Raw genomic sequence first — 144,179 nt, forward strand, 5'->3', positions numbered from 1 at the left:
ACACTATCGATAGTTTCAAAAGAACTATCGATACTATCGATAGTCAATTTACCGATAGTTCTGCATCACTACTTAGAAGCCTCATCAAACGCGAAGGTTGACCGTCGGCGTCATGAGTGATGCAAAAAATCATCGTCACGTAATGACGTCACAGATTAAAAAATTCGTGGCGTCATTTGACATCGCGTGACGTAACGTGACATGATGACGTCATCCTATGACATCGTAGCTCGGTCAAAGGTGGCCGATCGTGGAGGCAATGCAAAACCAGGTGAGGTGCCTCCGATCCTAATTTTTCCAGTGACAATCCGGTCCTGGAGGCTGTGCAAAACCACATAAGGTGCGGAAAGCTTTCGGGGGGTGGCAGGGCAGGATCACTACATCGACTGAGACGAAAATGAAGATGGCTTTCGCCTTCGTCTTAGGTGAATACGTAAGGGAGCCTGTGAGTTTCCCATTGGCTGATAAACATATACAGTAAAGCCTCGGTTATACGATCACGGTTCGTACGAATTTCAGTGTGATACGAATTTTTCTGTGGTCCCAACCAAGACCCATTAGCCTGCAGTGTATTGCAGTACGGTTGCTGCGAACCGATATTCACCCCGCGACGTTTGATACGAACGTACGCTAGCGCACAGGTATGAACAGGTGCTGCCTGCGCTGTCGCGGCGGGTGCGGGCGTGCGCGCTGCGCGACCGTCAACGGTGCGTCATTGCCTCCGAGATTTTGCGCGCGAATTTTGGAGGCCTTTACGCGCCTTCGCGTTTAGATTACAGATGGCGTTCACGTCGTGTTTCTTTTTTTTCCAACGCTTTGAGTGGCTTTGATGCCTGCTGTTGTGCTCGAGGCGGCAGCGTCTTCGTACTGTGTTAACACGTACCTGCCACGTCGATGCCAGTCATGTCCTCGCAATCAGACGTTGTATGAAACAAGACTCAAACTTGGGCTACGTGTCCGTCAAGAAGTCCCATGAAAGGTGGAAGAAGGCCTCAAGGGACGAAGCGGGCGGTCTTGGCGAAGGAGATGGCCTCGCAACGTACGCGCACACCTGCCAACTCTCCGATTTGCACGGGAGACTCCCGAATTTTGAGCACACTTCCCGACTGCGCGGGCACGGCCGTAAATATCCCCAAAAAATCACAGCATATCTACGTGGTGAATGATGATGAGTGGGGCGAAGCGAACTCGCGCTGCAGCACGGCGATGGCATTGGCGCGAGCGTGGTCCTTCTTGATGGAAGATATTGTATAGATTGTTTGAGAACCGCAATCTGTCGCACACACCGCAACTATGGCCGAAACTGTTATCAAGGAAGTCCCGCTGGAAGCGCGCGTCGGCGCCTTCGGGCAGAGCCCGCCTGATGCGTTTCGCAGCCACTTCACGTGCTCGCACAGCCTCGGGCTCTGCCTGCCGGTACGCGCACTTTCTCGCCGCTTCACGGTCCTTCACATTTTGAAGATCCGATTCGCGCCGCAGCCGTGCAGTTTCGGCCTCGCGGGCTCGAACGGCGGGGTCTTCTCGCCGCAGCCGTGCAGCTTGTCGAGCAGCTTCAGCCTCGCGTGCTCGAACGGCGGGGTCTTCTCGCCGCAGCCGTGCAGCTTGCCGAGCAGCTTCGGCTTCGCGTGCTCGAACGGCGGAATCTGCTTCGCGGCGTCGACGTGCAGCTTCGGCCTCGCGGGCTCTCACCAGGGGCGTAGCCAGAAATTTTTTTCGGGGGGGGGGGTTCAACCATACTTTATGTATGTTTGTGCGTGCGTTTGTATGTGTGCGTGTATATAGACACAAGCAAAACTGAAAATTTTCGGGGGGGGGGGGGGGGTTCGAACCCCCCCAACCCCCCCCTTGGCTACGCCCCTGGCTCTCACCTCAGGATTCTGTCTGCGAGCGCGCGCTGCCGCCGCCTTCCGTGACCTCCGTCCCGCAGCCTTGTCTTCCATCTGGCGACTACGAGCTAAAGTGAAAGCGTGCCAAGAGGGAGCCTCATGGCGCGTTACTCCTGAAATGTTGTCTTCGGGTGTCGTTGAAAACACGAGACGTAGTAAAGAAGAAAGAACGCCACACAGGCGAACACGCAACGAGAGTGTCACTCGTCAACGTCGTCTTCTTCTTCTACTGCATACCAGAACGCACGCAGTAAAGAAAAAAGAATGCCACACAGGCGAACACGCACGAGAGTCTCACTCGTCAACGTCGTCTTCTTCTTCTACTGCATATCAGAACGTGCGCTCCTCACGAACTAGAGGTGGCTACTACAAACAAACCTACAAACGGAGGATGGACAGACCCACGGCATAAGGAGCTTCGCCCCTAAAAGCACCCTCCACACCTCCGCGATAAAAAAACAACAGCAGCAAAGGACAGCGATTCTAAAATTTTCTGGCCTTCATCTATCGCGTGCAAGACGCTTCTTAAGTCACCTTCGCCCGCAGTACTCTGGCGTGATGCAGAAAAGCGTAGTAAGATTGGGAAGGGACTATTAGCGGTAATGGGTCACAACACATCTGGCTCATTAATTACACACGCGCGCACGCACCGTATATTTACGAGTACATTTATGATCGTTGACGTCAAAAACTTTATTGGCAATCATTCAGAGCTTTTCATGACGTCACTGCGGCCCTGAGAAACGCAAAATCAAAACGTATATGCCAACTTCCTTTTGTCGCGTACTAATTTAACATGTTTTCTGGTGATACGAATTTCGGATGATAAACGCCAGGGCTGGGGACTTCAGGTCAGGCACGATTACGGACAAAGCCCTCAAGTGGTTCCCCGCGCACATGGGGGACATTGCAGATATCTACACCAGCAGCCGTAAAAGCAACAGCAGCAATGCCAACGGCCAAAGACCCACCGGCACCCTGCCCAACCACAATGAGCGCGCCCACCTCGTCGCGAGGCAACTTACCCGCCGCGACGCGATCACCCAGGGAGCAGGAGCCGCCATTGTGTTGAGGGACTCCGGTGGAGGAACGGCGGTGGAGGCCACCGGCTCCGGCGCCGCCGCTATTGACACCACCACCACCTCCGTTGTTGCGGCAACCGAAGTCGTGGCGCAAGGAGCAAGGGACCAGATATACGCTGACTGCTGGGGGGGGGGGGGGGGTGCCGAAGAGTTCCCGGCCACGTACCACGAGGTGCTTGGGCACTATAGGAAAGACCGCAAGATATATCCGGAACCCCACGTGCGTCTGGACAGGTCGCAGGCGGTTGGCCTGAGGCGGCTGCAGACGGGTACTTTCACCAGCCCCTACCACCTGCACCTCCTCTGGCCCGCGCTGCACCCATCGCCTGGCTGCCCGTGGTGCGAGCACGGACGGGCCGATATGGCCCATGTACTTTGGGAATGCGACAGAAATGACGATACACTACGAGGAAGGATGAGGACACCTGAAAAACCCTCTGAAGCGAGGCGCCTTGCTGAGCGATGCCCCCGAAGACCAGGAGTGGGCCGTCCAGCGGGCCAGGGCCGTCGCCGAGGACCTCGAAACATGTTCCTCGAATGGTGGATCCCTGGCAGCATAGCCCCGGGCACAATATCAACCGTTGGGCAAATAAAGTTTATTCAACTCAACAAATATTTTATTGCGATAGCAATTATATGGACAGTCTCGGCTGGAAAATGTCCGTCCCCGTTGCCGTCATTCACCGTATATGTATAAGTATGTATATTATAGAAAGGCCACAAAGAAAAATAATAAAGAAATTCTTTCCGACGCGTGGAATCGAACGGGCGACCTCTCGCTTTGCAGCCCGCCGCGTTATACGTTAGGCCACGACAGCACCGTCTCTCAGCCTGCTAACGGCGAGCTATTTATATACACCATGTAATTCAGCATGCTTTCTTAGTGGCCACATAGATGGCGCGACGTGCGCGCGTTTTGCGCGCTTTAAAGATCGTCGCCCCGCCTCTGCGAACGCCGTTGCTGTTCGCTCTACAGGGCGTCGTCGCTTTCGTGCGCTTATCTCAAGGAAAGAAGGGGCGGCCGGTGGGGTGCTTCGCTTCGCTCGCTGCAGCAGCCGCGTTTGCGAAAGGAGCGCGCTGTTCAAACAGAAATAAGTAACAACTGTGACAATTAGTTCGCGCTCGTCCTGTGTGTACCTGTTCGTTTGTTTTGTGCGTCCTGCTTTACGTTTGAGCAGTGCGCTTCAAGTGTCGAGCTGTGACGCATTAGTTCGCGCTCGTCCTGTGTGCGTTCTTTTCGTGCGTCCATTGGGCTCGAGCGATGCGATGGCAATTTCGAGCTGTTTTCCGTTCTTCGCGTTACATTACAATTTATTGCTATCGCAATCATTGCTTCGCCGTTGCGGCGAAACTGTGACTTTTTGGTAACCCCGCGAGATTCGTATCACCGAGGTTATACTGTACACAGTGGTACTCGGATATATCGAATTATTCGCTATATCGAACAGTTTTGCATTACGTTGGAAACCCCACGTAGAAGTATACAGCATCGTACTATGCGTATCTCTAACCACCGTTTACCTCGACATAGCATGCATACATTCGATATACAGTCAAACCCGCATATATCGAACTCGCCAAAACGGAAATTAGTTCGATATATCGTATACTTCGATATAAAACTTTTGAAGATTGTGCCGTATATTTAGTGCAAATTACGGTGCGCAAGTTGGGTTCATGGCAATTCTTCACGATTATGCAGAGAACCCGGATTTATTCAAAATGCGGGAAATTGTAGTTAATTTTCCGCAATTTTTACTTGGGATGCGGATTACATGCAGGGACGGTTATAAGATTGAAAATACAGTATCGGTGTAAACAGCGCCTCAACACCTTCATACGCAGTGCGTACTCGTCGGATGCAATTCGTCTAGTCCGCCTTGGCCCTGTACGTCGGCCATGTTCAATTTCTTACTTAGCGTGTTTCTTGGGATGCTGTACGCAGCGGCGACGTCAGACTTCTGTTCTGCACGTTCGACTGTGTTGTGAGGAAAAGCCAACTTTTCCTCTTGTGAGGAAAAGCCAACTTCTTGGGAGCGTTTCACGCTGACCGATATTCGATATATGGAGCGTTCGGGCTATTTTTGTTCGGTGTAGAGGTAGATTCCTATGCACTGACTTCAAAGCATTGTCATTGTTAGAAATAGTTTAATATAAGGGATAATCCGATTCATCCGAACTCGAAATAATCGGGTTTGACTGTATTCAAATGCTAAGCCGCGCGCTCCACCCCTGCAAGAGTGCTTCTCCAAACGGACTCGCGATCACTTGTGTTATCTTGAGTGTTTATGCCGAAGAAACAGCAATGTTTCGGCATATGTTGTTAAACAGTGCGCTGACACTGAAAGACAGTGTCAGCTATGGTGTGGAATTAGCAAGGAGATCATCTTAACAAATATGGGTACCTTGCGCAGCGAGGATTTTATTTTGCGCTCGATAACGACGGAATTGCTTTATAAGCTTCACCGCAGCGCAGTCATGCAATGCGGTGTAGAATACAAATAGGAAAGAAAACCGCCCTAACCGCTGGGCTGGGTAGCGGACGTTAGTTATCGGAAACACGACGTCTACGATGCTTCAACAGCGCGAAGTTTTTACGGTCCGACACGCGCGTTCTGCAAGGAATGAAATGAAGAGTAATAGTGAACTTTTCAGCGATTGGCGCGTCCTTGTAGAAGCAAATCGTGAAACTCCTTATTTTTGTTTTTCCAAGCCAGGTGGAGCTTTCCGATAAGCTTCAGCTAGACATATTTTGTAATTTCGACGTATCGAGCATATCGTGATAACCTTCCAATTTTCAGATTCGGTACATATCGGAGCATGCATGTGCGTGCGCAATAAACGAGCAGAAGGGTCGAAACGAGAGGCTTGATTTCCGCGTAAGAATTTCTGTTAGTGAACGTATATGTATATGGTACTGAAGGCGAATGACATATTTGATGATGATGATGACCTCTTGCTGCTGGCGCTCACCCACAAAGGGGGATGGGCCAAGAACCGAGCGGCATTTGAAGTAAAGACAAACGCTGTAACTTTAACTAAAAGAGAAAAAAAAAAGCTAATACTTGAAAATTCCATAGAGCAAACAGTCAGACTATCAGATGTGATGTTTGACGGATTTAACAACGGGTCGTAATTAATAATGAAAATAAGTCAATACTCATTGGCATGGTGTTCTTACAGCAGGGCCGTTATGCTCGAGGTTTGCCGTGTGTCGTAGATAGAAAATTATCATAACCATAAACCGGTACGCGCTCTCTTCTGCTTCACTCCCAGAACACGCGTGCCGATTTGTCCGGCGTGGGATGCAATAACTATGATGGGCGAGAGAACGACCAGAGAGAGAGAAAAAATATAGAGAGAAGGAAATAGAGAGAGAGAAAGAGATAGAAACAGACAAAAAATATAGAAAGAAAGAGAGAAAGCATAGCCATGTATAGTATAGTATAGTATAGTATAGTATAGTATAGTATAGTATAGTATAGTATAGTATAGTATAGTATAGCAAGGGGTGGGAAAGAGAGTGGCGAAAGGGTAAAAGCCTAGCCAAGCCAGGCCCAGCCAGATGCCCGCGAGCTCTCCTGTGATCCAGCATTGCGCGACTTGGTGCAAGCTGTGCTAATTTTTTTCTGAGGCGTGCATGCTCGCAATTACCAGTGAAGCCCTGGATGAGGGGCAGCAGAGTCTTTTCTCTCTTTTCTTCCGCTTCCCCAATGCAGGGTAACCTACCGGGCTCAGCTCTGGTTAACCTCCCTGCCTTTCCCTTTTATCCTTCTCCTCCTTTCTCTCTCTCGCACGATTCATGGCCGATCTCCCCAGTGGGTTGAACCAGCCCTCTGGGATTCAGCCAACCAACTCTTGTCGGCAGCTTGACCTGTTGCCAATTAGATTGCCCTCTGTGAAGCTGCGCTGAGGTCTGCTTGAAGTGATGGAAGTGCAGCCCGCACCACTAAAATGCGTTCACTACAAATGCATGCTATGCTCCTAGCTCGCTGGTCTGTACCATCTGCTACTCACTAAGATGGCTGATTGGGCTAGTTGGTCATTCATACTGACACTAAACAGCGCGAGAAACAAGCAGTCTGATACTCTTGGCCTCTCCACCAAGCCGGTATCCAACTGCCACAGTCCATATTGTGTACCTTACCAAATGTTCCCACTCAACTATTTGATAAGCTGTTAGAAGTCTTCAGACCATCATCGCGAACAGGAAATTATCCAAGTCTCCAGACTTGGACACTACTATGAAGCCCAGTGTTCTGTCCCTAGGTCACCAGGATGGCTCCTTTAAACATATATAAAAGGCAGAAGATGGCTAGACATTGCTGATGGACCCTCTTATTCCACAGGCACTGTCCATCCAGGCTCAAGCACGAAGGAGATCAGGGGCGATGATGGTTATGTACAAATAACAACAGTGAAGTATCCCAATAGTGCCGACATCTATATATATATATATATATATATATATATATATATATACACAGCCCTTATGAGTACAAACTGCCTCACCAGTGAAGTGAGCTCGTCCTGAAGTTCCACGGGACGTGTCGATATTGTGCATCTATGCAAAGCATATCTTTAAATTTAGCATGCTGGTGCCTGGCTAATTACACCCTCTCTACTGCAAACAAACATTTCTCTTCCTCACTAATGTGATAGCTTATTCCATGACTTTGGTCTGCTTAGAATAGGTGATAAAGGACTCGTGCCTATTACGCACTGATAGGTTCATTGGTGAATGGCTACACCAACAGTTAAGTGCACACACAAAAAAGGCAACTCTTCTTCTGTTTAATATAGGCCACGTTATGGATAACTATGGCAAGTAGCAGTCTATCAGTTGGTGCTGTCTATTAGATTAGAATAATGAAGACCTAAGCTAGTTGGCAGTTATTCCTGTTAAAAAGACTGGGCATGCAAACACGGTCACAAGAGAGAAGTCAAGACACCACAAACGCCGGCATTTGCGCTGTCTTGACTTCTCTCTTGTGTCCGTGTTTGCATGCCCAGTCTTTTAAACAATGTCCATTATACCCCTGTCACACGGGCACCCGTGAACTCCGTTTAACTCCCTTGTCTTTTCCTCGAGGGAGATGGGGTTCATGTCACACGGTCACCATTTCGCTGAGGAAGTTAAATGGAGCTTTTGGTGGAAGGAGTTCGGTTATGCCCATTTCGGCTCGATGGAGTACTCTCGTTCCCAGCCAGCTACTGCTACGCTAAAAACCGCACTGGCAAAATCGTCCTAATGAGCTCAATTATAATTTTAAAACCTATGCTCTTTTTTGCGTAGCATTTCACGCCCCGTAGTGTAAGTTTTAGTTGTATCTTTTCGGACATCAGCGCTTGTACTCTCCACACCAACGCCTCGCCAAGCCGCCGCTGTGAAGCGTCGCGCCATATTTGTTTCTGCACGTGTGAGGCGCACGCACAAGCACTGTGACAGCAATGGTGATTCCGAGCACTTCATCAACACACAAAAACACGTTTTTGTTGCTTTAAAGGCGACTTCACAGGCAAAAAATTGCACGTTTCGACGAGCGCAGCAGCGCTGTTTCTGCCCCATGCGGCAACCGTCGAAAGCTTGCACCGAGCCGTGTAGCACGGCCACAACTCCATTCTGGTTAAGCTCCATTAAGGAGTTCAATGCGGAACGGAGATAAACGGAGTTCGGTGGTGGCCGTGTGACAGAGGTATTAAACATGTTCACAACGCACTTGCGCGATACTCATTACATTTGTATCACGAAGATGCAAAGATGTCAACAGTCTCTGGCTATGGCCATAATCTGTTGTCTGCTTAATGCAAAGGAAACTCGGAAATTTTCTCAAAAGAGCCAGTTGCTTCCACAGTGGCTCTAGACCGGCCTCAAACGCAGATCAGACTATGCTGTGTGCTTGAATGCTTACTCAGTGTACTTGTTGCTCAGAACACGTATTCTTACTTTCACTCCACAGCCTACGAAACAGAGGTAAATGTAAAAACGCACTTATAGCAATTTATTCACTCATCATGCTGTGCAAAGCATGCACAGCAAGCACACACACATACACTCACACATACCACAGATCAAACAGTACCGTCCTTGGCCTTCACTTTCTTTAGGAATGCCATGCCGTGGCTACGCGTGTGGCTTTTGAGTTCTCGTTCAGTGTCGAATGTTGCCAAACACACGGAGCAGCGAAGCCCGCTGACGGCAGCACCATTGGGGTCTGCGTCCGCGAGGCTGTCAGCGGCCTTCTTCTCCTCCACCCTGTGCACTCCTCGAAGGTGCTTCCTCAAAGAGGGCTCCACCACATAACACAGACCACACTCGTGGCACTGGAATGTCTCTTGGTTTGGCGGCCGGTGCACTTTGATATGTTCACGGAAAGCGGACAAGTCACTGCTTTGGAAGTCGCACTTCGCACACACTTTAGTGTTGTTTGGTGGCTTCTCTGCCGGTTTAACAGTCATCTGTCAATCGAAACAAAAAAGCAGAGTGTAAGGCTTCATCTCGAATGCTCATACAAGACATAGTGATTGCGGGAACATAGAAACTTCAGTTGATCAACTTTGGGTAAACAATAAGAGATGATAGCCTCAGCACAGCACCTGCATTTCAAAGAGGGGAGTGGCTGCCCTTATACAAGACAAATAACCTTGTTCAAATGAAGAGTAATAATAATTGCTGGGGTTTTACGTCCCAAAACCACGACATGATTATGAGGGACACCGTAGTGGAGGGCTCCGGAAATTTTGAGCATCTGGTGTTCTTTAACGTGCACCTAAATCTAAGCACATAGGCCTCTAGCATCTTGCCTCCATCGAAATGCGATCCCGCGACCTTCGGGTTGGCAGTCGAGCGCCATAACCGCTAGATCACCGCGGCGGGTTGTTGAAATGAAGAAGGTTGCAAGCCTTTTTGCCAGCATGATAGGACGCTGTACTGGAAAGAATACTTTCGACATGAACATAAACTATGACTTTAGACTCACGAGGAGTTCAGACTAACCACTGTTGAAAGTACTACTCACAGCCATAGGTCGGCAAACCCACTCAGACTCAGGTCGAGCTGTGAGTCTGAGTCTGAGCGAGTCCGGCTGAACCATACGTTGGTGAGTTTGAGTCCGAATGAGTCTGGTTGAGGAAAATATTAATAGAGAGTTTTAGTTTAGCGCGCGCAACGGCCTTGCGCACGCAACGGGTGAGAGAGAGCAAGACTGCGCATGCGCTGAACCTAAGAGAGATGCGTGCGTTTGCGCGCGCAAGAGATGCGCACGCTAGATCTCGGCGCTTACGTTGCGCCCGCTACGGCCGTTGCGTACCTTACGGGAGCTTCTCTCGCGAGATCTCGACCGGTCGAGACAAGCAAAATGGCTGCGTCCGACAGCAGCACAAGCGGCACGGCGGTCATGGCAGCGAATAAATCCCGCGTCCATTTCAAAATTGCCCTCGATTTGGAGCTCCTTGCCTACGTGAGTAGCTTGAACCCGTTCCCGGACCCAGTGCAGTGGACAGTGATCGCTGCAAAGGTGTAGGAGATATTCGATGTCGTCGAGACTGCAGTCGCCCTTCAAAAGCCACCGCTCTCGGAAGGCATTTTTCCTCCCTCACTGCTGCTCGCCTCGTAGAAGTCGTACCAACCGTCACCGTTGACCACAGATCACCTCAACAAAATTTGCACCATCGTAAAATCTTGCCTTGTCTCGTGCCTTGACTTGTGTCAACTATGATCGGCTATTGTAGTTTATTTCTTAGCCACTAGATGGCGCAGAAAAACACACTGAGACGAAGGTGCTGTCGCCTAGACGCAGTCCACGTTTCGGTTGTTGCGTACGGTAAACTAAAAATGTAGGAGACAGCCTCAACTCTAACGTACGCAGCGCGCAGGCCGTTGCGTACGTACAGGTTTGCGCGCGCTAAACTAAAACTCTCTAATGAGTCTGAGTCCGAGTGAGCCCTAAGCGCGAAATATATTTATTGAGTGAGTCTGAGTGAGCTCGACCTTTCACTGCCGACCAATGGTCCTATCTACTCACCTATCGGCATTACTATCAGCCTTATGGTGGCTTACGTTTATACTCAAATCTATTCACACATGCCTCAACGCACTAGCGCTCATGCTCCACCTCAATGCTTACCGATAAGAGGTGTGAGTGGGGGGAGGGGGATGGTAGGGAAGGTGCCCTGGCCTCCTCCCGCAATCTCTTTCATGGGAAGTTCTTGATAGAACTATCTTGTGTGAGTCACACACTTCATAAAAACATCCTTACTGGACTGCAACCACTGATAACTCATACTTGAAGGTATAACATCAAAAGGTGTATCGTAGACCACCGTTTATGTGAGATATTGGAGTTAACGAGCATTTAAACCAAGATAGGAAAAGCTAACTTTAAGCCAGCAGACTCATGAGTCGACTCACTCAGGCTCACTCAGACTCAGGTCAAGCCGCGAATCTGAGTGAGTCCGGCTGAGCAATATGTTGGTGAGTTTGAGTCCAAGTGAGTCCGGATGAGAAAAAGTTTGGTGAGTCTGATTCCGAGTGAGTCTGATTGACGAAAATTTCGATGAGTCTGAGTCCGAGTGAGCTCTCAGAGCAAAATATATTTCTTCAGTGAGTCTGAGTGAGTTCCAATATTTTTGTCGACCTATGCTCACAGCACAATGTTTCTTCATAGAGAACCAACTGGCCCTGTACAAAACATTGTTGCACTCTTTGTCGAAGTGGTGGTTTTGGACTCAAGCTTCTTTTGTCCACACACTGCCCATCACCAACAACTATGCCGCTTTGGCACATTAATACTAGTGCTGCAGTCAAACTTGCTCCCAATGATCCAACATATACCATATTTTTAAAGACGATAGTCTTTCTTGGGATACTTAAACGGAGAAATTTTGGTCTGTCTTTCTGTTTGTCAGCATGTCACTCGATTCAGCCACTCGGCCAAAGTTGAACCACTTGCCCAAGGGTCAGCCATCTTGAACGGCTAACTAGGTTCATACTTGTGTACATTGTCGATCAAAAAGCAAACATTACGCATATCTGAGGCGCAACATCACTAGGTAAGTATTAGGTGGTATGTTCCTTTAGTAGAAAATGCATACATACGTAATTCTAAAGACTAGTTTCTTAAGCTGTGCTGAAAATGCGACTGCGCTGAAACTTGCCTTCCTCCGTGCCCTCTGCACGAGCTCATTGTTGTGTTTCGGTTTCGGTTTTGTATTGCACTGTACGAATGCCATGGGGCGCCGCTCTGGTATTCCTGTTTTACGCAGGCGACATGTAAATAAAAGAGTGTGTGGAGAGTACTCGTTGAGTGCGGACGTTTCTTCTGCTTCAGCGCTTCGTGCCAAACCGCGTGTTCGGGCTGGCTGGCGTCCCCGCCGGTCGCGTTGGTCACCGCCGGTCTTCGCCTGCTGCTGCGCCGGGACTACCAGCCCGCAACACAGCACTCGTGTTTCCCGACGTATTGCCAGATGGCGTCCATATCTCACGCAGCGCCTCTTCTATCGTCCTTAGACGACATTTGCAGCGAAGCACGCAGATACGCGGCCAATTTTTTTCACATATAACCTGCCCCTGCATATAGCCTGCAACTCTAACTTTAACTCTACAAAAAAAAAAAAAAAAATGCATACAACCCGCACTCCCACTTTTTAAGCACATTTTTCTGTTTTTTTGGTGCGGGTTATATGCGAGAAAATACGGTAATTAATTATTTCAGTCTTGATGACCAATGGTGCAGTTGTAACAACGGTTCATTCTACTTCCTATTTTTTTTACCCTTCATAACGGGCTCGGATGGTGTAACCCCGGTGTTATGAGCCGCAGGGAACAGAAGATATTAAAATGTGTTAAAAATTGAACTGCTACAAAATAAGGTGCCTGGTTTAAGTTATAAAACTATGAGACGTGGATCAAGTATTGCACCGAAAGTGTGATCCTAAGAGACATTGGTGCAGTGGCCAGTGTGCCACATCCTAACCGAGAACCAAGGACCAGAATAATAATATCTGGGGTTAACGTCCCAAAACCACGATACGATTATGAGAGACGCCGTAGTGGAGGGCTCCGGAAATTTCGACCACCCGGGGTTCTTTAATGTGCACCTAAATCTAAGTACAAGCGCCTCAAACATTTTCGCCTCCATCGAAAATGCAGCCACCTCAGCCGGGATTGGATCCCACGACCTTCGGGTCAGCGGTCGAGTGCCGTAACCACTAGACCACTGTGGCAGGGCCGGTGCCCAGAAGAATGAAGAAATAAGGAGGATTGTTAGAGAGTACGGCCTCAGAAATGCACAGCCATAGCGTGGGCAAGGCGTGCGATGTGAGACTTTACCTGAAAAACTGAGCAAGGGAGGAACTTTCCGTAATCAGCTGTTCGATTTCTAGAGGAGATTTTATTGGTTCTTGCACTCCTTGCAAGAGATGCATGCATCCCAGTATCACCAGTATACAGCTGCCGATTTCTAGTCAAAGTGACTGCCTGCCTACACTGTAAATGGAAGTTAGTGAGAAGGGAGTGAATTGCTTGTCCACTTGTAAATTGTCACCTTCGGAGTATGGTTTACTCCTATAGTACAAGGAAGCGAAAACAATACATTTAGTACACTCTTGGAAAGAGTTTTTAAGGTGTACAAAGAAACTATAGGATTATAACCTAAGAATGAATGTAAGCTCCACCCACAGCCATAGCTGTCCCACCCAGAGAGAATTTAGATACATGCTCCCATCCAATTGCATTTCCTCATTTACGTGATGTCGACAGCCTCTTGCATATTTTAGGCAGGTGGTTTTTCTCATGCAGACACGTGTTCATATAGCTGGTTTTCGGTGGAAAACTTGATGTTCCTGGGAAAATTCAAGCAGATTCGGACATCACTACAGAGCCAAACGCAATATTTTAAAAAAGGACGACAAACTTTTAAATTCTTAATATGCACAGTATTTACGTTAGCAGCAAAAAAGTATGCGTAACTACAATGGAAAGCACTGAGTACGACCCTCTTGCAAAGATGAATGGCAAGCACAGCCAGTCCTCTGGGCAGAGCTTATGTTTTATCGTAGGTTGTAAGTTGTAACCAACTATATACAATTTTATTCCTTGCACAAGGTGTTTACATGAATCAGCTTGGTAAGACTGATATCAACACAGCTGCTTAATGAGACTGACAGACTGATACCACTCAGTCTGTTATTTGGCTTACCTGCTCAGTATTGCCGGTAGAATGCCGATTAACTTTCTTAGGAGTATCTTGCTTGTTTTTCTTTGCTTGTTCAGAGGTAGCACTCGATGCAGGTGATGGCTTCTCTGTAATACTCCCTTTTTTTGGCTTCTGCGATAATGGTGCAGAAGTGTCCATTGCCTTGTCATCGGAATTGGCTATTTCATCATCATCCAGGTTGATGACTTCGCTTGACACGGTTGCCTGCAAGGGCAGTAATGAACAGTGAGGCAATGAACAAAGTTGCATTCACTCGTCACTTGCTATCTTAAAAAGAAATGGTGGGCTTGTTACAATACATTGAGAGTGGTTTCTGATGTCATCTAACCTAACCTCTTACATCCTCATATTCTCTCTATGCATCTCTTTCAACACGGATATCAGGCCATGTCACGTCTTGTGGCATTTTAAAGAGATGAAATACTCGTGAACACAGGGTGTCGCTGGAGCCGTATCGACAAGCGGATTTGTCTTCTTCAAGACTGCAACTTGAAGAAGACAAATCCACTTGCCAAAACGGCTCCAGCGACTCTTCGTGTTCATGAATATTTCAGCTCTTCAAGCTTCCATCTTTCCCTGAATCCCCCTTTTTTTGGATTTCCTATGGCATATTGTAAGACAGATGGCATCACTGCGGCTTCTGCTTGTCAATTGTTAATCTTAAAAAACAGCCACATAAACTTATTGTGGTGGGCAGCCTCAACTGAAACTTGCATGTAAGAGCATAATCTCCCACGTAAGGGACTTGATGTATTCAGGCATCCACAACTTTCTTCAACTTAAGAGGGACCTGCAACACTTCTTGAACATAGAAAATGTTGCCAATCTGTAGTCCAGGGCCCTGTGAACGGTGAACAAAATGTCAATACAAAGCAAGCAGAATTTAGAATATCATGTCAAGAAAGCCCAATATCGTTTGCTCTCTCCTTCAATATCTTGTCCCAACTACACAATGAGCAGGCCCAACTACGCATAAAGAGAGTATGGCAGGTATTGGCTGATCTCATTAATGGCGTACGGGCAGATAATCTTCGAGGCCACATGCCACTTTGTGCAAGTTCTACTGCAGCGACCCATGGGGTGCCACGACATGCTGTCTCTATGCATATCTGAGGCAAAAAGTAGCTACCAATAAGCTACGAATACAATAAAAAAGAAAAGCACTATAACTCTTAGGCAGCGCGTCATCCCCTTGCCACTGTTTTACTACTGGTGCTGCAAAACCCATGCTTGTCCCTGGTTTCTTCCTGGTTTTCCACACCTACTAGCAAAGTATGCAGTGTACACAATTTCACTCGCAAGCACACCTGGTGAACACGTCGGTGAGTCGAACTGTTTGCTCGAAAGGGAGTAGTAAAAGGACTGGTGCCCAGATGTGAAGGAGAGACATCACTTTATGGCTCCAACATGGCGGCAAACTTCCTGACCCCTACACATGCACACACCATTGTGCCCGGCACACTCGTGGTCACTCCATTCCGGCTATTTTTCTAAGGGTACAAAGCAACAGCCGAGCCTGGTCTAGAAGAGTCGGAGTAGAGGCTACACTCAAACCTCGATATAACGAACACGGATATAACGAAGTAAATTAAGAATAGTCGTCATAGCTACAGTGTTACAAATAAATGTTTATAACGAATTTTCAGATATAAGGAAGTTATTTTTGTGGCAGATGTGACTTTGTTATAATGAGGTTTGAGTGTAGTTGGGTGATTCCACGTAAGATCGAACAACCGATGGCTGGTCGACCTCTGAAATTTATTTCAAAATTTTATATATTATTGCCTGATGAGTGGAAAGAAGAGATCCGCAATTTGTTTTGCCGCCAAAAATTTTTTCGAAGCACAGGAAATCAATAATGACGAAGAGGTGGAGTGGAACGCTCATCCGCTCTGCTGTTTTGGCCAACTTTCGTCATGAATTGCACAAAATATATTAATGTTAGGTAGCTGAAATGTTTTTAACTAAATATATGCATGTTTTTGCTTCTGCTCAGGTATTTTTAGTTTTTATGTGTAGTGTAGATGTTTTTATAAAAAACCTCAAAATTGGCCGAGGAAACGTTATTTTCTTTACTTTGAAGGTCTTTATCTCGAAAAATCCTTGTAGCAGACCGACAAAAATTGCGCATTACGTTCTTCGCATGCTTATCTACCACACTGCCAAATCTTATATTTATATACCTTTTCAGTGAAGAGATATGATCGGGCTAAGTTAAAGAAAACACCGGACAATGAAAACTTCTGACGACAATTAAAAAAATACCCATTTTTCATATTTCTTAAACTTTGTCCACTTATTCTCCTCCACATCAGCTTTCATAATCATTGAAAACATGTTGCATAATGTCGTTGCACTAATAGTTACGACCCCTCCAATAAGACCCTTAGGCAAGGATTGGCAATTCCGACTTCTTGCCCAGCAAGTGTATAAAATGCAGGCAGGATTGAATTGCTTTTTATTAAAAGGCCAGAAGGTAACGAAAAAAGTGTCACCGGCACTGAAGACGGTAATTTTGAAATTATTTGGTCACTGCAGCGGCCACGAGCGCGGGGCTACTGAGCAGGCGCGCGCGCAGCCGAGATGCTCGTTGTAAGAGACGGCGCAGTGAGAGCTCGTTTTCGCGTCCTCAGACCTATTGAGTTCGAAACAGCAACGCCTCTCCGGTGACTTGAACGCACGTGCACTGGAGCTTCGCTATTCTATCCGCCCTCTGTTCGCATCGCAGCTAGGCGCTGATAACAAGGCAGAGATGGAAGCAATATGAGAACTCTATAAGGGAGCTATGAGCGCTCGCTTCACGCACGCTGCTGCCAGAGAAACTGCGCTGCGCCAGTTGCGATCAGTGGAAAGCATTAACGTGGCGCTTCAGTGGCAAAGCAAGATATGGAATGTCAAAGGAAAGAAAAGCAAAACTATCGGTAACCGGATGCGCTTGCCTATCTTAGATGTCGGCAGCAGACGGCCTGAACTAGCCGCGCGTTCAGAGTGCTGTTCACACTTCATTCGGCGCGGATAGTTCTTGTGCTTTGCTCTCTCTACTCCTCCTGTGCGTCTCATGACAAGAAAGTATAGCTCGGAATGAGTGTATTAAGGAGACTACCTTTCGAAGCACAAGAAGCTTTAGGAGTAGTGACACGAATTTTTAAAAATTTCGGATTGTTGTTCTAAATAAAAATACTGGTGTCGAGAAACGTAAAACGACTATTGTGGTGCCTGGGAATGCATCGTATATATTTTATTTAGCGCCACCTTAAAAAGACAATTTCGGTTTCGATATCGAGGGGGTGGCTTCTCAGTGTCGTTTCATAGCAGTGCGACGTCACGGAGATACAGAAACTCGCGACGTACTAGCAGCAAATTCGTCATCTGCTCGTGGTGCACATAAACAACGATGAGTGAATTGTCGTCCTGTGACCCTGGCAGTGATTTCTGCGATTTAGGCTGCATGCAGGACGCAGAACTCGCAAACTCGGGGGAGCTGTCTTGACTCGTTGGGATAATGTCCTTGCAGTGGAGCTGGCTTGCAGATGCTCAGCGACGAAAACTTCAAAGCCAAATTAAAATATTTTATACGTGTTCTCCAACTCCAGTGTGTGGACAGCGTTGACACTGCACACCAACGAAGCAAAAAATGTCCCTTTCGCAATGTCTCAAAATCGTGTCAGTACTCCTTTAATTATTGCAAAGAAGCCAAAATTTCGCAGAGTTACCGACCTAGGCATATACGCTTTGAAGAAACGTTTAACGCCCGAAAGATCAGTGACTTCCAGTGAGACGGACTACTTGTTCTACACGTGCTTTTGCTACCACTGCAATGAAAGATCTTCACGGAACGCACAGTTTAACGATGACATTCTTATGCCCCCTGAAAAAGAAATCTACGTCATTAACCAGATCACTGCGACTACCGGTGCATGTGCATTCAAGTCACCCCAGAGGTGTTGCTGTTTCGAACTCAATCGGTCTGAGCACGCGAAAACGAGCTCTCACTGCGCCATCTCTTACAACGCATGCCTGCTCGGGAGCCCCGCGCTTGTGGCTGCTGCAGTGATGAAATAATTTCAAAATTAACGTCTTCAGTGCCAGCGACACCTTTTTCGGTACCTACTGGCCTTTTAATAAAAAGAAATTCAATCCTGCCTGCATTTTATACACTTGCTGGGCAAGAAGTCGGAATTGCCAATCCTTTCTTAAGGGTCTCATTGGAGGGGTCGTAACTATTAGTGAAACAACATTATGCAACATGTTTTCAATGATTATGAAAGCTGATGTGGAGGAGAATAAGTGGACAAAGTTTAAGAAATATAAAAAATGGGTTTTTTTTAGTTGTCGTCAGAAGTTTTCATTGTCCGGTGTTTTCTTTAACTTAGCCCGATCATATCTCTTTACTGAAAAGTTATATAAATATAAGATTCGACAGTGTGGTAGATAACCATGCGAAGAACGTAATGCGCAGTTTTTGTCGCTGTGCTACAAGGATTTTTCGAGATAAAGACCTTCAAAGTAAAGGAAATAACGTTTCCCGGGCCAATTTTGAGGTTTTTTATAAAAACATCTACACTACACATAAAAACTAAAAATACCTGAGCAGAAGCAAAAACATGCATATATTTAGTTAAAGAAATTTCAGCTACCTAACTTTAATATAGGTATTTTGTGCAATTCACAACGAAAGTTGGCCAAAACCAGCAGAGCGGATGAGCGCTCCACTCCACCTCTTCGTCATTATTGATTTCGTGTGCTTCGAAAAAATTTTTGGTGGCAAAACAAATTGCGGATCTCTTCTTTCCACTCATCAGGCAATAATATATAAAATTTTGAAATAAATTTGAGAGGTCGACCAGCCATCGATTGTTCGATCTTACGTGGAATCACCCAGTTGGTCCATTCTTGTGATCCTGATTCTGATTGTGAAGCCTGACCTATTGCTTGTGTTTTGCATCTCTCAAGCTGACTTTACATGCATCTGAAAGCTAGTGAGCATCAGGGGCAAGATGCCAGGATTTCTTTCCTGGGGCGGCACCCATGACGAGCAAGTCCTTAAGAGGGGTTGGGGGGGGGGGCAGAAAGGTGGGGGGAATTATACATCGTGTTTTGACTATGTTTAGGGAAGTCAAAAATTCTGGGGGGTAGGCTGCCCCCCCCCCTCCCCGGTGCCGCCCATGTAAGCATGAAGAGGCTAGCTTGCGCAATACCTTTGTACTCTGTCCAGAGAGAAAGGCCATGGTTGGGTCGTCTTCCCTGCCCCACAGCGATTCTTGGTGCATGGCGGGGTGCAGCTTCCGCACGTGGGCCACCAGGTCCGCGCGCGTGGGGTGAAGAGAGTCACATGTGGAGCACTTGAATAAGGACCGTCCGCACTGGTCCAGGTGACTTATCGTGTGGTTGGTAAGCAGCTCGGCCGACGCAAAGACAGCTTCGCACAGTGGGCACTTGAGGATCAGCCAGCACTGACTGCGCAGCTTGGGGTGCGCTGCCTGCCGGTGTATGTGGAATCCCTCTAAATTTATGAAGGCCATCGGACACGCCTGGCATTTGTGCAGGGCACTGCTGTGCGTGTCCACTATGTGGCCGGCCAGTTCAGCTGTGAAGTGAAGATAAGTGAACAAGCAGTTTAAGCTTAACCCTTTCGGACGCAACTTAAGAACTTACACAATAATGTTGAGAGGCACTCAATATTCTATCGCAACTAAAATATTGTCAAAATATGCTGCTTTATGAGTTTTCTACTAAATAATAGTAATTAAGTTGTAATTAAATATCTATTTACCAGAAATCACTCATGTTCTGTTTTTGCACTAATACAATCAACTCTCAGGCTAGAAATATAGTGCTAATTTGTTTTCAGTTATGTTCATTTCAGGAAAAGAAAAAACGCCAGGCCTGCGCTGAAACTGCAGCACAGTCACAGCGAAAGCTGGAAGAGTGGCGTTTCTAGAGCCCAATGTAAGCTCTCTTGGGGCTACAATACAAGTACACTAGAAACGTACCCACTACGCCATAAATCACAATTTTTGTGAAGTTGGGAAGCACCTATTAAGCCGTTATTCGTCATTCTGCGCAGAAGTGAGGCACCAGCTATACGTCTGTAAGGCATTATGTGCACTTTGTTGACGCGATGACTGATGACGATGAAGAATTATGGCTTGGCCCTTTGTAATGGGTTGGAAGCTTTAAACAGCCCACCAGTTATGTAATTTGCAGTGGGTGACGCCCGGTCGCTATTTCCCTCTCTCGTCATGCTGTATAACATACGTTGACGTGGGAGAGAGACGGGGGGGGGGGGGGGGGGGGGGGGCGAAGAACTTTACTGAGACCCCGAGGAAATGGATCATGCGCTTATGGGCTTCCCTGGCAACCAATACAAGTGCACTTGCGAGGAACCCACTACGCTCTAAATCATTGTAATTTTACTGAGACCCTGAGGAAATGGATCATGCGCTTATGGGCTTCCTTGGCAACTAATATAAGTGCACTTGCGAGGAACCCACTACGCTATAAATCATTGTAATTTTTTAGAAGTAGGGAAGCAGGCACTATGCCATTTTTCGTCATTCTACGGAGAGCCGTGGTACCTGCTAAACGCATGTAAGGCATTATGCGCACTTTATTGATGCTGTGCCTGATGACGACAAAGAATTATGGCAGAGCCCTTTGTAATGGGTTGGAAGCATTCAACAACGTACTTGTTGCACAATTCGCATTCTGTGACGCCTGGTTACAGAATTCGCGTTGTGCGACGCTTGGTGCTTATTTTACTCTTCTACCACGCTATATTGCATATGCTAATGTGGTTCCTTCCGGACATGAAGCCTGTATAGGACCCTTTTGCAAAGCAGTTTTAAGCACCAGCATGGCTCAGAGGTTGAATACTGGGCTCCCACGCAGAGGACCCAGGTTCGAACCTCGTTTCATCCTGGAATTTTTTTGTTATTTCGTTTTTTTTTCTTATTTCGAGCGATACTAGTTACGGACACCGGCGGCGGCAGCGGCGGACAACTACGGCGCCAAAAATAGCCGGTGAAATGATCTCATAACAGCTTTCGCTGTAAAAGATACTTGTGACGTTGCTTCTGGACAGCAGCACGTCGAACGACTTGTCGACAGGGTTGTGCGAATATACGAAATTTCGAATACTTTTCGAATAGTGTTTGCTATTCGGTTCGATTTGCACTGAAATTTTACTATTCGAACTATTCAAACTTCCCAAAGACAAATGCAGTCAACGTCCGGTTGAAAGTGACCCCTTCAGATTTTCAATATGCTTCACTTCATTACACTCTCGTATTGCGGCAAAGCTGCCTTTCAAGCTCCGTTACGGTCGAATTTAGGCAAGAGACAGTCAACGTCTGATTGGAAGTGGTCCCTAGATTTTCCATATGCTTCACCTCCTCACACACCCGTATTACGGCAAAGCTGCCTTTCAAGGTCCGTTACGGTCGAACTTAGCCAAGAGACAGTCAACGTCCGTTTGAAAGTGGTCCATAGATTTTCAATATGCTTCACCTCATCACACCCCCGTATTGCGGCAAAGCTGCCTTTCAAGCTCCGCTACGTTCGCAAATGTATCGAGAAAACGCTGGTTCCAATATGGAGATGAAAGATGTGGCAGAGTTGGGGGCTCAATTAATGCTGTTTTGGACCTGAAATTTGGGCAGGAAGTCCAAAAAATCGGACGCCGAAGCTTTTTAGCATCCAAAATTTCAGATGTTCTTATATATCGACATCTACGAGGCAGATTTGGAACTCCGGACTTGACGGGAGCACACACTTGTCCACCACATCAGTTGGGCTTCCACAGAAGTTGAAAGAGAAGGAGAGGCTGAGGAAATGGCATCTCTGCCTATCACGTGTAAAGTGTTGTCGGCAACACTTTGGTTGCACCAAATCATGTACGTAAATACAATTCGGCCTCTACATTGCCTCATTCTTGATAAGAAAGACAACTATGAAATATGACCCCACCAGCGCTTCATCAACCTAGCAAAAAGAAACACTTTCATGTCGCTATCTCACAAGAACATCTTTAGGGATTCTCTGCAACTTTTTCTGTAATTTCACTTCGAATTATTCGAAGAATGTTTGAGAAATATTCGAAAATTATTCGAAATTATTCGATTCGATTCGCACTCAATCTTTATTATTCGAATTCGCTTCGCACCCAAAATTTTGCTATTCGCACAGCTCTACGTAGGGGTGTGCGAATATTCGAAATTTCGAATATTTTTCGAATAGTGTTTGCTATTCGATTCGATTCGCACTGAAATTTTACTATTCGAACTATTCGAACTTCCCAAAAACAAATACAGTACAGTCAACGTCCGATTAAAGTGACCCCTTCAGATTTTTAATATGCTTCACCTCATCACACACCGGTATTGCGGCAAAGCTGCCTTTCAAGCTCCGTTACTGTCGAACTTTGCCAAGAGACAGTCAACGTCTAATTGAAAGTGGTCCCTAGATTTTCAATATGCTTCACCTCATCACACCCCGGTATTGCGCCAAAGCTGCCTTTCAAGCTCCGTTACGGTCGAACTTTGTCAAGACACAGTCAACGTCCGATTGGAAGTGGTCCCTAGATTTTCAATATGGTTCATCTCATCACACCCCGGTATTGCGGCAATGCTGCCTTTCAAGCTCCGTTACGGTCGAACTTTGCCAAGACACAGTCAACGTCCGATTGGAAGTGGTTCCTAGATTTTCAATATGCTGCACCTCATCACACCCTGGTATTACGGCAAAGCTGCCTTTCAAGCTTCGTTACGGTCGAACTTTGCCAAGACACAGTCAACGTCCGATTGGAAGTGGTCCCTAGATTTTCAATATGCTTCACTTCATCACACCCCGGTATTGCGGCAAAGCTGCCTTTCAAGCTCGGCTACGGTCGCAAATGTACGAACTCAAGAAAACGCTGGTTCCAACATGGAGATGAAAGATGTGGCAGAGGTGGGGGCTCAATTAATGCTGTTTTGGCCCCGAAATTTGGGCAGGAAGTCCGAAAAATCAGAAGCCGAAGCTTTTTAGCATCATAAATTTCAGATGTTCTTATATATCGACGTCTACGAGTCAGCTTTGGAACTCCGGACTTGAAGGGAGCACACCCTTGTCCGCCACATCAGTTGGGCTTCCACAGAAGTTGAAAGAGGAGGAGAGGCTGAGGAAATGGCATCTTTGCCTATCACGTGTAAAGTGTTGTTGGCAACACTTTGGTTGCACCAAATCATGTACATAAATACAATTCGGCCTCTACATTGCCTCATTCTTGATAAGACAACTATGAAACACCACCCCGCCAGTGCTTCATCAACCTAGCGAAAAGAAACACTTTCATGTTGCTATCTCATAAGAATATGCTTAGGAATTCTCTCTAACTCTTTTTCTGCAATTTCGCTTCGAACTATTCGAAAAATATACTAGAAGTATTCGAGAAATATTCGAAAATATTCGATTCGATTTGCACTCACACTTCAGTATTCGAATTCGCTTCGCACCCAGAATTTTGCTATTCGCACAGCTCTAATGATTAGCCACAGGGGTGGCAGTGCTAAATGCAACGCCCTTTCACATATCTTACAAGCAATCTTGATTGTTTAGAACAAGGACGTTGCCAACAAGGCTAGCATCTTGCAAGCAATCTCAACTAACGAGGAAAGGACATTGTTCATTCTTGGAATATCACAGAGCTGGCTATCTGTGATCTTGAACTCAAAAAAAGCTAACCTTAGCGCCCTGAAGAAAACGGCAAGTTCTCCACGACAGCAACTGGAACTAACGGATGCTTGCATTGCAAATAAAAGAGTGCTGGCAAATGTGCTGCTCTCGCAACAAGTTTTGGATTTATTTAGCCGATTCTTCAGAGCTGCTTGCACCTAGTTGTGGCACCACTACCAACCTGAAATCATGTGGGTGTTCTGTAACCAAGAGACTTACAAGCCGTACATTCAACCAATGCATAATGGCAACCGAAGTTTGAGGTGCCGCACCGGAGCTTTACGCGTGATGCATTTGTGTACAGGTAGGAAACGTAGGAAAACGCAGCCGTGAAGAAGCTTGCCGTAATTCCAGTTGTCACCTTGCTTTCATGCCCAAAAGAGCAAAGCTCTTTTGTTTTTTGTGGTGTGCAATGTGTTTCAATGCTGTACATTCATCAGCCTGGGTGGAACAGCATTTCAGTTCGGTGAGTAATACCGTATTTACACGGTTGTAAGTCGACTCGAATGAAGGTCGACCCCCGAAATAGCACGGCAAAAAAATAAAAGAAGAAAACGTGTGAGCGCATTTCATGAAGGAAATTTAGTCAGGTAGTCGCTGGAATGACTACACATTGACCGACTTCATAGTTGGAGTCACCACCCGTCCTGTCACGCAATTCTCTGTCCTGTCCGCGTATAAAGTAGCGCTGGAATATTGTAAGTACGAACGTATCTTCGACTAGCCCCGCAACGTGTTTTGCAATGACAAGACGCGAATTTCAGTGTGCAAAGGTGGCTTCACGGTAATGCTTCATTGCTAAGCAGAGAAGCTAGCTTCGTGGCAGTACACGGGATCACTTTTATTTTTTTTAATTTACGCGAATTGTTGCTAAGAGTGCGGGTTACATACGAGAAAACACGGTATATGTTACAGGTAAAGCCGGAACGGAAACTTAAACGTCGTAACTATGCCACAGCATCCCTGATTTCTTGTTTGTCCCTCCGTAACTTTCGCTACAAATTTCTGTTTCGATTGCAAGTCGACCCCCCAACTTTGGATTTCAAAATTAGGTAAAAATGGGTCGACCTACAGTCATGTAAATACTAGAGCTGTGCGAATAGCAAAATTTTTGGGTGCGAAGCGAATTCGAATAATAAAGATTGAGTGCGAATCGAATCGAATAATTTCGAATAATTTTCGAATATTTCTCAAACATTTTTCGAATAATTCGAAGTGAAATTACAGAAAAAGTTGCAGAGAATCCCTAAGTATGTTCTTGTGAGATAGCAACATGAAAGTGTTTCTTTTCGCTAGGTTGATGAAGCGCTCGCGAGGTGGTGTTTCATAGTTGTCTTATCAAGAATGAGGCAATGTAGAGGCCGAATTGTATTTATGTACATGATATGGTGCAACCAAAGTGTTGCCGACAACACTTTACACGTGGTAGGCAGAGATGCCATTTCCTCAGCCTCTCCTCCTCTTTCAACTTCTGTGGAAGCCCAACTGATGTGGCAGACAAGAGTGTGCTCCCTTCAAGTCCGGAGTTCCAAATGTGCCTCGTAGACTTTGATATCTAAGAGCATCCGAATTTTTGGATGCCAAAAGCTTCGGCGTCCTATTTTTCGAACTTCTTGCCCAAATTTCAAGTCAAAAACAGCATTAATTGAGCCCCCAACTCTGCCACATCTTTCACCTTCATGTTGGAATCGGCGTTTACTTGAGTTAATACATTTGCGACCGTAGCGGAGCTTCAAAGGCAGCTTTGCCGCAATACGGGGGTGTGATGAGGTGAAGCATACTGAAACTCTAGGGACCACTTTCAAACAGACGTTGACTGTCTCTTGGCCAAGTTCGACCGTAACGGACCTTGAAAGGCAGCTTTGCCGCAATACGGGGGTGTGATGAGGTGAAGCATATTGAAAATCTAGGGACCACTTCCAACCGGACTTTGTCTCTTGGCTAAGTTCTGTTTCTTGGGCGAGTTGGAAATTCATACTTGGAAGGGTAGCGCTAGTAGACACGGACTAGAGGAAGGCACACGGACACACAGACGGAAGCGCCTGTCTGTGCGCTTCTGTCTGTGTGTCCGTGTGCCTTCCTCTAGTCCGTGTCTACTAGCGCTACCCTTCCAAGTATGGCTAAGTTCGACCGTAACGGAGCTTGAAAGGCAGCTTTGCCGCAATACGAGAGTGTAATGAGGTGAAGCATATTGAAAATCTGAAGGGGTCACTTTCATCCGGACGTTGACTGCATTTGTCTTTGGGAAGTTCGAATAGTTCTAATAGTAAAATTTCAGTGCGAATCGAATCGAATAGCAAACACTATTCGAAAAATATTCGAAATTTCGAATATTCGCACACCCCTAGTAAATACAGTACTGTTTGGTGCTGTACCACTGTGGGCAGCATCCTATAGGGGTTTTCTTAGCAAGCCATGGCATGGTTTTCTTAGCCCAATTAATACAGTATACTGCACCTGTGTTTATTTCAGCAGTCCGTGTGCTGTACAGCCACTACGAAGATGACTTTGTTGGCACGGCATCAAACTATAAATGTGGCCTCCGGCTTTGAGGTTCAACACATTTTCTTTCTTTTTAGTATTTGTTTAGTCTTTTTTCTAACTTCAATATTTTTATACGCATGTTTTTTTTTATGCTCCTCCCATGTAAAAAATAATCTATCCGCAACTGCACATTGTACACATGGTTGGATTTTAGCGTAAAAGATGTTTCGATGTTGTCATGAGGTCGTGATGTTGACAAAGGAAGCAGTCGGCGTGTCCAAGATGAAACTCTTTATTTGGCCGAACTTGTGGCCAGGAAAAGTAAAGTCAAACTACAAGCCATACAGTAGAACCCCGCTGATACGTTTTTGAAGGGACCGTAGGAAATAAACGTAAGAGACGGGAAACGCAAGAGCCGAAAAACAGGAAAAGCGACAAAATATTTAGTGGTACAGAATTTTATTTCAATGCTTACGCGTGAAAAAACCGTGCAATGTTGCCTGGTGCTCTTACTCATGTCCGAGCAGCACAAAAAGTTTTTCGAGCACCTGCAGTCTCACATCCTTTTAATCAATCTAGTGCCACCACGGCCGACACCTGACAAGCGATCGCTTATGGCGATACCGTCGCGAGAGTGTCGCCGGTCGCTTCGGCATCGCCGAGTGATACTGTAGGACCATTGACGCAGTGTCGGACCACTGTGGCTTGTAGTAAACGGTCGAACGCCTAGCGAAAGTAGAAGTACCCCCGAAAGCGGCTCCACCAACTCCTAAATTTCGTCACTGGTGCACACATAGGCGCACTCGGCCACGGTCTACTCGACGGATAAAAACGCGGAGCCGGGGACGGCGTCATCCACAGAAATGTAATAAACGTATGTGATTTTTTTTAGCACCAACAGCTGTATGAAAGAACTAAGCTCACGCAAGCACGACCACGTGAACTCCAACCAGCTCGAACAACTCCGACAAATAAACGCCAGCGCAATGGCAGAAGTAAATGCCTATCTCGAAGGCCTTGCTTTCGCAAGTAATTATGTCATAGACGCCATCTATGCAATACAAATCTCAAAGGCTATGCTTTTGTCGTGAGTAAAGGCCAATCTCGAAGGCCTTGCTTTCGCGAGCACTTACGTCATAGACGCCATCTTTCCAATACGGATCTCGAAGGCTATGCTTTTGTCTGTGTCAACCGAAAGTATCTGTCGCTTGCGCCTCTCATGCGGCTAATGTTACGGTCAAACCAGGCCAAGCTATGTGAAAAGTCACCATGGCCGCTCTCTTAGGTACTCACTCGATCGGCTTGGAGCGTGCTTCCCGATGTATCATACGGGAACGGTCCCCCAGTTACGACGTAACAGCGGGGTTCCCAATACATTGTACCCTATGGGAGCTGTGCTGGGACCAGCGGAAAACGACGTAACAGCTGGGAAAACGCATCAGAAAGGAACGTAACAGCGGGGTTCTACTGTACACGCTGTGGACTGATAGTGGCGAGCAGAGCGGCGACCGTCGATTATCTGAACCGCGGCAAGGCGCGTCGGCATTTATACATGCGGCATCGAACGTTCGAGCCTTTTCGTTGGTGGCGGCGTTAGTTCGAGAATAAACTCAGCTGTTCACGTTTGCACGCTCAGGCCTAATGGATAATCCTAAAAGTAATCTTGAATGTTCCCAGACATTCTGGCAAGGTTTGTGCAAGGCAGCAGCTACACGTGCAATGGGCCAGTAACAGAAAACGCAGAAAGAAAGGAGCGTGTGTGGCATAATAACAGAGTGAACTGCCAATTTTACTGAATTCATTACGCTGATGCTTAATAGTATGTACTGCCTCAACAGCGAAACTTGCTACCATCTCCATTAGCACAAAATACCAGTGTCACGCAGGCGCTTTCTATCACAATGTACACATTGGCTCTATTTCACAGGCTTGCACAAAGGAGTCATTCAAGCCCGATAACTTCTATCGTGACTGGGCTCGACTGCATTTGGAAGTGCTCATGTACGAATGGTGCAAAGACCAGACTGACCTTGATCAAGCAGCAGGGCAGGGCACAGCAGGCAGTGGTAGCCCACAATTCGCTCAAAGTGATGGCAATGCTTGGTCACATGCCGGTTGAACAAGCTCCATTCATCCTGTAACACAACAAGAAAAATGGCATTGCACATAGTGAACATCACATTACAAGCAATAAATCGGATGCCCCGCTTAACAGAAGTTGCCAAATTAGTTGTTTTTAAAAAAGTTAAAGAAGAAAAATTACTTCAATGCCTTGGAGGGAGGTCTGAAGCTCATTAATAAGAAAGTGGGTAAAAGTATTGGCCATTATGAGTGCACCAGTGTGCCAAAGGGTTCAAGGGGATGGCATCTTCAAATGACAGGCCTTCCATTATAAATTACCAAGTGAAGTATCAGCAAAAATCAATGCAGTGCCTCATAATCATATCATGGTTTTGGCACGTAAAACCCCACATATTATTAAAAAATAATGGATCTGATTTAGAAGCGTCATTAACCCTCTGACTGCTACTCCCAAGGTAACTCCCGTGACCAGTCCACCCCACACCCTGCCACTCTCTATAACATACAGAAAAGCCTTTACAGCCGAACACACATATATCGAACCCACTTATAACGAATTACTCAGTATATCTAACAGTTAAAAAATCCCCTTGAATATACTTTCTATATATAAAGTATTTTATATATCAAATTACTAGAGCTGTGCGAATAGCAAAATTTTGGGTGCGAAGCCAATTCGAATAATAAAGATTGAGTGCGAATCTAATCGAATAATTTCGAATAATTTTCGAATATTTCTCAAACATTTTCCGAATAATTCGAAGTGAAATTACAGAAAAAGTTGCAGAGAATCCCTAAGTATGTTCTTGTGAGATAGCAACATGAAAGTGTTCCTTTTCGCTAGGTTGATGAAGCGCTGGTGGGGTCATATTTCATAGTTGTCTTTCTTATCAAGAATGAGGCAATGTAGAGGCTGAATTGTATTTATGTTCATGATTTGGTGCAAACAAAGTGTTGCCGACAACACTTTACACGTGATAGGCAGAGATGCCATTTCCTCAGCCTCTCCTCCTCTTTCAACTGCTGTGGAAGCCCAACTGATGTGGCGGCCAAGGGTGTGCTCCCTTCAAGTCCGGAGTTCCAAATCTGCCTCGTAGACGTCGATATATAAGAACATCTGAAATTTTGGATGCTAAAAAGCTTCGGCGTCCGATTTTTCGGACTTCCTGCCCAAATTTCAGGTCCAAAACAGCACTAATTGAGCCCCCAACTCTGCCACATCTTTCATCTCCATATTGGAACCAGCGTTTTCTTGAGTTAATACATTTGCGACCGTAGCGGAGCTTGAAAGGCAGCTTTGCCGCAATACGGGGGTGTGATGAGGTGAAGCATACTGAAAATCTAGGGACCACTTCCAAACGGACGTTGACTGTCTCTTGGCTAAGTTCGACCGTAACGGACCTTGAAAGGCAGCTTTGCCGCAATACGGGGGTGTGAGGAGGTGAAGCATATTGAAAATCTAGGGACCAATTCCAACCGGACTTTGTGTCTTGGCTAAGTTCGACCGTAACGGAGCTTCAAAGGCAGCTTTGCCGCAATACGAGAGTGTAATGAGGTGAAGCATATTGAAAATCTGAAGGAGTCACTTTCAACCGGACGTTGACTGCATTTGTCTTTGGGAAGTTCGAATAGTTCGAATAGTAAAATTTCAGTGCGAATCGAATCGAATAGCAAACACTATTCGAAAAATATTCGAAATTTCGAATATTCGCACACCCCTACAAATTACCTATATATAGAACACTTTTCTGATTTCCTTCACATTTAATATAGGTGTGTTCGACTGTACAATAAAACTTAATAAATTTGAAATTCTACATAATCCAAAGAAATTGCATGGTACCGCATTTTCTAATGTAAATTTGACAGTACAATTCAAAGTGGCCGCCTGAAGCAGCCCAGTATTATAATTAGAAGATTCTGGGCGCTATGTAGCAACACCCACTCCTATTTTGCTGCAAACCCAAAGAAACGAGGGCCCTTTGAAGCTGTGAGGCAAAGCAACATAGCGATGAGTCAGGCTTGTTGCTGGGCAAGTTGGTTGACATTAAAGGGATACATATAGCTAGGGCTCCATGTTTTCGTTGAAATTCGCAGTTTATTTCATGTAAATCTCCAATTCTCCGAAATTCTGTGTTTAATTTTGCATTACAAGTTGTTGCAATGTGCTCTGATTAATTTCATTTCCAATGAAAATGCTGACAATCCTGTTTCTCCATCCTTTCATTTTTTCTCACTTCCTGTTCATTTACCGTGTTGATAAGGCTGTTGATGTGCACTGCTGTAAACTCACCAAAGTGTACTTTTAGGGGGAACAGGAGCTAGTCAAGCTGCTTCTCAGCTTTTTCTCCCAGCCTCTCTCAATTTCTTGATGAAAAATAAAGGGCCTATTATTATTATTATTATTCTCAATACTTCGAAATCTTAGATGAAGTGATATCTGAACATGAAAACATGCAAACGCACAAAGTGTATTTTAGATGTCTGGAAGGTTTGAACGCGCATACACATATACGTACAAGCACAAATACTTCAACACAAAACACCTACGTTTGTTCGTATTAAAACCTTAAAGCTTATTGTAATGGACGCAAGCATATTTTACGAGGTTGCTGCCGCTAATGGAGGTGTGCTCCTTTCGATAGATAATTCTCAGCTTTGAAAATTCCCTTTGAACATTGAAAATTATCTTTTAAAATCAGAGCTTATCGGATAAATCCGAATTGTCAAAAATTTTACCGGCGAGTGTTTATTGGATTTTTTGGATTTATCCCAAAATACGGAGCCCTACATATAGCGCAAACTAGGAAACAAGGACTCAAGAAAGAAGTAGGAGGAAGCAGAAAGGTTGGGCACTAAACTTCACCTGTTTATTCAAAAGGCGAAGCCAGGAGAATACAACAATTTGTGCATGTATACATCAGCACCGGCAAATTGCAGTCATATTGAGATATCAAAGAGCTGCATCTCATTTTCAACAAGTTTCCCAGTTTGCTACATTTCCCTTTAACATAGCGATGATTGATAGGTGAAGTGCGGTACGACACGTGGGCAGATGAAATGTGCACCTGCCAAGAAGACATGCTGAACTGTAGGACAGCAGTCATATGTCACACATGGGCAGCACATCATGTGCTTCTTGCTGTGTTAGGGTGTCCCACGATGCAACTATTCGTACGTTCTTCCTGAATGCCTGTATCACGAGTGCATGCCCCGCTGGCCTGCGTCCTTTCTTTTTTATGTAGTGTGTCGTAATCTCGTCTCTCCCGGCACCAAGCGTTGCCATGTTGGTATCATTCGAAAGCTCCAAGTTTCACTTTTCCATTCTCATTTTCCTCATACATGAATTTAGCGTAGGAAAATGGAAAAAAGAAAGTATAATAAGACAACGGCTATTCTGACAAAATTCATGACGTAAGCGAAGCTCTGACGGGCTGTCATCATAGGAAAGTGTGCAGCAGGTCTGGGCAAAGATACATTGAAATTGTATCGCGATACAACACAAGATACTCGAGCAAGAGGTATTTGACATACAGATACAAGATACTCCTGAAATATTTGTATCCGATACGATACTTCCCAATTGTATCTTAAGATACTTCGATACATTTGCAAATTTGCTATTATAGATATATATAATGAAGCAGCAAAGGCCTATGTAGAAATGTGTTTAGTTGAAAATTTCTTAACTGCGACCAACCTTGTTTAATTTTAACAAAATGCCTGTTTGTGTCACAAGATACAAACTTTCTTGCTCAAGGTATATTAGTTTCATTCCTAAACAACTTATTGGGATTTGTTTGGCTCCTTAACGTAACAACTCTTTAACCGCTGCGCTATTAGGGGTTTTTGCTTGACACTTCTGTAATTTATGGGCGTCTCTTCTGTACTTGGCTACCAGCTACCTGGTTGCCATCTACTTACAAGAGCGTCATTAAGAAGCCTCCTCACGATGGTGCAAATACCACTGTGCAGTCTTACCTTGTCCGCAAGCGTATTGTTGTTTTCGTAATACCACATCCACCGACAGGTGTAGAGCAGCAACAACGCTGGTAGCGATATTGTTTGTGACGATGAACTACATAGTCAGCGCTCACAATTAATTGAGGATATAAAACTGCAATGATTTTTCATATTTTATTTATCTGCTGGCGTAAAGCGTTCGTTAGCAACACATTCACTAACGTTCAATCTTTCACCGTTTCTTCTCTGAGAGAACCTGAGCCGCCAGGAAACACCTCAGACATATCCTAGCGGCACAAAGCGCCGCAGGTTATGACTGCTATTCACACTATTGCGAACCATCGAGCACCTCCTCTGCGAATGCACCCGTTTCGACACCCACAGAGCAGCCCTCTCAGCCGCAGTGGGTCAGCTAGACAACCGGCCTCTAAGAGAGGACAAAATCCTAGGGCACTGGCCTGCCCGGTCTTCAGCACGAGCGGCTATAGGGCGTTGCTGCGGTTTATTTGGCAAACCGGACTGAACGAAAAGTTATGACTGGTCTCACACACTGCTTTTAGATGGTGACTTTGTAGTGTCGTTACCGACTCTCTCCTTCTGTTTCATTCTTTCGTACCCTCTTTCCCCAGTACAGGGTAGCCAACCGGAGTATATTCCTGGTTAACCTCCCTGTCTTTCCTCTACCTCTCTCTCTCTCTCTCTCAAGCTCTGCTTACCTGCAGATTTGTAACAATAAGAATACTTTACGGTGACCTAAAAGAGAAAACGAATATATTTAAGTCAAATAGCAATGTGGCTCCGCATTGAACAATCAAATTGAATAAGTATACAGGGTGTTTCACGTATGTAGAGCCAAATATTAAAAAATAAACAGGTGGTTAACCGCCGCTTAATGAAAACCAAAGATATTTAGTTTACCGTCATGTGGCGCTCGTTATATGGTATGTTTTGTACTAAGCTGAACTGGTTACTTAAATATGGTCAATTATGCGACATTTTTAATATTGACTTTAGCGCCAGCTGCGCTTTGACACATCGTAGAGCGCATTTAAAAACGACCAATCCATCCTTTTTTGGCTGCGTACATGCGGCGTGGTGAATTTTTGCGTGCTTTTAAAGAAAGCCCGCGAAATATGAAATAAAACCACGTTCGCAGGCAGTTAAAAAATAAGATCGAAGACGAGAGCGTACTTTGCAGCAGGTTACAAAAGACATGTTACAATAAACAGACGGGTGAAAAACTATGCAGATGACTAGGTAATGTACGGGATGCAAACGGAGGACAGCAAAGAAAGCACTTGTGCTAACAATCAATTTATCATTAAAAGAACTTCACGAATAATTTAGCAGGAAGAACAAAGACAAAGTACGGCAAAATATTCCCTGTTACGCAAATGCTTGTTCTATTGCATCTAACGTCGGCAGCGATAGTGGGACGGTTGTTAGAATTTCCTTTGCATGTAAGTCAATCTCATTGTACTAGTGTTGTAAGTCAAGCTTACAACCACAAGATCTTTTAAATCGCTGATGTGTGAAAGCTGCGAGACGCAAATAAAGCAGCCCAATTCTTGCATTCTTGAGACTTTGCAACGAAGCACCACGCAAGATAAACTTCGATAGCGACAGTATAGCGGCATCATAATTTGTGCGAAAGACGCCGCGCGCATTGGAGTACGCAGCAGAGTGCAGTGGCTGTGAACACGTGTCATGACATCAACACAACTAAAAAGAAATAAAACGAGAGAAAAAAATAAAAGGTAGGCTGCGCATGGACGTTTGCACGCTTGTTTTTGTCGAGATGGCTCGAGTGCCATCACGTGACTCTGCTACACCAATACGGACGCCTAAACTTCATCGCATGTGCTCACTGGAGCACTCTGGCGGAAATATACAAAAATGTGACTGGCGGTTAGTTTTATTCAGGTGGCTTAGTGGCAGCAATATCAGCTTGAGAACCGGAATTCTGGTCGACGTTTATTGTTTCGCAGGGTGGTGTTTCTATAGCAGTATCTGGTATCTTAAGATACACGATACAATATTGAATGTATTGGAAATACAGATACAGATACTCGTTTTGCGAGACGTATTGCGATACAGATACAAGATACCCTAAGACTATCTAAGATAGTATCTAAGATACATGTATCTTCGATACTGCCCAGCACTGGTGTGCACCAATGCCTTCGCATTGTTAAGCCACTGACATGTCTGAAGGACCTGTCAGTGCAGAACTGTACTTGATTGTAGGAAAACTTTGTTGATCCGCCTTTATTTTCTTTAATCGCTTCACGATCTTAAAGAACATGGATCCCTGCAACAGTTCCTAAGGAAAAACAAAAGAAATCCTTTAGTTCATTGACTCTTGATCACATGCTAGAGACAGTCATCTTTAGTACCCATGCTTGAGCAGCACAATTTAATTGTGTTTTAATAAAAGTGTGGTGTGCCCCTACAAAAAAAATTGAAGCGGCTTCACTGACTTAACGTCGCGAAGACTGGTTAAACAGTGGAGCTTGGCATCGCATTGGCAGGTGGGATCTGTATCGGTACAAACGAGGCCTTACACATTTTCCTCCCGCTTTCCCAACAAACTTTCTTCCACAAAGTCTCTCTTTTCTCTCTCTTTCTTTATTTCTTCCTTTCTCTCCCCATGGCACATACGCTTTTACACACAGACTTCTTCATTTTTAGTGGACCAGTGGTGAGTAGTCGAGCTTGTCCCACTTCTGTGGCGCATACCCGCTAGGAACTGCGAATGCTCCCCGAAAAATAACCTCGGCCTTAAACAGCTCTGCTGTTAAAAAAAAAAGACGCGTTTTAGAAGAAGTTCAAGAACACTTTCTTTTTTTCTTTCCGTTGAGCGACCACATGTTGCTTACCTCGCAGCGTAGGCCACACTCGGGGCAGACGAAGGGGCGTCGCTGAGTGTGTAGCCTTCTGTGTGCACGAAGAGCGCACTCTGAAGTGCACAGCATTGGGCAGTTTGAGCAGCGGATGAGATTGCCTCGTGACGGGTGAAAGTGGGCCTCCCGGGAGGCCTCGTCCTCGAGGTTCATATAACATTCGGAGCAGATGACGCTCTGAAGGACCTGCACCCCATGCAGCAGAAGAGGGGAAAAAAATTCTAATGAGGATAAATGCAAGGAACAAAAAAGGACATGCGTCAAAACAGAGTACTCAGTTCTTATACAGTAGACTCCTGTTAAACAAAAGCTGAAGAGACCAGGAAAATATGTTTCATTTAACAGGAGTTTCGTTTACTGAGAGATGAAAAGGGGTGCGGAATTCAAGCACAAAACCATCATGTTAGAGGCAGTTGTTCCATTTAAGCAGCAATTTCATTTAAGAGAGTTTTGTTTATTGAGAGTCTACTGTATCTCTGTTCCTTGCGTCAAATGGATTTTTCGAGCAGACGTGCTTGCACTGACTGATCGACAGTTCGTTCAAGAATGCTATAACGACCAGTGAAAAGACAAGAGTTTTCTAAATAGTGAGCACTGCATTTTCTTTTTGTGTGTACAAAAGGCAAGTTTCTCACAAATAATGTAATGCCCAAATTCTAGGCCTTGTGCGAATATTCGAGCACTTCGAATATTCGAAGAATACGGTATTCGAATTCGCTTCGATTCGAATTTAAATTATTGGAAATTTCAAAGTATTCGAAATGAACGAATAGGTGTATATTAGTCCGCATGTAACCCCCCCCTGTAAAGGTGGTTTCACTGCAGTGTCTGTACCGTGCATACACCTTTCAGAGAAAATCCGCACTGCCGCGAAGCCTCACTTCAAAGTCAAGTGAACATGTATTACTCGCATCGATTCATCATTTTATAAGTTTAAAAGCTTGTTATACCGGCTTATATGTTCTAAGTATAGTAAATTTTAAAACCTAACATATTTTACAGCTCATCACTTGCATTTTACCAAAAGTCAAATCCTGTTACTATTCAAAGTTGCTTCCACTTCTTTTGAACCAAAGAGAATTACATTTGCACATACCTTGTTTCAACTTTAATAAATTATTGTGAAGGTTATTTGGGTCATGACAAATATGCTCATTTTTCTTTATAATATGTGATATATACTATTCGAATTTGATTCGAAATTATTCGAACAAATTGCTACTCGCTTCGTACCTAAAATTTGCTATTCGCACAAGCCTACCAAATTCACATTAAGAAAGCAATTCGTTTGTAAAGGCATTTTCTCAATTCTGAAATATACAAATTGTTCCTGGTTCCCTTAGCTTTCGTTTCAGTATGCATATCAGTTTAGTGCACCATGTATTGCAGTTTCCAGAGCTCATCAGCCTAACGGCCTCGGCAGCTGTGCCACTGACAAAGCAGTCACTTGAAGGCATAAAACTAAGATAAAACTTCCTCGTGTAACAGAAGGGGTTTTTTCTCTTTCATCTTTGTTTTCTCAAAGAAAATCTTGCAATTTCTTCTTTTCTACATCTTTTGGTTGGTGTTGAGCAGGGTCCAGAGGTAAAAAGGGGGTGAGAAGGAGGCGTGTCCTTGTGCAACATCATCATATTCAAATATGTATTGAACTACTTTTTTTTTATAAATGCCAGTTGGTCAAAATAGGTGCTTCTGGAAAGTTCTGGGACTGCTGGGTTGTCTTTTCGGTGTTCAGGGAAGAGAATGAAGCTGTTTACACATGCGATATCCACAGAGTGAAAAAAAAAAACAGTTTTCGACGAACGTATGCACTTTCTGAGAAAGTTGTTTATGCCAATGATTTGGCCAGTGATAATCTGGCTGTCCGCCAGTACAGTTGGAGTCGCAACACTTCAATGAAACTCATCTAGACGATCATCCCAATAAGTTTCAGCATCTCTAGTGCGAGTGACTTCCTCCCAGGAGCTGTCACGCTTAAAGTACGTATCCCTAGCCAAAATGTTGATCCAGGAGTATTTTATAGTGTTGTCACACAAAGTGGTGATAACATCAGTTGTAAAAAATAAAAATAAAAGATCCAGCGCTCATCAGAACCGACACATGTTGATCTGCAGCGCTGCTCCAACATGGGCGCCTGGTACCCTCATGGGCAAAAGCATAGCACGGCACAGTGCATTTGGTGAAATATATTGACCATACATTGTTGAGTCCTTAAGACCAAAAATAAAACCACAGTCATCAAGAATGGAGCACATTTTCTTTTTATATACAGCGTGAAGTCGAAAACAAACTGACATGCGAGTGCCTGTTGAAGTTTGAGGCACCTGAGCTGGCATATCTTTCTCAAAACTAAAATCAGATGATCCCACATCGTTACCCAAGTCATCACCACTGCTGGGGTCCAAGAAATCAGCAGCAGAAGCGGCCCAAGTGCTCACAACAGCAGTCAGCGTTTGAGGGGCAACGGTGATCTCTTGCACAACTCTAAACCACCTTCGGTTCAAGTTTCACTTGCTGTAGGGCCAGAGCATGCAAAACATAAACAAACGAAACTGAAACTGAAAGAGCAGTGGCCACTGAGCATGCCAGATGGTGTTTGTTGTTGTAAGGAGCTGGATTTACTTTTTGCAGGAGATTTAAGTCATCGGACATCCGTGTCCGATGGCCTATGGCGCTTTCAGTACTCTTTCAGTACTCTACGGCGCGTACTGAAAGAGTAAAATGTAGAACTGTGCGAATAGCAAAATTTCGGGTGCGAAGCGAATTCGAATAATAAAGATTGAGTGCGAATCGAATCGAATAATTCGAAGTGAAATTACAGAAAAAGTTGCAGAGAATCCCTAAGTATGTTCTTGTGAGATTGCAACATGAAAGTGTTTCTTTTCGCTAGGTTGATGAAGCGCTGGTGGGGTCATATTTCATAGTTTTCTTTCTTATCAAGAGTGAGGCAATGTAGAGGCCGAATTGTATTTATGTACATGATTTGGTGCAACAAAAGTGTTGCCGACAACACATTACACGTGATAGGCAGAGATGCCATTTCCTCAGCCTCTCCTCCTCTTTCAACTGCTGCGAAAGGCCAACTGATGTGGCGGACAAGGATATGCTCCCTTCAAGTCCGGAGTTCCAAATCTGCCTCGTAGACGTCGATATATAAGAACATCTGAAATTTTGGATGCTAAAAAGCTTCGGCGTCCGATTTTTCGGACTTCCTGCCCAAATTTCAGGTCCAAAACAGCATTAATTGAGCCCCCAACTCTGCCACATCTTTCATCTCCATATTGGAACCAGCGTTTTCTTGAGTTAATACATTTGCGACCGTAGCGGAGCTTGAAAGGCAGCTTTGCCGCAATACGGGGTTGTGATGAGTTGAAGCATATTGAAAATCTAGGGACCACTTCCAAATGGACGTTGACTGTCTCTTGGCGAAGTTCGACCGTAACGGAGCTTGAGAGGCAGCTTTGCCGCAATACGGGGGTGTGATGAGGTGAAGCATATTGAAAATCTAGGGACCATTTCCAACTGGACTTTGTCTCTTGGCTAAATTCGACCGTAACGGAGCTTGAAAGGTAGCTTTGCCGCAATACGAGAGTGTAATGAGTTGAAGCATATCAAAAATCTGAAGGGGTCACTTTCAACCGGACGTTGACTGCATTTGCCTTTGGGAAGTTCGAATAGTAAAATTTCAGTGCGAATCGAATCAAATAGCAAACAATATTCGAAAAATATTCGAAATTTCGAATATTCACACACCCCTAGTAAAATGGCTTAATATGAAAATAAACATAGGGAATTAAAATTCTGGTACAGGTCAAACATTCATATAATGTACGTCAATTCAAAGAAATACACTTTGTAACAAGCCACTTCCATTTCCCTGGCTCCATTCAGCCAAGCAAGTTTGCACCACAGTTATGATTTACCCAAATTCTTGTGCATTGTATACACACACTTGGTCTTCCTGATACAGTCGATCCCGGGTATATCGAACTCGGATATATCGAATTATTGGCTATATCGAACAACTGAAAAATCCCCTTGAAAAACCTATGTAAAAGTATAGGGCACGTGTGCACGTATATCGAACACTCGTACGCCGACGGATTCGATATATCGAACGCTGCGCCACGCCGGAGCCGTGATAATGACCGCAATTCGGTCGCGTTCCAAAAAAGTTGCGGACCCTCTTCATGCGCGCGCGTCGAAAATGTGACCGCGTCCACACACTCAAGCATGCAATCGCCAAAAGCATAGCCTTCGAGATCCATTTCCGTCGGCGCCTCATGCAGCGGTGGCTACTTCAGATCTCGAAGGCCATGCCTTTGCGAACTGTACACCCCTGGCGTTATTTTTTTCGTCCTTTTTTCTTTTACCAATGTTGCGGCTGCCTGCTGCGAAAGCCCAAGTGCCATTGCCATCGCCGAGAGCATGTTTCGACAGCATGTGCTGCAGGTTGCTTTGTTGGTTATGCGTAGCGTGCTGCGATAGTGTCTTCTCGCCGCTCCGACTTCCGACTTGTGCTTGCTTGCGCGCGACCAAGGTGTGCGCGGTATCTGTCGACCCTGATCGCCATGGACGCGAAGAAGCGGAAGAACTTGGATTTGGCGACCAAAACCGACATCATTCGGCGCGTGGAGGCTGGAGAAAAAAGTCGTCGGTCGCAGATGCATTCGGCATTCCTCGGAGCACGCTGAGCACGATTCTGCGGAACAAAGCCGATGTAAAGGCGAAGGCTGCCCAGTCGTGCCGTTCTCAGGCTTGTCGTGTGCATGTTCCTGCGTACGACAATGTTGAGAAAGCGCTGTACGCCTGGTTTTTGGAGACTCGGGCGAAAAACATTCCGATTGACGGCCCGATGCTGATGGAAAAAGCAAAGTGGTTTGCTGCGGCCTTGGGGGTTGACGGCTTCACTGGTGGCAACGGCTGGCAGCAGCGCTTCAAGACTCGCTACGGCATCGTTGGAAAGACCCTGTCCGGCGAAAGCGGCGCGACAAACAGCCAGGACACGGAGAAGTGGCTCTCCGAAGAGTGGCCGAACATTCGCGACAACTTTGCGCCGTCGGATATTTACAACGCCGACGAAACGGCGCTGTTCTGGCAGATGTTGCCTAACAAGACGTTGGACTTGAAAGGGACTTCGTGCCATGGGGGAAAGATGAGCAAAGTGCGCGTCTCGATTTTGCTCGCGGCGAACATGGATGGCTCCTGCAAGCTGCGGCCGTTCGTTATCGGCAAGAGCAAGTCGCCGTGCTGCTTCAAGAACGCGAAGAGCCTCCCAGTCCGATACGCGTTCAATAAGAAAGCGTGGATGACGCGGGACCTGTTTTCCGAATGGATTCGCGCATGGGATGCCGAATTGGAGAAATCAGATCGAAACATTTGCCTTCTGGTGGACAATTGTTCCGCGCACCACGTCGTGAGCCAGTTGAAAAGGATAACGGTCAAGTTTTTGCCGCCCAACACCACGGCAAGGTTGCAGCCTCTCGACCAAGGCATCATTAAAGCATTAAAGGTCGGATACAGGCGACGTCTGGTGCAACGGCTCCTGATAAACCTTCGGTTGGGGGCCGAACCGAAAATCGACCTCCTTGGAGCGATCCAGATGATGACTGGGGCATCGAATGACGTGAAAAAAACCACAGTCGTAAACTGCTTTCGTAAAGCTGGATTTCTAGCGTCACCTGACGACTTCGAAAGCGACATCACAGCAGACGACGACATGGGGTGCCTCGAGAATGACTTTCGCCAACTCTCGGCATTTCCGGGTGCCATCGCCGATGGGGCCACTGCAAGCGATTTCGTCGGCGCTGATGACGACGTGCAAGCAGTTTCGGACCTCACCGATGCTGAAATCGTGGCCGACGTCGCTGGTGCCGATGAGGCGGACCTCAGCAGCGATGATGATGCTGACGACGCCTCGAAGAAACCCTGCGCCACTGCAGAACTTGCGTCGGCATTCAGCCTCATTCGCCGCTGTTGTGGCGCAATGGAAGGCGCAGGACTTGGCTATCTGGAGGGCCTCAGCAATATTGAGGATGGCCTCATGAAATTCATGGCTGACAAAAAGAAGCAATCCAAGGTCACGGACTTTTTTCATGCCAAATAAAGTGCGGCTGTTTTCGTGTATTCTTTTGATATTCTGCGCAAGTCGGCAAGCTCCTGCTTGGCACAGACTCTGGAAACCGCTCCGAGACTCGCCGCGTTACAAGGTAACACTTAAATGGACATATTTTATATTTCGAATTATCGATATATCGAACTATTTCGCGATCCCCTTCGAGTTCGATATATCCGGGATCGACTGTAAATGAAAAATCGATCGGCATTGGTTGAGAGAGAATTCTTTGCAGGCAACCTTTAGTGGGAAAACATTGCCAACAGGTGGCAAAAAACATTGTCAAGCGAATGGAATGAAACGCACCACCACGCTATCCCATTTGTTGCATGAAAATGCCAACGGGTGGCAAAAAGCATTGTCAAACGAATGGAATGAAACGTACCACCATACTATCCCATTTGTTGCATGAAAATGAGCTCTCTCAACACCATCTCTCAACAATGCTGCGAGCGATGCTGTCAGTTGGAAAGTTTCATCCCCTGCACACTCACCTTTCACCAGTTTCACTACAATTCACTGGCTTTGCTCAATCACTAACTCGCACTAACTGCAAGCACTAAGAGAAAATCCTGCCTAGCTTTTGACTAGCTTTTTGGCTATGCTTTTGTGTTTTATGTTTCAGTGAAGAAATAGTAGAATAGCCTGTTGGGAATTGAAGGGTGGTGATAGCGTGACAGTCTACGACGACATTTTCCTCACTCAGGGGCGAGTAGATTTTAATTGTGCTAAGAGTATGTAGACAATTAAAAAATGTCTTTCCCTGTAACTAAGCATTCTCTTGGCACAAAACAAGCACTGCGAGATTTCTGAAACTGTATTCTAACAGTCCACAGGGACTTCATGTTTACGCATAACACCCATTAAAAAAAAAAGCTGCTTTCAATTTTGCTTTGGCAACTACTGTGTAGCGAGGGACATTAATCCATGGTGCGTCGAGAATGTGAATAGTGGTATCTCGGCTATGGCGGGGGTGCGCTTGGAAAAACTGTCTAACATGTCAGGCGCACCACTCACACAAATAAGAACTACAGAAGATTCTCAGTAAATGGAAATCTCTTAAACAGAACTGCTGCGTTAAATGGAACAGACTCTAACACGACTGGTTTTGTACTTGAACTGTGCACCCCTGTTCATCTCTCTGTAAAATGAACAGCTGTTAAACGGAACACATTTTCCTGGTCCCTTCAGGTTCCATTTAACGGGAGTCTACTGTATTTTCACAGCTTAAAGGTGTGACAGTATGTGTATCACAGTAGATTAAAGGGCCCCTAAAACCACCCAGAGGTCGAAATTTAGCTGTGCTGTTGCAGTTCTGCAGAAGCCTTCAACAAACACACAGCCACGAGAATTTTTCGAAACGGTGCCGTAATAGCGGAGTTACACGCGTGTGATGACCCAAAAGCAGCTTCCGCTCGCTTCATTCTTTCCTTCGCTAAGCTCCGTTCATTGGCTCGTCTCTCCTCCTGGCCGAGTGCTCCTCCTCATCATGCCAGGAGGAAGAGCGGCGAGTGCACGCACCTACGAGCAGACAAACAGGTTCTTTTTGTGGATGACATGACCAAAGGCAAATGATGACGTCATGGCCAATACTAGGGATTTCGAAAGGCCTAGAAGGAACAAGGGAATGTTTCTTGGAATTTGTGGCATGCCCGTGGCGCGTAGTGCTGCTGAATTCGTCACTGTTCATCGTGACAACATTCTGAACTCGATGCGCGCCGTTTACTTAAAATGTTAAAAAGTTATCGGAAGTGATTTGGGGCCCTTTAAATCAACAACATTTCTCACACTATGCTATCTCACAATTCATGTGAGCAGGAAATCAGGTTTTCTGAAAATTTAAACAAAGAAATGTTTCACGAAATAAAACTGTAAGCATATTTATGTATGTTTGCTTTTATGCGTTTAGGTATATGTGCACATATTTTCCCCCACGTGATACAGAAGTTAAACCAACACAACACCTTCATATAGTACAACACATACCTTTTCAAGGACTGTCATTGGCACATCAGACTGCGACCCAGTGCTGTCGGCCTCCTCACTAAGTTCCACAGGAACCAATGTTTCACTAGGTGGCAGTGCTGACAGGGTGGCACAAGAAGCGGCAATACGACAACCCTGGGGAAAAAAAAAATGAGAGGACACTTAAGCTTCGCATTTAAGAGTGCAATGCAATAGCATTTCGAGCCTTGTTTGCATCACCTCGATTGCTTGCCATGCTTCACTTTTCAGTGGATACTTCAACCATGCCGTGAGGAAAGCAACATCTGTGCACGTTACATTTACCATTGTAAACTCTGTTGGGGTGCCTACTGCAAATACACTTGCGAAGCACCTAATAGGTGTGTGTAAGTCAATATGCGCACTTACATAGCTGCAAACCTTGGTGTGATGCCTTTTGCAGACTTTTCTAATGGGTGGGCAGCTTTAAATCACTAACTCATGCGATTCAGATGGCGTGATTCCATGCTCCTGCCATGCAATAATACGACTGTTAACGAGACTTCTCACCCAGCATGACGTCTGTATAGGGTCTTCTTCCGAAGTAGTTTCAAGCACTGGCATGACTCTGTGGTAGGACACTTGACTGCCACCCATAATGTCTGGGTTCGATTCCGGCTTGAGCCCCGATTTTTATCCTTTGCCTCCACTGGGATTTTCCGCTCACGAAAAATGCAGTCTACAATCCGTTTTTGGCGACAAAGGCTCTTTACCACTATCAATAAACAAGTGTTCTTCAGAAGCATGTGCCAAGGTGTTGCTAAAATAATGCAGAAGTGGCTAACTATAATGTCTATCAGAAATCATGCAGCTTCTTCTAAATGTAAAAGCAACACTGTTTATTCGCCGAAACTGTTTCACAAAAGTAACCTGTCACTCCTGATTAACAAACGGCAAATTTTATTACAATAATGATGTCCAATCAAATATACAAAGAATATTTCAGAGTGCACATGAAGATGCAGGTCAACAATAGACAGCACAACAGTTACAACTTCCTTTTAGGCACCCATGGTAAAAATAATGCTGTTAATGAAGCAATAAGGCTAACGAGCTTAGTGAACCCTTATGATCAAGAAACAATATGACAAACAAGGAGAATACAAAGTGGGAACAGTGGCTTTTGATTTCTGCAATGTTAGCAAGACATCTCTACACTTCTCTAGTTCTTTGCAGAAATGCAAAGAAAGCTTTTACTACTAACTTTCTCGTGCTTGGAAACACGCCCATCCAATATTCTTGGGCTGACGCCCAGCAAGCCCTCGACAAAAATTGCAAATTCATAGCCCTAGACATGGGAAACATGCTGGAAAAGACATCCATGTACTATGTACTATTCCACAGAATCTCAGCTGCTGTTATCAAATGCAGCAATAACTTGAAGCATTTCAGTCCGAAGCAGAGGAAGATCTTAGAACGTGGATCGAACATTCCCGGCTTCAAGGCTGAGCCGACGTGTTTGTTAGCCACTCTTGCCGTGATCGCAGGAACTTTCAAATAAATATGGATGTGGTTGCCTTGTTGCTAACCCCCAGTGTCAAATAAACTAGGAGCAGCATGAAGGTTCCAACCAGTTTTAATTAGCTTTGCTAAATATTTCAGTGTGTACAGCATGAAAAAGATTGCGTATGCTTGCCCTAATATCACTAATAATATCCTACACTACCGACATGACCCTAGTCATGCCTTCGTAACATTTGTGCCTTACAATTGCCAACTGGCCAATCATTGTAGCATTGCTGTTTGGCAAAGCCCTCCATGGCTTACCATTTAGTTAATGGCTGGCTTCAAAACTAAATATAGTGAAATTGGTTAGATATATCTAACTTTTCCTGGGCCAGTTAAGCTCCAGTGCCCAGCAGCCACATTAAGGCTTGCTGTCGTCAGGGTGACATTTAGACGCTTCAGGCAGTTACCTTTTGTTCCACACAAACAAACAATGAGACTAATAAGAATGAAAATGGGGCGTATTTTTCATATCAATAAGTCGGCACAACTTAATAACTACCATCGGAGTGTATCAATGATCTCATGGTAACAAGATGGTTTAACAAAACTTGAAATTCGGTGAGATGGTGCATAGCTGATGGGAAATTTAGTGCACAAAAACAAGACAATTCACCAGAACGTCCTGTCTCTCTTGCTCTGGTGAATTGTCTTGTTTATGCGCACAAAATTTCCCATCATGGTAATGAGAGTAGGGGCAGTAAGAAAAATTTCGCCATGAGGACTAGGACTAAAAAAACACATTTTTTAAACTTGCAAACCAACCTCAAGAAGGAACCAGCAAGTTGAATGTTTGGCAAAGCAGTAGCGTTTTACAACAGTGGGTGTTTTCACCATACCACTCTGCTGTTACTGCTATGTTGTTTTAGTTACCATGAAAGCACTAATGAAGCACAGATAATGAGAACTAAAATGCTGTGATTATACTCGGTTACAACTAAGAAAAAATTGTCAGCTCCACCCACAGTATTTGCGGGGCATCTGCCCTTCACCTGTGAAATACAGTCGTCCTAGCTGGTTTCTGCTAAAACCGTAAGTACTTTTCCTTGGCTAATGTAGATACCATGCATATTAAGAGTTAAAGGTTCGTCGTTACTACCTAAAACATTATGTTTTGCCGAGCAGTGATGTTAGAATCCCCCACGAGTACATTCAAGTTTCCGACCTGAAACCCGCGACACAAATGTATGTCTGTATGGGAAAGTCAGCTATCTGGAACTCTCGGGAAGTGTTGGAAATGAGTAAGCGCTATTGGATGGAGTGTTTATGCAAATTCTTTGTGGGAGGGACAGCGATGGCTCTGGGCAGAGCTGACATTTTTTCTTAGGCTGTAACAGACTATAGTAGCATGAAATGCAATGAGTCAATGTAACAGTCAATAACCTACATTCTACCTACTTCTTTGTATAGGCTGACATCAAGCTTGGAGATAAATGTTGACAACACACCTGTGCTCGCATTATGAGGGTGCAGCGGTTGAATGCCAGATGGCAGGCACTGCACTTGCGGCACGGCAGCCGTGCCAGGAATGAGCGACGAGACAGGTGGCGTCGAAGGCTACGCGAGGTTGAGTAGGAGTCCGCACAGATGGGACACTCAAAGCTATGACCTTTGCTCCCGTGGCCCGAATCGGCAGGTCCGTTCTCTTCGCACTTTGTACCAACATATCTCGGGTGCGGATCCGCCGACCATTCGCGTAGAAAGTCGTCCAGTGTGACATGAACGCCGCTGTCCAGAGATCCATCTCCATCGACCACGGATGCCAGATGCACGGTCCTCTGAAATTATGTCAAATGGTAGCTCGCAAAAGCACAGAAGAAGAAGAAACTAGAGCAGGCATCAACACAACTGTGTTTATTAGTTAAGAAACTTTAACAAGTTTCAAATAATCTAAAAGAGCTTTTTAAAGGAGTACTGACATGAATTTTAAAATTTTTTTGGGTTGTTGCTCTAAATGAAAGCACGGGTGTCGAGAACCCTAAAAAGAGTGTCGTGGTGCCTGGGGATGCATTGCATATATTTTTAATACCGCTTCTTTCAACCAGCAGTTTCAGTTTCGGTTTCGAGAGGGCGGCTTCATAGTGACGTGTCAAGTCGGCCCGTGACGTCACGGGCAGACTGCAACCCATGAAATATGCACCTGCTGTCCTTTGCTGTCAGTCGAACGTGGTTCATGATGAGTGAACTGTCGTCCAGTGCCTCCGACAGCGATTTCTGTGATTTAGGCTGCATGCAGAACCCAGATTTCGCAAACCAAGTGAGCTGACTTGAAACGTCATAGGGCTCTCCATGCGGTGAAGCTGCCTTGCAGATGCTGGGAGATGAAAACTTTAAAATCAAACTTAAATATTTATACGTGTTTCCCGGATGCGGTGTGGGGAGAGCGTTAACACTACATGCCAAGGAAACCAAAAACGTCCGTTTTGCTGCACTTCAAAATCGTGTCAGTACTCCTTTAAGCTGAGCATTTCTGGGTAGCTTTATTGTATCCTAGTTCAAGTTGATTTGCTCCTTGATGAAATGTTGCATCTCTCATGAAGTTACGCATGTATTAGACATATAGACGTCAATGCTCATGCTTTGGTGCTTTCTCATGTCTGTCCATCTGTTGCAGCACATAATTTCCATGATGACATCTACCATAACCTTAACATTGGCCCAAGTGAGCAAGAACATCTAAAGTGAAAGTATACAGGTTTGTTATAAAGCCATTAGAGCACAAGGCAGCAAAAGAAGATGCATATATAATTAATGAATAGAAACTCTGGTATTCTTATATAGCAAGTGCACAATACTGGTGCAGCAATGAAAGCAAGGAGGCACATTCAACTTTCAACAAAGATTTTGTGACAAGCAGTCATAACAATTCCAATGTCACTTCTTCCTGGTTGTCCACTTTACCTAATAGATTTCACAAACAATTAGACTGTGCAATTACACCAAATGTGTAAATGCAATCCAAAACTGTTGCTGCACATTTTTACTACTCAATTAATGAGAAGATCACAGTTGCTGCCACCACACTTTTACGACGAGCTATGAAGTTATATGAAATTCTGTTATAAAGGTTACATGCTGAAGACCAGCTTCAGTAAGTTTAGTCACCAAAGTTATGACAACAAGGTCAAGAATCCAGACCTTGTTCAACACAAAAGTGTCCTTGGCTAGGCCTCCGACAATTTCCTGCAAAAAATGTGACCTGCATCATTGCAGGATCACATTTCAACTGCTATGGAGAATTGAAATCTTCAAGTTGCAAACCAGTTAGTGAGATGTCCACACAATGCAGCCTCGTAAAGTGCTCTTTGGACTTGTACTTTGATCGTTCCCTCATCTCGTGCTTCACGCATTCACTGATACGTTTCTTGTTGTCATCCCTTTTCCACTTGTCTTACACAAGACCGCTTCACTGCTAAGACTGAAATTTTCAATCAAGATGGGCACTAACTAGCATAACTGGTGGTGCGCAGTTGAGTCAACCTTATACGGCTCGACGCAATCAATCTTATTGCAAATGTCCCAAGAATGCCTATACTTTCTTACATTCGCTTACACTGGTTCCACAATCAAACAGCCCTAAAAAGTTTATTTTCTACGCCAATAATTGGAATCTGTCTCTTCGACAGTACGCTAGGGTATCAGTAGGAAACTGGATAGCGGCAAATCGCCACATCAACCATTTCAGATCAATTTTAAGATGATCACATATCCGACCATTATGAAGTTTGTCGAGGTGGCAAATTTAGGATGGTACTGTCTGAACTATTTCACTGCACTACAGCGCCCACTGTGATCACGCGTTGGATATTTACACGGAACAATTAAAAATAAGCGTTCCGCTGCATGAAAACATGACGAGTAGAAATGTAACGCAACAGGTGCTTCATTTGCTACGAACCTTGCACGAGGAGTTGTTCGCTCGGGCGTTCGATCTTGCCAGAGTTGTAACTTTCACGACGTTGTTATTTGTCTTGACTGCAATGGGAACTGCGCTCACTTTTTCCATAGCGACGGCTATTACACGCTACTGGGTACTGCAGGCTCTATCCAAAATTCATTAGCAAACAGTGGCCTACGATTGATCATCGAATGCACTCGCAACAGATGTTGCATTGACAGTGGCGTCAATTTAAAAGGATCGAGCACGATCGGAAGACCAACAACATGGTTCTCTTCTGCAGAGGATTCGAGCTATATTTTAGTTCACTATAAGCGAGACGCAGTGAAAGCGTGCAACAGCGGCGCGCATTAGACTGATCGCGGAATCGTCATGCCGCAATGCAAGCTACATGGAAGAAGCACGAAACGACCGCCGGCTACCACTGCATGCGTAAAAACGCGGCAAAACTTCGCGCACTTCGAAACATGACCACGGCTCAAGACCGCGCGAGCTGCCATGCGCGTTCCGCTACTGAAAGCCTTGCAGGTGGCCCCAATACTTTGCCTCCTTCATAACGATCCAGGTGGTGCAACCAGTCGGTCGAATGTGCCACTGAATGAACGTTAGCGAATTTGTTCGTATAGAAAGAAAAGTGGGTCGGAGCGTCAAATAGTTCTAGACTTAAGAACAAAAGTTACAACAAAAGTTCTTTGTAGAAATCACGTAGAAATAACTGACCGAGCCACTATTAGAACAACGTCGATCGAGACAAGCGTAGTCGCGCCAAGGTCATACCTTGGTCGCGCTGTCGTTGCTGTCGTAAGCATTTTCCTCCTTTCCATTCAACCAGCGAACGCACATGCGCACTGCGGAGTTCGGTTCGGCCTTTGCTCTTTGCTTTTGTCAGCCTTGCCACTTACCGAGGTCTTGGGTCTTGGCACCGCCAACTCGTTGGTTTACGCTAGTACCACGTACTACCACTGTGTTACCGGTTTCCGGGCAGCACTAATGCTAGACCGGCCAACCGCGCCGTAATCGCTAGTGCGGTTAACGCAAGGAAATCCCAGTATTCCGCGTACTTTCGTCTCGTTAAAGGCCATGAAATAAAGGAAGTCACCGAAAATATATGAGCGAACCTGTCCTTCCATTGTAGTTCCACCGGCGACTTCTCTAGTAACTGCCTTGGAGGACGGTAAGGAAATCTTCGTTTCTCCAGCACCCGGATGACTTGCTTCAGGAAGCTAGATGCAGATCAAACCATCATGCGTTACTGAAGCGACGCTGGGCTTAGTAGAACATTGACCAGGCGTCATTCACCTTTTGATGCGATTGTTCAGTCAGGTTGATTCTTGAGTTTTGCTTCGCCTTGAGGAGCCTGCATTATCGAGACAAAGTCAGGGAGTAGCAATGTGTTCGGAAGAATCGAGATGCGCAATTACCTATTGTACTTCTCTGCGGTCTTTGTGCTCACAACAGGGAAGATGGTGGGGATGTAGTTTACTTCCCTCGGATCTTCTCCCTTAACGTTGCCAACGAAGTGCTTCGAGCAGACCTTGGAGTTCTTTGAGGGTGACCAAACTCCGTTGACGTCTTTTCTGCACAAATCGTGATAAGCCATTAGCTGATGCCTCGCTTGCTGGCGACGCTCGTCATGCGCCGGTGAAAGTGTTCGAAGGCTGCGATTGCACGTAAACGAAAGCGCTCACCTGGCTAGTCTAATGTTGTTGACCCACTTGTTCTTACGTTCAACATCGTAGTGTCGTGTGGGAAATCCGAAGAAGCGCACTTTTTCTCCGGATTCATCGGTGCTTTCGTAAGTGGCCGAGCATCCAAGTACGCAGCACCTCACGCGACTCGCCCATGACATCGGCAAACGCTCGACAGAAAGGAACCGCCTGCAGCCAACGTGCCACGCGATCACGCGCTCGCTCACATCACCACGGCTTCGTGCAGCATGCGAGTGATGTCCTACGGAAAGTACCCACCCATGCCGCTAGACTGCGCCATCGTCGCCTTCTTTCGTGCGCGCTTTGTTTATTCATCAGTGCCGCTGAGCTGCGGAAGTGGCGTAAATGTACTCCGCTAACGTTTAGTAGCGGCGTCGTCCACTTTGACGATATTAACCCGTTAATAGCGTTATAACCACGTTTTCGTGCTCCATCCTAATGTCGTGTTGACAGTGTACGTCACATTGCGCGGTGTGCAAGGATGACTGCCTTCTTTTCCTTTTGCGGTTGACTCCACGCAGGATATGGCTACAGCCAGCGGTGACACAACCGTGCCCGAGCTTACAGAGGAGCAAAAGAAGGCAATAGCTGAAAAACGCGAGCGTGCCATTCAGATAAGGAAGGCCAAGTTGGCATTGAGAAGCATTACTGAAAGGTGGGACCCTTTTTTTTATAAGCAATTTATCAAACAAACTTATCATATCTCATGTTGAATGTGTGAAACAACATCTTACTGTGTATGTGGTGCAACTATATAAGTTTTAATCCTGATAACTTATTCTGTTTTGATTGTGCTGCCATGTTTATGACTAGCAATTTGGCAAATGATGAAGTGAGGTTTCTAATATGAAAGTTAGTGTGACAGTCACCATTTTCCTTTTGCTTGATTGGCTACCTTAAGCAATGACAACAAAAGAAAGGGATTCTGCTTGTGAGTGACAGGGTGATGGTGCATTCCCTTCGGAGTCCCTGAAGTAGGCTTATGCTACAACACACACTGGTTGATTTGTCGCTACTATGACTGCAGATATGTGTAATGGGGGGAGCGAGTTTTATTGTGCCTTTTCATTTATTCTCTAACTTGTGGCATTTAGCCATATTTAACTCTTAGTGTTCAGCATTGTTTCATGTCGTATGGACGTGTGCATGTGGATGTGGCAGATATCTTCCAGCACCATGAGGCACCAGGTCATAAACATGTTCCACTTTTCTTTCCCATTTCTCAGCAACCACATACACACATGAACGGTACCCAAAAGTGCTCATGATCTGGTTTTCAGGGATCACCAATACTCTGAACCACTCCACCTTGACTTGTTTCACAACCCATGTTCAGCTGTGTCACATTAAACCGCAATCTATTACATTTGTTTTCTGTTCAGTTCAAAACACCTCCATTTCTTATGCATTCTTGTGACTGTTGTACCATCCTTGCAGTGCTGGTGGCTCTCCAACGAAGCAGCAGCGAGTTGTTGACACAGGTGGTGGCTTTCTACTTGATGATGGTACTCCTAGCTCACAAACAGTGCCAACACCGACAACGGTGGAGATGCCCTTGGAACACACTACCTGTGATTCCTGTGGCAAGCAGTTCCTGATGTCCTTCCTACTGGAGAAGTTTGCCTTGGAAATATGTGACAAGTGCAGGTGATGCCTGTTTTTTAACATTGTGTTGCGTAACATTGAGAACCAGACAGATCTTATGGGTAAATGCTTTGTACAGTTTTAGAAAGGTAGGTAAATGTCGTCCAACAGGCAAATTTGTCTTCGGAAAATATGCCTAGTGCTTTTAAACCTGTTTTTACTTATCTGCAATGTTTTTTGAGCCTGACTAAACCATAGAGAAAAGTGTTCCCACAGTAGCACTATCTTGCAACAGAAGATTTAAAGCTCTATTGGGTTCTCTACCACATTGTGCATGCAAGCATAAGTTCTACAATGATATATCAATAGCCTTCATGAAGTACTATTAGTGGAAACACTATCAGTGTGTAGATGACAAGAAGCATGATTGTCATCTTCAAGTACCTTAACTGGATCTTGTACCATGAAATGTAATGAATACTCACACATCTGATAAATGCATCTGATAAATACAACTTTACTTGGTATTGCTGAGCAATGATCAAGCTCAGTATGATTTTGCTTTATGGCTGTCATTTAACTATCAGGAGCATTACCTTTCTTATGTTGGCATTATCTAGGAAGAATAAGTGTTATAAATATATTACACAGATTAGCCGAATGATAAGTGACATGTTCATAGATGGGGTTTTAAAGGCACAATGGATGCATACTCTTGATTATTGTTGAGAGAGAAACAGAGACAGGATGAAATATGGTATACATGTAATGACAATATCAACTGCATCTGTGATGGCTTTGTATAATAATTTAATCTTAGTTACAATAGTAGAATCAAAATGACCGGAGCTTGATTAGTGAAAAAAGTTAAATTGCTCTAATAAACTGGCTCATCATGCAAGTGTGATGTCTTGCAGTGCAAATTTTCATTTTAAGCTTAAATCCACTTTTAGCATCAGTATAAGCAATAATTTTATAGGCTGTACTACTTTGCCTATGAACTGTGGTGGTAGCTTAGGACGTACATAGTCACGCTGCTAAGCTCAAGGACACAGGTTCTATTCCTAGTCACAGTGACCACACTTTAATGCGAGTGAAATGAAAGAACACCAATGTACTTATATATAGGCGCACATCAAAGAACCCCCAGTAGCCTAAATTAATTATGAGCCCCCCTATGATGTGCCTCATAATCATATCATGCTTTTTAGCATGCGAAACCCTAGAAATGATTACTTTGGCTATGTCTTTGGTTCCCCTAACTTTTTTCAGTATTTGTGTGTATGTACTATATATGTGAATAATGTATGCACTGGCTGCACACACATATGGCAGTGTCTTAATTTTGTAAACTGCACCGAATAATACATTAAAAGCAGACAAATTTGATAAAAAGTACACTGATCAGAAGTATAACTCTAATTTGCAAGTACAATTTTTTCAAAACCCTCATAATTATTGTAACAGCTTGATGTAAACTAAAAAAAATTTATGTATTCAATTTGTGTGCCTTGGATGTTGAAGCAGATGCTGTTTGTAGAACTGTAATATCGGTTTTTCATCCAGGTTTACAAATTTTAAACTTTATGCAGATAGATTTCGTAGCTTATCAATTCTTGGAAATATTTCTGAAATATCAGGCCCTAAATCAAGATTCTGCTTCCTAAGCAATTTAACTTTCTTTGTAAGTCAATACAAATTAATTCAAATTGGTCCAGTGGTTGCTTCATGAACACTTTCTCAGGCAGTATTTGAATGGGTAAATTAGAGTTGTGCTCGAGTTAAACTTTCTGCTTAAATGGACACTAAAGTAGAACAGTAAATCAGTTTAGGCTGATAAATTATTCTTTAAAAACATTATTGTTGTTAATTTTGTCATCTTAGGTTCATTATTAGAAAATAAAATAAAAGTCAAGGTTTCATTTCTGAACACAAAAGGGATAACTGCACTACCTGACACACACGTACAAACCAGACACTCACACAGGCGCAGACTTGCAACTAACCTTTATTTCACACAGTCCACCTATTAGTACACTTACCAGAAACCGTCACCAAGCATGCACTTTTCAGAAGGGTATCATCACAAAAATCTTAGCAACCATAGGACGTCATCTTAACAACGCTCATCAATAAATCCCATCTCTGTGCTATATAAAAACACCAATGACTCACTGACGCATTCACTTAATTCCCTTCTTCCTAATGTGGTATGCTTCGCAAATTTTCCTTGCTCTCATTTCATTTCTGAATTTCACACTGAAACATCAGCACCTGAATCTCAGTGTGTCATCATGAAGGTTTTTTTGTTTGTTTGTGTGTTTTTTGCCACATTGGCTCAATAAAATTTCCTGAGAAGTGCTACACTTAGAACACAATGTAATTAATTTTTACCGAATAGAAAAATTATGTAGGCCCTATCAGCCGCCGCAAAAGTCTATAAGATCATGGCAACTATGGGTGGAAAACTTGATGCAGTGTCTCCACCTGTATTTTCTCTTTGCACATTCTTCTCACTAATCGAGAACTTTCTTGCAGCAGCAGTGGTTCTTTTGGTGTTGTGAAGTGGTAATTTACTATTACGAGAAAAATTGTTTCTCTCTTTAGTTTCCCTTCAAAAGCGATTGCTTAGTATGAACTGCAATAGCTGATTTTAACACGATAGCGTTAAAGAGCTCATTTCACAGAAGTGCCATTGTCAGCATCGTTGATTGTGAACGAAAAAAGTCAGCTTTGTCCATGAGCAAAAAATTGAGATAGATGCAAATAAATAAATATTTAAAAAGACATCTTTAGTTTTGAGTGGGATTCAAACCCAGGCTTTCTGTGTGGCAGTCGGGTGTTCTACCACAGAGCCACGCCCACGCCAGTGGCCTGTGGTACCCTACACAGTTGTCTTGTTGTGCGAGGAGTCCTGTTAACACATGTAATATTGCGTGGCAGAAGCATAGAATCCCAACAGGCGTCGCACCATGTGAATTGCGCAATGAGTCGATTGTTTAAAGACCTACCCAGTACAAAGCGCTCAGGCATAATTGATCATCATCAGCAGCAGTAGCAGCATCAACAAAGCATGCAGCTGCGCGTATTACCTTGCAGACGCATAGTGGGCACTTCCCAACTGCACTTCAGATGGCCAATGTTACACACACAGACATTCATTTCCTCGCGACAACATTGAGGTGTCCACTGAGAAGCGAAGCCTGGCAAGCAAGTGAGATGACTTTGTAAACAGGGCTCATCCACGCTATCGCATTCTACTATTGAAGGAGAAGCTCATGCGATTCAAGATGTTTCAGCTTATGCCCAAGAGACGGTCTTCAATGTGGCTGTCATAGAATCCTGCCTGCCACTCAGAGTTCCCTGTTGCAGTGTTTTTGATAGCTGGCATGGTGATCAGCTGATGATGTCGCTTTAAATTTAAAGCCTCAAGCAAGCAGTGTATAACCTTCTGCAGAGACAAGGAGGACAAGCACAAGCTTGTCACCCGAACAGACTGCAAGAACGAGTACCTGCTCAAGGATTGCGACCTCGACATGCGGGAGCCACCGTTGAAGTACATCCTCAAGCCTAACCCACACCACGCCCATGGCAACATGAAGCTCTACCTGAAATGCCAGGTAACACGATGTGCTCAAAATAGATGAGAGAGAAAATGGCATCTCGTCTAATTGTTGCAGGAAATACAGAGATTTTTTAATCGTCTGGGCTTCTTTCAACCAAAGCCTTAGTATGTTGCGACTCAGAAGTCAAACTGAGTGGTGAACATATAGTTTGGCTTCTGCAACATATCGCCATGTCAACATATATAGCCATGCAACATATAGCCATGTATATGTTTTGCAACATATAGCCATGTCACAAGGGCACTTTCAGGTTGCAATGAAACCTGTCAATGGTGCCAGTGTCCATCGAAGCTGCACATGCAACATTGGTGCCATAGTCCCAGCAGCTTCAACAAGGCTGAAAGTTGGGCAGGTTGGCTAGTATTCACTGTAAACGAAATAGTAGCACGCTTTTATCATGAATGGACAGGCGAAAACACAAGGCGTCTTTGTGTTTTATTTTAACCACTCATATTCAAGTTGTGCTTTCGCAGTGAACAGTTGCTTTACCCGAACTTTTCAGGTGTCGCTCGAATAACTCAATACTATTTTAATCACATTAGTTCTAAAGACAGTACTTGAACAAGATATAGGTGTCGCTTGAATAACTCAATACTATTTTAATCACATTAGTTCTAAAGACAGTACTTGAGCAAGATATAGTTTGTACTAAAAACCTATTGATTTGACTTGTGAGAGTGAAAATACTTGATCAGGAGTTAAATACAATTCTAAGCCAAGGATGATATGATAGTTCCGGTAAATATGCCCTTGTAGTCTGCATCACTAATTATGATTATAAAATGATTATGCAAAAAAGGAATAAAACTAAGAACTTTGTATGCTTATGACTCTCCTTTATGTTTCATGTTTGAGAATTTTCTCAAATAGCATTTTTACTTTTATTAATTCTTTTTTATACATATGGCCCACCGCATTGGGACGATGAATGTCAGTGTTGTATAAGTATATGTGCGTGTGTGGGATTAAATTAAAACCTTTGCTAAGGAGGCAGTGCTCAATCTCTGTCAGTTATGTCTTCATACTTCCTGAGTATGTGCCGGTGAGCTTAATGTTACGCATTACCATCTTCCACAGTGTTACAAGTTTGTGCTCTGTCTCACAATGCACGATTATTCTATTGAATAATACGGGTGTCACATGGCGCACTTTCAGCCGCAGTCGAGCCCAATAGGAATTAATTTTTATGACTGATTGGCTCCCTTTCACAGCTTCCACAAGCGAACCAATCATAATCGTGAAATTCAACTGGGTCAGGACCGATCATGATTGAAAGTGATCATGTGACAATGTTATAAGATTCTCTGCTGCATGTTACTAGCCACTTGCCAGCATAAACTTATATCACTATGCAGGGTTTATCAATTCAAAACAAGTGAATATGGGCTGTATATGTATCATGCTCTACTGAAATAATCTCATGCTTTGGCTTTTCAGGTTGAAGAGAGGGCAATAGTGGTCTGGGGGTCCTTGGAAGCTTTAGATGAGCAGCTAGAGAAGAGAGACGAAGAGAGATCCAAGAGGAAGCGAAAGGCATTTAATAAACGTGTCAAAGGTATGAAACATCCTAGTGTTCTTCAGAACCTCGTGTAAACCTTGTTTGTGCACATATGAATTTTTCTGTCTGCATTCAGTCCCATGCATTGCAGTAGTTCGTGGCGTGTATTTCAGTTGTATGAAAAAAAGAAGAAGAAACCATGGATGCCTTCACTTTAATTCTGGTGTAGTTGTGCACATCCTATAGTATGTAGTTTTGCGGTACCTCTTTATTGTTCTTTTTTTCTCTCAGTGTGTGGCTGGGCTGTTGCAAGCCAAAAGTGGACATGCAGCTTCGTACTGCACAACTCCACAGGAAAACACATTGCACCAAAAATTAAAGCTAGCCTAATAATTTTCATCCCGTATGCTGCGTCGATATGCACAAACATGGTTCTGCCGTATTCTTTGGTTGTTTCATTTAATATTGAGATAGTATAGTGTGTAGAGGTAATGTTAAAGGGACAGGGCATGCAAACATGGACACAAGAGAGGTCAAGACAACACAAACATTGCCTATTTCTCTTGTGTCTGTGTTTACACGTCCTGTGACTCCTGTCTAACATGAATACCTACCAACTAGATCAGCTCGCTGTTATTTTAAGTGTAGAAGTAAGTCTGAATGGCAATAATGCTTATCACTGCACCAAGATCTGCGCCGAAAGGTCAAATGGCTGTTACACCTCTGATCGAGGAAAAGGACGTTATTGAAAATATGACATGAAACAACTCCCTTCTGCACCTAAATGCAGCTACACGGTACATATATTGCGTACACTGTCGTCCTTTACGAAAGGGAACGCGCGAGCGCATGGCCTGCGCTCTGCGGCGGCTGCCTACAGCACCACCAAGTTCCAACCGACAGTTAAAGAAAGCACTTACGCTTTCGGCAGCATCGCCCATATCGAGATCGGAGCAGGAGCGTAATCGAGCAGCGCTTGTCCAGCGGTCACGGCTCGTTATTTCGTTTGTTGATAGATGACGCCAAAGACAGACGTGCTTTCTTTATCTGTCGGTTGATGGTGCTGTAGGCAGCTGCCGCAGAACGCAGGCCACCATGTTCCATTTCATAAAGGACGACAGTGTACAAACATCTGTACTCCATTTGGGAATTGTTTCAGGCAAATGAAAAATACAGTGGTGGCATTTAAATGGAGAGGCAAAACAAGGATCTGCGTTGACCTAGTAAAATTGGCGAAAGTTGATCTTTTTTGGCTGTGTTATCTACTAAGGGCACTAAAAAAGGTGTTTGTGGAAATAAGAGGCGCCAACAGCTTTACTCTGCTAGTACTCACAAAAGAATTCTGGAGAATCAAAAGTGCAAGAATGTGCCAAAAATGTATCTAACAATCATTAGGCATAGGTGCTGCTTCGACACTGCAACAATGTCAGGGGTTTTCCAACATGCTGCCAGTGAAATTCTAGAAGCATTATTAACTCGATGGACGACACACCGGTGCATGCAGAGATGGGCAAACAGCTCAAGAAGTACACCACACAAGTGATGATGGTCCATAAGAAAGCGAACAGAAACAGAACAAAGAGGCGAGAGTTAATTTTTTGGAGCAGGGCATGCTGCTTCTGCAGAAGCTTACACATAAGCCAGCATAGGGGGAACGGGGCAAGAAGTGTTAGAAAGTTTGGGAGCTTTGCTAAGATGCTCAATCCAGAGTGGGCTTATTAAAGTCAGTTATAGTCGTCTATCTTACATGCCCTTCCTTTCTGTAGTGCAGCACTCCCAGTGCTTCCAGTTCAGGAACAGCATGCACTCTATCAGCGTTACAAAGCATTTCCGGCAGGAGTGTATTTAGCATAGCTAGAGTTTTCAAGAAAGGAAATGCTAGCAAAGTACAGTGTTATTTTTTGAAAACAAGCTGCAAGCTTTAGTTTCTAAGAATGTTTTTTTTTTTTCAAGCTGAAGAAAAAAAAGCACGAGGGACCACTGTTCAGCAGTGGGACCATACTTAAAATAAATCTTTACACATGCCTTGCTACCTATGTGGGCTGTGAGGAGCTTACAGCAGTTGTTGAGTTGCTTTTGTGTAGTTGTGGTTGCAGCATCCTTTCTTCTTTTAGTAATAAATAATAATGAAAGCATCAGGCCTACATTGCCACGACCTGGCATCATGGATAGCTGTGATGACATTTTAAGGTAGCATTTCCGCTCAGTATGTTATTGGGCAAACCAAGCCCGTTTCTTGTCTGACACGTGTGATCTGTTAGTTTAACACGACTTAGTAGGTTTCTTTCGTGTTGGCAACGTAGAGCCATTTCCTCATGCACTTGCTCATTGCTTTTCTTACGCCAAAGCACACGCAAAAAAAAGCCCATGCCTTGATAACTATACAGTGGGATATGTTGAATGACGTAATGGAGGGCGTCTAATTTGTCATCATCTTGTATGTGCTAAATCAAAGTGCTAAATTATCATTATTACATTTTGACCCTTTCAAAGAGTAACCGCCATATTGGATATGAAACTGACAACCTCATTAGATTCCAGACCACTGTTGCCGCAGTTTACACCAAGGGGGGGACAGCTGTAAAAAGAGATAGTTTGTATTGAAAGTGTATTATAGAAACACAGACACAGCACAAATAGCAGAATATGGCATGTATGTTTATCTGTTGGCTTTACGTGGGTTTTTAATTGGCTTGCATTACAGAGCTGAGGATGACTGTGAGGAGCAGTTTGTACCGTCCACTTGGACAGAACCACGAACACAGCTATGGGCCAGAGTCACACGACTCAGACAGCGATGAATACTTCAAAATTTGCACCAGCTGTGGGCACCGAATGAGCTACTGAGAAGATGTGATGCTTTTATGTAATAAACTTTATAGCTGTACATAATTTTAAAACATAGTGCCAGTCACATCACTTCAATAACCTGCAACATTTGTTGCATCATTAATAATGGTATGAGCAATGCTGCAAGCCTGTCTCTTTGTTCTCTTGACTGACCTGTGTATATTTGTGCTTAGTGCAATTATAAATGACTTATTCCATTTTGCCCAACTAACAACCTTGTTGAGGTACAGCATCACCTTTCCTCTTTTTCTGTGCACCCTTGAGCGAGTTGCTTTCGAGTGTTAAATTAGTGAAGCACTCTTTGTCTACTATGCATCCGAACAACATAACAGTATTACAGCTTGGATGCTTCAGCACTAAATTTGAACAAAGCAAGCAGTAGTGCCCATGAGCACAGCTCTGTTCAGTACAAACATGAAACCTGGCCTCAGGCTCCCCGACATCTCAGTGTAGAAGCGGCTTGTTTCAGCGAGTGAAAACCATTGCAAAAGTAAAGTAGTTGGTTGAGTGACCCGGTGGCATCTGCTCTCGATAACTCCAGCCCCATCTCACTGCAGAGTATGGATAGCTTGCTGCTGTAAATTACATCATGTGAATTTGCTTTTTGCTTGCAATACTTAATTTCCAAGCTGCTACTCGAAACATCTGCAAGCTTGTGGGCACACTGGGCTTATACCAGCTCTCAACATCTTGCATTTAACATGCTGACAAGAATATGCTTATCAAAAGGGGAAAGCATCTCACCATTGTTGCATTCAACCTAGTTGCTCACCTGCATTAAACTGACAGGTATTGCCTCTAAAGCCTAGTGGTGGAACTAGTTACTGCATATTATACCTCAGGAGGACTGCATAGTTTACAGTACTTCCATTAATTAAAACTCCATATCGTTAGCGAGTTAAACTTCCATATTGTGCCAATGTACACTACACAATGCAGCCTCAGAGACTTATTGGCCAGGAACAAGGTTACAGCCTTACCAAGATTGTGGTGCTTTTGATGACCATCAGGTTTCCTTCCACAGCAACATACGCTGCTTACTAGGCACACCTTTTACCACTTTCTGAAAGCATCCTTGGCACCTGCTAAAATAACATGCCATAGCTCAAGCAGCACCATACATGGCTCGGCGAACATGGCAGTAACACGAGAAGGACTGAAATAACCAGCAAAAAAATTTTTATTGAGACTTGCACGTCCCCTTGTGTGAAAGCCCGAAGGCTGGTCGACACAGAACCAATAAAAAAAGTCACTGGACCAGTGCAGCTAGGAAGAAAAAGTTCTACTGGCCACCACGGAGCCGCAGGACAAGATGGAGGGTCGATTCCTTCTGAATATTGTAGTCGGAGAGAGTGCGCCCGTCCTCCAACTGCTTGCCTGCAAAGATCAGACGCTGCTGGTCCGGTGGAATGCCCTCCTTGTCCTGGATTTTAGCCTTCACATTTTCGATGGTGTCACTTGGCTCGACCTCCAGGGTTATGGTCTTGCCGGTGAGGGTCTTCACAAAGATCTGCATGCCTCCGCGCAGCCGGAGGACGAGGTGAAGGGTCGACTCCTTTTGAATGTTGTAGTCTGAGAGGGTGCGGCCGTCTTCGAGTTGCTTGCCGGCGAAAATGAGACGCTGCTGGTCCGGAGGAATGCCTTCTTTGTCTTGAATTTTTGCCTTCACGTTTTCAATGGTGTCGCTAGGCTCGACCTCCAGGGTGATGGTCTTGCCAGTGAGAGTCTTGACAAAGATCTGCATACCTCCGCGCAGCCGCAAGACCAAGTGCAACGTCGACTCCTTCTGGATGTTGTAGTCGGACAAGGTGCGGCCGTCTTCAAGCTGTTTGCCGGCAAAGATGAGACGCTGCTGATCGGGCGGGATCCCTTCCTTGTCCTGGATTTTGGCCTTGACGTTTTCTATAGTGTCACTGGGCTCGACCTCCAGCGTGATCGTCTTGCCAGTCAGCGTCTTGACGAAAATCTGCATGCCACCGCGGAGTCGCAAGACGAGATGAAGAGTGGACTCCTTCTGGATGTTGTAGTCCGACAGTGTGCGGCCGTCCTCGAGCTGCTTTCCGGCAAAGATGAGACGCTGCTGATCCGGAGGGATTCCTTCCTTGTCCTGAATCTTTGCCTTCACATTTTCAATAGTGTCGCTGGGCTCGACTTCGAGCGTGATTGTTTTTCCGGTGAGCGTCTTGACGAAAATCTGCATACCACCACGGAGTCGCAGCACCAAGTGAAGGGTGGACTCTTTCTGAATGTTGTAGTCCGAGAGTGTGCGGCCGTCCTCTAGCTGCTTGCCGGCGAAGATGAGACGCTGCTGGTCGGGCGGGATTCCCTCCTTGTCCTGGATCTTTGCTTTTACGTTCTCGATCGTGTCGCTGGGTTCAACTTCCAGCGTGATCGTCTTGCCAGTCAGTGTCTTGACAAAGATCTGCATGCCACCACGGAGTCGCAGCACCAAGTGAAGAGTGGACTCTTTCTGAATGTTGTAGTCAGAGAGTGTGCGGCCGTCCTCGAGCTGCTTGCCGGCGAAGATTAGACGCTGCTGGTCAGGTGGGATTCCCTCCTTGTCCTGGATCTTGGCCTTGACATTCTCAATCGTGTCGCTGGGCTCCACTTCCAGCGTGATCGTCTTGCCAGTCAAAGTCTTGACAAAGATCTGCATGCCTCCGCGAAGCCGCAGTACAAGGTGGAGGGTGCTTTCCTTCTGAATGTTGTAATCGGACAGCGTGCGGCCGTCCTCAAGCTGCTTGCCGGCGAAGATCAGACGCTGCTGGTCAGGCGGAATTCCCTCCTTGTCCTGAATTTTCGCCTTGACATTTTCAATGGTGTCGCTCGGCTCAACTTCGAGCGTAATAGTCTTCCCCGTGAGCGTCTTCACAAAGATCTGCATGTTGAATGATCTGTAAAGATAAGAGGCACCGTCAGATACAGATAGTGAGCTATAAACAAATGGGTGTCGACACAGGCAAAGATGGCGCCTAGGCCTAATCGCGCTCGAACTAGGCTAGGTTCCTGGCGGCAAATTCACAAATACTCGCTCGAAGTACGGGTCACAGCGACATTCAAAAGTGACTAAAACGACATATCCCGAAGCTGAGAGCGCGCAGATGTGCCTAAACTACACGCGCCTTGGCCTCGACTACACCCGAAACGCGCCTTAACACAACAGCGCAATAGGCCTAACGAAAAACTGCAACTGCCAGGCGCGTCAAAGCCTACCGCGCAGTACGTCGCGAATCGTCAAGAAACGAGGAGGAGATACGAAGAAACCGAACCGATGAAAGATTTTGAAGCTACTGCGAGGCTGCGTCTAATTCGCCTACCGCCAGCTACCGCACAAGCCTGGTCTCGATCAGCACCCAGCAGGAACTGGTGGAATTTCGAACGCTCGTTCTGACAGCACGCACTACGAGCTGGCTGCGAGCCTCGCGACCGCAAGCTGCGTCAACTTCGTCGCTGCAAAAACAGGCGCAAACGGAAAACAAGGGGCTGCCTTACCTCTTTGCAGCAACACAGTACAGTTATCACGAGCGCAGTCTCAAATGCCGAGTTCCTGCGGGCACAAAGGCTAAATAGGCCGAGGGGGAATACGTCGCAGCCTGCGATTGGTCAGACAAGGCCAGCAACAACGGGGCTCTGGCAACATCCGCCAATCAGAGGCCGAAACTGACGCAAGTTTGTTTGCGTGTTCGTTTTCGAGAAAGATCCAGCAACTTCAATGACGTCAGTCAGCTGCTTTTGCGCCATCTCTCGAGCCCTTGAAATGGGTCCAGATTGCTCTGAAAAATTTTTTTGAACGCGAAATACAAAATATTTCGCTATACAGTTATATTTTGGAATGTAAGTTGATATACAGTGACTGTTAATTTATTTTAACAGATATTATGTACTCACACAGAGGACGCTAGTAGCAACACTCCCCCCCCCCTTTTTTTTTTGCGATGGCGGTGTTTTATGAGGTTTCTTACCGTTCTGTCAATACGCTGTTTTATAAATGCAGTCATGATTATAGTAAGTCGAGGGAAGGTGTCATATGAGGCATTTTATTACGGGAGCTGTGGGTTTTTGTCTTATGGTGCTACCGTGCTTAGTAAACACCTACAACCGATTTGTCTAGTCTCCAACGTTAAACAAAAACAAAGGCTCCGTGCGATGAATCACTTTTGTCGACACCACTGAGTGTTGCAAACGGTTGCAGTGTCTAGGGCGCTGATGGGCTGCTCAAGCACTGTTTTTGTCATTCTTTGAATCACCGTTCTCTTGAAACTGCTAAGCGTCAGTGGCCTCACGCATGTATTGCAGCAATAGAAGACTGCGTTTGCGCAACTAGCGCAGGGCAGCAGTGAGTTTCCTGCAATTTGCACGAATGAGGAAGCTGCTAATACACACATGATCGGGAAATGCGCTCTGCAGAGAGGAAAGACAGTAACGTGTGTGCCTTCTGTGACAAGCGAAAGCCTGCTAGTGCTAGAAAGGCTCGCATGGTTAGGGACTTGTATTCACGGAAAAAAAATACACATATAATACCGGTGTCACGCTGTGCATTGCTTACCACGATTAAGACCGATCGGGATTAAGTTTATCAATAGTGATTGGCTGCTTTCTGCAGCTTGCTTAAAGGAGTCAATCACGATTAAGAAATTCGATCCGGCTCAGAAATCGATCTCGATCGAAAGTGACTGCGTGTGATACCGGCATAAGCGAGAAGGGTGGTTAGGGTGGTAGAGTGCTCCGCACCCAGCCTTAGTTGTAGTAGAGTCGTTTGTTATAAGTAGTCCTCAAATGTTGTGGCACATAACTGTAGCGGTTGTCATGTAATCTGTTCGCTCTGCCATATTTACATCTGCTTGCGTCCTGTAAATTAATATTTTTGCTCGTTTACAGCTCATTGTACCAAAAGAAAACGTACACAAATTACACAGTACTGTGATTATGTTTGCGCAACACTAGTCTTGTATTCAGGGTTATCACCATTCATTATTTGGAACAAGGAATGATCTGGAACGCCGGACGAAAACGCGTGCGAACGTGGGGCAACACAGCTGGAACGCGTCATGCTCATCTGAGAGTGACTCATACGCCTGAAGTGTCAGTGGCCGAAACCATTGAATTGCGGTGAACGCCGTATGTGTGTTATCTCTTTAGCGTCTAGAAAGGCTAATTGTATCTTGCCAATTAAATAGCACGTACTAACAGGCATGTAAACATCTTTTCCCGAAACCGAAACTGCATTGAAGCTTCCGAGCAGCGCCTTGAGCGGCGTACGTCACCTGATGCATGCATTTTCCGCCCCTTTCGCCCTTTCTACCAAATCGTCTGCTATGCCTTTGAATGAGTAAGTTCCCTGAACCAGGAAAATATTCTTACGCTACGCGTACTAGGGATGTGTACTGCTAATAGTTCTTCATGTCTGTGACAGTGGCAACGTCGTCACGTTTTGAAGCAGCGTGATCCGGTACCGTTTTAACCTGACACGTTGAAGCCTAAAAAAACTACTCGCTCTGTGCCTTGCTCAGAGTGGCACAGAGATTGGCAAACGCAAGCGCGCGTCCTTGCGTTTTTTTTTTCTTTTTTAATTCATTGCGTGCCTACAAAGATACCTTCGTTGGTATGAGATTATCGAAAAACGTTAGCCGCACTGTTCTGTGGCACGCCCGGGATGTCGCAAATTGTGACGCAGTCATTAGCCGGCACTTTTTCCAGTAGTCAACTTAGCGAGAATACTTCCTCTGCATTACTGTAAAGGTGAATGTGGTAAAAGTTGCACAAGCTAGCGCGTTTCTTTGTCGCGCTTTGCTATCGCAATTAACGCTTGCTAGCATGTCGATATCACGTGCGACAGTCGTCATGCTGGTATGCTACTGACAAAGTTTGTCAGACGTTTCGGCTGTTGTCTCGTCAAAGAAGTATGCATGCGGACTGTTGCCTATATACCTCTGACACACGAGATGCTTCCGATCGCGATTTGGTCAGAATTTCTCGATCTCGATTGGCTCTTTTACTTAAATAAGCAGCGAAGGGATCGAGATATTTGCATCGTGATCTGGTTTAATCGCGATCGAAGGTGTTCTTTGTAACTGGGGTATAAATTCCCCCGGATGACGCAAAATGCATCCACTCTTGCAAGCACACTGACGTCCACGTTTCCGTGTCTTTTAATTGACTGCAACAGCTCCTAGTGCGAGGACCGCTGTAGTACGTTTGCTGGCGCTATCGCGGGGTCTTCAGCTGTAGCTCTTGCTGTGTGGCTTGGGAAGCTTTCGGTATCTGCTCGCATTATCTGCTGCGATGAGATCCTTGGAAAGCGCATGCCGTCGCGTGTAGCGTCACGCGCGCTGTGCTCTATGTGAATACCATGTGCTTTGTCTTTTCGGCGAGATACGATTCTCATCGAAAGTCCTCCCCCCCAGATTGCAGGAAGTCGGCAGACACGGTGTCGATTGCTCATAGGGGAACACGTCAGCAGTCATGTGCTTCGAGCTTGACTGCATGTGCACATGGGCCGTTCATCTGTGCCGCACCGGGCGCCGCAAGGGGCTGTGAAGTTCTGAATGCTTGCGGTAACATGAGGCTGTGGTAAGCGTGTCTATTTATTTATTTTTATTAACGTATCCCATTTCAGATGCTCGAGCTTCGTGCCTAAAACAAGCACTGATAGGTTAACCACTAAGTTATATCTTAAAGGGGAGATATCAAAATTTAACTAACGAGCACTGAGGTTGTATTATGCGTAGTTTCCTCAGCTATGGTACATATGAATGAGCTGTACTGATGAAATGAGCAAGCCAAACGCAGGGATGATGACAAGCAACAGATAAGAATAAGTGTAGGTGAATCACAATTTGTCGTATCATGTCCAGAAGTTTGAGGCTGTGCTTCTCACGAGTTCAGGCGGTGGGTGCCAGTAGTATGGTTGAAGTCGCCCACCAATTTCAGTGTTTCGTTTTGGAAGCAGGCAGTCGCTAGTGCTCACACACATACTGAAGGCAAGCCGAAAGAATGCGAACAGCTGTCTTGGCTTTATTACAGGTATAACAGCCTGGGAGCAGGGTGTTTTATTTCGGTTTTAGTTTCGCTCCACTGAAAAAAGTTTGATTCTGTTTCTGTTCTGGAATGGAAAAAAAAAATTCCATAACAGTTTCTAATGATTCTTATTTGTATGCAAAAATTTAAGATTCAGGTAATGATAAAAACATAGTATTTAATTTTCTTATAAGTGAACAACGAATTCTCTGAGCAGGCTAAGTTCTTTTTGTGGAGGGAGTGAGCTTGATCTCCGAAGCAACACGTCAGCGAGTGTAGTCTCTAATGTGCGAGACCGCTGTTTTGATAAAGCAAACTTCAGCGCCGAGAATGCCCTCTCCATACTGGCCTGTGTGACTGGCACACCAAGGTCCACTTGCGTTAATACAAACAGCTTCGGTTGCCACTCTTCGTTTTTTGCACTATTTCAGCACATCTTTGCTTTGGAATCCCTACTTGAGATACACACTAATACTGTCCCCTGAGGTATGCATTAATGGTCACATTGCATGGACCTCGGTTGTTCTGGATTGCCAACTTTTCCCTTGAACTGAAAATCGATCAAAGATATTTCGGCTTCACTTTGGAACGAAATCATAAATAAAGTTTCGCTTACGTTTTCGTTCTGGTCAAAAAGATAGTTTTGTTTTTCATTTTTTGTTTTTGGTTTTCATTCCATTCTGACACACTGCCTGGGAGGGGTGCACATTAAATGAAATTAATGCGCAGATCATTTTGCAGAAGGTCCTGCCATATCATAATCCATGTACAGTGCAGGGTATGCACAACTGCACTGTGCGCCTCATGGTCTCAAACTGCAAGTTGGGATTTTGCAATCCATGTACAGATTATCATGGGTCGCTGATCTGAACCACGATTGTTGAAGGACGTAATTAAAAGAGTGGGCAAGTTGCAGGAAATGAATAATCATAGAATTTGCTGTGTGGCAACTGCGTGCTAACACGTTGACATTCTCCATCAGCTGTGATTCTGTTATCAAGACTGAGTGAAGTTCAGAATCGAGGGTGGCACCAGGAATTTTCCCATGGGAGAATAGTATACTTACCATCATGTCTGCCTCGTGCCCACCAAATTTCACTCACTCAATGAGAGAGTGAGAGAGAAGAAAGAATAAAGGGAGAATAACCAGACTGCATTATTTGGCTTGCTACCCTGTGCTCTGGGAAGGGAAAGGAAGGATAAAGGCAGAGAATGTGAGAGTACCAGACCGTCTAGGAGTCCATAACACAGTCACAAAATGAAAGACTTGAGGTCTGCAGTCAGTCATCCGAAGCTACCTCATGATCTTTAGTGTCGACACTTGGTGCAGCCACTCCATGAAACCAGCATTAGTTTCGTGAACATGAGCATGGCCTCCCCCCCCCCTTTATATTATTTTAGTTTTTCCTTCAGTTGCCCTGAATGTAAGCCCTATCGTGCACCTAACTTGCTTTGAAGACAGTACAGCAATCTACAGCTGATACCTTGATATCTTATGTTATCCATCAGTCAAGGTGCAGAAAGTTTTATGTAAAAGAAAGAATGTTATCCACTGAACAGTAGCACAAAGCTGCTGGAAAGGAAGTTCATACTGGTTTCTCCAGAACAAAACATCTCTCACAAAAAATTCAACTTGGTCTGGTTTCTTTTTCTGTAGCCCTGTGCTTCTCGGGTGGGCACATTGTTTTCCCTAGCATGAGCCCTTTAGTTCTTACTAAACTAAAATATGCATCCCACATTACATCTTCCATAGCTTACAATATTCAACCATTCCAATGCCTGCACAAAGCATACACATGCACACTTGTTGCCATCGTGGGTCCTGATCTACTGGTGGCGAGCGATTCAATTGCACACAAGACACCGTTCATGGAATCACATGGCCTCACGTAGTTTGGTTGTGTCGCCACTGTGGTTTAAACTCTGCTGGTGATCGTCTTCCCTAGTGAACAGTTTATAATTGCAGGCAATACAAAGCCGTTAAACATGCACGGCGGTGAAACGAATTCAAGTTATACAAAGGATGAGTTTAACTGCAGTTTATACAGTGATAAAACAGGTGGTGCATGTGGGCTTGCAGCTGTGTTCTTAGAGAAGGGAAATGACTGACGTGTGTGTAAGTTTACTGTTAGGAAAAAGATAGCTACTTTATTTATTTCAAAAATGCTGTGGTCATTGAAGACTAAAGGTGGGGAGCAGAACAATGATCAATTATGTACACATCAAAAAATTGAAATAGTCAAATTATGCTAGAACATACAATAGGTGATCAATACAAAAGAAAAGATGTAGAAATAAACAGTAATACAGAAGAAGCAATGTATGAGAGTGTAAGGGAGCCTATATATAGATATATAGACACACGCACACACACACGCATGTGTACACACACACATACACACACACACAAAGCACTTCAAGTAATAGAGCCGTATTCAACAATGGCAATCTGAACAGTCCAATCCTACGAGAAAGAGAAATTGAAAGGAGCAGAATAAATAGTAGCAGTACATGAAAGCATAAGCTTTATCAAAGATCATATGTTCTGGGCAAAGCATTCTCAAAGTCATCTGAGCAAATGAGATCAGACAGCAAATTATTCCTCTGACTATATGTTCAAGGAAAAAAAGGAATACTTGAAAATGTTTGTCTGAGTAGTGTATGGGAGCAGACTTTAAGCATATGACACCTGGATACGCAAAATAAGAATGACCAAGTTTCTGGAAGACTACAAGACATTGTGCGGCTTTTGTGACAAACAGTTAAAGCAGGGTACACATCATGCAAGATGTACTTGAAAACAAGTGCATATAGATCCAGTTAATGAAGTGGCTTGCACTTTAATAAGTTGACCCACTTTCTTGTTGTCACTAAGAAGTGTAGTGTGCCTAATTTCCTAATTATGGTTGAATGCCAACCTAACTGGGATTGCAAGGACTGTGCTTCTTGTGATATAACACAAGCATTACAAGCATTACAATGTACTATAGCCTAAAATAAATTATTAGAGTGCTTATTACCACTGCGGTTCAGTGGCTATGTCATTTCACTATGCAGCGTTGCTAATGGCTTTATTCACACTATAATTACGCATCCGGCTGTGGGCTAAGCTTCTGGTCTTGAAGAATGGTATTGTGGATAGTGCTGTACCACTTAGAAATTTGCCATAGTGTAACATTTTGATGCACGTTAAAAAAATCTGATCAGAATATATTCATCTTAGCCCAAGTGGTACCATATGGTGCAGAATATGATCTCTTAGGCCATAGTGGCACCTCTTTATCTGTTTATTTGACCCAAGCCTTGTCAAATAACACAATAAAGATATAGGTAGTGCGAGAGTCTTCGGAAGAATCCGTGACACAATGTGGATATGACATGTCTCCACATTGTGTTGCTTCCTCGTTCAATGCAGAGTGATAGAAGAACATGTTGTTGCTCGGCTCTTGTTGTTACTGTTTAAAAGCCGAACTGCATCTCTTGTGCTTTATCTTCCTGGCACACATGCGTGGGAAGCATATTGCGGAAGCACAAAACCTCTCTTTGTACGTGCTGTACACAATGTTATCTCAGTGACATATCTTGGCTTCTGTCCCCCAAAAGAGTGCCACTAACTGAAGGAAGTGTACTAGTGCTTGGTGACCAGTCGAACTGCGGCGACAGTTATGCACAATTTTGGCCATCAGTGCACACTGTGTTGTCATTCTGCTGTATCATGGGGAAGTGAAGTGCTTTTTTTGGCATGAAGATCATTCTCAATCCATAGGCAATGCTGCGGTGAACATGCAAAGCCAAATACGAACAAACTACACACTTGCTTGATTACTCCCAGCATCCTGTAGCATTGCTAAACTTCACTTTATTTATCTCACTTTAGGCAGTGTCAGTGAGCACATCACATCTAGTGCAGTGGCTTATAGACACTAGCTGTTCGGAACATCCATGTGCACCTCTCCAGATTTTCTCTGAAACGAGGAAGTAACACATCCTGCTTGTCTTGTTACTGCTCCATTGGCCATCTCAGGTGCTGTTATTTGACGCCAACTTTAGATTATTACCATGTACACACCACAGTAATAAGGAAAGAAAAAAGTTGCCCTTGGAAGGTTATCGAAATTGGAGCTGTCCCAGTTCAGAGGAACAAATGAATTGATGGGAATGGGTAAAATGAACATTGCACTCCATTAGTTCTCCCTTCATTAGGTCGCTATCAAACTTCCTTCGGAAATCACCCTTGAAAAGCATTGGACTCACCGCTTTGTGTTGCAGAGCTAAAAGTAAAATTTCTTGGCTCTTTTAAGGCCTCTATTGTGGCGTTCCTCACTTATGTTGGAGTTTTGAGTTGCGTATGATGCAGTTATTGGAATATCGTTACTTAGCAGGCTCCCAAAGGCACCATTTTTCACTGCTGCTCAGCTCAAGATCAAGCACTAGATTCCTGTTGGCAGTACTTTAGATGAGGACGTTTTCCAGAACTATCTTTGCACTTCAATTTATGTGTGCATAAAGCTTCGCCAGAAGGTTAGTGATCCCCATTATGGTCTATCAACACCCACTCCACTGCTTTGAGATGTATAACACGGATTTCGTTATGGAGAAAGCAGCTGGCACCTGCAGATGTGAGGCTGCCATTGCGGGACAGTGTCTAAATTTTAAAGCCAAATTCTGAGAAGTACTATTACCAAGACAGCAAGCACAAGTGCAGCGTACAGTGAACGTGTTCATTGCTGCCATGTCATATTATGCATAAAACATGATTGTTACCATAGCAACATGCATCCTTTGTCTCTGTCGCATATAACTATGGCTGCAAGTTTGCACTGCATGTGTGAAGGATGAGATTACCCTGGTTGCATGCTCCATAGTGTTCACCATTCATTAGCTTCACTTGTATGTATTGTGCCTAAGATTAGAAAAGATGTTAAGTCAACCTGAGCTAACCACCTCATTTGCTGAAATGACCTGTTCTTTGTAGCAGAGCACTAAATTGTGGGCCTGATTTTTATCAGTAATGGCCACAGCCTGATGGGCAGAATGGAAAACTACTGCTATGCTTAGCTTTAAACGCATATCTTAGAAACCAAGGAAGTGAAATTTAGCCTAAAACCCTCCAGTACTGCGTGCCTTACTGCACAACTTTGCGATATAAACCGAACTGTTAACATGAATTTGTAAGGAAGAGGATATTAACGTGATAGTCTTAAAGAGCTCGCTTCGTTTCGAAGAAATTCCGGTGTCGGTGTCGGTGTTGTCGTCAGTGTTGGTTGTGAGCGAAAAATCATCTTGTCCGTGACCGAAAAGTAGAGAAAGATGCAAATAAAATAAATAATGAAAATCATCGGGTTCGAGTGAGAATCGAACCCAGGCCGTGTGCGTGGCAAGCAGGTGTTCTACCGCAGAGCCATGCTATTCTTGAAACTGCTTCAGAAAAAAACACTATATGAATAATTGAGAAAGATGCAAATAAAATAATAAAAATTTTCAAGTTTGTGTGAGAATCGAACCCAGGCACTCTGCGTGACAAGCAGGTGTTCTACCACAGAGCCACACTATTCCTTGAAACTGCTTCGGAAAAAAACACTATATGAATGTCATGTAGTGGAAGGAGTTTCATTAACGCATGTAATATTGCGTGGCAGAAGCGTAGAATCGCACCAGGCGTCAAAACATGTGAATTATGCAATAAGTGTCTGTTTTAAAGGCCCACCCATGACAAAGCGCCCAGACATCTTAAATCATCATAATCGGCAAAAGCATCAACAAAGTGAACAGCTGCGTAGGATGTTTTTTGCCTTACGGACGCATAGTGGGCACTTACCGTATTTACTCGAATCTAGGCCGGCCCCCGATTCTAAGCCGACCCCCGAAATTCGCAAGGCCAGAAAAAAAGAAAAAACTTAAGCATTGTACTAGAATCCAAGCCGACCCCCCCACTTTCGCACATCGTTTTTTTTTTTCAAAAAAAAAACATCGGCTTAGATTCGCATAAATACGGTAACTGCACTTGCAGTAGGCATTCTAGGATACTTTGAAACAGCCAATGTTACATGCAGTTGTTCATTTCCTTATGACACGGTTGAGCCATGCATTAAGAACCAAAGCTAGGCTAGCAATTGAGAAGGCAATGCGCACGGGGCCCAGTTAAGCTATCGCGTTCTGCTCTTGAAGGCGAAGCTCAAGCGTCCTCCAAGTTTTTCATCATGCTGGATATTTCATCGGCTTAGGTGTACCCGGTAGTAAAGCTAGGTGGGTGGTATGCCTACCAACACTCTCCCGACTGATAGGCAACATATGGTTTCACTGTAACGTCTTGTGTTATCAGTGGTTCTTCAAGCTCCGAGGCAGACCTCTCGGGTGTGAAGACACTTGCGGAGCTCTCGAGTGGAGCCAGCTGGCAACCAGACATGTAACTTTACACACATTTATACATCACTGCCAGCGGGATTACTCGAAAGTAACTTTATTGACACACATTATTCATCACTGACAGCGGGATGCCGGCTCTTGACAGGCAGGGTCATGCACACGTGCAGCAGAGAGAGTCCGTGACGCGCAGCAGTGTCCATTGCGTACTAAAAGAATATGCGCAGAAGGAGTCGCACCACGGCCGCTTGCGAATAAAATGCTGATCGGTGATGACCCTGCGCCGCTTCTCCTCTTGTCGCTCTTTTCTTTTTGTGTTTAGAAATGAAAAAACTTTTTGGCAGTGGTAGATCAGGTCCTGCCACTGTCTTTCGGCTTTTTTTTTTTCTTGAGGGGATGGGGGTGCACCAGGTACCTACACAAAAGAAATGAAAACCTTTTTTATGTAGTAACTAAATGTGACGATGTGGATTTATTGGTACTGCATCTCAAACCAAGATATTCTTAGCACCAGTGTAGCACACTGACAAAAGGAAGCATACAAACACACACAGTGCTGCATGTGTTATATGTGTGCCTTATCTTGTCCACGACCCCGCCACGGTGGTCTAGTGGTTATGGCACTCGACTGCTGACCCGAAGGTCGCGGGATTGAATCCCGGCCGTGGCGGCTGCATTTTCGATGGAGGCGAAAATGTTTGAGGCCCGTGTACTTAGATTTAGGTGCACGTTAAAGAACCCCAGGTGGTCGAAATTTCTGGAGCCCTCCACTACGGCGTCTCTCATAATCATATCGTGGTTTTGGGACGTTAAACCCCATATATTAATTATTATTATCTTGTCCACGTGCTATGTTCAAGATACAACTAGCACAAAAAGTTGTCACCTGCAAATGCACACACAAATGCCAACACACAAACCGTGCTGTCAATCTTTCTGTGGTTTTATAGCAGGAACCATTTCTTCAGAACATCTATGCTCTACCAACTAACCAACCTTGCACTCTCGTACAGTAGATCTTTCTGCTTTGTAGGCCTTGTTTCAGAGCAAAAATGTTCGCCTTTCTATGGCACTGCAGCCACTGCTGTTTAGAATGTTTGAAATGTTCGCCATCCATGTAACTTTTGTGACGATTATGTATGAAAATGACTGAAGGAATGTTAGGTGCTCAAAAGTTTCCTGATCACTTTCCTCTAGTATCTCATTGATTGACCTAGCAACAATTAAAGAGTTGTTAGAAGTGTATTCACTGCAATTAATAACATGCGTTACGACACTTCAAGCATGCTCACACAGGTCAAACGTTCTTCTACAGCAAGTCTTTTTCATCGCAAATTTTTAAGGGCATGACTGTTTTGAGCATATCAGATTTTTAGCTGTAGCACCTACTGTACATACGAAAAAAATACTTATAAAATTCAGACATCTAATAAATATTCCTTGCTGACAGTGAAGCTGCATCAGCTGAATTTTATTGGAAGGTATAAGGTGCTAGTAAATGCCAGGCCATGGTAAAGTACGCCAGTGTACTGAACTTCTTGCTGCAAGCATGTCTAACCCTTCAACTCCCAAATTATATCTGAAGAAATGTTCCCGAATCACCGATTTTTTTTCTCGTGCACTATGGAATGAGCACTTTAAATAAACTCAAGAAAGGTGCTCAAAATTCAACCATTTCCTAGGGCCACCTAGATGCTGCGCGATTGGGAAACAGTGTTTAAATAAAGTTCAGTTCGTTTCACCCTTCCATATGTGGTTGGTAATGTGCAGCTGCATGCAATTTAGTCTGCGGCACAGTTGCTGCTACTTCTTAGCTATGGCCGCGGTTATCACAACACTTATCATTTTTTATGGCAGAACATAGTGGAAAGTTGGTTTATTTGAATGGCTTGCTTTCTTGTTCTTTTGTAATATTGTAGTGTAAAATACAACTAGACGCATGATCTTGCTGATATCTAAGAGTGATAAGAGTGATTGGAACATTTTGCTGGGGATGACCACAGCTAGACCAAGTTGGAGGCATGTGAAGGGAGAAGGGTGTGGACATAGTGAAAATTCTGCGAGTGACAACATATGGTTATGTTTTTTGCATGCATGGACGGATTAGCACACTCACCTGATGATGAGGATGAGGGATGTGAGTGAGATGAGCGGGGAGGAGGTGGGGCTGCATCACCGCACCGCCGAAGAAGGCCACTCCTGGATGAGGCGCGACACTTCCTCGCGGATCTCGCTGATGCGGAGCCCTGTGAGGCCCCCATTCTGCGAGCGCAGTGTCTCCAGGCAGGCCACCAGCCTCTCCTCGGGCACATCTGGCATGCGCTTGTGCAGCGTGCGTGCGAGGCGCAGGTAACCAGACTTGCGCACCGTGCCGAAGCAGTTGGTGTTGCTCACAGAGCTGCCACCTCCACCGCCATTACCACTGCCACCACCACAGAGGGTACTCGCCGGAGACAGGTTGCTGGCACAGCGCAGGTACTCGAAGTCCGCCACACTCTCCGACCGCGAGATGGGGGAGGATAGCCGCAGCCGCACCAAGTCCAGGATGCGGTCAAAGCCGTAGTCTGGTTCCTGCTGGCAGTGGCAGTTGTGGTCGAAGAAGGAAAAGCAAATGACTTGAAAGAGGAGATAGCAGATGAGAATGGACTTGTCTGCTATTAACACTGTTGAAACCTTACAAGCTCTTGAAAATGAAAAAAAGAAGGCTTCAGGTATGGTGCCTGTGGATTCCTTTCACAAATGCAGCCATTGCTAGCTCAAAGCAAGCATTATATTTGCACCTTCTGCTTACCATTTCTTCAGGCTTTCATTTGTAAAGCAGTAAGTGATGTGGAGCTAGTTGTGTATATGCTTATGAAGTAGGAACCGATGTGACAAGACCAGAGCCGACAAATTCGACAGCTTTAGTACCATGTGAACTGCGTACGAAGAATCTATGCAGTTGAAATACATATCCTAAGGAGAAGAGCATCTGCAAAGAACAGCATGTCCATTGAGAAGCAAGCTCTCATGACTAAATAAATGAGCTATTTAACAAGCTACAGCAGCTGTCTAGTTGGCCTACCATAACTGCATGCAGTGAAAATAAGAGGACATACCCATGAGAGCTGAACGCCTGCAGAAGGCGGCAGGTCTTCAACTTCTATTTTCTTGTGGCGGGTTGCCCTCTCGAGGCAGTGGGTGAAGACACGGTCTGCACGGTCCCGCTGCACGGCCAGCAGTTCAGCCCATCGCCTCCAGGGATCAGTGAGCTCACTGAGCAGCTGAACATTGCCGTTGGTCTCCCCAAATACCTCAAAGTACAGCTTCGACACTGCAGCATTGCGCCTCTCGGCAAGTTCAATGGCACTGGAAAGGTTCTCCAGTATTGTGGAGCGACAAAAGTGGAGAAGCCTCACCGCCTCTTCATGATTGTGTGCACGTACTTCCAGCTCGTGGGATGCGTCCTCAAGGTCAGAACGATGTTTGTCAAGATCTACGTACATCTGAAATGAAGAAGAAAGAAAAAAACAAGCAGCTTTGCCATGCTTGTTAAACTATTCAGGGTGCACAATATGCTAGTAGGTGCATCTGTGGCATCCAACCAGAGCTGGTGAAATGAATTGTAGTGTGCTCAACATTGTTGCATCGGCTCAGTCACTGCTTTTGCGCTTGCAGTATATTTATGCAGCTTCGCAGCATGTAGCTCCAGATATACTGCGCACAGCTTACTTGCATGCTGAAGAAGCACCAAAGCAGGACATCATTATTGTGTTATTGATGTGGACAGCAAGGATGCCATCACACAACTATTCGATTGCAGACTAACACACACGCATTGCCAATGACAAGCACTATGGTGATCATATAAAATGTAACAGGAACGGCATGTGTGCCTCAAGTATGAAATGAGGCAACATTTAGCTCCAATGATGCAATTGCTGCTATTGGATTGCTTGAACTGGGGTGCACCTTCTGGCCCTCTGCTGGATGTGGCTGACCTTTTGCCGTTTAAGTGTGCTCAAACACCTCATGAATATGCCTATGACATCCCAGGAACTGTCATTTAAGTCCGTGCAACCCGTGCAGAAATGGTAGTAATGAGATATAAACAATTTTTTTTGCCTGTTTACCAATTATTCACTTGGAAATTTGGAACGGCCCTTGTGCAGCCGAAAGATAAAGGAAAATCGGCGAGTTTGAAAGAACTAGGGGACTCGAAGGCGGTGGGGGCCCGAGCCTTATCCCAACCTAATTTTGGCCCTGCAAACGGGTCTTGTCTAAATGTTGCCATGTGGCTGAAATGCCACACCCTGTCGTCGCCCTTACAGTGCACTTTAACGACAAAACTCGAGCCTAAAAGTCTTGAGGTCCGGCTGCAATTAGTGGTCGCCGCTTACCTGCGCCTGTCCCTCGCGCGTCGCCGACGTGTCCTCGAGCAGCCTAGTCTCGCTCTTGCTCGCCCGCGCCCTGAAGTCGGCCAGCTGTCGCTTGAGCTTGCGCTTCTGGTTCTCCAGGCTGTTGAGCTTGCGCTCGAGCTGCTCGATGACGCCGATTTCTGGCACCGGAGCGGCTCGCCGCAGCACCAGGCCGATCAGGAGCGCCAGCAGGAACAGAACGATCTCGTAACTGGCCATCGTTGCGATCTCGACAAGGGAGAAAGGGGTTCGCTGTGCTAGCGCGTGGCGAAAGGGGGTACTGTCGTGTGCTGTCGCTGCAGGTAGACCGGGACCACAATCACGGCAGTCGCGGCGTTTTCTATATACTAAATACTACGACCGGGAAAACACGGACGATAATCGCGCGACGGCTCTGAGAGGGATGCCTTGGCCAGTACGTGCTAGTGAACCGCGCTTCGAAGGAACTCCGGCGGCGGGGCGCTGCTTCTTTTTCGCCTGGCAAGTAAGAGCACGGCACGCTGGCGTTCGGCCGTCGCGCGGATCAGATTGGAACCCGAGCTCGCGCCACGCGCCTGGTTCGCGCAGGTTTCGAATCGTAGTCGTCGTCTGCATCAGCTGCTTGCGCACTGTGCCGAATCGCGGCCAAATAAAATCACTACGAGGTTGAAAAAAATTCGACTGACCCAACAGTTCATTCATAGTGCGTTCGAGCATTCGCGTGTCACGCACTTTCGGTCGTGTTCAAGCCCGATCCAGATATTCTGCGATTGGTTGGTTGGTTGACCCTTAGTAACCTGGCGCAACCCACCGTGGGGCATCGGATTGGCTTGCCAATCGTGATCAAGAAACTCCATCCCGATTAGGCGCGATCGTGATCGAAAATGCACCGTGCGTGATACCGGTGTTGCGCGGTCACATCTGGTCGCTATCGGACCTGATCCGGATCTAACATTCGTGATCGTTTAGTCGGGATCAGCAGTACACTGTGTGACACCGCGGCATGAATTGAATGGGATGTGGTACGGAAAACAGCGTATAACGAAGCTCGAGTATTCGTCTCTCATTTACTGCCCGAAAAAAAAAAATAAACAAAAAATGGTACGACGCGCTTCGTCTTCGAGCGTTGAGAGTTGAGGCGCGCGATCGCGCAACTGCAGATCCAAGTTGCAAACGTCGGACAGCGCCTGCCCTCGCCACAGTGGACTGTACTCTCGCCGTTGTGCCCTCGCATATCATATGAAAACATGCGTTGATGCATTCTTACAGCTGTACGCAATCTGTTCTACGGCGTTCGGAGCCTCGCGAGCTCTACGTCTGTCGTGATCTTTTCAAGCATTCCGTTTCGGTGCTTGACCGACTGTTTTCAATTAAACGAGAGAGCGCGCTGCGCGCGTACAAGTGGCTATCAGACTTCGGTGCAGTGATCGTAATTTTCTCTTCGGACATGTCTACGTGTTCCGTCTCGGTGGCACGTCCGTGAAGGTTGGGATATTATTCAGCCGCAACGGTGCGCGAGTGCGCAGTATACAAATAGGCACGATCATTGTATGTGCACCTGTTCGTGACAGCCTTTCTTTCTTTCATTTTTTCGCACAAGCGCGCCGCGCGAAATTTCGTCGCGCTTCAAAAGTGTGCGTTTCCTGTGGTGGTTTTCATTCGTGCCCGTATTCCTTCCTTATTTATCACGCAGAACGGCTGTTGGCGGGATTCCATTGCACCAAGGCGAAAATGCTAAGTCACCTTTCCCGCAAAGCACGGTCGTCGCAATTGGAGCCGACGAGCGCCGGTGGTCGGTGCAGCTGCGCTTGATCGACGGGCCGCTTCACTTCTATTAACTTTAGGTTGGATTTGTTTTCTTTTCTCGTTCTATATTTGATTTTGGAAGTGGGCACTAAGAGGCTATACTAGAAAGTGATATCGTAATAGTGTGATTGAAAAACTTGTCATGTTGTGCGTGTGCCATACGCGCGGCACTATCTCCCCTACGGGATCGAATTTCACGACCGCGGTCGTCTTTCACAAATAAGCCATTCAAGATTAAGAAACTCGATCCCAGTCGTGCTGCTCGATCGTGATCGAAAGTACGCCGTGTGGCATCCGTGTCGATTAACGCCGGTGACTACGTCACGCAGCCTTTTTAATGCTGTGTTTCTTAAAAGAAAAAAAAGGTTTACAGGCACAAAGCAGGTTTCTTTGTAGCTTGCATGCACATGACAGCATAGCATTTATGTGAAAATATTTGGTATTGAATATATCAAATGACTATATGTACGAAGAAAGCAAATAATACGATAGTTCGAATGCATAGTCATGACTGTTTTCATGATACCCTTGGGTTCGTGTTATGTTCCTTAGCTTAGCACAAATTCTGAAGGCCACAATTAAAATGATTGTGACATCATTGTATAATGTTATTATAACTGGTGCTTTTTTTCCTGCCTTTAATGTAGTATTTGCACAGCAGCTGCAGATTCAAAACTAGCATATTAAGTTTGTCATGTTATATAGTTACTTCAAGCATGCACACGCTTTTCTTTGTTCAGCGTGATTTTATTGTTGCTTAACTGGCAAGTGTGTGCACATGACTTGATAAAGTTTTTCTGAAAGATGGTTTGTTACTTGAGATAGTGATTCACTAAATGTGTACACTTTCAATTTTAGGCAGTGTTTGCTGGTGCTGCTTGTTGAATCAGGGAAAGCAAAGCACGCGGTGAAGTGCTGCACCATCGGTGAAGCATGGGAGACGAATCAGTTACCAGTGCCGCAGTCCCCACACCACGAACTCATCTTCTGCCTCTTCGGTAAAGCCTCCACATTTGCTTCATTATGGATAAAATTTGCTTGAAAACAATGTGCAGGCTTCGTGTGCTATCAGAATAAATACATCCACGAGGAAATTGAAAATGATCCTAATTTGTTTCCAGGTTCACATGCACATGTACAGTAGACTCTCAGTAAATGTAAATCTCTTAAACGGAACTGCTGCTTAAGTGGAACAACTGCCTCTACTATATAATTGGTTTCGTACTTGGATTCTGCACCCCTGTTCATCTCTCAGTAAATGGAACTCCTGTTAAATTGAACATACCTTCCTGGTCCCTTCAGGTTCCCTTTAACGAGAGTCTACTAAATATGCATCTTCAAAATGTACATTTTGAATTACATTATGTTTATAAATCAATCACCAATAGACTGCTCACTGCACTCTCGTATGACAAGCATTCTGATGAACTTTCTTTTTGTGTTTTAATTTAATCTCAGTGAACCCTGTTTAGTGTTGGGTTGAAAGGACACTGTGACAGTAAGGAAGGATTAAAATTATAATTGTTTTAAGAACTCATTATTTGCAGTGTTGCTGGACGTCAGAAACTGCGCATGTGTAAAAGCCAGTTTGACCAATAAGTATGCATTAATTGTCCTCTTGACTAGTTGCTTTGGGACATGTCTCGCAGTCGTGGAATTGGTGGCATTCTTTACACAGCAAGCACCTATTTATTAGAAACGCTGTAGTTTGTTTCTAACAAAGGCATGAGGGAAATGCAGTCAGTTGTTCAGCAACAGTGAACACGGTGCAGTGGTGCACAGTGCACTTGAGCAGGCAAGATTATTTATACTGGAGACAAAGAAAAAAACAGTTCACACTACAAATAGAAGCACTTTAATACAGTCGAATAAGAGAACGATCATCCTGATCATTCACTAAAAATAGCTTTTTTTACTAATGACTCCTCATGCGTGGAAAGATGCTTGTAGCTGTCGGAATGATGCACATTGGAAAGTAGAACTCATTTGTCGAAGCTTTTATCACAACTTGAGTGAAGATTCCCTATGCGCTCAACAAAGGTTATGGGGTTCAGTGAAATGCATAAACAAGGCAGTGGGGTGTGGGGCCATCAATCGGGGGAAGGAAACCAAGGAACCAAGTGGGTGAGGTTATTTGCTGGCAGATAGTGTGCTTTCTTGTATAGACGTTTGATAGTGGCGATCTCGACCAATCAATGAACACAGGAGTAGCTTAGCTCTCATTTTTCCCGGTCTCTTTTCTAAATCTACAGGGTTAGGATAGCCTACAGCGTCGGCCATGTGCTCAACGACCTGTGTGCCTCCATGTGGTTCACCTACCTGCTGGTGTACCTCACGTTTGTGCGACAGCTGCGTCCAACGCTGGCTGGTGCATTACTGCTGGTCGGTCAGGTGGCAGATGCGGTGGCCACCCCATTTGTTGGCATTGAGTCCGACAGGGACGACGACTTCTGGCTGTGTCATTACGGACGCCGGAAAACATGGCATCTCATAGGTACATTCTCATTTCCTATTACTATTTCTTTACCATCTTCTCTTTTTCATTCTTATTTTCATTTTCTTGACACTAGTTCGACATTTCAGTGGGATGCTTTCTCACTACAAAAATTGTGTTCTTGATGTACTGCAAGCATCCTTCATGTATTAAAGGGCCAGTAAACAGGCTCTGACTTTTTTGACTCTTAGTCTAACCATGTCACGCGTCCGGCGTAATGCGTGACCGGCAGTATACTACGACCCATCACCGATCCTTTGCAAACTGCCCACTACTTCGTCTTTGCAAACATCCCACTACGATCCATCACCGATCCATTACTCCACCGACCATAAAGCCGTTATAATGAAGGGGGAACGGAAGCCACCTTTGCAAACTGCCCACTACTTCGTCTTTGCAAACTTGCCAATACGACCCATCACCGATCCATCACTTCACCGACCATAAAACCGTTATAATGAAGGGGGAACGGATGCCACGTCTAGCTATCACTTACAATTAATAAAATTTCTTGTATAAATATATACAGTGTTTGTCATGTCTTTGATAATGTACTGGGCTATCGCTTTGATTACTGCTGGGCGAAACCACTGACGATTTCACGGTGTAACCATGATTGCTTCAGGAGCTTCGCCCAAGCTCTTCATCATTCACCCGTGGATATGCTGTGAATTTTTTTTTTTTACACCTCCCAAACAAGCTCGCTGATTCGTGCAGAAGGCCGTGGCGATCACATTCTGCGAATATCGCAGCGCTGCACGCCGCGCAGACGCTCCATTTCGACAAAGAATTCTTGCGCCCCTCTCCAGTGCCTGACCAATCCTCCTCGTATGCGCAGCGACGTAATCTTGCCCATGGGCAATTTTAAGTATCGCAGGCTTCGTCGACTGGTCCTCTGCACTACGAAACGGCCGCTGGGCCCTGCGGTGATGTCGTTTTGGCCGCGCATTTACCGTGCTTCTTCACCGCGCCGCTAGGGTGACCCTATAGCGCCGCTCTGACATGAGCGACATGCGGAGGAAGCCTCGCTTGGTCGTTGGCTGTGTGCCCATGACGTGATCACTGACGTCGTGTTATGTCACCAACGTGGGCATAGTCACAACAGCAGGCTACGCCTACCCCTCCTGGCTGCCGAGAAGGGTAGGAAGGCCGAGCGAGAAACCGAAACCAGTCGAAGCGGGTTGTTTCTATACCCTCTAACTTCCTTATTACTGCACTTATTAGTAAAATTCTTGTGGCAGCATGTTCACACCATGCAAGTGCGCAGTTATAGCTTTGTGACATATTCTGGACTGTGGGGTTGATTACTGGGCCTTTAAGATAAACAATACTGGTGCAAGTTTGTCTCACTACTAAAAATTAATACTATGGCCAGTCGTCAGACGCTTTCTGACAGAGAATGGTTTAAGATGGTAAACTGCAGAGCACAAATTAGGTACAGGACATAGAACACACATAGCACAGGAGAAGCATTACGTTTAGGATGGTGTGGAATGAAGATGGAATGTAGAGTCTATACAATCATCTATCATACATTCCTGTAACACTAACTAGCAGGACCACGAAATGTGTTGCACTGTTTCATTTCGTGTTCAAAGGTGTAGCTGTGTATTGCCGATTGACATCACTTACCAGTTATTACAGCTGCACAGTTTTGGAAGCTGACAGTTGCTATACTCTGCCATCTCTTTGAATTGCAGGCACGCTGTGCGTAGTGGGGAGTTTCCCGTTTCTGTTCTCCAAGCCCTTGGGCAGCCATCCAAGCAGCCAGGAGGCAGAGTTTGTCTACTATGCGGCCTTCATCATCATCTTCCAGTTCGGGTGGGCGTCCACCCAAATTTCTCACCTGTCTCTTATCCCGGACATCACGCCCATCCCCCATGAGAGGGTCGAGCTCAATGCCATGCGGTGAGGACACCTGTATTGCATCCTGTGCAATGATGAGACTTCTTGACTAATTTATGTTTCCCTCTTGTTTTTTCTCTCCTGAAGCAATGACAGAAATAAACACTTGTGAGATGATTTGGTTAATGTACCCATAAAACGATGCATTCTTTCCCCAGTTGCGATACCAACTTTTCAATGTATTTAAAGCTAGCACACTTCTTTCGTGTATGCTCACTGTATGTTTCCTTTGTATCATTGTTATTTATGTTGCTTTAGTTTCTTTTGTGGCCATATACCTCGTCGTGCATGTATGTATACAAGGAGTGAGACGTTGGTACTGTAATAAACCTCAGTATAAAAAACTACCTCCAATCCCACGAAATGACGTGGATATTCGGTTATAAAGGTGACTTACAGGGAGGTGGAGGAGGAGAAATAAACGGAAAGACAGAGAGGTTAGCCACTTCTTGGACTGGCTGGCTACTCTATGCTATGGAAAGGGGATAACGGGAATAAAAGGTAAAAGAAGGGAACTTTGCACAGTACTCATGTCATGTATGAGGTGCCTTACAAGACTTCTGTGAAATCAGTGCATAGCTTTGACTGAAATTTCTGGATCTTTCTCAAATATTTCGGAGTAGGGCATTTGTGTGATGGGGCAAAACAAAAAATATGACCACTGTGAACAAAGGTGCTGTAATTAAGGTTTTTGCTTCACCTTTATGCGATTTTATGGTGAACCTCCTTTGTTTTAAATGACATGCAATGGGTTTTGATGCTGAGTGTTTGTAGGACTGGGTGTAGAGTAGCATTTTGGTTTGGTGAGCAAAGCAGTTGGCTTTGCGCCGCTATAGACAATACTCAGGGCATTGTTGGCTATAGCTGCGGTGGCAGAATGGGCCTGATATCTTTGCTTGCACTGACTACCACGGAGCATTGATCCCCTTGGTTTGTGCTTTCCACGTGCCATACAGCCGCTGTGACGAGGACTTTGGCGGTATGGCAACTAACTGTCGGTGTGGTCGCTGGCTTGGAGGCTCAACAGAACTGTTTCTTTATGTCAAAAATTATTTTTTGTATTACCTTACTATTCGGACGTCTAATGTTACTCTTCTGTGTAAGAAAAAAGAATCAGTCAGTGAGTGTAATTTGCATAAAAATGTCGAAGTTCAATGTAACTAGGTTTCTGTAGGGTGAAATCAATTGCCACTTTTACTGGCTTCGTTACATCAAGTTATAACTGTAGGTATGTGGTTTATTTTCTTCTACTTGTAAAATGGGTGTGGTAGTGTACCAGTTTTACGTATCAGTTTTACCCGAATGCAATGCTAGTTCAGCTTCCTGAATCAGTTGGAAACCTGTGACATTCTGATGATTGCGAAATACAAGGACACTCATAAACATTAAATGACTTCAGCAATCAAAATTTGTTTACAGCCCTCCACTGCCATGGAGCTCCTAGCCCCTCCCTGTTACATTGAAATTAGAGCTGTGCGAATAGCAAAATTTTGGGTGCGAAGCGAATTCGAATATTGAAGTGTGAGTGCGAATCGAATCGAATATGTTTCGAATATTTCTTGAATATTTCTAGAATATTTTTCGAATACTTCGAAGTGAAATTGCAGAAAGAAAAGTTGGAGAGGATTCCTAAGCATATTTTTATGAGATAGCAACATGAAAGTGTTTCTTTTCGCTAGGTTGAAGCGCAATGTAGAGGCCAAATTGTATTTATGTACATGATTTGGTGCAACCAAAGTGTTGCCGACAACACTTTACACGTGACAGGCAAAGATGCCATTTCCTCAGCCTCTCCTCCTCCTTCAACTTCTGTGGAAGCCCAATTGATGTAGCGGACAAGGGTGTGCTCCCTTCATGTTCGGAGTTCCAAATCTGCCTCGTAGACATCAATATACTATAATAACATCTGAAATTTTGGATGCTAAAAAGCTTCGGCGTCCGATTTTTCAGACCTCCTGCCCAAATTTCAGGTCCAAAACAGCATTAATTGCGCCCCCACCTCTTCCACATCTTTCATCTCCATGTTGAAACCAGCGTTTTCTTTAGTTAATACATTTGGCGACCGTAGCAGAGCTTGAAAGGCAGCTTTGCCGCAATGCGGGGGTGTGATGAGGTGAAGCATATTGAAAATTTGAAGGGGGCACTTTCAGTCAGACGTTGACAGTATCTGTTTTTGGGAAGTTCGAATAGTTCGAATAGTAAAATTGCAGTGCGAATCGAATCGAATAGCAAACACTATTAGAAAAATATTCGAAATTTCGAATATTCGCACACCCCTAATTGAAATATTATGCCCAGTCACTCAATTACGTTCACTGTGTGGGTTTGTGGCAGGATGGTTTTCTGCTGTATCAGTTTGTCACATGTTCACTTCAACTATATTCTGACCAATACTATCACTGTTCTGTTTCTTGGTTCACAGCTATGCTTGTACTGTGGCAAGCAACATAATTGTGTACACGGTTACCTGGGCAGCACTGGGCATATCAGGTGCAGACCACGAAGCACAGGTGGGGCCTCCCGATGGCCATGTCTTCAGAGACATCGTCCTCATTGTGGTCAGTACTTGCTTCTTTATTTCAGGCGTACGTTCATTTTAGCCTTGCTTTACAGTATTACGGCTGCACTATTTAAGAGTTGCAACAACTTGTTGATTTGGGGGAGTTGGTTCATGCTCTGTATAACTTGAAGCAGTGTGAGAAGGAGAATGACAGGAATAGAGAAGGAATCCAAACAGGATGAGCACTGAATGCAATTCATTCATTGCTCCCGGCTCTTTTTCTGTGAACCTTTCTTGCACTAGTATCCCAGCAATACCAACAGCACCAAGTAGCTTAACTTTCTTTCGTAGTTGCATACAGTAATTATGTGCAAGGCTGACTTCCTGTGTAGTAATCAAAAGACAGCACAACCTCGCTGATACATATTCTAGGGGATTGTTAAAAAAGAAAAAAACTTGCATGCCATGAAATACAAAAGCCAAGAAATGAGAAAAATTGAAAAACGAGTTGTGAAAATGCACACAATTTTATTTCATTGCTTACACTGGAAATGTCTATACAGTCTTGGCTTGTGATATTTTTTTATTGTACTGTCATCACAAGGTGTTTTTCAAGCACCTGCAGGGCTGTGTGGCTCTCCCCATCATTGCTTGAGCGCACATGTCTTCTACTGCCTGCTTCTATGGCCAATGAGGATGTGGGCCTTGGCACGTCGGGTGGTATTCTCAAGTGACCACTCGTGACAATACTTTCACTTTTGTGAGATTATTGCTAGATATGTCGGCATCTCTGAGCGATAACGTTCTTGGCCAGCTGCTTTAGCATGATTGACATAGTGCCAAATCTGTGTGGCCCGTAGGTGGTCGAACACCTCACAGATGTGAAAATATTTCTTAAAGAGGTTGTCTGAGAATACGGCCCTGGCTCTACCTCCTCCTAAACTTTATCATCGTGTTGATGCACGTATCAGCCCACGATCTTGTCAACGGCTAGAACCACGAAGGTGAGAACGGCGTCATCGACAGGAGTGTAATCATTCTATGCTATTTACAGCGGACTCTCAGGAAATGGAAATCTGTTAAACGGAACTACTGCCTAAATGGAACAGCTGCTTCTAATATGATTGGCTTCGTACTTGTATTCTGCACCCCTGTTCCTCTCTCAGTAAACGGAACTCCTGTTAAACGGAACACATTTTCCTGGTCCCTTCAGGTTTCATTTAACGAAAGTCTACTGTAGTTTGCGCCAACAGTTGTAGGTATGAAGGAACTAAGTACATGCTGCGCAACCACTTCAATGATTCACAAGAAGCACAAAAGCTGCGTGAGAATACAGCAGAAGGCGTGGACATCTCAGACAGTAACGATGATGATTAGTCCACATCAGTCTATGTCAATGGAAGCAACAGAAGCCGATCTCAGAGGCCCTACTTTTGCTAACTGTGCGTACCAAAACGAATTTCAGGGCCAAAACACATCACAATTGCCATCTTTAGATAGCAAATGTAAATATTGAAATGTTTTTGCTGGTGAAAACCAGAAACATGTCATGCGTGATGTTCACATTGCATTGTGTGGCTAATCGCATGATTAAGGCCGCCCAAGCTGTGTGAAAAATCTACATGGCCACTCAAGGCAGATCATAGCACCAGTTCACAATGTATTGTACGGAAACAGTTCTACAGTCCCCATGCATTGGGTCCTATGGGAGCTATGCCAGGGCTGGTCGAAAACAATGTAGCAATTGGGAAAGCATAACACCACGTTATGCAAAAGCAATTCTTCTCCTTACGAATCAGTCGTCATAAAGAAGACATTGCTGGTATGAACATATTAAGCATGGCATCCCACTGGATAGAGTGGAAAACATACAGGTATGTCGGTGACTTGGCAAGATTGGAACATAGAAAGTAACCGGTGTGTCAGTATGAACATTGTGTTTAGCCAACGTCTCAGTATGTTGAACAAAACAGCAGTAGCAGATTTGCTAGTTTGATTCAAAAATGGTGTTGGAATTGGAACTGAGACTAGTCCTTCTTAGGTTTTTATCTGTGCAAACTTCAGAAGAGCTATCTTCTTAGCGTGAATATTTGTGGCCACGTTATTTGTGACATTCTAGAATTGAAGAAAATGTTGTCTCTGAGTGCAGGTTGCCATTGGGGCCTTCTTCTCCTTCATCTTCCATATGGTGGTACGCGATCCATCACGAGGTGGTCGCCGGGAAAGCCGCTCTCGTCATACGGACGAGTACATCCGGTCACTGGTGCTTGATCGTTCCCACCACTTTGTGTGGAAAGACTGGTTCAAGGAGAAAGGCTTTTACCTGGTACGTGCATGTTTGGAATTTGTGTAAACCGCATTTAGCATCAGCACGCCTGTATAGAAGCCGCTGTAAGTGTGCTTAATGCCTTTGGTGATGCTGTGAAGCAGAGATACTTCCTAAACTTTAACACACGCTGATCTTTATAACCTCACAAAATGTGCTTCTCAGATAGCTGCTGCTGGAAACATGAATTGTGGTCTCGTGCATCAAGGGCCTGTAGTGGCAGCAGTTTAAGTTTCGGCAGACTAAAGTAGAATCACAGTGATACGTACCAGACTTATACGAATTGCGGCCTGATACAAATTCGTAAAATTCCCTGGCCGAATTTCATTGTGTCCAGAGGGCCAAAATTCGGATGATCCGAATGTTTTTCAGCGTTTTGATGATAGGTGATACGAACTTCGGTACCGAAACCGTCGAGCGACGGCCGACAGATGCATGCTTCGGAAGCTCCTGAAGTCCGTGCACGGCGAGGGCATACACAGCCAGAACTGCAGTTATTGTTTCCAACAGCTGTGGGCGAAGTCACAATCGCTATCGACGAGATCATGTATGGCGACAACGAAACTTTGAAAGTACACACACATCCAACGCTTACCAAATTTCAGGTGATACGAATATTTTCGCTCACCCGTGAGATTTTTATCACTAAGATTTTACTGTAGTTGCATTTCTGTGCTACATCTATGGGCAAACTGTGAGTTCAGATATAGAACACAGCACAAGAGGTGGACATGGTATGGTGTCTGTAGCTTTCGAGCACAAATACATGTAGAGTAGAGGAGGCATGTCCTGTGTAGCCCTTAATGTCTGAAACAGAAACTTTGAAGTATTGCACTTATGGTGACTGATCCTTTGCACACTGTCTTTCACGTAATATTGATAGACCAGATATTCAGGATGTTTGTAACATTGCAGTCTAATGTACATGTTGATTACCTGTTTTTTTTTCCTTAGGCATTTTATGTTTTAGCTTCGACAGATTGGATAAGTAATGTACTTTGAAAAATAATAACTAGATAGATGACAAAAAGATAGAATGAACTGCATACTAAAGAACCAACCTGAGGCTCTGAGTTTTATCACGAGAAAATGTCACAAAGCCAGGAATGTATATGCACACTTTATATTTGGCGAGTGGGCTTTGGCTAATGCACAGCTGTCGTTCCAGGTGGCCCTTCTGTACATGTTCACTCGCCTCTACGTCAACCTGAACCAGGTCTACATGTCCATCTACATTCAGGACACACTTTTGCTACGAAGGGTGAGTGTAAAATATCAGTGCTTGATCGTGTTCAATATGAGTGGTAATAAAGTGCCATGGTCAACAGGGCCCGAACACTACACCAAGGTACAAAAAAAATAAATGTAAGAATTCTACTATGTTCCAGTGGCTTGTGTTTATGAAACCACTGATGAGGATTCATGATATGAAGGGACCAGGTGTAGAAGGCTTAAGGGGAGATGCGGGTCGAAGACACTTTTTTTTTTAATATTCATCCTAGAGCAATGAAACTTGGGGTGTTTGTAGAGATTTTTACGCTGATTTCAAATATATAATTAGTAGGGGTGTGCGAATATTCGAAATTTCGAATATTTTTCGAATAGTGTTTGCTATTCGATTCGATTTGCACTGGAATTTTACTATTCGAACTATTCGAACTTCCCAGAAACAAATACAGTCAATGTCCAATTGAAAGTGACCCCTTTAGATTTTTAATATGCTTCACCTCATCACACTCCGGTATTGAGGCAAAGCTGCCTTTCAAGCTCCGTTACGGTCGAACTTTGCCAAGAGACAGTCTGTCTGATTGGAAGTGGTCCCGGGATTTTCAGTATGCTTGACCTCACCACACCCCGGCATTGCGGCAAAGCTGCCTTTCAAGCTCCGTTACGGTTGAACTTCGCCAAGAGACAGTCAACGTCCAATTGGGAGTGGTCCCTAGATTTTCAATATGCTTCACCTCATTACACCCCGGTATTGCGGCAAAGGTGCCTTTCAAGCTCTGCTACGGTCGCTCAAGAAAACGCTGGTTCCAACATGGAAATGAAAGATGTGGCAGAGGTGGGGGCTCAATTAATGCTGTTTTGGACATGAAATTTGGGCAGGAAGTCCGAAAAATTGGAAGCCGAAGCTTTTTACCATCCAAAATTTCAGATGTTATTATATATCGACGTCTACGAGGCTGATTAGGAACTCCATCAAAGATGTCATTGAATGCGACGAAATTTGTACACAAGAAAGAACAATCCTCCTTGTAGTGGCCACTGCCATTAAAATGCGCCAGCACCATAGGTTTGGCCCTCACGGCTCTTTCGAGCTGACTCCTCGACAAGAGATTTTTTCTTCAGCACACGCCGACGAGCCCTTGCTTCTCCTGTTAGTTTTGAGACATTTTTTTCTGGGAGGCACTCACATATTCGAATGCCGCGGCAAACTCGTCGGACGCATCGGCGTCACTGCCACTACGCCTTGCGGCAGCAGACGATCTTTTCGTGGTTTGAGTGTTCGGCTTTGATTTGCGCGGGCACGCTCGAAATTTGTGCGCCGCGTGAAACTTCACAGGCTGGTGACCGCGCTTCCCACGGCTTTCTTCATCCATAACGGATAAGCACTCGAGAAAAGCGTTGTTCAGCTGCGCTGCTCGACGAGACACGGATCCTGCAAGTAGGCTTCACAGCACACACAGGCGCACAGCGGCCAATGGCGGCTCCCGATCCGTACCACGTGATTTAAAGCCAGTCGCGGCGCTCGAAAAAGGCGGCAAAAACGTGCTTCTCCTTATTATTTCTTGCGCTGCAGCAGCGCGGGAAACCGTCGTTATTTGAAGAGTGAGGCTCGGCTCTTCGCCTCATACGGTCGACAATGGCGAGCGGCGGCGCATTATCAGCGGCAAGGTGCTCGAAGATGACACACTTTCGGCCTTTTGACAGCCACCTTGTGCTCTTTACAGTAGACTCTCAGTAAACGGAAATCTGTTAAACGGAACTGCTGCTTAAATGGAACAACTGAATCTGATGTGATTGGTTTCGTACATGAATTCTGCACCCCTGTTCATCTCTCAGTAAACGGAACTCCTGTTAAATGGAACACATTTTCCTGGTCCCTTTAGGTTCCGTTTAACGAGAGTCTACTGTATATGCAATTTTAAAGCATTTCCAGTTGAGTCTCGACATAGATATTTTTTTTTTTTCAGAACAGTAGAGGTACTAATCTTAACAAAACAGGTGAAAACAAAAAGTCGATAATTTTTTAGAAAACTCGCGTTTTTCGACCCGCATCTCCCCTTAAGACAACCAGAGAATTTAAAAGGAAAACGTAGCTTGAATGTGTTGTCAGTTTTGTTTATTTTGTCTCTGTATTTTCAAAGCTTAATAGGTTATATCTTGTCTCATAGGCACCAGTTTTATCATAGCCAGCGCCTCATTCAGAATAATGTACTGTATTTACTCGATTCTACCGCGCCCTCGATTGTAACGCGCACCCATTTTCCGCGACCGAAAACAAAAAAAAGTAATACATCGATTGTAACACGCACCCATATTTCGTGAGAGAAAAGAACAAAAAAAGTCTGTAGGAGTCAAACTTTGCACATACAGAAGAACAAGTATTTGGGTTTTAAAGAACTAAATTTTCAAAAAAGTAAAACACAAAGTCAAAAAGCGAGCCTTGCCGCTAAAACAGTCACCACTACGGCGGCGATACGAGTCACATAACGGATCAGTCCTCGTTGCTGTCGGACAACTCCTTGTCGCTGTCAACGCTCTTTGATTTCGGGAAACCGTCCCTGCTTTGGTCCACTGAAACCTTTTCGTGAAGCTTTGCTGTAAAAAATCTTCTGCTTCTGTTTGCGCCAGTCTCGCACGCACGTTTCGGGAACTCCGAACGACCGCTATGCGGCCCGATTTCCGTCCGTCTCTGCACATGTAATAACTATTCTTTTAAATGCGGCATCGTGGTGCACTCGTCCAGTATTTGGAGTCTGCACTTCCATGCCGTCGATGCGAACGCAGAACGGGATGACAATCTCCTCAGCACACGTATGGCAGAAATGGCCAAGGCGCGTAGGAGGCAGCCATTTTGAAATGCCGATGGCAATATGATAACCGAGTTTCTTTCTTTTTTTCGGTACTCGATTCTAACGCGCATGCGATTTTTGGACTCGTTTTACCGGAAAAAAGGTGCGCGTTAGATTCGAGCAAATACGGTACTCCTTTAGCAGTGTTGATGCTGCCGCTGTGAATATGTTATGTACTCCTTTGATGTAACATATCTTATTTATGAATGGCAAATTGTGGTCCGCTGCAAATGATTGTTTAATGAGGCTGTACTTCAACATGAAAAGAACTGAAGCTTGGCCATTTGGTCAGATTTATCTCATTTTTTTATAGAACTCATTGCTCATTCCAGTGTTCTGTCGATGCATTTTTATGAGAGTGTGGTACCTTTTTAGTGAGGGCCTGTAACTAGAAGCTCGAATGTTGCCAGGATCACTGGTAAAGCTGCATAAGAGACCCAATTGACAGCTAACTTATCCATTGTCACGAAACAAACAATATGAGGCTTCATAGAAAGGTAATCAGCACTCTTGATTCATTCAGTGCTTGTCCTTTTTTCATTGAGGACCACGAGGCCATTCATTCGTTCATTCATTGTAATAAAGTGTCAGTATAATCTCGAATATAGCAGGAAAGGCACATACAGTAAAACCTTGTTATTTGAAGGCTTCAGTTTCGAGCAAAATATTCCAGGCTGGATTCCCAACATCCAATCTGATATGAAAGCTAAGAAATCAGCCAGAAAATGTGCACATACATGGATGGTACACCTTCATAGTCTTATGTCCACCTAGTTGAAGAAAAATTTTTCGATGTGAGGTTGGTGCTAGCAGTACTTTGTTGCACTAAATGTTGCTCTAAATGCTTCACTAAACTGCACACAACACTTGGTTATCATTTCCACCAAAGGTCGTGCTCAGACAGGTTCTTCGTCAATGTGGTCAACATTGCGGCCGAGTAGGTCGTGCTTGCCAAAATCTCACTGTCGAGGTCAATGTAGCTTACTGGAAGAAGGCTCGTGATATTCAAGCAACCAGTGAAGCCGACTGGATCGCACTCTCTGTCCTTGGTGTTCTCATATAGAGCACATACTCTCCCCATCCTCATCAAAGGGGCAGTTCATGGCACTAAGTTAAAGTATAAGATGGTGGCACAAAAAGGGGCAAGGACGAAACAGGAAGAAGAGACGTATACAAGCGTACTTGTGGCGCAAAAAGGGGCTAGGATGAAACAGGAAGAAGAGACGTATACAAGCGTACTTGTGCGCTTGTATACGTCTCTTCTTCCTGTTTCGTCCTTGTCCCTTTTTGCGCCACCGTCTTATACTTTAACTATGCACCAACTAGCCCCGCAACAAATTTTATTGGGCATGGCACTAAGCTTGTGCGAATAGTAAATTTTTTGCTCGAAGTGAATAGTGATTTCGTCGAATAATTTCGAATCGAATTCGAATAGTACATATCACATATTATAAAGACAAATGAGCATATTTGTCATGACCCAACTAACCTGCACAATATTTTTTAAAACTGTAATAAGGCATGTGCAAATGTCATTCGTTTTGGTTCAAAGAGAAGTGCAAGCAGCTTTGAATAGTAGCAGGATTTGATCAGGAGAATGCAAGTGATAACCTGTAAAATACGTTACGTTTTAAAAGTTACTATACTTAGAGCATATAAGCCGGTATAACAAGCTTTTAAACTTAAAAAATGATGAATCAATGTGAGGGTAATATGTTCATTTAACCTTGAAGTGGGCTTCGCGGCAGTGCGGATTTTTCCCGGAAAGGTGTATTCACGGCATAGCACCCCTCTATTGCAGTGAAACTACCTTTACAGGGGTGTATCATGTGGTTTATATGTCTATTCGTTCATTTCGAAGTGAGTTCGAATATTCGAACTGTTCGGATATTCGCACAAGCCTACACGGCACACTCACCGGAGGTGGCGGTGATGTCAACTTCCTTTGCAAATTTGGCGTGATCAAACACCGTCGAATAAGCGAGGCCTCCACTGACCTCCAGGAAAGATTAGTGAAGTGTATAAAGCAGGGGGCAGGTCAAGTGGATACTCCTTGCTGTTATCGTAACAAAAGCAGCGTGCACATCAACAGATTGATGCATGTTCTGCAGAAATGTTGAAAGGCGGGCTAGTTGGTATAGGTTCATACTGAAATTGGCAGCGCAAACTAACAGGACACAGAAGGGGAACACAAACAAGCGCAGCTTGTTTGTGTTCCCCTTCTGTGTCCCGTTAGTTAGCGCTGCCAATTTTCAGTATGATACATGTTCCTCACATGAAGTATGACGCCTTTAGCCATTGGCTGCGGTAGTGATGCGGTACACTGCCTGTATCCTCTCAGAACACTGGCAGTAATATACTCTCAATCAATGCTCCAGGTGCACTCCCTTTTGTCTGCAGATAAGTTGAGAAGAATTCTCTAAAGGTGAAGTTCACGTGAAGGCTGCCGTGTTTCACGACGCCACCAAAGCCTGATAAGCACTGTTTCTCGCATTCCAGTTGTTTTTATTGCTGCTTTGACTTCATAGCAGCATGCACATTCAACGATAACAGCTAGTGACGACAGAAAGGAGATAAGGTTTGCTATAAAGGGGGCAAGAAAGAGAATCAATCGAAGAGGCTACTGTGAACAGCTAGGTGTGACTTGTTGCTAAGATAATATTAGTTGGATGTGCCATATGCATCACAGGACAGGCAAGCCACTACGTGTCGCCTTATTCACTCATTCGCTCTGCATTTTGACAAGTCATATCGAGTCTTGTCAGAGACGTCTGTAACCAAAGCTGACGCAATATTCCAGTGCTGTTAAAGGAGTTGCTGCTATGCTACAACTGTCTTTCTTTTCTTTATTCAAGGTTCTTTGCAAACGTAAGTGATGCCAAATTAGTTATGTTAACCCTTAAAACATAACACTGCTTGGTTCCTGTAGTGATGATAGTGATCATTGCACTTATGTTTGCAGGAAAGCATAGCAATCATTCCTCTCGTCATGTATGTGAGTGGCCTCATCTCATCGCTACCCATAAAGCTTGCAGCAAAACACATTGGAACAAAGGTAAGCAGTCATGTGGTTATCCCAAAATCAGATTTTAGTTTTGTGTTGCTACTTTTCTATCGGGCAGCAATGTTGAAAAGCTGAGCTGTAGCTACAAAATTAGTTTGAAACAGCAGTTTGTCAAGTGCAGCTTTTGAAGTTTGAGAAGGCAGCATTTTCTCTTACACCAGATATATAGCTTACATTAATAAACAAATGCTGCTTGACGGCTTTTGGTGGGAACCTGTGCGCTCAGCAATAAAGCTCCAGGAAGAGCTGAAAGAACTTTGTTTCTTTGCTGGTTCTCTTGTTTTTGGTGGCTGTTGAAATATTCTTAGCTTTCTTTTAATAGGGCTGCCTGTTCTCACTATTTGTTTTTGATGTTTTTTACGAAGCACAATGAGCTTTGAAAATATAATGAAGAATTTGTTTGCTTTAGTTCCTGCAATGAACTTTGATTAGGCCTGACCGAAGGTGTTGCTGAAAGGGGCTATGTATCTTGTTATCTTTGTTATATCTGTTAGTACTAGCATGCCATTCCTGGTGAGCAAATGTGTTTTGATGCAAGTTAGTGGTAGAGTCTATTTATGAGCATTTGTCATGTCAGTGATATAGCAAAGACAAGTGGTTCATTCCTTTATCAGACGAGTCTTTCTAATGGTTCTCTGAATGTACAGGCCTAGTGACAAAATCGGGAACCTGCACAAATGAAAGTTAACAAGGCCACTCTAATTACACAAGATTGTGGCCCTCATTGCAGTGCCCTGCAAATGATGTGAGTGTCAATAAGCAAAAGTAAACATTTCAGAGAGCCACTTAGATGTGGCAGTAAGTTGGTTTGTAGAGCCATTGATAGTCACACCAACCAACTGTTGTGCTTTGGAGGACCCCTGACAGCCAATTTTTTTCTGACGTTTATGCTTTAATTAGTAGCTTTGTGTTCGATAATCCCGAAACTGAAACTTACATGCTCTGTATTGTGTAATTACTGCTAGCATCTTAATTAGGACCAGTTTTGGCATCACTTTAAAACGCCCACCTAAAATCATAAGAACCTAGCGACCCACCGCGGTGGAGCCATAAGAAGACTTGCGCTCAAGCTTTGGTGACGTTAAGAACACGCTTTTTGAATCTGGGCCCCGCTTGTGGAAAAGAATGAGACGACGTTAAGGTGTGAAGCACCAGGCACGTTCTTCAAAACGACATGCGACACGCCTGCCTGCCAAGCAGAGTGCCCCCTCAGAAAAGAAAAAATGATGTAGCGCTAATTCTGCTCTAATCCAGTGCTAATTCTGCAGTTAATGTAGCACTAATGCAGTTCTTGTGTAGGTCTTGGTGTAGTTCTAGATCCTGCGCTTAATGCAGCTCCACTACCGTGAAGCCTGAGGATGCGCGTAGCACGGGCAATGCAGTGATTCCCTAGGCAATTGCACGCTTGCTGATGTGGTGGCACCTTCTCTTGCACAGCGTGGGTATCAGGCAGATGTTTCAGAAGCGTTTTGTGCTATATTAGGTAAATTATTATGATTAATTCATGGTTATTTCTGTAGTTTGTATTATTTTAGACCTTGTTAGTTTATTTTGCACTGGTTTTGATCACTGTTAGCTTTTTTTTTAGGCCTGTATTGACCTCTGCGTGACCATGCGGCATGAGACAGTGGATGGGCGACAAGTCAGGCGCCGAAAGTGCTACGTACGCACTTTGAGGGTTATTCACATGAGGGACAAATCCTCAGGGGAGAAGCGGGGATTGCGGATCACATGATAACGACGTCACGGATTAGCGAGTGGGCACGACACCCCCCGCCTCCTCGGGGGAGACGGGGACCGTTTGACTGACAGGACAAACTACCCCCGTGTGCTGGGGGAGATAGTGCGATTTCGGGCAGGTGTTTGATGCAGTTGCTCCTACTACAGCAACCATTTCGGAGTCGCTTCGTGGATGTGTTGGCCGCAGCCACGGTGGCTTCCTTTCTTTTTTTTTTTTTTCCGATCGTCTAAGAACATATGTGCTTGTGGGACGCCACATTTGAGCCCTGCTGAACTTGAATGCTGTGCTGTGTGGGAGGTGATTTTCAAGCAGATGTCAGAGCACTACCATTACTATGGCCCATACAGAGGTCACTGATATTAACTTCTTTTTTCGAACGTGGTGATCTTGATTAGCATTGTGGCGTTGCCCGCTTTGAGCCCATTTAACCTGATGTCGCCCGTTTTCCTGAAATAACAACTTTACAGAAAAAAAAAGCGTAACACATGTTTGTAGTATAGTATTAATCATGAAAAGCAGTAAACAGTACCCTTGAACGAATTTTCTTGATGTTTGGTGGAGCGTCGCTTGCTCTCGCTGACTACATAGTTCTCATGCAGAAGGCTCCGGCTTATTATACGTAATCTCAGCGCTATGACGAGGAAAACTTTTGGAGCTATGATGAGCAAAATTATCTGCATTGAACACAAACTTAGTGCCTACCCGAGTGTCGACTTATGTAAGCTATAAGAGGTTCCCACAATATGCATATACTTTACTTAAAAAAAATTCTTTAACAGGCCGCTGGAACGTGATTGAAGCCCCAATTTGCGCTATATGCTCGCGAAACGAGAATTTCATTTTTTCCTTTGCATTGATAACTGATTCTGCGAGGTGAAGACAGAAGCAATCTATACAATTTCGTTGCACTCCAAGATTTGGTAAAACATTCATACAGATCACTGTCAAGCATCAAGAGGTGACATCTTTTCCGTTCTCGTTAAAAAAAAGTGATAACTGCACTTCTTCGTTAACACACCGCCGACCAACATTGAAAGATACTTCATTTCAATTCCCATTACTCAAATACATGACCAAAGCCTACTAATTCGAACCAAAGTTGACTGATCTGAAAGGCTGTGAACAATTTCTTCAGCAGAGGGGAAAAAAAAGGTGCTGTCAACAATTTTATGAAGAATGGCACTTTTGTTCAGTCCGAATTGGCACCAACAAAAGCACGTGAAGTACTGCTGGCGGCCCAACAAAACAGCACAGCAGTGTCAGTATTTCTCCCTCTCCATTCACCTCGTCCTTGTGAGCAGGGGACTTTTGTGGGGAATTCTCCCCGCCGACTGATGTCACTAAGCTGCGCCGTTACCCTCCACAAACTTCTCCCTTCTGTGAATACTGCTTGAAAAGGACACTCTTTTGCTAGTGTACTTAAAAAGCCACTGGCGTAAGCAGCCAGAACCACTGTGACAGCAGCCCGACAACAGAGCGAGGGGGCGAGAAACAATAGCCTGGTTGGGTGCCAGTCGTGATATTCTGCACGCCCCGCAGACTTGTCTGTGATGTCGACAATACTCGCTTTACTGGTGGAACGTCACGCGGAGTCCCCGACATACGTCATACTAGTGGCGATTTCGCGAGGTGCTGCCAACTCCAATGAGCAGTCACGCTTGCCTTAACACCAAATTAAAATATCTAAAAGGCAACGCTCGCCGCTAGTAATCAGTCAGAAGTGCCCACGTATGCAGGACAGTCAAACAACACAAGCATCTCGAGTTCGTAATTTTTGTGTCAGGGGTCCTTTAGCATTCGCCCTGTAGTAATTGGGTGCTATTAGCTTTAATGGTGCTTGTAGCTATAGCAGTGTCCATGCCACACTCATAGTCCCCATTGACTATTGTAGCTTTGAGGCAAAGGGCTGAAATAGAAGCTTATTGTCTATGAAAAGAAAGATTCGTAATTTGTTGACCAACAATTACCTAATTAATTCATTATTTCCCTCATACAGAATATGCACCTCCTTGGTGGTGCACTGGGAATTGGTGGCTCCCTCTGGATCCTTTTGGGCCAGATGACTCCCATGTACAAAGATTATCAGATATACGGTGTTGCTGCTGTTGTGGGTGCTGCGAGCACAACCATGCTGCTTGCCAGTCTCGCCATTACAAATGAACTCATTGGTGGCCACACGGTGAGTGTTGCCCTTCATTGCCTTTTTCATGTTGCATGACAGAAAACAAACACCTAATTATGTGATGTTCTGACTGTTTAGCGCAATTCAGAGTAACAGGAAACAAAGGTAGGGTCGAAGGCAGGACAAGACGACAGTGCAAGCGCTAATTTCCAACTGGCTTTATTATTCTAGATTCTGATGTCATTGTACACACGCATGCTGTCGTCTCGTCCTCCCGTCTAACCCTGCCTTTGTTTCCTTTTACCCTGTTTGAGTTGCGCTAAACACTCGGAATGCCATGGGATACCAACTCGCCCAAACTTCTACTCTTGTGAACGTAATTACATACTTTTAGTTCACTTGTCGCATAGCTTCAAGCTACACCGATGCCTAGTGGAGTTGGGCAGAAGGAATGTAATGACATTCTCTATAGGTTTTGGTGTGAAGCACACTGCCTCCAGCCATTCATTGTTGCAAAGAGGTCCACTGCACTGCTTCAAGAGAACGAAAGACCTCCCTATCTAACACACACATCCCACAAGAAAGTGTGGTTAAAAAGTATATCATTCACTTTCATGCTTCCAATGCAGCCCTGCAGCAACAAATTAGCAAATCAAGGTTTTAACAATCTCAAGATACTGTCAGAGACTTGCAGAGTTTTCAAATAAGTTTCAAACATGCTTGTTCTTTTTTTTTACCCATTCCATCGAGTTTGACTGTCGAGTTTGAAAGATGGATGCCAATGGCACCATGGTGCTCCCATAGCAGTTCACTGGGACATCATTGACTCTGACGGTACTTTTGCTTGGTTCACGCTTTCTTTTCCTTCCTTTCTTTTTTATGAAAGATGGACTGCATAGCATTCTAAATGATCAATAAACTAAATGTAGCATGTTGCAAGAACTTTCGCTGTGCCACAACATCCCACATACAAGAAAATACTACTTTGAAAATTCTTTCGTCCCACTGATATAGCAATGCGTGGGTTGCAACGCAAGGTTAAAAGAAATTCCACCTTCAATTTTTTAGTCCTATTAAAATTACTAAACTCTTTTTACAGTGTTAGCGAAAATGGAGTTTCAGAGAAATGCATTGTCCCTCTTAACTGACCTGACTTCTTTTTTTTGTAGCCCTTCATGGGCTACACACAAGCTATCTTGTGGACAGCTTTTGGATAAAATGTGCATCAATGACAAGTGTGCCGCTCTTATTTTGTATATTTGCTTGTTTATGGGAATACAGTACCATATTTCGCTGAAAGAACTGCTGAAATGTCGTGAGAAATGTTACGCATCACCCACAAAAGCAGAACTAAGGCATAACTTATTTGTCATGTCATAGTGCTCAGCGTGCGGGATGCGCAACTGTAGGACGTGAGTAGACTACAGATGTGCCCTCCATGCTAACGTTTGAAGCTTGCCATTAGTGGCAAGGTCTTAATTGTTTGTCTTGTTTGTTTCGCAGACAAGTGGTGCATTTGTCTTTGGAGCGATGAGCTTTATGGACAAGATGGCCAATGGTATCGCTGTGATCATTATTCAGGATGCGCACAAGTGCAAGTAAGTTGTAGCACAAGTATTTTACAAGTACTTTGAAAGCAGCTAAGGGGCTTATTACTCAGTTGGCTTCGTTAACCTTGCCGTTATTACAACATTCTAACATCACCGATAGCATGCTCCATGCCTTTCCCCATTGGCATCTTTCAATGTCCACTGCAGGAGAAAGGTCTCTCCCAGTGGTGCCCAATTGACCCTGTGAATTTAGTAATAATCGTACCTCATAGCTCTCCGCCATCCTCTACATTGCTTTCCTTCGCTTGTTGCCATTCTGTAAATACAATAGGCTAGCGGTCATCTGCCCAACCATTGTTTCCTAATCTTAAATAGAATATCAGATGCGGGCATTTTTAAAGAAAATTCTGTGCTGTCATCTTCTTGTCGTTTAACGATAAGCCAATAATTGTTTGTTTCCACACTTGTGCTGTGCTTACCTTTCGCTCAAGTTTTCTGAGCTATTATTTTCTGCTCAGGATGTAAGTAAAGGTGACTATCAATACTATAAATAATACAACCCTAAAGGGACTGCCAAAATTGGCAGAATTATCTGTCAGGTCGAATTAGATAAGACATGGCAAAAACGACCCACACTGCCGAGTCATTTGGCAGTATTTCCACCATTTGTAAATGCTGTAGTAAGCTATTGTGAACTACCATTTTCACATCAAGATCTTCCTGGTGCAGGTCAAGAATAGGTGATTTCGACTGGAGATCATGAGTGTTCAACACATTCACTGTACCCTAAGCACCGCTAACTCAGGTGCTGCATTTAGAGCCGTTATTGTGCTTACAATTACAGATGGGCATGCATAAAATGACTGGCCAAGTTCGAATTATGAGGTAACTGCTAATTTATCTGGTAGCGGCTAAAAGTGTTTCCCATAGAAGTGTATGTGGTACAAGCATTAACTGAAAGACCGAATTATCAGAATCCTGCTAATCCAGCAGAATGCATGTTCGTCTTATTTACACCTTGGTTTACGTTTCAACAAACACGGTTCCTCAGTTTCCTAAAGTACAAAACTGTGCTTTCTCTTCTCGTTTTAGTTCGTGCATCGGTGTACGAGACAACTACTACCAGAAGGTAATGGTGTATATCTGCGGTGGAGCTGCCGTGGGTGGAATACTCTTTGCTCTTTCGCTCTTTGTCATCAACCACGACAGCTCGTTAAATACCAGGAATGGTAGCAACGGTGGTAAGTGCGGCACAGCTATTTCGTATCTGTGGACTCCAACAATGGACAGTTCATCAACATGCAGCTCAGTTCTGTGTTTAAAGTTAGGAGCAGCGTCTTTGTAACATAAGTGAGCTCAAAAAAGCACCATTGTATGGCTATACAAGCTCTAGTGGGTCTCAAAGGTGATTTGAACAGAAATGAGCTCGCATGTATGTATGTTTCAAACAGTGTGACTGTTTAAAATGGACTGATAGGACAGAAACTTTACCACATATAGACATTTCTGGGATAATGGATAAAAGGGCACCATATCAGGATATCGTTTTGGTCATGCTGTTATTCCTTCAAAAGGAGCTCACAATGCTTCTTTTACCGCTACTTTATTCAGTTGTTATTAACACTAACCAGGGATATGAAGAAATTTTGTTTTTAAGGTGCACCAGTAATAGAGTTGAAACTCAATTGAATGAAGTGATGACAGCGCTAGAATTATTTCATTATATCGGGAAGTTCGTAAGATAGAGAAAGGGATTTTTTGTTCCTTCGAAATCTACAATAGTAATGTAGTGACTCCACAAACTACCGCAGCATTTTATTTGTTAGTAACACACACCTGTCGCGTGAACAATCTGCGAGGGCAGCGCAGGCATGGAGTGCTGTTATGAGAAGCTGTTATGAGAAGCTACCGACATGCAAGGACAAGGAAAACAAATGCAATGATTGCACGAGCACGCTGAGCAAGAATGCTGCAAGGAGATGATCAGAGCCATCTGTCTCATAAACCATTAAATAACGAAAGCAACCACTGTTTTCCTGTGGGAGCATTTACAGGGACAACAGACCACCGCTGCCCCTAGCGCCATATGGTGCATGAAAGCGCTGCTGACTGTTAAATCCGTTTTCCTGTGCATGGGCGCGGCATGCAGCGTCATCAAAATGAAACCGGGGTCGTGACTAGGGTGGCTAGATGTTGTGATGCAATAGCATTACAGCGCACACCTGAAGAAAACCCCGCCTGTGTCAAAATGTAAAGAAATCACTGCATTTTTTACTAATTTATATCTGCAACAACTTCATTTTATCGAGTTTAGTGCCATGATAGCTTCTTTAATTCGAGTTGATGACAACAATGAACCCCATGGGTACCTGCCAGGGAATCGAAATTTCTTCGTTAAATCGGCACTCGTACAATCAGGTTTCGTTACATCGAGTTTTAGCTGTAGTCAATATCAATGCTTGACAAGAGTGGTGCGAATTGCATGCACAGCTTGCCTTGGATGGTCTGTACAGAGCTGTCAGGTGGATGTCAATGCAACAGCGATGACTTATGTGCATACTGTCTTGGCATGCAAAGATCTCTTGTGCAACCAGCCCTTGCATTCTCACTTTTCGCATTCCAGTGTCAACGAATACCAGGCCCGACGACATTGTCGACGTTCGGTGTTCTAGTCCAGCCGAATACGAAGAGAGCGTTGGAAATTACTTGCCAACGTCGCCACTCCTAGGATCAACGTCAAGTGCATAGATTCGCCAAGTGTGTGACTTGCATGGTGCGTGTGTGACGTTCGTTCGCCGAGGACGCACAAGTGTGTGGTGAAGCATTCCTAGAGGTGCATTCCTAGTGACACTTTACTCATCGTCTTCCATGACTGTGTTTCAGTGACATCTGTTGTGTCCATAGGGTTGCAAACCCTAAATGGGGCGTGACGGAGCCAAGAAACAAGATTTGACAGGGTTACTGGCACATTTATCCTGTTGGTCAAGGCATTATGCAAAGCATGAAGCTGCTTGTATTGCTTTTCTCCCCTCATTTTTCTAAGCTAGTTTCAATTCATGCCAACATTTACATACGAATGCACGCATTATGTGTGACATTATAGCATTCGTAAAAAGAAAGGCCCATTTTAAAATATTAATTTCTGCTGCACGTAACATTTTTAGAACATTTGGTACCTCTTTCTTCCACTTCTGGAACATCTGTTTTCATGAAGGACTACGGAACCTTTAATGCCTCCATGTCACGGCTTACCTTTAAAGCAGCAAGCGTACCTCAGTGTGCGTGCAATGTCATTAAGTGGGGATACATAGTACTATAAGTATTTAATCAATCTTCGTTTATTTTTATTGCAAGAGACAGTGGTGATAATCTTTACCTGTTGCCATTTTTTATAGCTTTAGTAGGTTATCACCTGCCCATTTTTGGCAGAAATGCTTCTATGATAACTATGTACTCATTTCGTTGATTTTAGAATGTGCACTTCTCGTGGTATTTGTGATCAACTTGACTTGTGCTTTGGGGCGCGTTATCACTTTAATAGCCATTTCAACGCTCTCTTGCCAACGATTACCAACGAACGCTGCCAGCGATTACCAACAATTGCACGAACACTGTTTGCTGCCATTGCCATTTTTTTCTTTTTTTCAAGTGTTATGCTAAAGCAGCGCTTGGAACCCACTTCAGTTCTCTGGGTATTCTTGTCGGTCTTCAAAAAATTTGCAAAGAAGTGTATAGACTGACAATTTTGCATACCAATGGTATCAATTGAAAGCAGTCTTGCAAATTTTTAAAGAATTCCATGTGTAACGTAAGATTTATATCGAATCGTACTTCTTTACATTGGCAGCAAGGTATATCTTGTCTTTACAAAAAGCACAAGTTTTATGAATATAAATGGTTCACAAGGGTTTTATAAACAAACATTTCGATACACTGTGTATGTTGCGAAACACCTTCTCCAAAAATCTTGCTTCACGCTTTGCTTGCAAAGAATCTACTAAAAGCCTTCAAATTCAACAAAATGTGTTCCTGAATTGGACGAAAGAACAGGTTATATTCGTAAATTGAAAAGGAAATTTTGCTATCTTGTTAAATAGCCCTGTTTCCTTGCAGAAGCGAACCTAGAGCCTTCTAGCATACCGGAGAATACACCAGAATTGCGACAGCGGAGCCTGCCACATGGATGTCCGCTCCTAATGTGTATAATGCACCAGTGTAGTACGTTGGCAGTCCTGGTTATTAACAAAAACGTATTTTTGAAGGCACTGCCAGTGCTTATAACTATTAGCCAAAACTGTCTTCATGCGGCAGTCTTTCCTTTTATTTAATTCATATGATAAAACGTACATACAGAAGACATAGCAAGTCGTATCGTTGGCTCTTGTATTGGGCGTTTTCTTTTTTTTTTTAACTTTGGTGTCATACTTCGCATGCTCCGTTTTCAAAGACTGCATAATCTCTCGGCCATGTGAAGATTGGCCTTTCCTTTCCAAGTGCAAGTCATAACAGATTTTCTCTTGTCATTTCTTGAAGTGCTTGTGAAAACTGTGCAACGTGTGCTTATCTTATGTATGGAAAACTCGTCAAGCAGGCCTTGTTATCAATTCATCAACAAGCCTTTCTCCTTCGATTGATGAGGTCTTTAACGGGTCAGGCCGGCTTTAATGCTGTATTTGTGGAATTAGTGTGCCCAATAAGAAACTAATTTCCTTATCCACAACTAATGAGATTATTGTGGCTGTCACTTCACAGTGATACAGGATGTGTAAAGTACAAAGATTGTTTAACAATGTTCCAGACATTTTCTGTTGCACACATTTTGGAGCACTTTTTTCATTGCAGCATTGTCCTGTCTTTGGTCTGGAGTTGAAGTGACTGCCCTCATTTTCCCTGTTACATTATCTCGTTCCCCTTGCTTTTCTTAGAGGCATTCTGATATTTCCTGGCTTATTTAACTCCTTTGGCACGAGATTGTTTTGGGTGGGAAGTATTTTTACTGTTTATAGTTGAATATGTGATAATGTCTGTATATTTATAGAATGTACTTATATAAATATATGTTACGATGTACACATAATACATATTATTTACTCAAATTTCTGAATAATAAACATAGGTGATTCGTGGTTTCTATTGTTCACGTTGCGATCTTGTGATTGTCTTCACTGAACGCCAATGACACATTGAAGTTATTGCTTCGGAAGAGCTTCAATCCGCCTTTTTCATGTTCCTGTGCTGCCCTCTGCCATCTTGGTAGGGGGGCGGAGTATTGTGTGGTAGTCCGGGACAACTGGGATCGCCAGAACGAAAGCCTCCGAGATCGAGAGGCCAGGCCCGTAGCCAGCCCCCCACCCCTCCCCCCCCTTCCGGAATTTTGGTGAAGTAGGTGTTTTTACCAAAAATGGATGATGAAAATAGGTGTTTTTCTCAAATAGTCAAGGTTTTCAGCAAGTGCCCTCCCCCCCCACCGAAAAAAATTCCTGGCTATGGGCCTGGCGGAGACCATACCAAAACGTTTCACTACTTTTCCTCTAGGGGAAGGAGGCATGCGCCGTGAAAAAGGCGAATTTTGCAGACTTCCAGAATTTTCGTTCGTCCACATGTGGCTTGCGTTTAGTTGTAAGTGTCCATCTCAGTGTTGCCTAAAACGTGAAGCATTCAGGACAATTAAGCAACTTAACGAAGTAACTTTCGTAACTTAGAGGGGCCCTGCAACACTTTTTCAGCATGGTCAGAAAACGCTGCCGATCGGCCGATCGGTAGTCGAGGCTCCCGAGAACACGCGAGCCAAACGATATAACGCAGCACGCGGCCTGGGATTTACAATAAATTCTGTCAAGCAAAAAATCGCTTCCTCTTCTCTCGACAAATGCTATAGACCCAAAATCACTGCGTCATTGACACAAGTTTCACGCCATTGGCTGATTTGAACATGGTGCACTCGGTAGTTACTGCAGCCGCCGCGGGAGGCCGTCACTTGCCTGTGGGCGCGCGCGTTCGCACTGAAAGTGCGCCGCGCGTTCGGATAAAAAAAAGGTGCTCAAGTTCACGAGGCGCGCGTGACGTACCTTCTTTCCCCGTGCAACCCCTCCCTGCTTAGCTTCCAGCGCTTTCGTCAGGACGAGAGAAGAGAGAAAGCAATTACAGCGTGCGACAAATCTTTGTAACTCCGCTCGTACTGGACGGATTCTAAAAAAAATTGCTGTGGTCGATTCGTGAGGAAATAAGCTCCTTTAGTGAAGCCATTCCATGGCTACTTGAAAAATGTTTCAGGGCCCCTTTAATCTGCCATGTATACTGCAGTTAACACCACCTTCTGAGTTAACAAGAAAATTAGGAACCTTGGGAACCTTTACTCAGTCAAACCTTTCCCGTGTTTCCACGCAAGTTTTCTGAAGGTAGTGTTGGCCGAGCATCCCCGATACTGCATTCAAAGAACTGCTTGCCTCCCGCCTTTGCCTCCGGAATGCGGAGGACCAAAGGCAGGCCGCTGTGAAAAGCACGCCATCGCTTAATTTTCAGTTTTGCATCCATTGCGTAGCTTGTTTTCTTTCGAACTTGACCAACGGGCCGAGGGGGGGGGGGTCGCTTCGGAGAAACTTCACCGCCCCCTCCCCCCCATTAGTGGAGAACCCTGCGCGCGCCTATATGTGGATGCAGTGACCCTTTGTGACGCACTGTGAATGCACTACGGTTCCCCGTCGATCACACGGTGCTTTTCGGTGACCCAGGAAGTGCTGGCCGCCAGGCTGGCCGAGTGATGCGTTTCAGTAGACCTCTCCCTGTTTGCAAACAGTGTGACGTCACTGGCAGTGGCCCGCCCCCAAGTCTCGCCTTCGGAGCAGGGGCTGGTTGGCAAGAAAGTTCCGCCGGCGGGATCTCTCTGCATAGCAGCGCTGCGTATGTCTGCGTTACTTCAATAGAAGTTTTTGCAAATTGCTACTTTCTGAACTCACAGCTGTTAGAAGGAAGAGTTACTGATGGTAATGAACGATTCTGTTAGGTCAACATATGATTTGCTCGTCGTGGATGACAGCCATAAAAAAAATCTTATGCCCCTCGAAAGCGAACGTTGTACATTTTCACGACGACTGGTGTTTGGAGAAATATTAGCATGTCATGAATGTGAACGTACTCAATTTCTGTCGCGAAATCTGCACTGCAGTTTTAAACTATGTACAGCATTGGCGGCTACTGTGCGCGAGATCACGGATTAGATTCTCACTCACGGCGCAAAATTCCGATCAGAGATGAATGAAAGAAAAAAAAATAACGAAGGAAACACTGATTAGCGTGCGTTCGGTTAACAAATCCCTGTGAAAATTAAAGCGAAGTTTTCCCCTACGGCGTTCCTCATAATCCACTGAGCAGTTTTGAGATGTTAAACACAATAATTTAGTTTTAAATAATCTCTTGCGCGGTTACTTCGCTGTATCTGATGCCTACAACGTGTTTCCATACTTACTCCCCTTCTTTAGACTTGGTACACAAACTCGAAATGCCACTTCATAAATATCGAGCCGTAAAGATAAGCTAACTAGAAGCCATCACCAAAAATCAAGGTCATTGCGCGTGCAGTCATTCTGATAGAAAAACAATCTCCTTTTTGGTGATTGTTCTGTTAGTTTTTATCTTCGACTTGTCATGTTTTGCTTCTTCCTTTCGTTTTCAACTGCGCAGGTATATAATGCGTGGTTTGACGAATAAACTTTTGTTGTAAGTCAGCGTTGTTGTATGTGTCCTTCTCTGCCTGGTCTTTCGTATTTCGCGCTGTTTCCCTCCAATATTTCGGTTTTCCGGCTATCGTATCGTGATTATTATTAAATTCGAAGCATTTCTTAGCGAAACTTTGGCACTTTCGGCGTCTCTATCTACGTATCTATCTATCTATCTATCTAGCCGCCTACGTCTGGGTGCTCTCGTGATCACCTCTTCAAACTTGGTGTAGACCAATATTAGCATGGGAGGGTAAGAGGACTTGACAAATATGAATGTCTGGTAACGACATGAAGAACGTGAAAATCCTGTCGCGTACGTCGTCAAACCCTTTCCTCCAGACATGTATGGCACATACCCGTTTACCACGGGCCGTGGTATACGGGTATGCGCCACAGGTGATCGACAGTTTATATCCACCAAAGAACGGCGACAACAGACATTGGTAAAAACCGACACCTGCAGCGTTGACCCGACAAATGCAAAGAATAAAAATCAGGATTTCTGCAGGAATCGAACCCAAGCATTCTGCGTGGCAATCAGGCATTCTACCACAGAGCCACGCAAGGTCTGGAAACTGCTTTAGAAAGAGACCCTGTGCAGCGCAAGGTTGGTGCAAGTTCAGTTGCGGTTGCAGAGCTGGTTATGTAATTTTATAACTAAGCAATAAACATTGCATATATACTCCTACGATGCAGGCGTCATGTCAGATTAACGTCACTTGTGGTTCTAGTGTTAGATAAGCCTTTATAGCAGTCAAACACTACATTTGTATGCCTATGATTCAGCAAGCTATATTCCAGCGTTGCTCGACCCAGGAAAAATAAGCTAACGAATGTTACGTATGATATTCACATCGTCGCACCGTGAAGTGCACTTCGTAAAGTACTGACGTTACGTCAGACCATAAAACGCCAGTGTTGTCGACGTGCCTGGTAAGCCCACAATGTGCACACAACTACTATATACACTTACAAAAACACGTCGATCCACCTCGCAACGCTTGACTCAAAGCGGAAAAAATGCAGCATAGAACTACTCGCTGTCTGCTTCGCATGAAACCGATTCCCACAAGGTGTGGGATCTGCCGAAGTTTTTTTTTTTTTTTTGCATTTTATAAGCGTAAATTCCGCAACTTCGAAGATACTAAATATTTTTCGTCAGTTACCAAAACTCTCACGCAATTATCAACCAATTTCAATCTTGTGCTCGTAAAAACGCGAAGTAATCGATCCCTCCAGTTATACCGATCATTTAACCAGAGCGAAAAATGAACATCAGTGGTTACGTCCTTGCATCATGAGCGTGAATTACCCGCCTTCGAAGCAGCGAAAATTACGTCAGTGTCTGTTCCAAAAGACTGGAGACCTCAACCTTAGAACGAGAGCTGGCTCCTGGCTGTGGGCAACGTGTATTAATAATTGCTGGGACTTTAAGTCCGAGATTGACAGCATATATATGTAGACGGCATTTATTTTTACGCCAACAGAATAGTTTGTTAGCTCTTTCTTTTTTTTTTTACATGTACATTATGTTGACTCCTGACTTGGCAAACAATGTTAAAATACGTGACATTGCGTTTCAAAGACTGAACAATAACGTCTATATAAGTCCCCCCACCCCCTTCTTCCGAAGAGCCGCTTTTTTTCTAGTGGTAAGGTGGCAACTCTAGTTTCAATCTTTGAGCGCTGGACGTGCCTTAAATATGTCATTGTTTGGGTGGTTTATCTGAAGGCATTACAATAATACTGCAGTGAAAGGAAAACATTACAGAAAACCCCTTTCCGAGAGAACACTTGCACAGCAAACGCGGAAACTGCAGGAGGAATTAAAGGTTGGGTTAAAAATTTCGGGCGATACATTTTATCTAAAACTTGAGTGGATGTTACGAAGGCTAATGATTATACGCACTTGTAAAGAAAGCGTAACAGTTTTGCCCAAGGCGAAGCACTGATAGAGATAACAAATTTCATCATTGCAATCGAGCTCGTCGAGAGACAAGTAACTGCTGCAATAGCGTGCCATCAGATGCAAAGCGTGTCACAGCGCTGGCACGATGAGGAACATCGGCAGTGACATTACCGGCGTCGTACATCCGTGTTGCACAGTGTGAGACGGACGGGAAAGCTTTTTACGCTTACCAGCGCTAAAACAAACTTGGACGCTTACTGTCCTTTAGACTGGCACTGACCAGTGCGTCACCACGAAGTGGCAAGTGTGTGCTCATGCCACTTTTTTTTTTTTTGCAAGTTCATGCCAGTGTATCGTGGAAGCCGGAACCCTGCCCTGGCTTCAGCAGAGCCGAGTGACTGGTGAGTAAGCGGTACCTATCTCGGGATGAGATAGAATATCAGTTTATCCGGTCTCGTACTAGGCACGTAGTGGTTTGGCTACGGCACTTTTGCCGGTGCCTGCACACGTGGGTCGCGCATGCACGCGGTGCAGTGGCATCAGGGCGTCAGCAGCGTGAACGCGTTTGTGGTGTCCTGATGGCTATCACACGTGAAATGCCTCTTGTAAATAACATTTACATTAGGAGGGTGCGAATACTGACATTTTCGAATACAAATAAGACACGAAACTGTCTTCGAATATCGAATCGAATAGTGTATCTGTTGAAAACTTGGAAGACGCTTGAGCTTCGCCTTCAAGAGAACGCGATAGCGCAATCGGGCCCCGCGCGCATCGCATTTTCTCAATTGCTAGCCTAGTTTCGGTTCTCGGCGGATGCCTAAACAGTGCCGCAAGGAAACGAACGCCTGTACGCGTAACATTTGCCGTTTCAAACTGTCCTGGAATGCCTACTGCAAGTACAATTGCGAAGTGCCCACTACACCATAAATTCTTGCTTTTGCGAATCAACGAAGGGCCCCCTACGCTCCCGTAAGGCGACACCTACGCAGCTGCTCACTTTGTTGATGATTTCGCTGCTGATGATGATTAAATATGTCTGAGCGCTTTGTAATAGGTGGGCCTATAAAACACCCGCTCGTTGCGCAATTCAAACGTTTTGACGCCTGGCGGGATTCGACGCTTCTGCCGCGCAATATTACATGCGTTAACGGGACTCCTCCCGCTAACGTTCATATAGTGTTTTTTTCCGAATGAGTTTCAAGCAATGGCGTGGCTCTCTGGTAGAACACCTGCTTGCCGCGCAGAAGGCCTGGGTTCAATTCTCACTCATACCGAAGTTTTTAGACGCGAAGCATCTTATGGCGGAGTTAAATCAGGTGTGCGGCGTGACCACCCTTACAGTGCATGCGCACACCCTCACCACACACCTCCTCTCCCCTCGCTCTCTCCACTCCACCCCTCTCCACTCCCCCTCTCGCGCGCCTCGTTCTCTCCTGCGACGAAGTAGGCAGCAGCGACGCCTCCGGCGTCTTGACGTGGCACGAGTGGCCGATGGCCGCCTCTGCATCTGTGGCTCTAGACGCGGGGCGCTCGTGCTCTCCTTCCCTCGCTGAAGAATACCACGACGACACCAATGGCGTGGACTGCAGAGAGGCAGACGCACATGATCTTGCGACTTTGCGGGAGTCGAATACCTCGAACGCCGGCAGTTCCACGCAGCGGGAGCTGGATAGAGACTGGAAGACAGTGCTGATTCTACACCAGAGGAAGGCATAGGCTCGAGAACGCAAGAAAAAAAAAATTACACTATCTCCCGCTCATGCCAACCATCTCCCCGCTGCTTCGCATCCACACGCGGTTCCCTTTAGCGGGAGATGGTGTAATTTTTTATTATTTATTTTATTTGCATCTTTTTCGATCTTTCGTTCACGGACAACGCTGATTTTGCTCTCACAACCTACGACGCCGACGCCGACGCCGTAATTTCTGCGAAACGAGCTCTTTAACGCTACCGCGTTAAAATGTTGCAAAACAAGGGGTAATAACAGCTTTTATTGCTCTTTTAAATAAGTTAACGAAACTTCATTTTACTAAGCTGCAGCACGCTGAAGAGACTTGTGGTAATGCATTCATTACAAATCGTCATGCAGAAAGATTAACCGCTCGACAAGACATCTGAAAGTGGGAAAGACAGGGGCGTAGCCAGAAATTTTTTTCGGGGGGGGGGGGGGTTCAACCATACTTTATCTATGTTCGTGCGTGCGTTTGTATGTGTGCCTGTATATATACACAAGCAAAACTGAAAAATTTCGGGCGGGGTTTGAACCCCCCCCAACCCCCCCCCCCCCCCTTGGCTACGCCCCTGGGGAAAGACGTACCCTCTCACTTGGAATTGAGGTAACAGAATGTAATGTATTGCTTGCAGAGAGTTGCTTGTTTTACCAAACATATAAATATTGTTTAGGTAACATCATTGGTGGTTATTTTATTGCATCTATTTGCGGAAAGTGGAAAGTAGAGTCCCGTCCAATTTTGCGTAGAGCGTGCGAGCAGCCGGCTTTGCTCTGCGGGTCGACACCTATGCGGCGGTTGCAAGGTCTGGCGTAGTGTGCCCAAGAACATGCGCGGTCTAATAGACACGCAAAGCTGCGTTGCAAGAGTGGAAACATTCAAGAGTGCCCTTTTTTTATCCAAATAAACACTAAGCCTCAGGGTGCTCGCGGCATCTCGATGCCAAAGAATGTTTGGGCTGATAACACGCGTGACGAGCCTGACTCTCACAGCAAACGATGCGCGCTTTCTTGGTGTTCGCGATGCGCTGTTACATGAAGAAATGATAACCTCGGGCAATGTGCACAGCCGGCAAAACAAATACGCCTACCAATAACATTCCTACGCAGATCTGCACGGGCGAGGTTTTTTTTTTGTGTTACTTTTCCCCAAGGTCCGATCGGTCGCGAAATAAAAACCAGTGTGAAAATTTAATAATATTTGTTGAGGTTTAACGTCCCAAGACCACGATTTGATTATGAGCCGCCGTAGCGGAGGGCTCCGGAAATTTTGACTATCTGGTGTTCTTTAACGCGTACCTACATCTAAGCACGCGGGTCTCAAGCATTTTCGCCTCCATCGAAAATGCGGTGGCCGCGGCCGGGATTCGATCCCGCGACCTGCGGGTCAACAGTCGAGCACCATAACCACTAGACTACAGTGGCGGGAGTGTGAAAAATACGACTGCTTTATTTGGAACATTTAGGTACACATACCAGCTACTTCTCTACATGTCGCCGTTTCAGATGAGACATTTGTCGTAGCGTGGCACCACGATATTCTCACTCATTAAGTTCTGTGCAGTGTTTGCTGATATAATCGATTTATCAGTTCTCATGCTTTCATGTTAGAACTCGCGAACTAATGTATTTTCTCATACACAATGTGCATGTAGTCATGCGCAATGACATCTCATGTGCGTGCGTTTTACATGGCACAGCGGTTTTCATTTCACATGCCGACATCTACGAATTTAAACTGCAGTACTACGTAAGTTTTTTTCCCTCTTTCTCTTGTGAAGCGGGCTCTGCCGCATTATAGGATTGTTAACGGTAGAGCACGCTTTACAGGGGAAAACAAAATTGTGTTGAACCTAAAGCGATGTAGCTAGCAGTTCTTTCGGCTATCTTGACATAACAAACTCGATAACTAAAAACAAGAAAACATGCTACATAGTGAACAAGCCTAGCACGGTACGATGCGCTTAGCGCATGTGCACAACTTTGAATACGACGCGTTTTTAGAAACTGCGCAGTGAACTTCACGTGGAGTGAATCTGCACGTGTTGCTGCACGAGCTAGGTAATACATTTTCACCATGTATCTTCCTTGACAGCAAGCATCAACAAGTTCGTGTTAGTTATAACTACGTATATAAAATATAATATCCAGGCTTCAAGAAGTGGAACTTCATCAATGACGCACTATTTTCGCGCCTTAGGAAAGTCAGTTTCTAGCTCGTCCCTCGCTCAGCATTGAACTCCCTCGCCTTTTTGGTAGATGTTAAATCTCTTGACAACAAATCTGTAATGTGCACCATTATCGTGATATAAAGTTTGGTCATTATGTGCGGAACCACATGTATCAGCGCTATCAATTTCGTCAGAAAGAACAATATAACAATGTTCGTCTAGAACGTAATGAGGGGTGCAATTGTTTTGACAACATTCCTGTACCCCTCGCTGCCCGTACAAACATTTGCGAGGCTCAATGAAATTAATTAACCTAAGTTTCGAGACTCGTAATGAGATTCCAGTTCCTTTCCCAAGCGAAATCACGAAGCACGCGGGAAACGAAACGAAGCGAAACGTTGTCAAAAATTAATCCGCCTTGCAACCAACACGATTTGTTCAGCTGCGTTCGCAATCATTAAACACGAACGAAACTTTATTGCTCGCTTTTATTCGCGTCTTCTTCATCTTTGCAGCGATGGAGAGGAAATTACTTCGCTCCCTTCTCGAGTCGACTGAAAGAGTGCCCGATTTCTTAAGCTTTCTTGCGCGAGCTTTCGCGAAACGCTGGATTCGTTCCTTCTTATTCAAAAGCGGAGAAATCAGGGGTTATTTCATTCACTTCACCGCACGCCGCAGTGTGTGTGTATCGACTTTAAGCGCACTGGTTGTTTGATAGGTCGCTGCTTGAGACTCGTTGAGACGTCTCGTCCTCCCAAGAAAACACTCCCGCAGAGTGCTTTGACGAAAGTAAGCGGCAACAGAGTTTTCTGTGCCTCCTTTCAGCCAGTTCTCCGAGTTTAGCGGAGAACCAAAATTGGAGTCTAATGAGACGGCGGGGGCTCTCCTCCCCCCCCCCCCTTCCCTCCTCCTCGTTTTTCCCTCCTGGGGCGCCATAATTGAACCAATCACAGGCCACCTAGGCCGTCGTCTGCGTCTGACGTTTTCTTGCAGCGGTGTTCTCTCCCTGTGCGGGGCCAAAACGGTCTTGCCGCCGCACTGCCCCCCCCCAATTCAATGTACCCAGACCCTAATTATACCGGTATTCAGCCTGATTTTTATCGTTGTTATGCTCGGGAAATTACGCCCCTTCCCCGGTAGCCAGCATTTGCTCGAGCACACACACTGTGCGCCAAGAAGCAGTCTCGTTAGCGAGTTTGCCCCCCGTCACCCGTTCTTCGTAATTGAAAGGTTGTCCGTGCTCTCGACAGGTGGCGACTCCGGCGCGGAGGGAGCTTGTCGTCTGTTCTCGACGCGCGCTCCTTTCTCTATCTGTGCGTATGTGTGTGCGTATGCGCAGTGTCTGCACACTATGTATGTTTCGTGCACTCCCGACGTCTGCCGCCGTTAGCTGAGTCGGCGCCTCCAATTAAGACCTCTTGTTGGACGCACTTGTGCTTGTTAGCCGTCGCCCGAAACCTATGACTTTGGCTCGGGCTGCATTCAGACTCGCGGGTCGCGCGATCGGCACTCTCTTGATTCGCGCTGCTCGCCGTTCTTTCCCGTTCTTTACACCGGCGGCAGCTGCGGTGCAGCCCCCGACATCGTTCTTTCAGCGAAGTATCGGAGAAGCATAGACCGATGTCGAAAACCTTGCTTTACAGAGTGCACGCTCGTCTCTTCTAAGCAGAATTTAGTCTGCTTAGGGTGAAAAAGACAAGTTGGGCTCCGCGCGATTTGATGGATGCCTGTTGAAATATTTCGCTGCATCAGCGCCGCCAAGAACTGCAACTTACAACAAAGCGCGTCCAGTTGTGTTAACACACTATAGCTCATGTGGCACTATGCCAATCCCAATGTTAAACGCCGTACGCATGTTGCTAGTCTAGAGGTTCGACCATGAAATGAATGCATCGCTTATTGGCTTGTACGCGCACTACCTATTCAACTCAACAGTGGCAAAGCGCATCGCTATGCTACAGCATGTAGCGATGCGCTCGAAAGCGCAGCAACATTATTCACTAGCTCAAGAGACATTTTGGGCATCTTTAGTCGCTCGCCTCATATCCTTGCCGAAACAGATTATCAAATGAATATCACTATATCGGAATGCTTGGCACTTTGATTTGTCTTAAGCACGGAACGTGGTCTGGCTACAACTGTACAAGAAACCTTCTGAGGACTGTACATGATATGACCAGGCGTACATATAGACATTTTCAATTGAGAGGTGGAGCACCTCCTTTCTGGACTGTGGCACGGGAATACAAAGGCTGACGTCACTGCCTCGGCAGTACATTTAAGGGGGGTCACGCATATTTACCACATCCCAGAGGTTATTGTGGCGGCACCAAGGAAGTCTTCTTTGAAAAGGTGTATGAAGTGTAAGTATTTCGTGCTTACACGGGGACCATTAAGCAAACTTGTAAGCGCGAATGCTGCGCATAAGATAGCGCATTGTCATCCGATTTATGACGTAGCTGAAGATGCCTGTCAGCTCCGATGCCTCATTCGATACCACCTTCGCTTTGTGTCATGGCTCTTTTATCATACTTTTGTGCATCAGCCTTTCAGAGAGCTGTAAGATGTTGTGAATAATTTGTTCCCGCCGGGTTTTGTTCCGACCTACCGGTGACACCTTTTTGGGTAATGTCAACATTACTAGATGCACAGCTCTACAACTCACCAAAATGTCTTCTTTTTTGCGCGAGTTGGTGCTTAGATTGCTCAGGTATGCTTGACTGTGGAACATACATTTCGTGAAAAGGGAGATATCAAAGTGAAGAAAGTGATTGGATTAAGGCTGGTTATCCACAACCTCAATCCTTAGGCGATTCACCCTCCGACACGAACGGAAAAAGAGTGGAGCAACGGCCGCGCAACTTCCTTTGTCTGATGTTGACCACTGTTAATTTAGCTGGCCGTATCAAATGTAACACGTGGTTCGCGTGCAGACAAATACTGTCTATACAACTACTGAACTGTTGGGGTCCACAATGCTCACCAAATGGTCTATAGTCAGTTACAACCTAAAAATAAATATAAGGTCCGCGCCCAGAACTGCGGCGTGCCTGCCATTCATCTTTGCAGGAGAGTCGTGCTAGGTGGTTTCCGTTGTAACCATAAGCACTTTTTCGCTGCTAATGTATATACTACGCGTATTAGTAACTAAAGGTCTGTCGTTTCTACTCAAAATGTGTTGTTTCCCTGAGAAATGATGACGGAATATTTGCTGGAATTTGCCAGAAAGTTCAAATTTTTCGACCGAAACCAGCGATACGAATATGCACTTCTATAAGAAAATTGCCCACATGAAATACGCGCAAGGTGCTTGACATCATGGAAATGCGCAAGTGCAATTGGATTTTTCCTTTTTTTTCCCCATCTCCTTGGGAAGTACGATGCTTTTAGTTAACTTGTTGTATTGTTGCTTGGTAGCGTTGAAAGTATTACTGCAGTCTGCATAAGATTGCGTCTAGCGTTTGTGTAAGTTATACTAACGCAATTGATAAGTATTTAGTTTATAAGCGTCTCTAGCGCTTGCGCGTACCGGTTCAATAAACTTTCCTTTATGGATGGGGTATCTACGCAAATTTTGTCTGGTTGGGACTGCAACGGCTGTGGCCGGAGCTTACATTTATTAGGTTGTAACTGACTACAGCTTTCCCGACTCTTGCTGTCAACGACGCGCACATTTCTGGAATACACGCTCTAGTGGGAAAAGACACAAAATTATTTTCGCGATTACTTGGATTTATGACGCGAAGCGTTTTGTAGCTTTCTACAATGCGTATTATCTTAACGGTAAGCGAATGGCCACTTCGTTATCGACAAGTGATTGAGTTAGATTTCGGTGGCGGCAGAATTCGCAACACACCCAGCGCCGGCGAGTGTGCAGAAATGCGGCTGTACACTAATAGGCCCTCGAATGTGCCCTATGGTCAGATGCGTATTTGAATGCGCCGTTTTCCAAAAATTTGCAGTGGCTTAGCTCGGCTATGCCAGGATATACGTAGCGTTAGCAAAGGTTCAGCTGATTATTCTGAGCTTTCCAGATTTCCGCAGCACGTTTAGCTTTCCGCAGCACGTTTAGCGTTCATCTGTTCATTCTTCTTACGCTGAAGCGCTAATTGCCAGGCAACTACTTCGGGATCCGATGACATAAGCTTCTCGGCTCTTCTGCGCCGTTGAGCAGCATTTGCGCTCTCCTTCTCCATGGCGTTACCCACCTGCAAACGCCAGTCAGAGGCGCTATCAAGCGGCACCAGCGCACTGTCAGACGGCGACTGCACAGCGAAGGCGAATACACCATCTCCCGCTAAAGGGGACCATGAGTAGATGCGAAGCCGGAGCACTTGCACGATCGCGTTCCGTTGGCGTTCGTTGGGCATGCTACCGAGCTCGCGTCGTGGAACGCGAAGAGCGACGCTACGCGCGTCGTATCTTCCATCTAGCCTGGCCGTTAATTCTCACAGGGCGAGCGGGGAACGCGGTCGACAGGCGGGCGAGAGGGGGCAGCGTAGGAGAGGAGAGAGAAGGGGAGGAGACGCGCATGCGCTCGAGCTCATCGTGGCGTTGCGCAGGAGAGAATTTCGGCATGTCTAGCCCGCGTTTCAGAGGAAGAGTGGAAAGGGGGAGGGGAGAGGGGACGTGGAGAGAGGTATGGGAGATGGGAGGGGAGCGGGAGAGTGGAGAGGGGAAGGGGAGAGGGTGAGTGGAGAGGGGAAATGGGAGAGGGTAGATGACAGGGGGAATGGTGAGGGGGAGTGGAGAGGAGGTGTGTGGAGAGGGTATGCGCATGCGCAGTAAGGGTGGTCACGCCGCACACCACCACCGGATTGAGCTCCGCCTTAAGATACTTCGCATCTAATAGCTGCGCGCGCCATGGCTACGACGTCACCCCTCTCGAATGCGCAGAGCAGCAGCGGCGAGTCGCGCGCGCATGCGCAGCACGGCTCATGATGACCCCCGCGAAACCTGCTCTGGCTAGGCAAGTGTAGCTAACGCTACAATAACTGATAATCGCTGAAAGAAGTAGGTCTGGCACGCACACGTGAAGCTTCGCTTACCCCCATTTTCCCGATAGAGAAGGGCTCTCAATTTGTTTGCAAACGGCACGATTACAACGATCGTCATTCCAACGATTTTATCTATTTTATATTCACTTGCTTAAAGGATAAAAAGGAAACTTAATTTTTTTTCTGCAGTACTCTTTATTATGCATTTTACGAGTAAAGCTATTTGGACAGGCAACCGAACTCTGAGTAATAACCGGATCGAGCGCGGAGGCTTTTAAGGAAAACTTACGCTGGGTGTGCCGTTAGCCATTCGGCTCCATCGACAGTGTCCTCGTCCGATATTTTATCTTATGCTGGCCTCCAAAGGCGCCGTTTGTTGACGCGTATAAGAACAAATCTTCTATAAATGTTTCAAAAACTAGGGGTGTGCGAATATTCGAGTTTCCAATTCGAATCGAATAGTACCTAATCGAATAAATAATTCGATTTGACTTTCGAATAGCTAGTATTCGAAGTTTCGAATAATTCGACAGGACGAATATCTAAAACGCGACAAAGGTCATTGGCGCAACTTGGTTAGGGTTGGGTGGCTTGAACTAACGCTAACATCATTACAGTAGGCCTTTCGTTAAAACTTTCATCGACATCCTGGTTCAAAAGCGAGCGCATGTTGGTCTTAAAGGAGATTATGTCATTTACGCACGTAGAAAAACACATGTCAAGCCCAATTCACAACTTCGTTCCCGAAACGAAGGCAGGGACTTCTTGCGTAGTTCGGTCGCGTATGCCGCATGCGCCGTAAAGCGTCCTGACTTTGGCCTGCGAAACGCTCGGTCATTGGCTTTGCATGTAAAAATTTGTTCACGCTGGGCAGTCACCACTGCTGCACCGAATCGCTCGTTGAGAAACTCCCATCATTCCAGCACGCAGTTAAAACGCTGCTGTGAACGGGCGCCCGATGATTTTTGGGCCCGGAGCACCCATGGCGATGAAGCACAACATTACCGTTGTCAGATGAGCCGTATTGCGCGACCATGGGGAAAAAAAAACTAGCTACCGTACCCCCCTCTGTTAGTGGTTAGGAGGTTAGGAGGTTAGGAGTGGCGCTGCTGACTGCAATGGTGGCTCTTCTATGAACATGCTTGCATGCCCATAAAAGCTGAAAGAAAAGCCACTCTTAAAAAACTGCGTAATAAAACTGTCGGCACGCCGTCGACCCTGATTTTTCCTTTGTCTTGCCGTAACTGGCGGTACATATTTCGTGTAAATATATATACTATTCGATATTCGATGTCTTTGGCCACTATTCGGCACTATTCGATTCGAATTCTATTCGAGGTGAAATTTCACTATTCGCACACCCCTATCAAAAACTTCTGCATAAAACCTCCGTTTGACGAGAGTTGCAGTATAAGGCGTACGTATTCGCCGCGAGATCGGGCTGCAGGTGGCAGCACCGTCGCCGCGCTAGTGTGGATAGGCGGTTGTCGGCGCGTATACAAACGCACACAACAGTGCTTCATTGTGAGCCATTTGACCCGATTTCCGGCAAACAAAATGCGTTGGCTGCAGCTTTCTGGTAATATGTGCGCTCTTCATTCTCGAATTAATGCACGAAGCGCGCCGAACGTACCTATTACTTGTGAGAGAAGCGCATCCTGCGAACGAACGAGTTGCTCGCCTTCGGCAACAGTCGGTGTTTTCGCAATGGATGATGTTTTCTTGTTTTATCTGTACATGCTTAGCTTGTGTTCCACCTACTACGCACTGCTGTAGTGCGACTGAATTAAGTATTTGCTTCTTGTTCATCTAGATATCCCCCAACAAAAACAAAGCCCGTACGTATTCCTGCACGATGAGTTCAAATAGCACTATATGCACTGTGTGCTCAAATATTCATCCGCATTTCTTAATCAGTTCTTCATGAAATGTAGAACAGTTGATAGGTTTACTGAGGAAAGGTACGTGGCTGACAGCGCTTTAGTGCTACGGAGAGGTTTAACACGCACGCTTGTTTTTATTCCAGTAACAGTACACACAGGTGGAACTTTCTTCGATTGATTACTTGCACGACAATAATGGAACAAAGGCCCGGTTATTTCACGGGACCAAAGTACGTTTTTTGATGCGAATAATGTCCGCTGCCTTCCGCCAATCTACTATAACAACGCAACACAAAAGCTCAAGATAATGTAAAGAAAAAAAGATGTGGCTTCGCGTGAAATTACTGCGACATAAATGTAAAGTACGCCGTTTTGATTTTAACGCCTTAATCTAAGTACACGGGTGTCTTTTTATACATTTCGCCACAAGTTATAATTGCGCAAGGCAACTCAGTTTCGCGATTTCCGGGTCATTCCATTTTCTGTTCTTTTTAGGGGACAATTTAAGTACCGAAGTGCCATACGTGACTTGACAGAAATATTTCTATGTAGTGGGACCACGACCGTACACAACTAAAGCTCGTCGCGTAGCCTATAAACGACAGTCCCGAAGTTATACACCTAACCACAACGCGCAAGTGCATGAGAGCCTTTTTTTTACCACCGAGCTGCTAAAAGGCTATATTCACATGAGATTTAATACTTTTCATCTTTACGACAACGCCAAGTGCACTTTGCAATTCGCTTGGACCACAGAGCGGCATCTAGACTGATAGGACACTCGTGAACGGAAGGTACAACGACCACACACAGCACTCTCGACAAGAGCACTCACTGATCTTATTACAGTACATATACAGCCGATAAAGGCCAAATGCTTCTTTACATCGTGTTAAACATACGTACGAGTGGTTAAAGTTGGACTAACGCAACGGAACAAACCGCCTTTTGAGGACCTGCATGACGTACGCACACATGCAAACACAACGTGCTTAGCAGACGACGCATGGAGCAATCCACACTATAGGCACGGTTCAGCCAGAAGCCGCCAGGCGGCGACTCCGTTCGATCTCGCGGCCAATAGGGTCCGTAACGGTGTTGCGTACGTAAGAACGCCGCGTTTGGTATAGAGCACATGAGCAGAAGTTCTGCGCACGCGCTTTACGCCAAACGCGACGCTGTTACGTACGCAACATCGCTGCGGGCGCTACATACACAGTACTAAAGCTCACTAACCTTCGTGTGAAAGTAATATCCCGTGGAGTATACAATGTGGTGACGTTAGCAAACCGATGTGCTGTCTGCTACATTTCAAACGTCCGCCTCCGCTTTGCGGCGTCGGTTCTACCGAAACGCGAAGCCGCGTCTCCCCGCAGCGAGACCATGTCGTCATCACTATCGGCATCGGGGGAATGCGACCATCTATGCATGAGAGTCGTCCTGCACGTGACCTGTCTGGACGTGAGTGTCTTCCTGAACGCGGCGGTGAAATTCGGACACGATGCCGCCGCCACCACATAGTCCACGGGTGTACACAGATAGGCTCGCGTAGGTGCGCCGGTCGCATGCGTATTTGCATGCGCCGTTTTCCAATAATCGAGGCTCCCTCGATCGTGGGCTTGTCAACGATCAGCCGTTTCCGATACGGCAGTCTGATGTTTTTATCGAGGTGACTTGTGATTTCGCGTTGTCACGTTTCATTGTTGCCTGGATATGAACGCACGACCGTCGTTGTTGCCTGTAGCAACTGAAGTGTTGCGCTGCTAAACACGTGGATGACGGTCCCATTCCCGTCATGGTGGAAGGAAAAACAATTGGGAGGCGGCATTGCGCAATGAGAAAGAAAGAAAGAAAGAAAGAAAGAAAGAAAGAAAGAAAGAAAGAAAGAAAGAAAGAAAGAAAGAAAGAAAGAAAGAAAGAAAGAAAGAAAGAAAGAAAGAAAGAAAGAAAGAAAGAAAGAAAGAAAGAAAGAAACGCACACGCCAAGGTTCGCTAGTCCCGATTTTCCCGATAGGGCAAGCGCTCCTTAATTTTTTAAATAATATTTTGCAGCAACGCAGTTCTTTCATTGTATGATCAATTGTTTGATTTACAGATCAATTCATACACTGTGTCTGACGTGTCAAAGCAACACCTAGACTATGAGAAATGTCGTAATAAAGGTCTTCGACTACACTAAGGTGCGTATTTGGGCCGGTTGGTACATGTTCAACGATACGAGAAACAGCGCGAAACACGGGACAGTGAAAGAGCGCTTGGTCCGTCTCTTTCACTGTCCCGTGTTTCGCGCTGTTTCTCGTGTCTTGGACTAACTTCGAACACCTGCTTTAACGCGCGGTTAAATATATACAAGCGTGAGATTTTGTTAAGATTTCAGCCCCTTCATAAAGATCTTGCGGCAGGGCACCGGACCCACAACTTTGTGCTCAGAAGCGGAGCGTCAGCGCCACACAGCCATGGCAGGAGAAGATGCGAGGCATAAAGAACGACTGTAGTAAACAATGTCTCGTTCTCACAGTTGACTGACTATATTGAGGAGCGAAGCAAAGCGACTCCTGCGTGCGGCGGCCGCTCCGTATGAGCGTTTCCTCTCCCGCAAATTCAGTCTCGCAAAAGAAGAAGGTGTAGGGGTGGTGTTGCGCCGGGCTTTCAGCGCACACCAGCCCCAAACAACCCTGGCGTCGAGCGGCAGCGAACAAACCCCCCGAGGGCAACGTATCTCAATCCGGGCCGGCCCCGACTTCCCTACGCACTTTGGGGGAGGGGGGGGGGGGCGAAACAGGCAACGGCCCGGACTCCGGTCCAAGCACCTCCTAACCTGCGCGCGCAGTTGTGTATCTAACCGGTCAATCGCCTAATAAAAATGGGGCCGCTCGCTCCCCTCTCCTTCACGCCGGAGCCGAGTCAAGCGCAAGCTTCGGGTGAAAAAGGACGAGCTTGTGTATGTGCGCTAGAGCAAGCGCGCCTTATACTCTACTATGGCGCTACATTGCCTCGCCTGTGCACGCGAGAACGTGTGCGGTGGTATAGCCAAAAGGGCTGCAGATATTGAAATTGGCCTTCTCAAACCGGCTTTAGTGCCCTTCCTCCCGCGCTTCCCCTCCTTTTCGGCGCCGGCGTTCTAGCCAGCATCTCCCCTCGAGCATTGTGATCCCTCCACTACGCACTCGGAGTTGGCGCGCGCCACTTCCCCTCCACCCGCGTGCTCTCCTCTTTTGCTTCCCCGCATCGCGGCGGCGTTGAGCGGCGGTGGCGAATGCACTGTGTAAACATAATTTCGGAGGGTTTTTGGACTGCGCGGTCCTTCCGCCACTATTGCCCAACTCAGCCGGGTCGACGCCGTGGGGTAGAAGAGGCGCCGGCGGGGCCCTGCTGCTGCCGAAGAAGACAACGCGGGCGCGCGCACAAGTGGCTGAGGCGGCAGGTCGAGAAAAGGAGGGGGCGGCGGCTTGTAGAGTTGCTGGCGACGCTGAAAGAGCTACTGTTTGAGCGCCGAGCGTGCGCACCTCGCCACCGGTCGGTTGGTAAAGCGCAGGACGCGCGCACTCTACTGTGGCTGGTGGCCGCGTTTTTATTAGGCGGCTCGATTGGCGCGCGTGCTCTGGCGACCCTGCGTGGGTGACACGCGAGAGCTTCTGTTTGCCGGGCCTGTTTGCGGCGCGATTTACGCGCGGGGATTAGGGGTGATTAGCGGGGCTCGGAACGGGCACGGCCGGATATCACGTGCGCCAACCTGCCATTGCCCTCGGGCGCTGCCTCATATGTGAGGGCGCTTGAGATTCTGAGACGGTCGGTACGGATGGATGGTTATATAGGCATGCGACGGGAAACAATTGAATGATGTCATTTCCCGATATATCTTCTTCCAGGCACGCGAATGTGAGGAAGCTGCAGTGTTTATAACTGTGACTGGCTTCGCGATAGGTGGACGTTGATTGCATACCTGGTCTATACTAGAGGTCATGGTAACGATGGCTGCGACTGTTGAGAGGGCAGTGACATCTAACAGCGGTAGTGACGTCATTATATCCACGGCACATGCGTACTTTAGGCCACGTAGCATTTATTATTCACCACGGATTACTTCTCTGCAAGGCACGTTATGGCAGTGAAATGTAGTACAGCCTGCAGACATAGCTGACAACTCCTCCGCCGTTCTGAAAGCTTATGACATTATATTTGGCCCATATATTGACAACGATAGTTAATAACTGTCTGAATACTTTCACATTCCCCAGCATGTGGAAAACGCTCGTTTTTTTCCTGTATTTAAGTCTGGCTGTACAACTAATGTCTCGAATTATCACCCGATTTCTCTTCTCTGTGCCACATCAAGGATCTTTGAGCTGGCACATCACAACGTATTGTCTTTTGGTGAGACAAACTCATTGATTCAGAATCAACATAGGTTTCTCACTGCCTGCTCAATTATGACAAATCTGGCTAGTTTCATAACGCCAATCTCCCCGCCTGTACTTCAGAGAGGGCAGGTTCACACCATCTGCTGTGACCTTGGGAAAGGACGCAGCCACCGACTGCTTCTGGCTAAACTTATGCACTATGATGGCGACTCTTCAGTTGTGAATCTCCTGCATGGCTATCTTCTTGATAGATTATGTTTTTGTTAGAGTAAGTGGCCAAACGTCTTTTTTGTACAAGCAGCTCCTATAGACCTTTTCACAGGAGCAGCCTCGAACCACTGAGCTGCAGGGGTAGAGGGTATGCTCTCAGTGTTGCCATCGTGCTTTGGGCTGTGCCGTTGCTGTGTTTGTGTTGCTTCGGCACGCGTTTGTGTGACTGTGTTATCCGCCTGTCTCCGATACGAAGTGACTATCATGGCAGAAAATTTACTGCATTCTCATAGAAAGTCATCTGGCCATCACTGTGCCGTGTACGGGTGAACGAACAAGCAGCGGAAGAGAAATATTTTAGGTGCAGTCGTGTGTCCGCAGCGCATGTACGCCACGCGAGGAGTGCAAGTGTGGCATGTTCGCGCTGCATCGTTTTCTTCGTCGCCTGAATTCGGCAGCAGTGGGTGGCTTCAGCAAATCGGAAGAACTTCCGCGTGTCGCCATCGTCACGCCTCTGTTCCCGGTATTTCGTTGGCGGCAAGAAAACCGACGAGAACAACGTTCCCGTGCAGCATCCTGGATAGGAAAGAAGGTACGCAAGCCACTGATGACTCACCTAGTAACTCGTAAGAATGTTGCTGACTCGAACATCATATCGTCCATAACACAACGGCCGACACGGCTGCGAACTCCGCCTTGTCCGGTTACGCATGTGCAGCCTGCGCGCGCCGTACTTCATCGGAGGGCCTCGCGGAAACCCACGCGCGATGGGGCCTATACTGTTCATGGCTTGAGACGGTGTCACATTACCCTTCACCAGCACGACTTTTTCCTTCACATTGTGCGCCAGCGGCTGACCCACCCAGCCAGACTGCACGTTGCTGTGCGGCTCCAGTGCCTCAATGCACACCACGCATTCGCCTCAACGAGGTGTGAAACAATGTTCACTCGCCGTACTTCTGGCCACTCACACGTGTCCTTGACCTAGTCTTCGACGTCGCCGGGGTGAATGTAGGTCAAGGTATCTGTGCAGAAGAAGGCTTGTGCGGTGTTTACAGTTAACAGCTGACAAACTTACGTGCCGCGAACGAGTGTGCGCGGAGGTGTGAAACCAGGGGCGTAGCCAAGGGGGGGGTTGGGGGGGTTCAAACCCCCCCCGAAATTTTTCAATTTTGCTTGCGTATATATACACGCACACATACAAACGCACGCACGAACATACATAAAGTATGGTTGAACCCCCCCCGAAAAAAATTTCTGGCTACGCCCCTGTGTGAAACTGATTGGATAATCTGTCGACTTGATTTTTTTTAGTACACCAATAAAGGAAAGCAGTAGACAGCTGCAAGAATTAACACTCGAGTTACCGATTATTAACACTTCACGCCGTGATCGACCTGGTACGACGCATGCTGCTACTGGTACTGACGACGAAGCACTGCCGTTCGCAGACGCGCAGTTCGTTCCTTCGTCGCAAGCGCGAATGCGAGCCGCTGAACGCGGTTCAGACAGCGACGAATCGATCAGTGGCAGCGACGATATCAAACAAAACAGTCTAAAGAAACGAAAAATCAGCGAACACAGGCTTTAGCGGGGATCTCACACCAACGGATATCGCGCCGGTTCGAGTACGCGCAGCCCAAGATGGCGATTTCGCCAACCTTGCACTACAGTGTACTACAGTGTACTATTCTAGTACACTGTACCTTGCATGTTATACGGCGCGCATTTCAATATGGCGCCCCCCTGCCGTGAAAATTTGAAAAGGTGTATAGATTTCCAGTGACTGCCGGTTTATCGGCGATCACACGGAAAGCGGACGTCGTCGGAACTATGGTGGTGGCGCCACTTACGTAGGTGTGTCGTGCGCACTTCTTACGTTTTTTGGTGTTCATAGGTGACAAAAAAAGCCTAAAATGACTAAATCCGCGTACATGCCTTTATAGGTTACTGTATATCAACTACGCATTATAAAACGGTCGTCGAAACTTTTGATGGGCACGCCACTTCCGTATGGGTCTAAGGCTCGCTTTTGGGGAGTTCGTGAACACCATCTACGCGCTGGTCGCGCTTCTCTATTCGGACGCCGAAATTGGTCAAGATATTGGCTATACTGCGATGTTTGGCATCAGGATGTAATATTTTCTCTTTTTCGTCGGTCAGCATGCGTCGCTTCTCTTAACATGCTGGTTCTTACAACACGTAAGTGGCGCCACCATAGACAACGTTTCGCGCTCATCCGGCAGGCACAGAAAATATAGGAGGCTGTGGTACAAGGCAACTAGTGGGTCCCTCAAGGTTCTCTTTGATAGAACTTTACACTTTCCTGCTCACACTAAGCGTGTTGCTATGCGAGGTATTCGTTCTCACGACTCTATTTGCAGAATATATAAAGAATTCAATTCTCCTATACCCTTGCGCAAATTATACACAACACTCTGTCACCCCTAACTTGAATCTGTGATCAGGAATGTCATTTTAAAATCCAACAGTAATACGACTGAGCGGGTCCAGAAAAAAGTCCTGTATGCAACCATCACTTCGCTAGAAATGACTCTGGATCTCGCTCTAGGATTGTTAGACTGTCATTGCCATCACTTCACTTCCGACGGAATCGCGATGATGTACTATTTACTTTCAAGCTTGTTTATTATAACCTGCGATGAATTGCTCTGTTGTGCTCATGTTCGAATTCCGCGTAAGGTAACCAGGAAGCATAGAACGTTTCATGATACCATGCCTGCTTTTTCCAGCACTCAGTCGTCCACAGGATACAAAATCTCTATAATGCTTACTTTCTTAGTCGTTACGTTTTCCCTATAACACGCCTGCATTGTTTTTTAACTAGCTTTGTGCTGTTTTAAGACAGTTTCACTAAATGTACCTTTCCTGGTTTGAGTAGTGGCCCAAGCCGACTTATGTTCCATTGCTGGGGAACAATGCCCGCATGCCTTGAGTGGTTGTATTAACTCAACAGGTTTCTCTGACCCCTTGTTCAAGGTTGGCTAAAGCGGCGTAAGTGATGCCATCAGGTCCTGGTGAAGATGATCGTTGAGAAGCCGCCAAAAATGCGTCATGCTCCGCCATAGTGAAAACTTTGTCCATTTCTGGAATCCGGAACTCAGGGAAAAGACTCTGAACTGCGGAAGCGGACATGGCACACACACCAGCAATTCGCGCACAAAAATCATTCGCCACTTCAAGTGCCAGAAGAACCATCGCTTCCTATAGGTGTGATTATTGACAGGGACCTTTCGTGCAGCGCCCACTGCGCTTACCTGCAGAGAACACTAGTTTCCATCGTTCACACAATGCGGTTCATCTGCGGAAAAACTTGGGGCACATCGATACGTTCCATGATGCAGCTATACAGAGCACTGTTTGCAGATACATGCAAGTCGAACATCCGCAACCTCGAAAGTTTGCAAGGCCAGGCACTACGCACATGCTTAGGATTACCACGCTGCACCTCAACTCACGGGACAATTACGATCGCAAGAGAACATTCGATTTCAACATACGTCACCACTGAGAATTTAAGAGCGCACATTAGACATCTCTGCCGAGTTCCCGGTCACCATATTGCTGCGTTGCGACTTCAGAGACCGCAAACCATGTTTTCAAAGATTGTTTCGACTCATAGAGAATGCCTTCCGTTGGGCTTTACTCCAGCAGCAAGACCACTGTCGCCTCCGTGGTACCTACAACCACCACAGGTACGCCTCACAATTCCGGGAATAACGAAGAAGAGCCGTCATTCAACAGTGGCCCTACGACAGGCGACATTGCCGCTACTCAACGAGGAGTATGGCCAAAGGACGCACATATACACCGATGGATCGGTCTTGTAGCCGACAGCTCCACAGGTGCTGTTGTTACTCCGGCCTGCCAAGTGACTGTCAAGTTCAGGGTGTTCCACAGGACGACATCAACAGCAGCGGAGCTTGCCGCCTTACGTGCTGCCATCCTTTATATCGCGGAAGCCCAGCCTCAAAAGTAGGCTGTCTTTTGCGACTCTAAGGCATCCATTCAGAGTCTGCAATAAGCATTACGACGAAGGGTGCACGAACAGTTAGTGAACGAAATGAGAGAAGCTCTTCACCAAGCTTTATCGAAGGGACATGACGTTGTGTTCTAATGGCTGCCGGGATATTGTGGCATTGTGGTTAACAACCTCGCTGATGATGCTGCCCGGTCCGCCCACGAGGATGCCCAGACAGCCCCAATAGCCTTGTCAAGGACAGACGCTGCAAGGGGCCTTCGCTCGTTCGCTGACACAATGTCGCAAACTTGGTTGAGCGTCCCCAGTGTCTGGAACCACCGCCTACATAAACTAGACCCATCGAGGAAGCTACAAGTTCCATCTCACTCACCTCTCCCGCCGTGATGAAACTTTACTGTGCCGCCAGTGGTTAGGAGTAGCTTTCACGAAGGCGTACTCGTTTCGCATAGGAATGGCGGACACCTCCAGATGCAACTCGTGCAATAGTGACGAAACGATAGAACATCTATTGTGTTTCTGTGCACGTTTTGTGAACGAACGCAACGTTCTGCGCAATTCGCTGAACAAGCTAGACGACAGACCCTTTTCCGAAGAGAAGATCCTCGGATCGTGGCTCTACGCGTCGCAGGCCAGCAAAGCGACGCGAACATGGCTGCTGTTTTTAAAATCGACCGGTTTAAGCGACCGCTTGTAGGCGTGCAATGGACAGGCGCATATGTACCCTCATAGTGCTTTCTTCTCTCTTCTTTCTTTTAATCTTTTCCCTCCAGTGTAGGGTAGCAAACCGGACGCGCGTCTGGTTGACCTCCCTGCCTTCCCTTCCTCCTCCTCTTCCTTTACTAAATGTACAAGTATATTTCACTTCCTTTCCCTACAATTTATATTGTGCTTTGATGTATGTGAACTGTCTTTATCATCATTGTACTTCTATATTTCTTCTGCTGTGTTAATGTATTTTGCCCTGTCTTTCTGACTTTTTGTTTTTACATTTTCTATATATTTTTGTTTCTTGTGGAAACTTTTTATTTTATTGCTTGTTATTATTTTGTCTCGTGCTTGCGTCAGCAATATAATGCCCTTGAGTAGTTTCCGATGCCGTTAAATAAGTAAATAAAGATGTGTTATTATTATATTATTATTATTATTATTATTATTATTATTATTATTATTATTATTATTATTATTATTATTATTATTATTATTATTACTGAATAATTATAATCCCATTAGCTTGGACTTCAATTATCATGTGAAACATTCACAAAATTAACTTATGCTGAAATCGGGGCAAGGCTTGACATAGCTCAATCAAGAGAACAAAGCGTGCTGCTATGCGGGGCCTTCGTTCTCTCGGATGTGTTTGTAGAATATCTCGAGAATTCAGGTCTCCCATGGCCCGCCTCCACCAATTGTACACGGCAATATGTCTTCCACAACTTGAGTATGCGTCCGTGATATGGAAGGGCATTGCTCAATCCAGCGGTAACACCATTGAACGGGTCCAGAAAAAATTCCTCAGCATACATAACCTTCGCTTTGCTAAAAAAAAAAAAAATTCACAGCATATCCACGGGTGAATGATGAAGAGCTTGGGCGAAGCTCCTGAAGCAATCATGGTTACACCGTGAAATCTTCAGTGGTTTCGCCCAGCAGTAATCAAAGCGATAGCCCAGTACATCATCAAAGACGTGACAAACTGTATATATTTATACAAGAAATTTTATTAATTGTAAGTGGTAGCTAGACGTGGCTTCCGTTCCCCCATTCATTATAACGGCTTTATGGTCGGTGAAGTGATGGATCGGTGATGGGTCGTAGTGGGATGTTTGCAAAGACGAAGTAGTGGGAAGTTTGCAAAGCTGGCTTCCGTTCCCTCTTCATTATAACGGCTTTATGGTCGGTGAAGTAATGGATCGGTGATGGATCATAGTGGGATGTTTGCAAAGACGAAGTAGTGGGCAGTTTGCAAAGGATCGGTGATGGGTCGTAGTGGGATGTTTGCAAAGACGAAGTAGTGGGTGGTTTGCAAAGGTGGTTACGCCGGACAACGGAGACGTGACAAGGTTAGACTAAGAGGAGCTTCGCCCCTAAAATGACTCTGGATCTCGTTCAAATACTGCTGAATTATTGTCACTGCCATCACTTCACTGCCGACGAAAATCGTTCTGATCTCTTATTTCTTTACAAGCTAGTCCACGGTATTATATCCTGCCCTGTACTTCTCAATTGCGTTAATTTTCGAATTCCGCGTAAGTTAACCAGATAGAACGGACCGTTTCATGTACCCGCCTGCTTCTTCCAACACTCTACCCTTCACAGAATACAAAGTCTCTATAATGTTAAGTTTCTTGATGTTGACGTTTTTCATAGTCCACAATCATTGTTTTTATCCAAGCTTTGCACTGTTTTGACATAGTATGGCACAATGTACAAAGTCTTCCCTTCTCCGTCTTTCCGCATAGTTGTATACAGGGTGTTTCAAGAAATGTGTCCAGCCTTCTAAAAAAATCAGGAAAATGCAATATTTGATTGCTGCTTTCAGAATTGGTTTTTCTGTAGTGGCAGGAATTTTAAGATGGTTAACAAAATTATTTGGGACTGTAATTAAAAAAGTTAAATTAATTAACTTTTAAATTAGTGGAGTTAGGTGGTTGTGTCAAATGGGAGAATTGAAGTTCTTCATGCCAGAAACCCAACCCAACTTTGAGATTTCGAAAAAGTGGCATCTAGTAATAATTACGAAGTAATGAAATTCAACCGAATTCGATGGCTTTCGCTGTTGAAAGCCGTTGCATTTCGTTGAATTTCATCACGCCACAACAATTACTAGAGGACGCTTTTTCGAAATCTCAAAGCTCGGATGGGTTCCTCGCATGAAGAACTTCAATTCTCCCATTTGACACAATCACCTAACTTCACTGATTAAAAAGTTAATTAATGTAACTTTCTTAATTACTGTCCTAAATTATGTCCTTAACTACCTTAAGATTCCTGCCGCTACAGAAAAAGCAATTCTGAAAGCCCCGAGCAAATATCGCATTTTCCTGATTTTTTGAGAAGGTTGGACACATTTCTTGAAACACCCTGTATATGCAATCTAATGTTTTATTCCCCGTCAATATTTCTCGTGTTGTCTTATTTTACTCCTCCCCTTTTGTGTTCATTTCTCTTTGTCTACGTGTTTTTGCTCTTTTTATTTCTGAAGACTGCCTGTATTGTATTGTTTATTTTTATTTTTTTTTGCGTGCGCCTGCACAAAGACCTTACGGTTGTTCCTGGGCACGTTAAATAAATGATTGATTATTATTATTATTATCATCATCATCATCATCATCATCATCATCATCATCATTATTATTATTATTATTATTATTATTATTATTATTATTATTATTATTATTATTATTATTATTATTATTATTATTATTATTATTATTATTATTATTATTCGGATCACCACTCCAACGACGACAACAACGGTGAAATTTCGCTCTGAGTGTACCTACAATTACTATATAGTGATTGTAGGTACACTCAGAGCGAAAATGAGTATGCGGTTGGCATATTGTTGCTATGTAACAACAATATACCAACTGCATATTCCTCCTAAGGGGATGGAGACGCTAGCGAATTGAAGAAGTATAATCCCATTAGCTCGGACTTCAAGTATCATATGAAACATTCACAAAATTTACTTATGCTGAAATCGGGGCAAGACTTGACATAACTCAATCAAGAGAACAAATTTTAGGATGAAGCCCGAACATCTGGGCAAGCTTTCTTTAGATTACGTCGTCAATTCTCATCCGAGGATAACACTTTCGTCAGGAACATCCGGTTTTTATTTTGTAATTAGCCTGGCTGTACGTTAACTGAGCAAAACTTCTTTGTCTAGTTAGCGGAGTCCAACTGAGCTGGTCCGATAAGCGTGGTCAAATGTCCCCGATAGCAAGAACGGAGCTACGCCATGTTTTGTAGTAAGATTTGTTGTATTCATGTGCTGGGCGAAAGAACCGGGGCGGTTAGAGGGTGAAATTTTTCTAGATGCGTCACATTTTATGAAGCAATATTATGGCCACGTCAACGTTCTTGAAGCACCAAGCGAAAAAGGGCCCGTTGAAAGTTGTCCCAGCTTTACTTACGGCAGGGAAACAATCTTTGATATTTTTTTTTGAAAATATAAGCAACAACTATAAGTAATAAAAGAGAAACCACATGGACGGTCACTGGGCCCATCTTTGAGAGCGTGGCGCTAACCGCAGCACTCCACTGGCTCCACTGTATTTCGGACAGACGTCTCTGCATGGTAGCCAAGAAAAAATTACCTAGTATGATCAGATTCTTTCAATGGTATGATATTAAGTACCCAAACCTCAATTGTATCATAGTAGAATACAGAGCAATGTTACAAGTATTTCGGTATACCTTCAAGATTACTTTGATTTTCCAAGACACTGTAAAAACACAACTAACTTATGCACCACTCAAGCGTCTCACTTTGTCAAATAAAGCAAATTGCAGAAAACTTTTGATTGCCCCCTAGAAACAGTTGCTTTTGTTAAACGTTAGTCGTAGAGAGTATGGTTTCCTTACTCGTGGTGACAGTGCCACCACCGTTAAAGATCTGTCTCATAAGCAGATGCTCACAGCAGCGCAGTGCCTTTTGCTTAAGAATTAAATACAAAAGAAAACTAAAACAGATGCTAAAAGCGTGGGTATACTTCAGTACTGATGTCACATAGGAATTGCCATGGTCCCTATTGTCGTATTCGGGATAAAGGTGCCGTGTTTGTTGAGCAGCTGCATTTTCACTTCTTTCGGCCGCCAAGTTGTGGAATAAGTTGCGTTGTATCATACCTTGCTGCTATGTTTTTTATAGTGCGATGCAGCTTAACTGCAGAGCGACCCTTGCCACCTCTCTCAAAACACGGTCATGCCAACAATACAGTGACACACAGCCGTAATTAACATAAACGGCGTCGCGCCTACAGTTTCTCGTGCACCGATTTTGCGTTGTCGCAAATCTAAATAGGCGCGCGATGACGCCACAATCAATTGTTTGTGGAGTGCCAGCATATACCACTACATACATCAATGAGCATATATCAGTAGACAAGTACATATACTTAAGGCTCGTTCCCCACTTTGTCCTTTCGGTGTCTTGTGAATGCCACAAAAGTATACTGAGTGATGACTCATTCTTTACACTTACAACTTGCGCGAGTTCTCACTTTGCTTCACCACACTACATTTTTTTCACCGCATTGCAGTTCTGTATCGCAGTGAAGCTTAATATAGAAATTGTTGCTTACTACGCGCACAATGCACCTCGCACCTCCCACTTTGTCGTGAGCCAATTCATTCGTAACGCCGAACGCTGCTTTGTTTCACCTATGGCCGGACATATATACCTTGTATTTTAATGCTGTCTTACACTGCTTGTTAACGAGTTCGTGAAGCCTTCTTTCGATGTATTATAATTTTTTATGGGACTTATTTATTAATTATTAATATTATTATTTATTTGCTTAATAATATATAATTCGCTTGATGATTGGCGCAAAAGGTAATGCTACATAATCTTTTTATAGGGCATCTAGCGCCACATAAGCATACATTACCGTCGTCTTCAATACCGTCGCCCTTCTTCCCGTCACTATTTTGTTTAACAAATTGTTACTTATATATCGCTCGTAATGACAACCCGACAGCGATACACATACAAGTTCGGGACGGCCGGTTAACTATGCCCCCCAGTAACCAGCGACAAATTTGTCCCTGCTACTAAAGCGAGAGCTAACGAGGCCCTGTAGCGAAGGAGTCTTCCTTCACTCGAGGTCGTCTTTAACACCTCGTTATCTCTGAGTTCTCGCATTGCAGGAAACATGGCCAAACGAGCGCTCTTCCATCTTTCTCATCACCGCTATTCACATTTCCTCTTTTCTCTCTGTCTTCTCAGCGCGGACAAAAATAAAAAAAGATGTTGCGGGAAAAAGGGGAAACAAGGGCGACGAAAGTGTAGAAAAAGAAAATCTCTCGTATTAGCTTCGAAAGGAAGCGGCAACTGAAAGCGGTACAACTCCCACTGCCAGGTGAAATGACGTCCGAGCCGAGGAAATAACACCAAAGTCCCCCCCCCCCCTTTTTTTTTTGCTCTCGAAGCTTGGAGGAAAGAAAGGAAAGAAAGATGGAACTACATGAAACAGATGAAAGCTACCTCCCCATAGCTCGTGCGCGTTCGTACGTGTGTGCGTCTTCCGTCGTTCTGTCCGGAGAAATTTTCCCCTTGCCTTTCGGCACTACTTGCCTGCCCGATCTCGTTAACCAAATCCACCTCCTCTCTCTCCCTATCTCCCTCTTTCCTTCCCGACCGTCGCCGCGTACCGCGACCGACGGGGAAATAGCCACCCACCCCACGCTCGAGGACACGCCCCTCGGAGCCGGACTCTGACCAATCAACGGCCGTATTGCGAGCCCTCCTCCTCCGCTCGCTGTTTTCTTGGGGAGAAGGAGACGCCTTCTCTCTTTCTCTCTCGCGGCGATACAAGCAGCGACGACCGCGGCCATCTTTCTTTCGTGAGAGCCCGAGCCTCTCACCTGTGCTCGCGGCGGGCGCTCGATGGAGCGACAACGGAAGAAGGAATCCTGGACGCCCGGGCGATCCGATCCGTAGGTTCAGCGGAGCGGAGTCGCTGTCGAATTCACCGCGATAATTCGAGGATCGCGTATCAGAGCCACTTTAGGGGTGCCTGATTAAGAAAGATGACGATTCAAGCCACGAGTGGCCAACTGACAATCGCTAATTCGTAGCATCAAGGTGGTGGATTCTGTCGCCGCACCATGCTAACGGTGGGCATCACCGATACGTGTTGTTGGGGACAGAATTATAGTATTTTAAATATCGTTGAGCAGCATAGCTTGCCAATAGATATTTTACAGAATAAATAAATGAAAAGTCAGTAATGCAAACACATTCATGGAGCAGTTAACCAGCTAGCCCAAACAAAAGTTTTGACCGTTTGAATACATTCTCCCCTCGCTTAATATCACACCGAGATATGGCACCGATTCACACGGGACCGTATTATGGATGTATCCTCTTTTTTTACACTTTTCTTTCTTTTTTGCATTCACTAGGACGAAACCTTCAGTTCTGTAGCTATAGGATCGGCTGCAATATGAGATAAGAACTGAATAAATTCTACGGAATAGAATTATGAAAGAATACAGCTCCTCATATATATATATACATATATATATAATATATATGTATATATATATATATATATATATATATATATATATATATATATATATATATATATATATATATATATATATATATATATATATATATATATATATATATATATATATATATATATATATATATATATATATATATATATAGTTGGTTCTGGATGATAGCGAACAAATGACAATATTTGTCTTCTCCCGCTATTATTCGTTCGCTTTCGAAACAATTTTACACACAGACTAGCTGAGGAATGCCTACGCTTTCCCGAGCGGAAGTTATTTCATGCGCAATGCGGAACGTGCATGAACAGTAAAAAAGAATAAAAATATAAATAAAGAGCTGCCTTTGGGCATTGTTGGCGAAAGTTTTATACCCCTTGTAACTTCCCCAGCAGCACGACAGGTTACAGATATATATCGAACGATACCTCACGTTTCAAAGACACATGAAATTCTACGAAATTGACGTATGTTCGAGAAATAATTGCATTGAAAACGGGACCGAAATATAACGTTTACATTCAAGATATAATATGTATTGGTTCGTTTGTGTCATCACACTGTACGCGAATAAAGACAGAAGCGAGGTTTATAGTTCTGACAGCAACGTAAAGAAATATTTTCACACGCACAAAAAGTATTATTGTTATCAATCATGCAAACACACGCAAATATTCAACTGAGAAAGCAAGTACAAGAATAGGGAGCAGGCTGGACAACTGCCGCCGAGAGAAGCACGACGCCTACTATACTCTCACGGGGGGAGGGAAGAGAAATAGGAGATGAAGGTAAGAAGAATGAAAGCAAAGAAATAGATTATACTATAATACATGCGATAAATATATGGCTGTGAAGTTGCTTTAGTGTAAAGTGCTTTACATTTAGATTTTGTTCACAGAATGTAATTTTCTAACATATATGTGGAGACAAATCGGGAAAGTCTAACATTAAAAAAGTTATGGTTGGCTATCGCTTTGAACAGACCCTGCGGTTTACGACAAATATGCCTAAATATATTGAAATAGGAGTCAGCCGGGTCCACGTCATGCATAGGAGAGCAGCGTGCCATATGGCTACAGAAGTGCCGCATATTGCACGGAATCGAAAGGTGTATTTTTTTGAGAGCGTGCGGGCAGGCATTCCTAACATACCGATAACAAGCATTATGGCGTACGGGTTTGAAGGGCCGAAATAAAACCCCTGAAACACACGAATCTAACGTAGTGAATTATTTTTTGCATCTCTCATGGCTGATATCAACACGCTCTCTTTGACGTATACTAATTTGTATTGGCGTCAAAATAATGCAGTGGTACATTCGAAATAAGCAAACTTCAACGTGATGCTTTTCAAGTTCATGGAGAACGACGATGTTGAAACGTTCACTTGAAAAAAGTTGGTGCACTGATGTGTCAGAAACACAACTTTTTTTTTTAGCGTACTTTGCAACTTGTTGACACCACAAGCTGTCCCGCGAAGGGCACGAGAGAGACAAACGAAGCTGAAAGGGCGAATAGACCTAAACCAGTCTCATGCCGCTTTGGCTGCACCACTTTTGAAGAAGGGAAAGGTGGAACAGCGGGAAAGACAGAGCAAAGTAAAGCAAATATGCGTGCAATGTAAACACACGCAGTAATGTCCGCTGGCGGTACACAAGCGCTCGTAAAGTAATACTATCGCTTTTTAGAAGTGCATTCCGCTTTGTGTCCTTGTGCGTGCAAGAAGGCATGCCAAATTGCATTTCCCATCGAAAATGGTTTCTTATCCAAGCGACTGAGCAAGTTGTTGAGTGTTGTATATAGGATGGTGGTGGTACAAAACGTTCGATATATATTGTCTGCTCCCATTCTGATTCTTAAAAACTGCATACCGCACTGTTGGTCATTACTATTATAAGACTGGATAGACAATGCGACGCCCAACCACATGTCATGTAGAGTGATTCGCGATGGGCGAGTCGAAATGGCAGGCGATTTCGTATATACTAAATAAAGGTTCAGAGAATACATGTGGAAGATCGTGAAACGCAACAGATCCTGTAGATGTGTGAGCAATTGTGGCTGCATACTTGCCGTATACTTCATTCGTTCTCGAGAGCATGGCATTCGCGTATGTTGCTGACCAGCCGAGCATGTGCCCCATCACCTGCGCTGTTGTTGCCGACAATTCTGCACTGACATCAGTGAAATAGAACGTCATTCCCGTTCTTCGGTGCTTGGCAGTTAGAGCGAGTTACTTGGTAGCCTCTTCTCTTGTAAAGCGTTACTCGGGGAAAACTGGAGAGTCAGGCTGGATACGGGGGCTTGTGGGTAGCGGGTCATTTCTTAAACTTCGTTGGACATGGACACCACCTAAGAGGGGGGGGGGGGCGCCAAATCTGCCCCATACATTGAATTAGTAGGGTGGGGGGGGGCGCTGCTATGAACCTTCGCCCCCCCCCCCCCCCCCCCGATTGGGAACCCTGCGCACGCCTATGCAAACCACCCAAGAACATGGACACCAGAAAGAAACGTCCGACGAAATACAGCGCTGTCTTTCGTCGCACATTTGTTTCTGGTGCCCATGTCCTTTGCTGCGCTACAACGAAGTTTAACAAACATGGAGAGGTCGTAGGGATGCCTTCGAATTGTAGGAAATTGCGCAGTTCGCGGACTTTAGGGCATCCTAATCGGTTGCGCCATGAAGAGCCGCAATTTCTGCTGCTGTGATTTACTGCTACCTTTGTTTTGTCGTATTGGTTGGTTGGTAAAAAACTTTTATTGAGAGTCCTGCAGTTTGATGACTGCAGGCTCAAGTCTCCCACATCGGGACGTCAAGGCCTTGCCTAGTCGCCGCTTCGTGGGCCTGCTGGACGGCCCAGATTTGGTTGGCGAGTTGTGAGTACGTGAAGGCCATTGGTACACCTCGCCGAGAGAACATCGACGTAGTATTTGCCCCACATTCCCAGAGCATGTGTTTGAGTGTAGCAGCTGCAGGTTTCATACCGCAGACCTTGCAGTTAATGCCGCGATTGATCTAGACGCATTCATTCAATGCGACTTGGAGCACAATGCTTGAGTGCTCGGATTGTGTGCAAACTGCCGATTCCTGAGACAGCGATTTCTGCATGGAATGCCTTTTGACTGTAGTACAGTCGTATACTTCCTGAACGTCACTGCATGACGTGCAGACGTCCCTGGATAGGCGTCTTTTCTTCAAATTAAGCAGCTATCGTAACGTGCGAGCTAATTGTTTACATCTCCCGAATATGCCATTAAAAATGAGCACCAAAGGGAAATGATGAACTTGCAGGCCGAGTATGATCGAAGAAAAGAGATATTGCAAAGAAGACACCAATAATTTTGTTAACAAAAACTATCACTGAAGAGGAAAGCGTGAAAGCTTGAATCTACAGTATGCACTGGTAAATGAAATGTGGGAGGGAGGCGCTGTATTCTGCACATGATACAGATAATGTTAATGCTATCTGAATGGATGTTATTGAATAGAAAGAAATTTTCACTCTACGTGTGGAAAGTTTGCTGAAAATATGCATGCGACAGCAGGAGTGTATATTGTGGTACTATAATATACGGATCGTTATAGATTTCTTTACTTGCATGAATGACAGCAAAATACTTTTATCTAATAGTTTTGTAATGCAGAAACTAAAGCTTAACAAACTGTTAGTTGTCTTTTTAACATACCTGCATACGCGAATCGAAAGTCGGTGATTACAGAGATAACAAAACTTTCATGATGAACCTGAAGCGAGCTGCGGTACAAGAATTAATTCATGTACTTCAATGGAGATGGTATAAGGCCAGAACAGCATCCTATAAAAATAGTAGAAAAGGCTTGCTAATGTTTCGCTGGCATGCTCAGCCTTACGGAATTATACCGAGAGCTGGTGCAAATGCTTGCGTAAAATGAGCCAAAGTTCATTTCGCTTTATACGAGGTATACCTCTAAACCTCTGACCACTGACCTGCCGTTTTTTGGATGACCTACAGAAAGTGCGATACCACCCTCCTGTAGACATTTGACAATGACAACGGCGAGCCTCATTTTGCTTCACTTGAATGAGTTTATTCACGTCGGTATAGAGAGAGAGAGAGAAAGCGAGAAGAGGAAAGGCAGGGAGGTTAACCAGACGAAAGTCCGGTTTGCTACCCTGCGCTGGGGATAAGGGAATGGGGAATAGAAAGAGGAAGAGAGAGAGAGAGGAGGAGAGCACTGCACGTGCAAAGGAGTACAATCAGTCACTGAGGCTGGAGCTTCTCTGACCTACGTGACATCAGCGCTCTGACATTCCATGGGGAATCGCGGCATTTGAAAGGGCCATGGGCGAGCTGTGGTGATTACTGAAGCGCTGAAAACACTGGATCGACAATCTCCAGCAGTTGCAGGGCAGTTCGGGCTGTCGGAGTGTTTAGCTTGTTCAAAAGCATGAGTATGGTGTCCAGAAGAGAGCGAAGCATCGCAGCAATGTCCTGGTCTTTCTCGGGCATGTTGTGGGGAACCAGCGCTGTCGTTTAGATATACGTTGAACCTATAAGGCCAATCAATGCACGACCTACCACCTCGGGTCGGTTGACGTCCTCACCAGAGACGCAAATATGAACTCCCCTTCACGCACAAAAATATGGGTATCATGCAAGAAAGGCAGAAATATATAAATGGGTTGCGATGTTGAAAAGGAGCGCAGTGCATCCCGGAGCCAGCTCGCCGTCGCTCTTCTCAGCGCATCCCGGGGAAGGGCACTGCGCGCTTTCGACGGGCACGTGCGCGCGTTTGGTGACGACGAGGGCGCTGGGACGCCGGAAAGCGAGCAAGCGGCGGCAGGCGGACGGTTTCATAGCGCGAGGGAAATGGGGAGAGAGGAAGGGACGGAGGGAGTCGGGCGGATGCATGAAATAAAGGCCGGCAGGCACTCCCGCGCGGGGGGTTGCGAGACGGGCTTGCGTGGCGGCGCTCCTCGCTGTGTCGCGCGGCGGCGGGCCGGCCTCTCCGCCGCCTCTCTTCTCTACCCCTCGCAGCGGCACCTTCTCTCCTCCGTATTTTTCTTGCGCTTCGCGCGCGTGGCGGGATCGTAACCCCACGCCCCCTTCCTCCCTAAAGATGGGGGAGCCGCGGGACCGGACGGCAAACGTGGCGTGATCTTTGAAGCCGGTGCGTGCGCGTGCTACAGCGAGCGCGCGGAAGAAGGATGCACCAGTCTCAGCCCCTGGCACCCGCGGCGGTGGAAGGACCGCCGCCTCTGCAGTCGGCGTCTTCGACGATGCCAGCCGCTTCGGTCGGCGGCGCACAAGCCTTCCCGTTTCTCGTTGTACAGCATCGAGAGGCTGCTCGCCGGAGCGGCGGCACACGCGGCCACCCCGCCGTCGTCCGTGGCCTCCTCCGTGCTGGACTTCAGCATCTCCCAGCACCCGTCGGCTCGCATAGGTGCGTGAACGTGCACGCTGACCCTCGCGCCTCTTTTCGCTGTTGCATGGTCCTTTAGATTCATTTGGGCTAATCTTAGAGCGCTTACATATTGTCACCCTCAGTGCCGAGACACTTCGTTGCTAGACTGGCGGTACTGTGCGCTGCTCGAAAAGCTTTCTATGTTTCCTTCACCAGTCATTCACGAAGTAATTTCTTAAGTACTTCAGTGCAAACCATCACGACTGCGTGTCTTTATCTTTCATCTATCGAATAAGCTTCACCAGCAGTTTCGTTTGCCGCCACGCTATAGTTTCTGCATGCTTTCCGGTCTGTACTTCCGACTATGTATCTCATATGGCTAGCAAAACAAGGAAAAAGATCGTAAGAAATGATTTTGCCCTTTCCTTCATTTCGCACGTAAGGCTGTATCATGTTCCAGAGCAAAGTGACGTCGTGTTTTTAAACAATAATAAAAACCAATGTTCTGTTCGAGAACTTTTAATTAGCGTCATCTTTGCTCTTAAGGGCGCATGAAAGTAAATATTTATTTGATAAGTAGTTCACTCATGCATCTTTTTTAGTCACTTGGTCGTGTGATCACTGGTTTTGCAACGCAAGAATTCGTGATAACGGGCGAGCAAGCAGCTCGGCGTGTAGCTGCGTGATCCGGCAACATTGAGTGATAATAAGATCTTGAAAAAAAAGATAACAATAATAATCAAGAGGGGCGTCTTTCCATTCGGAAAAATGATTACCAGTGATTTCACATTGCATGACAATGGCTGCGGTTGTGCGCAGTGTTGCTGATGCGAAACGAATACTGCGACACTCCAATTTATGACATGCGTGTTTGACGACGCAAAGCATATTTAACAAGGCTATAAATGTATAACGGGAGACATGTACATATGACGTATATTTTCTTGTGAGGCTCGGATTAACGGGAAACGAAAAACGATTACATAAAATTTCTTCGATATGCACTCTTGTTTTGTTCGGGGTCGTACATCCGCATATTATACCGCTCGTAGGGCATGGTTCCCACTTTAGGGAGCACCGTCACGATCGCAT

The 144,179-nt window shown here is 45.2% G+C and overlaps 6 protein-coding genes across 12 annotated transcripts in view; 3 read left to right on the top strand and 3 right to left on the bottom strand.

Moving 5' to 3' along the window:
• Positions 1-8,997: 8,997 nt before the first annotated feature.
• On the bottom strand, positions 8,998-50,815 carry LOC119387472 (zinc finger protein 532). Of its 4 annotated transcripts, XM_037654864.2 has the most exons (12): positions 50,542-50,815; positions 50,275-50,430; positions 50,153-50,210; positions 49,972-50,076; positions 48,094-48,138; positions 46,404-46,733; positions 43,432-43,566; positions 35,307-35,516; positions 28,412-28,517; positions 19,383-19,771; positions 14,167-14,388; positions 8,998-9,427 (listed from the first exon to the last, which is right to left on the bottom strand). In XM_037654864.2, exons 1-12 carry the CDS (start codon positions 50,700-50,702, stop codon positions 9,041-9,043), a joined length of 2,304 nt encoding a protein of 767 aa, XP_037510792.1. In that variant the 5' UTR covers positions 50,703-50,815; the 3' UTR covers positions 8,998-9,040. The 4 variants fall into 4 exon arrangements, with proteins under 4 accessions (XP_037510792.1, XP_037510793.1, XP_037510794.1 ...); XM_037654865.2 differs by lacking the exon at positions 48,094-48,138; XM_037654866.2 differs by lacking the exons at positions 49,972-50,076; positions 50,153-50,210; positions 50,275-50,430; positions 50,542-50,815 and adding an exon at positions 48,854-49,360.
• LOC119387473 (DNA repair protein complementing XP-A cells) lies at positions 49,806-60,168 on the top strand. Its single transcript, XM_037654868.2, has 6 exons — positions 49,806-50,027; positions 51,084-51,217; positions 52,000-52,209; positions 55,604-55,766; positions 57,210-57,327; positions 59,975-60,168. Exons 2-6 carry the CDS (start codon positions 51,087-51,089, stop codon positions 60,115-60,117), a joined length of 765 nt encoding a protein of 254 aa, XP_037510796.1. The 5' UTR covers positions 49,806-50,027; positions 51,084-51,086; the 3' UTR covers positions 60,118-60,168.
• A 1,145-nt stretch (positions 60,169-61,313) lies between these two features.
• On the bottom strand, positions 61,314-63,004 carry LOC119387475 (polyubiquitin-C). Of its 3 annotated transcripts, none has more exons than XM_049413522.1 (2): positions 62,801-63,004; positions 61,314-62,572 (listed from the first exon to the last, which is right to left on the bottom strand). In XM_049413522.1, the coding sequence occupies exons 1-2, from the start codon at positions 63,002-63,004 to the stop codon at positions 61,403-61,405; spliced, it is 1,374 nt and encodes a 457-aa protein (XP_049269479.1). In that variant the 3' UTR covers positions 61,314-61,402. The 3 variants fall into 3 exon arrangements, with proteins under 3 accessions (XP_049269479.1, XP_049269480.1, XP_037510797.1); XM_049413523.1 differs by having other exon boundaries at positions 61,314-61,816; positions 62,045-63,004; XM_037654869.2 differs by having other exon boundaries at positions 61,314-63,004.
• A 2,329-nt stretch (positions 63,005-65,333) lies between these two features.
• On the top strand, positions 65,334-106,596 carry LOC119387476 (major facilitator superfamily domain-containing protein 12). Its single transcript, XM_037654870.2, has 14 exons — positions 65,334-65,449; positions 66,525-66,690; positions 79,570-79,720; positions 80,541-80,680; positions 81,935-82,176; positions 83,877-84,084; positions 86,504-86,639; positions 88,731-88,907; positions 90,076-90,168; positions 95,946-96,038; positions 99,785-99,967; positions 101,414-101,508; positions 102,553-102,701; positions 104,084-106,596. Exons 4-14 carry the CDS (start codon positions 80,616-80,618, stop codon positions 104,206-104,208), a joined length of 1,566 nt encoding a protein of 521 aa, XP_037510798.1. The 5' UTR covers positions 65,334-65,449; positions 66,525-66,690; positions 79,570-79,720; positions 80,541-80,615; the 3' UTR covers positions 104,209-106,596.
• On the bottom strand, positions 75,615-79,132 carry LOC119387477 (uncharacterized). 2 transcript variants are annotated; one of them, XM_037654876.2, is made up of 3 exons: positions 77,880-79,124; positions 76,599-76,985; positions 75,615-76,074 (listed from the first exon to the last, which is right to left on the bottom strand). In XM_037654876.2, exons 1-3 carry the CDS (start codon positions 78,114-78,116, stop codon positions 75,673-75,675), a joined length of 1,026 nt encoding a protein of 341 aa, XP_037510804.1. In that variant the 5' UTR covers positions 78,117-79,124; the 3' UTR covers positions 75,615-75,672. The 2 variants fall into 2 exon arrangements, with proteins under 2 accessions (XP_037510804.1, XP_037510805.1); XM_037654877.2 differs by having other exon boundaries at positions 75,635-76,071; positions 77,880-79,132.
• A 33,884-nt stretch (positions 106,597-140,480) lies between the features above and the next one.
• Positions 140,481-144,179, top strand: part of LOC119385984 (paired mesoderm homeobox protein 2) — a 22,199-nt gene continuing 18,500 nt past the window's right edge. The window contains exons 1-2 of the mRNA XM_037653339.2: positions 140,481-140,578; positions 142,873-143,126. Coding sequence (XP_037509267.1) covers positions 140,481-140,578; positions 142,873-143,126 — 352 coding nt within the window. The remainder of the gene's footprint in view (positions 140,579-142,872; positions 143,127-144,179) is intronic.

This window comes from Rhipicephalus sanguineus, chromosome 3, assembly GCF_013339695.2.
Source record: "Rhipicephalus sanguineus isolate Rsan-2018 chromosome 3, BIME_Rsan_1.4, whole genome shotgun sequence".
Lineage (NCBI taxonomy): Eukaryota > Metazoa > Arthropoda > Arachnida > Ixodida > Ixodidae > Rhipicephalus > Rhipicephalus sanguineus.

Excerpts from the sequence above, each read along its gene's own strand:
- LOC119387477 (XM_037654876.2), bottom strand. The coding sequence starts at position 78,116 with ATGGCCAGTTACGAGATCGTTCTGTTCCTGCTGGCGCTCCTGATCGGC. Across the intron at positions 76,986-77,879 it reads CGCGCGAGGGACAGGCGCAG|ATGTACGTAGATCTTGACAA; the intron begins GTAAGCGGCGAC and ends TCTTCATTTCAG. Across the intron at positions 76,075-76,598 it reads CAGGCGTTCAGCTCTCATGG|CAGGAACCAGACTACGGCTT; the intron begins GTATGTCCTCTT and ends TGCCACTGCCAG.
- LOC119387476 (XM_037654870.2), top strand. The coding sequence starts at position 80,616 with ATGGGAGACGAATCAGTTACCAGTGCCGCAGTCCCCACACCACGAACT. Across the intron at positions 80,681-81,934 it reads ACTCATCTTCTGCCTCTTCG|GGTTAGGATAGCCTACAGCG; the intron begins GTAAAGCCTCCA and ends CTAAATCTACAG. Across the intron at positions 86,640-88,730 it reads GAGACATCGTCCTCATTGTG|GTTGCCATTGGGGCCTTCTT; the intron begins GTCAGTACTTGC and ends CTCTGAGTGCAG.
- LOC119387475 (XM_037654869.2), bottom strand. The coding sequence starts at position 63,004 with ATGCAGATCTTTGTGAAGACGCTCACGGGGAAGACTATTACGCTCGAA.
- LOC119387472 (XM_037654864.2), bottom strand. The coding sequence starts at position 50,702 with ATGTCATGGGCGAGTCGCGTGAGGTGCTGCGTACTTGGATGCTCGGCC. Across the intron at positions 48,139-49,971 it reads GAACTACAATGGAAGGACAG|GAAATTGTCGGAGGCCTAGC; the intron begins GTTCGCTCATAT and ends CATTTTTTGCAG. Across the intron at positions 9,428-14,166 it reads CTACCGGCAATACTGAGCAG|ATGACTGTTAAACCGGCAGA; the intron begins GTAAGCCAAATA and ends TTCGATTGACAG.
- LOC119387473 (XM_037654868.2), top strand. The coding sequence starts at position 51,087 with ATGGCTACAGCCAGCGGTGACACAACCGTGCCCGAGCTTACAGAGGAG. Across the intron at positions 52,210-55,603 it reads GAAATATGTGACAAGTGCAG|AGACAAGGAGGACAAGCACA; the intron begins GTGATGCCTGTT and ends AACCTTCTGCAG. Across the intron at positions 55,767-57,209 it reads AGCTCTACCTGAAATGCCAG|GTTGAAGAGAGGGCAATAGT; the intron begins GTAACACGATGT and ends TTGGCTTTTCAG.